The sequence below is a fragment of the Oryctolagus cuniculus genome, chromosome 7 (assembly GCF_051225735.1).
Source record: "Oryctolagus cuniculus isolate XC-2025 breed Fujian yellow rabbit chromosome 7, ASM5122573v1, whole genome shotgun sequence".
Lineage (NCBI taxonomy): Eukaryota > Metazoa > Chordata > Mammalia > Lagomorpha > Leporidae > Oryctolagus > Oryctolagus cuniculus.
In genome coordinates this window covers 164,703,262-164,825,157 of record NC_142873.1, presented here as the reverse complement: position 1 = coordinate 164,825,157, position 121,896 = coordinate 164,703,262, and the positions used below count along the sequence as shown (strand labels likewise).

The following is a 121,896-nucleotide window of genomic DNA, read 5'->3' as shown; positions in this document are numbered from 1 at the left end:
GCGCGCGCCCCCCTCGCGGACACCGCCCAGGCCCACGCGCGGACACGCGGGGGTGTCGACACGGCTGTCTGCGGACTCGCGGGGCCCGAGCCCGCGCAGCACTCCGGCCCCGCACCGGGAACGCACGGGCCGAGCCGCCCCGCGCGCCGAGACCCCGATGCCGGCCCGGGCGCCCCCCGCGCGGCCCCCACGACTCGCGACGGCACTGACCTGCGAGCCGGCCCGCGTCTCCGTGAGGGGCCCCGCGCGCCGCGGGCCAGAGCCCGGGACGCCGTCCGACGCGCTAGGCTGAGGGCGAGCCCCCGCGGCCGAGCCCCCGGCCGCCTGCGCGCGGCGAGCGCCCGGGTCCGGGCGGGTCCCTCGGCCTCCCCGAAGCCCGGCCTGGCCCCGCCGGGGCGCCCATGGTCGGGCCGCGGGCCGCCGACGTGGCGACGGCGCTGGGCGCCAGGGCAGCGGGGATCTGCGCGCGGCGGGAGCGGCGTGCGCCCTCTGTGGCCGGGGGCGGAAGTGACGCACCGGAAGCCGCGGCGGCTGCGGTGCGTCCGGGCCAGCGCTGCTGAGCCACAGCGCCCCCCCACGGCCGCCCCGTGGACGCTCCGGACTGTTCCATCGTGGCAGGGGCGGGGGGGACATTGCTCCCTACACCCACTCCGTGGACGCTCCGGACGTTCCATCAGGGCGAAAGCCCCCCCATGGCCGACCAGTGGCACGCTCCAGACTGTTCCATCAGGGCCGGGAAGGGGGGCACAGCGGCAGCGCACCCTCCACGGCCGCCCCGCGGCACGCTCCGGACAGTCCCATCAGGGCCGGGACCGGGGTCGGAGCATAACAGCGCCCCCCGCAAGCCCGTCCCGTGGCACGCTCCGGGCCGTCCCATCGCGACACAGCGGGGGTCAGGCCGTCCTGCAGGGGCACCAACGTCAGCAGCGGCGCAGCTTTGGGCTGAGACAACGGAAAACCCGCCAGAGAGCCCTCAGCGGGTGGAAGACGAGGGCGCGCACTGCCCGGCCTCCCCGAGCACAGGGCCACGCCCCTTGGCACGCTGATTGGGCGATCGGGGGCGCTCCGCCCAAAGGCGGAGCCTCGGTGCGCCTGGGCCAGAGTTGGCGCTGCGCCCTGCTGTTTCCGCGGGGCTCACCACTTCCTCCTGGGAGGAGGGGTGCAGGACCGGAGGGAGGGGTCCTCTAGAGCCGGCCCCTAGGACGAGGGTGGCGTGGGAAGGAGCCGAGGTGGACCCCGCAGGGCTGGCTGCTGACAAACGGATTCAGCTCGGAAACCTGCGCCCAGTCCAGCGCCTGCCGGGGCAGGGCCTTTGAGGCTGTTGCGATGAGTGGGGCTCTGCGGCCGGGGGCTGCTCCCAGCTCTGTGCCCCTCACCCCTGGGTGCCGGCCAGGAGGGAATCCCGGAGTCACAGGCAGGGGAGTTGCTGCCAGCTCTGGGCAGACAGGTGCAGTGCAGACCTGCTGGGCTCCCCCGCCCTGGGCAGCAGGTGTGGGCACTGGCAGGGGTCGCACCTCCGAGCGACCTGATGGGGTCGCTGTGCTCACCGGCAGTGGGAGCTGCTCTGTTCCTGCCGGGGTGGGGTGGACGCCGAGAGCCTGGGGCACTGCTGCACCTGCTCACCTGCACGCGTGTCCGTGTTCTCCTACACGCGTGTCTGTGCTCCCCTACATGTGTGTCTGCGCTCCCCTGCACGTCTGTGCTCCCCTACACGTGTCCGCGTTCTCCTACACGCGTCTGTGCTCCCCTACACGTGTGTCCGTGTTCTCCTACACGTGTGTCCGCGTTCTCCGACACGCGTGTCTGTGCTCCCCTGCACGTGTCTGTAGGAGGCTCAGTGGGGAAGCAGCTGGAGCCTGGGGCAGACCCCGCGACCCAGCCGAGCCTGCAGACCAGCCTGGGCAGGATACTGTGTGCACCCGTGTGTGTGCACGTGGGTACATGAAAGCCCTGGCTCTACACAGACCAGCGGGGGCGGGATCCTGTGTGTGTGCACGTGTGTGCCCGTGTAAGCCCCCAGCCCCGCTCAGCTCTGCCCAGACCAGCCAGGGCAGGATCCTAGTTCTCGGAACTTTCCGGAGTGAGGGCCAGCGACGTGGGCTCTGCTTCCCTGCTGCCCCCCGACGCCTCCCTTTCCCTGCCCTGCTGGACAGACTCGGCCCACCTGGTCCCTGCACTGCCCGCCCAATCCTGTTTCCAGACCGTAGATGCCCAGGCTCAGCCTGGGTCTCCATGGGGCCAAGTCCTCCGGGCAGCAACCGCCCGGCCGCTGCCACCCCTGCACCTTCCCTGGCTCATCCGACTGCCCCCCCCCCCCAGCCTCCAGCCGTGGCATCCCAGTCGCTCCCAGGCAGGATGACCAGCTGGGAAGACCCAGGACAGCTGAGTGCCCAGGCCCCATCCCCTGCGCTCCCAGGTGCAGGTCTGGACACCAACAGCCTCTGCTGGGTGTGGCCCCCAGGTGGCGCTCCCGGCTACCCTGTGCTCCTCTGGCCAAGGCTAGGTGCAGGCCGTGTCCCCCACGGCCTCAGGGAGTCAAGGCCTGGCCTGTGCACTTCCTGGGGTCCCGAGGCAAGGTGGAGCCCAGCCGCGCTGTGGGGCCAGAGGGAGCAGTGATTGGTGTCACCCAGAGCAACCAGCAGAGGTGACCGCTCCCAGAGCACAGGACCCCCCGACACGCACCACTCAGGGACGGACAGCGAAGGCCCAGCGGTGGTCATCTTGACGCTGGCTGGGACACACACGCGGCACCGAGTGGCTCTGGGCCGAGGCGGCAGCAGCCAGAGCGAGGCCAAGGTGCCGGTGGCTGGCTCCCAGGGCCTCTTCCCTAGGGCCGGTGGGCATCTGCTTGGCCTACAGCTGTCCACTGACGTGGACGGGCCCAGATGCAGGAGTGGTGGCGAGGAGAGCAGGCCACCCCAGGGTGCCACCCGTCTGCCTCCCTCCCCCGCTTCTCCCAGGCATGGTCAGGCAGGCTGAGGGCCCCTCCCCCGCTGCAGAGCCGGAAGCCAGCACACGAGCCAATGGTTTTTTACAAGTGTGTTTATTGAAAGATCTGAAAATAGTAAGAATGCTTCTAGCAATATTAACAAATTTGGGGATGTTAACAACGGGACATTAGGAATTATTTCAAAGCCAAAAGCTTTCTGGACCCGTGCGGCACCCTGCTCTCTGGGACGAGCGGCTCGACCACTCCCTCCTGGACCTGGAGCCACACAGGTGGCGTGGGGTGGACCCAGGACAGAGGGCTGCCAGGACGGCGTGGGGTCAGAGCCTCGGCGCCCATGGGGCAGCAGGGGGACCCTGGCGAGGGTCTCTGCCAGCCGGAGCCTGCAGTGCCCGTCCTGACCTGTTCCGACCAGTCCGATGAGAAAATGCAACCGTGGGGCAGACTCGGCCGCATTTGGGACGTCCACTGGGCAACCGCCACCAGGGCCCGCCCCGTGGATGCCAGCAGAGCCACGCACCCCACGCAGGTTCCGTGTGGCCCCGTGCACTGGCATGCAGCATGTGTGTGTCCTCAGAAGGGCTGTGGGAGCGGCCACCCTGCACCGGGCAACAGGACGGCTCCTCCCCTGCAGCACGGACGTGAGCTCTCGGGAAGCCCAGCGGAACCACCACCGGGCGGACCTGGGGCCCAGCTGTGTGGAATGTGGGGTGTCCCGCGCCCCTGCCCCCTCCCCGCCACCAGGCTCGGTGGGGGCCCCTCACCCTGACGAGCTGTGGGGAAAGCAGCGAGCCGCGGGGCCCTCGGCTGAGACGTTCGTTTCCAATGCCACAGGACAGACCAAGCACCCGACCCTGAGCCTCCGGAGACGGAAAGGGCCCCCGGCAGGAGCCAGAGCCTTGTGCGGGGCGGCCGGGACCCTGCTCGGTGCGTGGACAGGAGGGCGCCAGCCCCTTCCTCACTCTGCTCATTTAGAAATGCAAAAAAAAAAAGCAGACAGACTTCCGACGCCAGCAGAGCGGCGCGGCCTAGCCCTGCGCCTCGCCCGGCTCCTCCTCCTCCTCCGGGAAGTGGGCCTGCTTCTTGCGCACGTTCCAGTGCAGACACTGGGCCAGGCTCTCGAACCAGTCGCTCACGGCGTCTCGGACGCAGATGGAGGGGAGTGGGTAGCAAGAGGTAGTGATGCTGATGCTGCAGGGACCGAGGGGACACGGCTCAGGGGAGGGGCTGCAGCTCAGGGCCGACCCCCCAGGGCCTCAGCGCGCTGCGGGACAGACACTCAGGTCTGTGTGCAGGGGACACTGCCCAGGGGTGCGGTGCCCGGAGGACGGAGGCCGGCCCCCAACTCTAGGCAGCCGGGGGGCTCTGTGAGTAGCCACAGGTAGATGCCTCATGCCCGGCGGTCACGCCTGTGCTGCAGGTGACGCACCTGGGCCAGCGGCACAGCCCCCACCCCGACAGAGGAGACGCACACCTGTCTCCGTGGCGGATCTCCTGTCTCTTCCGTCCATCAAAGGACACCCAGGCAGTATTCCTTGCTTCTGGCGACAGCGTGATCTGTCAGGGCCAAGTGGAGAGGGGTGGGCCTTGGGTGGTGGGGGAAGACCCTGCAGGACCCGCTCCCACGCATCTGCTGGGCGGCTCCACCCTGGCCCGGAGCAACTGTAGCAGGGACCTGGGGCAGGGGAGAAGGGAGGCGGCGGCCAGGGCCCAGGCGGTCTCCTCCACTGGGACCGGGCACCCGTGTGACACGGACTGCCCTCCCCGTGTGGCTGAGAGCTCGCCAAGCCCCTCCAGATCCTGCCCGGGCGCTTGGACACAGCACTCAGGCACCCCACAGGGCTCATGATCCAGGGAGCCAGGAGTCGGCCCGAGGACAAGGCCAGGGCCAGGGCTGTGGGTGTGCCCCGGGCAGCACGGCGGGGGCTCCGTGCCCATGGACATGACTCACACACGAGAGGCGGAAGGGCGCTGGCTCTGACCTGCAGCTCGACCCCCGCGGGGACCACGATGGGCCGGAAGGACAGCGAGTGAGGGCAGATGGGCGTGACCATGATGGCCGGCACGTTGGGGTGGACCATGGAGGCCCCCGCGGCGGCTGCGTACGCCGTGCTGCCCGTCGGGGTGGACACGATCACTCCTGCGGCACAGGGGCAGGCGTCAGGCTCCCACCCGCAGCACTCTGAGGCCCCGGGGACGGCGACGCGGCCTTACCGTCGCCCTGCACCGTGGTGATCAGGTGTCCGTCCAGGTAGACGTCCACGTTAGACAAGTATGACGAGGGGCCTCTGTCAATCACCACCTCATTCAAGACCTGGAGGGGACGGCGCACGCTGGCAATGGGGCGGGGGCCTGCCCCCACCTCCCCCAGGCCTCGAATGAGGCCGCGGTGCAGGAGGGGCGAGGCCACAGACCTGGTACTGCACGGCCTGCTTCCCGGTGTCCGTGTCCAGGCCCGGGGCCGGCAGCCCGTTCTCACGGAGCCCGTTGTGGACGGCCGCCGCCTCGCCCCTGAGCGCCTTCACCACTCTGACCTTCAGCCGGCTCCGCAGAACCACCGCTGCATTCCCTGGGGGCCAGCGGGGTCAGCAGGGCCCACCCCGGGAGGCCAGCGGGGTCAGGGGCCCACCCCGGGAGGCCAGCGCTGCCCAGGGGCCCACCCCGGGAGGCCAGCGCTGCCCAGGGGCCCACCCCGGGGAGCCAAGACCCCCCCCAGGCGAGAGCGACACCCCTGTGCACTTCTGCCCAACACGCTGGCCGTCAAAACCGCTCGAAGCACCCAAACACGTGCAGCGTCTGCACCTCACGCCTGTCGCACGCTGCTCTGTGGCCACGGCACTGGAAGAGCGGCCGCGCCAGGGCAGCCCCGCCAGAGCTGCGTGGTTCCGGACCCCGACTTACCCTCTATCACCTGGGCAACTTGGGACTCAAAGCTCTCAAAGTTGAATGGGGTCAGGAAGCCCAGGGAGCCCAGGTGGAACGCCATGACCGGAGGCACGCTGCCCTGCGACCGGGGAGACGGGCCACTCAGCACGGCCTGCCCTGGGCCCTGGGCCTGGTGCTCCCTAGAGAAGGCAGGCCAGGCCAGGCCACGGAGCTCCAGAGGCCCCGGGTTCCCACTGCCCTGGCCTGGCCCCCAGCACCGCTCCTGCCTGAGGAAGTCGCCTGGGTCTGCGCCAGCACTCAGCAAGCCCCCTCTCCCGCCCACCGCTCGCTCTCCCTGCCTGGCCCTGGGGAAGGCAGAGCCCACCGGCACGGCACGGCACGCGCGGTGTGCGAGCTCTCTGAACTGACCCGGACAAAGGCTGCGGCCTGCGCGAGCGGCTGCCCGCCCTCGCCCACTCACCTGGAACAGCGAGGAGGCGTACAGCAGGGTCCCGTCTCCCCCCAGGCAAATGATGAAGTCGATCTGGTTGGAAATGTCGTCGTAATCTGGGAAACAGGAAGCCAGGCGGGCTCAGACCCGCAGGGCGGCCTCCCCCGCGCCGCAGCCCGCCGGGCCTCACCCTCGCGGAAGGTGCAGCACTTCTTCTTCACTGGCCCGAAGCTCTCGTCGCTCGCGATGGCGGGGTCCTCCAGGGCCTTCTTCTCCACGTACACGACCATGTTGTTCCCCTGGAAGGCGGGCGGCCGTGAGCCTACTGCCTCGTGACGGCTTTCCCTCGGCCCAGGTCGCCCGCAACGGCTCCCTGCTGCGGGAGGCCCCCGACCCAGGCGCTCCCGGCCAGGACTGACCTGAGCTGGACGCCTGGTGCAGGGGTGCGAGTGCTCGCTCCCGCCACGCAGGCCTGAGGACGAGTGTCCCCACGGACTCATGCGGCGGCGGACAACCCCTGTGGGTGCGAGCACCCTGCCAGCCCAGCGTGAGGTGTGGACACCCTGCCAGCCCAGCGTGAGGTGTGGACACCCCGCCCAGCTGTGCCATGACTGGTGCTAAGAGGCTGTGGAGGCGGGGCCTCTGGGAGGAGGCGGGGCCTCAGGAGGTGACTGGGATGAGATGTGGTCTCATGGCTTCCCATAAAGAGGGGACCAGAGGCCACACGACCACGCTTGCCACATGAGGCCCCGTACGGCCTCAGGACTCCGCCAGCCAGGTCATCATCAGGTACGGCCGAGGGACTGCAGGCTAGAACCGGAGGGGGGCGGCAAACCTGTTTCCATTAAAACCCAGCCCAAGTGCAGAACAGCGCTCCTGTGACAGACGGTCACGGTCAGGAGCAGCATGCGGGCTGCGGCAGAGCTGGGAGGGTCTGGGGTCGGTGGAGACCCGGGGGTGGGGAGCGGAAACAGAGGCCAGCCTGAAGGAGCCAAGTCCCTGCCCTGGACGAGGGCTCTGCACTCGGCGCTCGGCGCAGCCAGAGGCGCCTGACGGACTCGGGAAGGCTGTGTGGGTGGCGCTGCCCCCCCCAGTGCAGCCTGAGGTCAAAGGGAAGCAGAGCACGAGGACCCGGGCACCTGGCAGCCGCCCACGCAGCAGAGCGAAGGAAGCAGGTGGGTGAGGCCGAGCTGCCTCCCGCAGAGGGGTCAGCGGGTGCCAGGACGGGGAAGCCCCAGCCAGGGACCTGGGGGGCAGAACTGTTCCAGGAAGGGTCCTGGGAGACCTGCGACCCCCTCCCTGGCTCACCACCCAGAGCCACCGTGCGATGGAAACCCTGGCACTTTGCGGCCACAGCCATTCAAGCAGGCCCAGGTGGCAGCTGCACACTGGGGTCCACGTGGTGTCTGGAAGGCCAGTGCCACAGGGCCGTGGCGTGGCGGCTTCCACCACGACAGCAGGCGGCCATCCTGAGGGTGACATTTGGTGCAGCTGCAGGCGGGGCTGCGCCTGGCAGAGCTGCAGGGGCCTCCCCTCGCCTCTGGGCACACAAGATGCCCAGGGCGGTGCTGGGTACAGGGTGGAGACACTGCTGGGGACACCCAGACGCTGTAGTGCAGTGCCCTCGACTCTGGCCCCCGCTTCCTGCTATCGTGCACCCCGGGAGGCGGCCGAGGGCGGTTCCGACGCTTCGGTCCACGTCCACCCAGCTGGGAGGCCCAGGGTGCGCTCCAGCTCCTGGATTGAGGCTGGTGCAGCCCTGGCTGCAGGTCGCTGAGGACCGGCAGATGCAAGACGCCTGCACAGACTGCCACCGCAAAAAAAAAACAAACATTCAAGAGCCGGCGAGGCCCGCCCCGCGGGGTGCTGGACCAGGACTGCGCCCTGCGCCTGTCACCTGTGTGGCCCTTGCAGGCGCACAGCTGGGAGGGAGCCGTCAGGGCATCAGAGGTGCGAGGGTGGGACCTCAGCCTGCCCGGGGCACGGGGGTGTGGCCCCCGAAGCAATCAGGCCCAGATAAAGCCGTCAGGGTGCGGCTAAGGCGAGACCAGCTGACACGGGCAGACACGGGACCCACACGAGACCCTGCACCGCCTCGGGACCCTGGCAGCAAGGCCGTCACCGGACACGGCCCTCAGAACCACAGCCAGGACACCCCTCTGCCGCAGGCTGGGCCCTCAGCGGGACGCGGCCCCCCCCCGCCCCGCCCCCGCGCACTCGCCTGCACCAGGTACGCGCAGAGCTCCTTGAAGGGCTGCAGCAGGCGGGCGTCGCGGATCTTCTTGATGACAAGGACGCTCTTCGGGGGCTTGTTCCACGTCAACCGCTGGCTCGCAGGGTCCTGAATGTGCCTTGGGGGAGAGGAGAGGGTTCACGCCGGCCGCACACGGCCCCTCGGGCAGGACAGGACGCACGGTCCACCCCTGGACAAAGGCACTCACCGGCAGCCCCGGCGGCGCAGCCCTGGCCCGTGGGGACGGGCACGGGGTCCGGCCCAGCAGGAAGACCCTGCCTGCTCACCCCGTTCCCGTGTTCGGCCGCACCGGCCTGCAGTGACCGACGGTGCCCATCACTCACCTCGGCAGCCCCAACCCCACCAGCGCTCGCTCGTCCCTCAGCGACGCCCCGACGCCTCCGCAGGACAACTGCTCACAGAGCCCACTGAGGGGAAGCCTGGGGCTGGCCACCCCATGGCCGTCGGGGACGCCGGCTCCCTGCAAACACCCGGACCAGCAGGCACGGGCCCCTCAGGACAGGCACTCCCTGCCACGCCAGAGCGCGACCCTAGCTCCCTGCACTCCCACAGTGCGGACCTCTGGTTTAAAGTCGTGGCGGCGCTGCTGTGAGCGCCACGGCCCTGCCCAGCCGCCCCCGTGCCGTGAGCCCTGCCTCCCACCCCGCCGGGATCCCGCTAGCGTGCAGGTCCCGGGCACCAGGAACATGGGTGGGAGCAGCACCCGTGTCCCTGCTGTCCAGGAGCTGAGGGAGGAGGGGACTGGGGCTCCCTGTCGGGTTCAGAACAGCGGTGCAGACCGGCGAAGTTCCCTTCCCAGTGCCGTCGCGGTGGGGAGCGACAAGGACACGCCTACGGCGGCAGCACTGGCCGCATCCAGTCAATCAATGACCATGGGACGCTGGTCCCAGCACTCACCCTGTCCAGGCGTTTCTGGGGGGTGTGCAGCCACCCATGACACCTCCGTGGGCCTCACCGTCCGCCCCGTCAGTCGCGGGGCTCGCGAGGCACTGCCCCCTTCCAGGAGACGGCCGATGTGTCCATGGCATCGTGGTCACACTTTGCTAATGACAGGTGCACGCACAGCCCTGCCGCACCAGCACCTCCCGGCTGCGCATCCTACACTACCAGCCCAGCGTCTGCACCACCAGCACCGAGCGCAGCACGCTACAGAGCGAGGTCTTCTAAACACAGCCCGGCCAAGAGTCCCTGAAGTCACAAAATCCAACGAGACAGGATTCCCGCTGCTCACCGCGCCCTCCTGCCTCACCGAGGAGAGAGTGTCTGTCGGCGCTCGGCCCGCAGCTCAGAGGCCCACGTCCCGCATCAGCGAGCCGCGCTCAGTGCCAGCTCCAGCTCTGGACCCCAGCCCCCTGCTGGCCTGGACCCTGGGAGGCGCAGCGACGGCTCCCGCGACTGGGTTCCGCCATGCGCGTGGGACCTGGACGGAGCTCCCAGCTCCCAGCTCCGGCCGGCCTGAGCCGCTGCAGGCGGAAGACCTCTCTGCTTCTCTGCCTCTCAAGTAAGTGAAAACAGACCAAGCAAGAGGCCGCAGCTGTCCTGTTCTCTGCCGCGCTCCGGGCCCAGCCGCGGCACCGAGTGTGCAGCCTCCCGGCTCTGCCAGCCTCCCTCTGGCCTGTGGAACTGGCCCGGCCCGTGGGAGGAGTTCCCAGGCCACCGGCAGGTGAAAGGGCGTTCACTCCCAGCCCTCGATCGATCTGCACTGGGCAGTGGCCTCGGGGCCTGTGGGCGGTCACAGCCCTCCGCCCAGGTCACAAGTGAAGCTCTGACCCCAGTGGACTTCCTGGGGAGGACCACCAGCCAGATCCTCTGCTTCCTGCTGGGTCATCTGAAAAGTGGGTGCTGACCCTGCCGGGCCACGGCTGTGGGAATGGGACGGGCAGAGCAGGGCCACAACGGCGTGGGCAGCTCTGTCCTGACCACTGAGATGACCTGGCAACTTCTCACAGCACAGCCAACAAAAACGCAGGTTCATGGTGAAACCTAGGTTGGTTCCCAGACCGGAAGTCCACGTTCCTCACAGCTGTCCTGCCACAGCACCGGCCTCTGCCATCAGGGAAACCACGAGGCCAGGTCCCCAGGGAGTCACTGCCACAGCCACAGAAGGCCTGGCAGGGAGCGAGGGCAGAGCAAGCCACCGGCCTGGCCGCCACGGACCCTCGGGGCAGCTCCCAGCGCCCTGTGCCTCAGCCCGAGGGATCTTGGGGGCAGGCTCCCAGGGCAGAGCCTGGCCCCAGGAGCTGAGCTGGTAAAGGCCACTTAACCCATGAAATGGTGACCAGGGAGTGCCTCTGCCCAGACCAGGAAGTGCAGGGAGGGGCAGCTCTTGGCCAGGAGCAAACATGGGAGGGTGGGGCAGCCGTGTGGCGAGCAGCTGCGGCTCTGGCCTCGGGGAGCGCTGGCCCCCAGGGACCCGCGCGGCTGCCACATGGAGCCACAGCAGATAGCTGGGAGCCGAGGTGGTGGGGCTGGCCTGCCCTCGGCACAGCCCTCCCTGGTTGGGGTCAAAATGACAGGAGCTGTGTGTGGACGGGGGCGGGGCAGCGCACAGCCTGCAGGGGGCAGCCTAACGAGCCCCCGCAAACAGCTCCCAGCCAGCCCACTGGTGAGGTCCTAACCCCGAGGAGGCACTGGGTGATGCACGGTGCTGCCCAGGGGGTCCCCAGTGCACAGCCCCAGCCCCCACTACACGTCACAGCCTCTCGCATCTCACGTGCACCTCTCTTCTCAGAGCCAGACCCGGGCACGCACAACCTCCCCATCCGTCCCCAGCTCCCTGAAGCAGGCCCTGCGGGCACGGCAGGGCTCCCACACACAGGCCTGGAGGCCGCGGCCCCGCAGTGCCAGAGGCTCAGAGACCAGGGATCTCTCTGGAGAAAGTGCGAAGTAAAACGCTCCGAGCCGAGGTGGAACTCCAGTGTTTAAACCGTTTGGCTAGTTTTCCCCTAAAAACACAAACCGCAGCGGGGCCGGGGCACAGGACGCGGGCGGAGCCGTCAGGCCCACGACAGCAGACTGGGAGAGCCACGCCAGCGGTGCCGCGACGCGGTCGAGGCCACTGACGCGAGGCCTTGGTCCGCCGAAACCCCGGGCGGCCCAGAGCGCGTGAAAGCCGCGCCCACGAGGCAGAGCGTCTCCTAAACAAGCGCGGCCAGACGGGCTCGTTCATCGGCGTCTCTCGAGCTTCAAATGACCTCAGGACAAACAGCGCCCGAGAACAGAGCGGTCAGGAACCAGGCCACGCTGGCGCTCGGCGGGTGCCGGCGCGCGCCACTCTGCAGGCACCAGGGAAGCCAGCAGGACCCGGGGACGTCGCGTGGCTTTAAGTGACTGGAAACACACTGCTCCGTCCACACCACAGCCACCCCACGACACACACCCTCCCGGGGACCCCAACTCACATGATGGTCTGGGGGTTCTGCAGCACGCAGGCCTTTGGTCCAAAAGTGGTCACCGGGCACGGGCCATGCAGAGAGCGCGTCCTTCTGCAGAGAGCACACACAGCGCAGCGCCGTCAGAACACGCGTGTGCAGCCACAGACACAGACGGGGCCACCCCAGACTCCAGGGAGCACCAGCGCCAGCCCTGGAGCCCCAGGCTCCTCAGCGCGGCGGGAGACACTCCCAGCCCGGACGGGGGAGACGCCGGCTCTGAGACGGGCCTGGGGGTCTGCATTCCTGGGGGTGTCCCAGAACCTGTCTCCTGGTCACTATTTGGGAATCGAGAGGTCAGAACCTACTCCCAGGTGGCCTGGGGAGGGGGAGGTGTCGGAATGGGGGTCACAGCGCCTGGGTTTCAGTCCTGGCTCCCCTTCTGCTCACTTCCTGGGAGGCAGCAGTGGACGACTCGAGCCCCTGCGCCCCTGACACCCACATGGGAGACCCGGACAGCAGCTGCTGCAGGCATCCGAGGAGAGAATCAGAGGACGGCACATCGCTCTGCCCACCGTTGTGTGTTTCTGTTTGCCTTTCAAATACATACATTTAAAAACAAATTTAATGTTAACAAAAACATTTACCCTGAACTATACGAAGAGCCCAACTTTTCCAACAAATGAAAAGTGACTGACTCATGGCATCCTGGGAAAAGGCCCTGGGCTGGTGCTCCTGCCTTTACCGGGGTCAATGGGCTGAGGCGACACCTGTGACCTCCTGACCACGGGAGCAGGACGCTCCGGGGCCACTGGACGTGATGGCCAGCAGGGAGCCGCCCGCTGCTCTCTGTCTTCAACCACTGCCAGCGTCCCAGTGTCTACGCTGGAGAGCGGGCGTCTGGTGGCTGTGGCACACCTGGGGCCTTTCTGGACCGAGCGTGCTCTGGGCTTGCTTACGTACGTCTTCTAAAGATGATTAAGTGTATTGCAAAACCCAGACTGGACTCAGGAACTCAAAAGGCAACCAGAAACCAGGTGTGCGGCTCCTCCACTTGCCATGGGCGCCTTGGGGGCGTGGCTCCCCTCCCCCGCCTCACTCAGGGCCCTCCAGAGCCTGCCTCTGACCGCTGACCGCTGTCTGTATCCCCAGGTCCAGGGTCCTGACAGGAAGGCTGCACGGAGCCAACAAACTTACAGAAACCGAAAGCAAAAAGCTCTGTCGGGCACCGCCACGGCCTGGAGGCACCAGGGACCGAGTGACAACTCCACAGCGGCTGCTCTGGGCAAGCCGTGCCCACGCCGCCAGGGCCCTCACCAGTGACGGGGTGCTGCTGCCCACCAAGTTCATCTGGTCCCCAAACGTGGCCTGCTTTCAAAACCACTTTCCAGGGCTGGGGTCGTGGCACAGCAGGTCAGCTGTTACCTGCGATGCCGGCTCCCATATCAAAAGCACCGGTTCAAATCCCGGCTGCTCTGCTTCTGATCCAGCTCCCTAGTAACGCGCCCGGGAAGGCAGTGGATGATGGCCAAGTGTCTGGGCCCCTGCCGCCCACCCATGTGGGAGCCCAGGCTGGAGTTCCAGGCGCTGGCTGTGGCCTCCCCCGGCCCTGGCTGTTTTGGCTACTTGGGCAGTGACCTCGAAAACAGATGTCTTCCTCAGCCTTCCAAAAAAATCTTTAAAAACAAACAATAAAACAAAAACAACAACCATTCTCCACCGAAGAACTCTCCCTTGGCTGGCACGGGCGTGAGCCCTCCTTGAGGGCACCGCCTGGCGAGCTCAGTGCCGCCACCGCCACCGTCACCGCCGCGTGCCTGTCAGGCCTCCCGGACACGAGGTCTGGCTGCTGTTGCCCAAGCGCCATTGAGCAAGAGCAGTGCCGCGGCCCACGGAGGGGCAGGCGGGCAGAGGGCACACACGTGACGGGCCCTGCCCAGGCATGCCCTCCGGCCCTCGCCTCTCTGAAGGGCCAGGAACACAGAGGTCTCCTCACCAAGTCTAATACTGAAAGGCAGTGTGGGGGCGGTGCTGTGAGGCAGTCGGCTGGGCCTCCACCTGCAGTGCCAGCCCCCACATGGGCACTGGTTCCAGTCCTGGCTGGTCCACTTCCCATCCAGCTCCCCGCTATGGCCTGGGAGAACCGTGGAAGATGGCCCAAGTGCTCAGGCCCCTGCTCCCAGGTGGGAGACCCGGAGGAAGCACTGGACCGGCTCAGTTCCGGCTCTTGTGGCCACTGGGGACTGAACCAGCAGATGGAAGACCTCTCTCTCTCTCTCTACCTGACACTAAAAAAGAACGAACGAGCGAGAGAATCGGTGTGGGCTGAGCTGGGTGGTCTGGGCCAACTCGGGAGGTGGCCACCCAGGTCCACCTTCTGGACAGAAACCACACTAGTAACACCGGTCGGCCTCAATATTTAATTCTCAAGGATTCTTCGTGACCATATTAATAAATCACATCACGAACGGGAGGGGAAGAGGCCTCGCGCCCATACCTGAACTCCTTGGTGCTGCCCGAGGCGGGCGAGGCCGACAGGCTGCGTGACTTGGCCCGGCCCCGGATGGGGGGGCCGTCGCCCCAGGTCTCATCGCCGTGGCACGCCGAGCAGCGGTAGGCGGCGGAGTCTGGACTTAGCTCCTTGTTTGTGTTCATGTTTTCTTGTTCCGTTTCTGTAGCCGCTAAGCAATAACTTTGGACAGAAAAACACTGATGTCTTATTTAATAAACTAACAAACACAGATACACAAAACAGCGATAAAGCACACACATTAGGGGAAAGCTGCTGATGTCCGATTTACCCAAGTTTTTTGAAAACAGGCTGTCTCCACCCCAAAGAGGACAAAGACCTCAGCCATGAACCTGGGGCTTCTGGAAGGGTCTGGAGCCCTAGAAGCCGAGGAGTGAGAGGAGCGCCGGGGGCGGAGCTGTGGCGCTGCTGGCACACAGCAGCCCCGGGGTCAGTGCCGGGGCAGGACATGGCGCCCTGCACGGCGCCCGTCAGTCCAGGAGAGCCTGCACAGGCTACGTTTAAGTTCAGCACTCAGGAAACGTCCACCAAGGCCGACCTACACTGAAGCCAGGGCGGGCCTCAAATTCCAAAAGAGGAGAAGGGAGAGAAGCTCCTCTCTGCCACAACACAGCAGAACCCAGAACCCAGAAACGGGGCCGGCGCTGGGCGCAGTGGGCAAAGCCGCTGCCTGCAGTGCCGGCATCCCATGGGCACCAGTTCCAGTCCCGGCTGCTCCACTTCCCATCCAGCTCTGTGCTGTGGCCTGGGACAGCAGTGGAGGACGGCCCAGGTCCTCGGGCCCCTGCACCCGCGTGGGAGCCCTGGAGGAAGCTCCTGGCTCCAGCCTGGCCCAGCCCTGGCTGTTGTGCTCATGTGGGGAGTGAACCAGCAGATGGGACATCCCCCCCCATAACTCTTTCAAAATAAGTAAATAAATCTTTTAAAAAAATACACACACACACAAGAATAAAAGTGTGACAAAGCCGTGCGGCCCCCACACTCCCACCACAGGGGTTCTGAACTCGCTCCCGACCCTGGCGAGGGCTGACGGCGAACCTCAGAGCCAGTCCACAGAGCACCCGGAAGGTGAGGGCGATGCCGACCCGGAGCCAAAGTCTACTCGCGGTTAACGCCAGGCTCAAAGTCCCGAGAACAAAAGTGGTGAGCTACACGCCCGCCGGCTGTGCCGCAGCGTGGCCTGGGCTCCGTGCCTGAGCTGCGGCAGAGCCCCTGAGGGTCCAGATCCCGGCTCTGGCCCACCCCGCCCGGCCCCAGCTGTTCGGGAGTGAACCAGCAGATGGAAGATCTGTCACTACATCTCTCGAATAAATAAATAAAATCTTGGAGGACAGCACTGTGGCGTAGCAGGTAAAGCCTCCACCTGCAGTGCCGGCATCCCATATGGGCGCCCATAAGAGTCCCGGCTGCTCCACTTCCCATCCAGCTCTCTGCTGTGGCCTGGGAAAGCAGTAGAAGATGGCCCGAGTGCTTGGGCCCCTGCACCCGCGTGGGAGACCTGGAAGAAGCTCCTGGCTCCTGGCTTCAGATCGGCCCAGCTCTGGCTGTTGGAGCGATCTGGGGAGTGAACCAGCAGATGAAAGACCTCTCTCTCTCTCTCTCTCTCTCTCTGCCTCTCCTTCTCTGTGTAACTGTGACTTTCAAATAAATAAATAAATCTAAAAAAAAAAAAATAAAACCTTAAAAGAATCAAAGAGGAACCGTAATGAAGAAACCGTTATGGTGACGGGATGGCTGCCACACACAGGGAACCAGCAAACCGGCCAAGGCACCTGCGGCGGCAGACGCCGGCACACGCCGGCACCGAGGCGGGTAAGAGGGCCTGGGGTCGTGACCCAGGTCCTGGGGTGCGGCCCGAGGCACACAGGGACAGAGTGTCGTGCCGGGGACACAGCGGGAAGAGGCCTGGAAAAGCTGGCCCCGACGCAGGGCCCGGGGCACAGCACGCAGGCAGCCCACGCAGCAGCCCACCACACGACCCACGACGTCACCCCAAAGTCAAGACGGGAGAGGCAAACTCGATACACAAAACCAACCGCATTTCTACATACTGAGACTCGAAATGTCCTTCACCACCGCACTGAAAACAGCCAAGACCCGCACACTGACCTACACCCACAGCAGCGCTGAGCGCCCCGGAAGCGGCACTGATGAGCCTGTGTGGACACACGGACCACAGAGGTTAGAGGAAGTGGGGCTGACAGCGCCGCCCCAGGCCGGAGCAGAGAGGGGTCCTGGCACGGAGACCCCCCATCATAGGCGCCCGTCATCCTGGACAGAGGTGCTGAGCCACACTGGGACACCAGGCTGCAGCTCAGCCACTCCCTCACCCCCACGGCAACTCCAGAGAGAGAGAGAGGGAGAGAGGGGGAGAGAGGGACAGAGGGAGAGAGAGGGAGGGAGAGGGAGAGGGAGGGGGAGAGAGGGGGAGAGAGGGAGAGGGGGAGGGAGAGGGGGAGAGAGGGAGAGGGGGAGGGAGGGGGAGAGAGGGGGAGAGAGGGGGAGAGAGAGGGAGAGGGGGAGAGAGGGAGAGGGGGAGAGAGGGAGAGGGGGAGAGAGGGGGAGGGAGAGGGGGAGAGAGGGAGAGGGGGAGGGAGGGGGAGAGGGGGAGGGGGAGGGAGGGGGAGAGGTGACCCAGAGCGAGAGCAAGAGGTGGCCCCCACAGAGGCCCCACGACTTCCTGACACAGGAACAACCGGGCACGCCAGGTACCCAGCGGACCCCAACCCAAGCTCACACCCTCAACGCCAGTCCAGGGGCCCCGCCCACCAGCATCCCCCGCGGAGCCCCAGCTGCGCCCTCACCCAGCCGGGAGACCAGAGTGCAGCTCCGGGCCCGGCCTGGCCCAGCCCGGCTGCCCCGGGCACCTGGGGAGTGACCCAGCCGACGGAACCCCCTCTCTTCCTCCCTCTCTCACGCAGCTCTGCCTCCAAACAAGTACAAGTAAGAGTTACATTTCAGCCGAGAGACCTTTGGGACAGTACCACGTGACCAGAGCCACGCCGGCGCCCCACGGCCCGCGCTGGCCTCTCTCCCAGGTTCCGGGAAGGCACGGGCAGCTGTGCGGACGGTCACCGCCACCCCACGGCCAGCCCGAGCCGACAAGTTTTTCAGGAACTTCAAGCTCTGAGGCCCAGACAGGCCACTCGCAGGAGGACCAGGGGCGGGTGGCACTGGGCAGCACCCACCTCCGAGGGGTTCTGGGCCCTGCACCCGCGCCTCCGGCCAGCGTGCGCGTGTCGGGCAGCAAGGCCTCCTGAGGCGGCTTCCGGGCCATGGCTCACCCACAGGTGCTCGCGGGCTCACCTACCCCACGCACGAGCCCCGGCGCACAGCGCGCGTGCACGGGAAACTCAGTGACACGGGGCGCGCACACGGCGAAAGTGGAACCCCGGCGTCCCAGGGCTGCAGGGGCCCTGCCGCCACCGCTGCGGGCGACAGGCCAGTGCCACCCCCGAGGACACGGGCCGGGAGCCCTGCGAACCCCGCAGGGCGCGGTGAGGGCCTGCACGGGGAGCCGCGAGAACCCCGCACCCGCTGCCATCGCGAGCGGCAGCCCCAGGCGCCCGGCGTCCGTGGCAGCACCTGCTGCGCCCGCCGGATCGCGGGGAGCCAGGCCAGGGCTGCGCGGGGCGGGGCGGGAGGGTCCGGGGGCGCGGCCCGGGCGCCCCGGAGAGGAGCCCTCCGGGGTCCGGGGACGCCCCTTCGGGAGCCCGCCGCGCTCCTCCTCGCGCCCGGCTGGGTCAGGGAAACTCCTCGCTCGGGGGCTGCGCCGCGCGCCCCGCGCCGGGACCCCGCGGCCGCCTCAGCGCCCGGCTCCGGCCCTGCCCGGCGCCAGCCCCGGCTCGCGCGCCCCCGGGCGCCGAGTGGCCGCGCGCTCACCGTTCGCCGCCGGCGCCGTCCCCAGGCCGGGCCTCGCCCGTCGCCCGCCGCCGCTACCTGGCCCTCCGCGCCCCGGCCGCCGGCCGCCCCATGGCCGCCCGGACCCGGCGCCGGCGCCGCCGAGCAGCTCTGCGCCGCGGCCGCCCAGTGCGCAGGCGCGGCCGCCACGCATGCGCCCTGCCGCGCCGCCGCGCACGTGGGGCCGCCGCCGGGGTCGACGGGCGCGGGAGCGGCAGCGGCGCGGGGGGCGACGGCCGGCGGGCGGGGGCGGGGTCTCGGGTCACGTGGGCCGGTGCCGGCGAGCAGGTGCGGGGGCGGTGCGCGCCCGCCGGTCCCCGGCTCGCCGAGGCCGGCCGGACTGTGTGGCTGCGAGCGGCCGCGCCCACCCGGGGCTCTGGGGCTTCTCTGGGGTGGCCGTGGACAGTGCTGTGCGCAGTCCACAGAGTGGAGGACCCTGGAGGTGGGACGAAGCGGACAAGGCCGCAGGAGCTTCTTGTGGGACTGCCGGCCCCGCCTGGCCAGGGGCCGAACCCGCTGGGCCCGGATGCCCCAGGGCCGCTTCTCCTCCAAATGCTCCTTTGCGTGGGCGCACACACACACTCCCTGATTGAGCCCCTGGCCGCCCCCCTGTACGCGCTGTGGTCAGGCTCTCGCTGCCCAGAGGCCGTTGGGCCTGGTGCTGTCTCCCTGAGGGCACCGGGGCCCAGGACCACCGGGCAGCAGGGGCACCGAGGGTGGCCGAGGGATTTCTTAGCGTCTGTAACTTCCCCTGGCTGGTTGTGTAAACTCGGCCACTTCTCCAGGATGACCACCAGCGTCTCCACGGGGGGAGCCCTGAGCCGCCTGTGCGGATGGCTGTTCCCAGGACGGCCACTGGCCCGGCCGCCGGCGCGGGGCTCAACCCAGGGACCTACCTGTCCAGCGTGCTCCCGGACGCAGGAGCGCTGCCCGGCCGCTGACCAGGGTAGCCGTCCACCCCGGGCCTCAGGCTGCCAGGGCAGCCCCTCCCACTTCAGAGAAAACAAGGGCTGTGGCTTCCTCCGGAGACCTCGATTGCGCAATCCGGGGCCCTGGACTCAGAGGCCAGGGGCTCACGTCCACCCTGGCACTCGACCCGCGCTCGCTCACGCCACCACCGCCGCTGGAGCACCCGGAAGTCCTCAGAGGCCAAGGACTGGGGGAGGAGACGCGGCCTCCCCCCAGGGGCTGCGAGGGAGGGGCAGCAGGTCCCAGCCCGAGAGCTGCTCTCAGGGATGGGCCCTCGGGCGTGTACACTCCAAACCAACCTCGGCCTGTCCTGGGAGGCCTGGGGCTGGGGAGGCGCAGGGCCGGGCAGCTCCCGGAGCTGGCTCCTGTCCTTCAGGCTGGGCGGGGGCGCCTCTGGCTGTCTAGGCCACGGCTTTCCTTGGGGTTGTACTCCAGCTAGGGGTGGGGAAGTTGGCTTCCGCTGGCTGGGCTCGGCACCCAAAAGAGGAAGTGGCCAGGAGGGGCTGAGACTCCCCGTGGAGGTGTGCCACGAGCTTCCCCCAGGTCAGCGCACCCCTCGGTCACCAGGCTGGGACCGGCTTCCCAGGCCCCAGGCCCTCCTCTGGGACTTCACCCACAGCCGCACACGCGACAGGCATGTTTGGGCTGCTTTGGCCGTGGCCCCCTTTCTTTGCCTTGTGCCTGGCTCAGCAGATGAGACAGGTCAAGGGTGGAGCAGACCGCGGGGAGTGAGGAGGGGGAGGGGAGGGGCGCGGTCTTGACCAGGGCAGCCCAGGTCAAGGGTGGAGCAGACCATGGGGAGTGAGGAGGGGGAGGGGAGGGGCGCGGTCTTGACCAGAGCTTTCCAGGGACCAGCATCCCTCAAACGGCAGGTGCCTGGGGTGGGCGGGGCTCGCGATGTCCACAAGCCCCCCTCCCCCACCCCGTGAAGAAGTCTTTGGACCCTGAGGTCCAGAGGCCCAGTAACTTGCCCAAGGTCAGCCTGGATTCTGAGGAGGAGCCATGCTGGGGGACGGGGCAATGTGGCCAGGCCTGCTGCTCCCGGGAACACAGCTGCCCTGGGTCAGCCCACTTGGCAGCCCGACCACTGGTGAGGCGGCAGCAACACTGGGTGGCGTGTTTGTGTCGTGAGTGTGGGCAGCGCGGGGTGCCCCTGCTGTGGGCTCCTTGCTGAGGGTCAGGCTCTGCCAGGGGCAGGGCAGCAGAGGTCAGCACAGAATCCTTGGCATGGAGCTGGCAGGACACAGGGCACAGGGCAGGCTGGAGTGGCCAGGAGGCTGAGGAGGCTGGGGGACTGCTAGGGACGGGGAGGTGCACTCACATGTACCTGCCAGCACCTGCCAGGTACGTACTCCTCCAGGTGGGGCAGGGCCAGGTTCCGGAGCACCGTGGGGGCTGCAAGGCACACTGGAATGTGGCAGGGAAGTGGGTGCCTGGCATTCGGGGTGCAGGCAGACACGTGGGATGTGTTGAGGGGCTCCCAGCCCCCTTCAACCTGTGCAAGTCTGTTGTGGCTCGGCCACGACCCTCCCCTTGCCACCCCGCCCTCGCCAGGTGCCACTACCTGAATGCCCTGTTTGGGGCCAGTTTCACTGGCTGCGTTGCTAGGGGAGCTAAGGCACCTGCTGTCCTAGGTCAGCTAAGGGGAAGGAAGGGACAAGGGCTGGGCTGTGGGAAGGAGAAATTGCAAGAGGAAGTGGTCAGTAGCGCCCCCAGCTCTGCTCAGACCCTGCCCTGAAGCATGACCCTGCCTCTGCCTGGACAGGGTCACCCCCGACACTCTCTCCTACACTGGGCTCTTCTGAGACAGCCCCAGGGCTGAAGCCTGCGCATCTATGAAAAACAGTTATTTCAGGAAGAAGTGGGGGAGCTCGGAGCCAGGCAAACCCACCCCTGCCGGCGGTCGAGTACCCCCGCCCTGAGCGCCTCAAACAGCGCAGGCCCCAGGCAGGCACAGGTGACGCTCACCTGCCCGAACAGCTGCCTGGGAAGGTGGCAGGTGGACAGCACGGTCCCATCTCAAATGAAGCCACAGCCTGCAGTGACAACCAGGTGGCTGAGGGAGCCCTCACACCCAGCTGGAGCAGCAGAGCCTGCCAGGACCCCCTCCTCCCTCGGGACACCCCAGGGGGACGCTTTGCACTGAGACCAGCACTTCGAGCCACGAAAACCCCAGGGACCTCGCGTGGGTCCTGCAGATTCCGCAGGATCCAGGGAAATCCTGTCATTCCACCTGTGAGCGAGGCAGCGGCTGACACACGCAGTCTCCGGTTTTATTCACGCTCCCGGGGCCAACGGCCCACCCCACCCTGAGAGTTTAGGGGAGGGGAAGAGGGCGGCGGCGGGTGGCAGGCAGGCTCTCCGCGCTGCAGGGTGGCCGGGCCCAGGCACGGCCGCGAACACGGACGGCGCGCAAGCACGACAGGAGCCCTCGTGTCAAACTGCTTTATTACGTTAAATAACAGCACAGTCTAACAGATCTACCTGGCATCCGGCTTCCTTGCAGTACACGGACTTACATACAAAAGGGCAGAGGGCAGAGGGTGGGGGAGGGAGGGCTCGTTGTATCTCGTTGCCAGGTCCAGGCCTACGGCAGCACGGCAGAGCCTTGTACAGCAGGTCGCGCAACACAGGAGGGAGAAGCCACTGCTGCTGTGGGGGCGGGGGGCCCAGAGCACTGTGGACGCGCGTGGGAGCGGGAGGCTCTGCGTGACGGCCCGGCGGCACGCCTGGGAGGCAGGCGTGGGGACCCACCGGGACGGGGACCGCAGGCCCACCCTCCTCCCTCCCTCGGAATCCAACAGCAACCGCCTGCGACAGAACCCCTTTGTTTTCTGTTAAGAAAGGGACGACAGGGCCTTCCCGCGAGCCAAGCGTGCAGAGCTGCGACTGTGCTGCTCCCGTGTGCACAGGGCGACGGTGAGGGCAGGGCGGCCGTGGGCACAACTTTAGAGGGTATTTCTTAAAGAAAAAGAACATCTAAGGACTTAGTCCTATATGCACTTCTGAGCATTTCTACAGCATGCGATTCTAAGGAGAAACCCACCCAATATGGCAAACAATCAATTTTTTAAAATTTAACTTAGAAAGTCTGAGATCATTATTTTCAAAACATTGATTTGTACATTGTTTCATACACGAGTAAGCGACTGACTATCCAAGCACCTGACAGGCGTCTCGCGGACACACGCGCCCGACGCGGCGGCGGGCGGGGAGGCCGGGCGTGTGCCTGCGCGCTTCACTGCTCAGCGTTTCGTGTGCGACAACGGGCGGTGACACCAGACAAGCAACAGAAAACCGGGGGCTCGGGGACGCGTCCCGAGGGAGCCACGCGGGCGCCCGCGACCCCGCTCACAGCTGCAGACCGGGGCCCAGCTCGGCGGGGTCCTGGGCGCGTTTTCAGGGACGTCACGGACAGGGTCACTGGTCTAAAACTCAGGAAAACTAACGAAAGCTGTGTCTGTCTCACAAGTACACTCATTTACCTTCAGGGTAACGTTTTATTATAGTATTTCCTTTTAAAATTCATTCAAGACAAAAAAGAAAACAGAGACGATGGCCCCGGGAGGAATGCACGGCTCGCGGCTGACGGCACACGTCCTTCTCGGAGTGGGATTGTGCTCTTGGTTTCAGCGTAGGTGAAGGAGAAGGTCTTTGCCCTTTGAAGTGCTGAGGGTGCGGGTGTCCACGTGAGTGGCTGGACGGGACGCGCTATCACTGGGACGCTTCAAGGTCGGAATGCTCTTCCAGTCACCACGGGGCTGCCTGCTGCTTAAACAGAGCACAGCTCGGCGTCAAGAGGACGGAGACTCAAGTCCAGCGTGTCCGCTTGCGGCTGGGGCACGCGGCTCTCTGGGCCGCCCGCGCTCACGACCGGCACGCACAGCCCGCGGGGCGGCGCCGGGCTCGGCATTACCTACCGGCCTTAGTTCCAGATCTTGAGGAAGCTGTCCCAGGACCCCGTGGCCACGGCCATGCCATCATCCGTCACTCCCAGGCAGCTGACGCGGTTGTCATGACCAGCCAGGACACCTGGGAGGGGCAAACAGCCTCAGTCACCCGTGTGTGCCCACGACAGCTCAGGCAGCCGGAGGGACGGTGCCCGTCGTGTCCCAGGGGTGCCAACAGCACCCTGCTCCTCTGCAAAGACGACACTCCAGGGCCCGGCCTTGAGTCGGTCACCAAGAGGGGGAAGGGCTGGGAGAGGCACCGACACAGTGACGCCCTGCGACACGTGCTGGCCCTGAGCACGCCGTGCTGCCCTTGAGTAAGCGGCCAGCGCCGTGGTGCACCGCTGAAGCCCCCACTTCCAACACTGGCGCCCCGGGAGAGCCGGTTCAGGCCCGGCTGCTCCGCTTCCATTGCAGCTCCCTGCTAATGTGCCTTGGAAGAGCAGACGGCGGCCCCGGTGCCTGGACTGCTCCACGCACACGGGAGACCTGGACGGTGCTCTTGACTCCTGGCTTCGGCCGGCCCAGCCCTGATCACCGAGGCCATTTGGGAGGAATTCACGCTCTCTCTAATAAATAGAACTTAAAAAACAAACCAAACACGTGCACGGGGGTGGTGCTGGGCTGTGGGCCAGGCGGGCGGCCCTGCCGCAGTGTTACGTCCCAGCCGCTCCGCTTCTGACCCCAGATCCCTGTCGCGCCCGGCAAGGCAGCAGACGGCCCGAGTGCTTCAGCCCCTGCCACCCACAGGGAGACTAGGATGGAGCGCCTGGCTCCGCCTGGCCCAGCCTTGGCTGTTGCAGCCATTTGGGGAATAATCTGGTGGGTGGAAGATCTCTCTCTCTCTCCCCTTCTGATTTCCTTCCCTTTCTCTGTCACTTTGCCTTTCAAATAAATTAATTCATTTAAAAAATAAAAACATGCATCTAACAAAGACTTCACACAGAAGCACGCCTGCCCCCGACCACGCTCCAGCCCCGCAGCTCAGGGGAGCGCCCAGGGTCGGGCCCCGCTCTGCCGTGCCACCCTCTCCTCACAGGTGCACTTGGGAGGAGCTTCTCATGCCCCCGGAGCCAGCACTGGCAGGGGCCAGGGCCTGGACGTGGTGGACGTCCCCCTCCCACCACTCCGTCACGCACAGCCTGAGCAACACAAACCTAACCGCTTCAGCCACGTGTGCCGGTCACAGCCCCGGCCGCCTACCTGCCCGGTCAGCCTTGAGCGCGTCCCAGACGTTGCAGTTGAAGTCGTCGTACCCGGCGAGGAGGAGCCGCCCGCTCTTGGAGAAGGAGACCGAGGTGATCCCACAGATGATGTTGTCGTGGGAGTAGGTCATGAGCTCCTGGTCTGCGCGGAGGTCAAACAGCCTGCAGGTGGCGTCGTCTGAGCCGGTGGCAAACGCGTTGCCGTTTGGAAAGAACTAGAAGAGGAAGAGAGCCATGGCAGCACGTGACTGCTCAGGGACACGGCGACGCGGACACGGCTAAGCAGGGCTGGGCTCTGGCAGGACTGGGGCAGGGTGGGGACGCCACGGCCGCTGCCCCCAAACAGCAGCTTTCACTGCAGCCCAACAGTGAGATGTGGTCAGCTGGCTGCTCTGTGCCACCAGCCTTCGGCCTGAACTCAGGCAGGAGGGAGGGACTGAGCAGGACAACGGTGGGCCTGCAGTACAGCAGACGCGTGCAGACACATCTGAACCTCCAGGGGCTGCAAGGCGGGAGCACTGCCTTCAGCCAAGGGGCTCAGGACGCCAGAGCGGCTCCAGGACACCCCGCCGGGGCCTGCAAGGGGTGGGAACAGCGCCTGTCACAGGACCGCCGCGCCACCAATGCCCGAGAGCAATGGCTGACACACGGGCAGCTGGCTGGGGTCACGTCGGGAGTCTCCTGCACCCACTCTGTGAGTCAGGTAGCATTTACATGGCAGAGAGGAAAAGCAGCTGACAGCCTGCAGGCTAGACCACGGAGCGAGCCGCGGCCCCCAGACTCACACAGATGGCGTTGATGTCGGACTCGTGGCCCGTGAAGGTCTGCCGGCACATGCCTTCTCGGACGTCCCAGAGCTTGGCTGAGGCGTCACAAGCACCAGAGACAAAGAGCCTGGTGTCAGGGGCCAGAGACAGGCTCATGACGTCCCCGGTGTGCCCGGTGAATGTGGTCGTCTGCTGGCCGGTCTCGATGTCCCACAGGGCACTGGAACAGGAGCAACGGACAAGGGGGCATGGCGCTGAGATCACAGACAAGAGTCACCTGCTCAACCAGCCAGGACTCCGGGTACCTCAGGGCTTGCTCGAGACCTGCCTGCACCCTGCAATCTCGCACACAAAGGACGCTCGGGCTCCTAGACAGGTGTGTGGAGGGAAGTGGGCAGCAGGAAGCTGCTGACCAAGGCCCTGGACCAGGGAGAGAAGCCGATTCTGCCCACAGCTGCTCCTCAAGGCCCCTGGGCCTCCCAGTGCCGGCCACTTCCGTGCTTTCCTGCAGCCGAGGGACAATGCTAGGGAAGCAGACAGCTCAGAGCAACTCTAGGGCCCCACGCTGCCCCTCTTGGACTTCCAGAAAACCTGTTGAAGGACGTGGCACGGCCACTCAGGGTGGCCACAGGTGAGACAGCAACAGCACCTGCACAGGGCAGGCGTCTGCTTCGAAAGCCAGTCATGGGCTGTCTGTGCCTCAACCACAGAAACCGCGCCTTCATCTCAGCTTCCCAGAAAACCTGGCTCAGCCCGAACACAAACCCAGTCCAAGGATTTCAACATCTACTGCCCAGGAGCTACCTCTCTAGGGCCTGGGGACTGCAGAAAGGAAGTCCCACACTGGAGTCGGAAGAAATGACTCAGGCCTAAGGGTGCATTAAGAATCCTACAGTCCCGCGAGACTGACTGGATTCCAAGTCCTATAAATCTATGAGGTCAACATGGCCAACACTTCGTGATACCAACTCCTCTGTTGCCGAGGGAGGCAGGAGCCTGCAGGTGACGTGGGCCCCGTACTGACCCTGTGACTGGGCAAATGAGTCACAGCTCCTGGCCACCAAGCCATGACAAAACCCACCGGGGGCTGGCGCTGTGGTATAGCGGGTAAAACCACTGCCTGCAGTGCCGGCATCCCATATGGGCGCCAGTTGGAGTCCTGGCTGCTCCCCTTCCGATCCAGCTCTCTGCTGTGGCCTGGGAAAGCAGTGGAGGATGGCCCAAGCCCTTGGGCTCCTGCACCCATGTGGGAGACCTAGAGGAAGCTCCTGGCTCCTGATAGGTGCAACTCCAGCCATTGTGGCCAATTAGGGAGTGAATCAGTGGATGGAAGACTTCTCTCTCTCTGCCTCTCCTTCTCTGTGTAACTGTTTCAAATAAATAAATAAGTCTTAAAAAAAAGAAAAGAAAAGAAAAGAAAAGAAAAGAAAAGAAAAGAAAAGAAAAGAAAAGAAAAGAAAAGAAAAGAAAAGAAAAGAAAGAAAGAAAATCCACCAGGGCAGTTTGTCTAAAATAACTCTGACTTAAATGCTGGTCATTTACATACAAATGGAAAAGTTCGAGAGATTATGACATGGCGTTTCCAGAAAACTGAAGGCTGAGAACAAGACCCCCTGACATCTGCAGCAGAAGCCAGCCTCACAGAGCGGCGGCCCCCGCCCAGGGCTACAAACAGCACCCATGGAGGGAGAACTGAGAGCTGGGGTGGGTGAGTGGTGGAGGTGAGACGCTGCCCGGATGCTGGCATCCACCCTGCAGCGCCTGGATTTGAGTCCCAGCTCCGCTCATTCCTGGGAGGCAGCCGCTGACGGCCCCAGTGCTCGCGTCCCTGCCACTCAGACTGAGCCTGTCCCCCTGGCTTGTTGTGGGCAGCTGGGGGGCGACCTGCAAAGGAGGGTCTCTTCTGTCTCTGTCTCTCTATGCTTTTTTTTTTTTTAAGACTTATTTATTTTTTGAAAGAGAGAGAGAGAGAGAGAGAGAGAGAGAGATCTGTCACTCCTAGACAGCTGCAGCAGCCAGCCCTGGGCCAGGCCAAAGCTGGGAGCTTCCTCAGGGTCTCCCATGCTGGGGCAGGGCCCAAGCACTGGGCCGTCTTCTGCTGCTCTCCCAGGTGCATTAGCAGGGAGCTGGATTGGAAGTGGAGCAGACGGGACTCGAACCGGCACCCATTTGGGATGTCAGCTCTATAGGTGATGATGTTACCTACTATGCCACAACACTGGCCCCTATGCCTTTCAAATAAATAAATTTAAAAAAAAAAAAAAGGAAATATGCAGAGATAAAAACAAAAGAAGCAGGCCGGCGCCGCGGCTCACTAGGCTAATCCTCCGCCTTGCGGCGCCGGCACCCCGGGTTCTAGTCCCGGTTGGGGCGCTGGATTCTGTCCCAGTTGCCCCTCTTCCAGGCCAGCTCTCTGCTGTGGCCCAGGAGGGCAGTGGAGGATGGCCCAAGTGCTTGGGCCCTGCACCCCATGGGAGACCAGGAGAAGCACCTGGCTCCTGCCTTCGGATCAGTGCGGTGCGCCGGCCGCGGCGGCCATTGGAGGGTGAACCAACGGCAAAGAAGACCTTTCTCTCTATCTCTCTCTCTCACTGTCCACTCTGCCTGTCAAAAAAAAAAAAAAAAAAAAAAAAAGGCAGCAGATACTTGATGCACAGCTGCAGTTCAAACAGCTGCACTTCCCACAAGCAGGGTGTCTGGTCCACCCATTGTCACTCCGTGTTTTGAACCCCAAGGCCATTTCAGACGATATGAACGGTCCAGCTAAGGTCCAGATCTTCGGCTCTGAGCATGACCCCAAGGCACCGCAGGCCTGGCTTGAGTACTCACCATGTGGTGTCTCCAGAGCTGGTGACGATTTGATTGTCATCCAGGAATCGGCAGCAGGACAAGTAACCTGGCAAAGAGCAGATGCAAATGCTGTCCTGCATCAAGCAAAGCCCAACCCTGCGGCGCAGCAGACACAGAAACCAGGGCTCAGCAGACGCCCCGTGTCTGTCCTGCGCAGTCAGGAACAAACCTGGGCCAGGTCAGCACGCACTGCCGGGCAGGGCTGAGGCTGTGGCCAGGCCGGAGAGCAGGTCCGTGACAGCGCCTCACACGGACCACACCTACACAACCCCTGTGGTCTTTCCTCCGCTCTTCTGGGAAAACAGACGGCCCTGAGGGAGCCCCTCCCCTCCCTCATTGGCTCACTTGTTCACCCACTCAACGAGAACTGACCCAGGCCTACTGGGCAGCTCCCGGCCCCTGGACAGATTCTCGAACAAAGGAGACACTTCCTGCTTCCCGGACACTCCAGGGGCAGAGAGAAGGAAGAGGCTGTCACAGCACGTGTCCACCTGTGGGCGGGGAGGGGTGGGGCGGGGCAACCAGACGAGAGGGGAAGGAGGTCCAAGCATGGAAGGCCAGAGGAGCCTCGGGCCAGGGCAGCCAGGGCTCCCAGGCCACCAGGGGATCCTCCAGGCAACAGCAGCGGGCATTTGAGGCAGTGGTTAAGACACCACTCAGAGGCCAGTGCCGCGGCTCACTAGGCTAATCCTCTGCCTGCGGCGCCGGCACGCCGGGTTCTAGTCTCGGTCAGGGCACTGGATTCTGTCCCGGTTGCTCCTCTTCCAGTCCAGCTCTCTGCTGTGGCCTGGGCAGGGGGTGCCAGGTCCAGGGGGCTCGGCACACATGGGACACACCCAGAAGCCCTGTCCTGAGCCGCTTTGGAATGAGCAACCGCAAAGGCAGAAATGCAACGTGGACGCGGCCACACGTCGTGACTCTGCAGGGTTTACCACTGCTTCACGCTCTTGCTCTCGTCCAAGTGGCCACAGGACCGTCCACTTACCACCACCCAGAACTCTCCAAGGGCTCAAAGGGCAGGGACAGCACAGCTATCACAGCCACAGGGGGCCAGCACGGCCTCCCAGGTGCTCTGGGGACACTGGCCACTGTCAGGGACACACCCGCTTAGGGCTGGGCCACACCAGCCAAGGCAGGCGACAGCGTGTGGATCAGCAACGTGCAGAAACAAAGCAGAAAGGAGAAGCCCGCGTGGGGTGTGAGCACAGAGAACCGACACGTGGAGGGGTGATCTCTAGACAGCAGCTACGTGCCTCGAAAGCACGCGTGCAACACCAGGCCGGCGGCGAGCCAGCACCCTCTGCAGCCCGCGCAGCCCTGCGCCCGGCTCACTCCTCCCCATTCGTCAGCACAGCTGTCAGTTCTTTCCGGGACCAATCCCCGCATCCCCATGCCAGGGTAGGAGGCTCCCATTCGGACGTCACTCACAGTGTCATCCTTAACGGGGGAGCGCAGAAGGGCAGGAAAGAGCTGTGACCTCAGGATGCTGGCCTCAGGGCCACCAACTTCTCACCCAGGAGCCACAGCTCAGGTGAAGGAGGCCTGGGCTCTCCGGACCACACCCTCCCCCGCAGCAGCCAACCACGAGACTCCTGAGGGTCTCGGGACCACACCCTCCCCCGCAGCAGCCAACCACGAGACTCCTGAGGGTCTCCGGACCACACCCTCCCCCGCAGCAGCCAACCACGAGACTCCTGAGGGTCTCGGGACCACACCCTCCCCCGCAGCAGCCAACCACGAGACTCCTGAGGGTCTCGGGACCACACCCTCCCCCGCAGCAGCCAACCACGAGACTCCTGAGGGTCTCTGGAGTGGTCCTCAAACAGCACGGGCACTGCCGGCCTGCGAGCCACGTCACATCAAGACCAGAAGCGGCACCGCAGCACACGTGTGGCCCGGGGCCGTCAGGCACGTGAAGCAGGTGTGCGGCGCGGAGTGGCTGGGAAGGCTGCTCTGGTGTCCCTGTGTAACTCTGTGGTGAGAGCTTTCAAACAGACAAACGCTGCTTCTAATGACACCAGGGAGGGGACTCGACATGCGGGTACTCGAGGGGTGGGGGACCATCGTGCTGCACAGTTCCAGAAAAGCTGTCCTCCCAGGGAGCAAAGGCCCCAGCGTGGCCTGGGGTGGCAGGCAGCAGCCAGGGTGCAGAGCCCAGCTTCTCCCCGGGCTTCCCACAGGGGCCTCTTGGCCAGTGGCAGGTGGTGGCGAGGCACAGGGGCTCCAGGCTCCACTCGCAGCAGGAGGCTTCTGAGGGTTTGTTCCCAAGCCCCACCTCCCTGTGTCCACTGTGGAGAGGTGCAGAGCTGTCTGTCCACCCTGACGCCTGGTGCCCCGGGGCACTGAACATGCACCTCAGGTGGGAAGTGGCCCTTCCCCGCCCCGGTGAAAGGCCGTGCTGCTGCCTTCCGGGACTGCAGAGGCGCAGGGCAGGCGCACACCACACAGAAAAGCAGGTGTGCAGCAGGAGCACCGGTGCCTGCACACACATGGAGGCCCGAGCCTCGTGGGGCCACCAGCTGCAGGGACGAGGCTTGAAGGGAGGCAGCGTGGGGAGCAGAGGGGGCAGGAAGGTGCCTTCCTAGGAGGTAGCAGGGCCACCTAGGAAGCTGAGTCACCAGGTCTGGGACAAAGAAAACCACCCAAGAGTGCATGCACGCGCACACACACACTCACACCCGTGTGCGGGGGGCTGCATGTGCACACACACACTCACACCCGTGTGCAGGGGGCTGCATGTGCGCACACACTCACACCCGTGTGCGGGGGGCTGCATGTGCGCACACACTCACACCCGTGTGCAGGGGGCTGCATGTGCACACACACTCACATCCGTGTGCAGGGGGGCTGCATGTGCGCACACTCACACACTCACACCCATGTGCAGGGGGCTGCATGTGCGCACACTCACACCCGTGTGCGGGGGGCTGTGCGTACACGCGCGCACACACACACACACCCCTCTGTGCAGGGGGCTGCTGTCCTGGAAGCATGGCCCCAGGCAGCCCCTCAGGCCACTCGTCCCAAGAACACAAGTGTGGGCTTCAGAACCGTCCACCTACAGGGGCCTTCGCTGCAGGGAGACAGAAAGTGGCGCGATCTGCACATGCCTGCACACCCCAGGCTGGCAAACCTCACGACGGAACTTTCCAAACTTCTTAAAGGTGACACCGTAGTTCTGGGTGGAATCGCAGGTGAAAAACAACAGAAAAGAGACTCAGAGTCCTCTTGCAAAACATCCACACTGAATGCACACTGAGATCACGCTCTGGCCTGCACCTGGGAGCGCAGCCCCATCTGCTGAGGAGCGAGGAGGAGACCCCAGCTGGGGAAGCCACCGGGCATCCGCAAGCAGGCCAAGGAGCGCCGGCACTGCCCCTGGGAGGGAGTCAGACTTGACAGATGTCAGAGCACCTGGGCTGCACACAAGACGAGAGCTGTCAGCAGGACCTGCGGGGGGGGGGGGGGGGGGCGCAGAGGAGCTGGGACACGGGTGGGCAGGAAAGGAAGAGACGACCGAACAGCCTGCAGTCTCCAGCTGGAAACGCCAGAGAGCGCGCAAGGCCGACAGCGCAACTGTGGAAAACGTCACGCCAGCGAAGGAGTGCCAACGATTCCCAGCTGGCCTGAGAGCCCTCTGGGCCCAGGGAAGGGAAACTCCTTCTTTGCTGTATCTGGGAGGGAGGCCGAGGGAAGGGGGAGGCACGGCAAAGGCCCGAGGCTGTCTGTGACTGCAGCAGCGTGGGGTAGGGGTGCCGAGGCAGCAGCCACAGAAATGAGTCGCTCAGTGGTGACTGCTGGGGTGCTCCACAGGGCAGCGGCTTCCTCTGCATCCCGTCCTTCCCCAACACACACGGCGTCCTGCTTCTCGCCGCAGGAGGAAACCACGTGAGCACCGGCATCCCGCGTCCCGAATGGTGCTGACCTGACTCCTGGCTGCCCACTTCTGACCTGGCTTCCGTGAGCTGGGAAGGGAGGAAGGTGGCACAGGCACCTGGGCCCCTGCCAGCCACGCAGGAGACCAGGATGCAGCTCCTGGCACCTCCACCCTGGAGTGGCCATTCAGGGGATAAACCAGTGGGTGAAAGATCTTTCTCTCTCTGCCTCTCCCACTGCCTTTCAAATACATAAAAATAAGTTTTTAAATGTTTAAGATGCCAGCTAGGATGCCTGCATCCCACGTCGGAACGTCTGGGTTTGATTCCTACTCCAGTTCCCGACTCCAGCTTCCTGCTAATGCAGGCCTGGAGGGCAGAGGGATGGCTCAGCTAATGCAATCCCTGTCCTCCCGGGAGGATGGGAAAAAGTGGCAAAATGTCACCCCAAAGACCAACTCAAGACGAGATGCTGGAATGAGCTGACAACTTCTTGCTTCCTCTGCATCCCTCCGCTCACCGGGAGGCAGAGGGCGCGAGGAGGCCCTTCCCAGGCGTACTGCTCCAGGTCGGCAGAAGCCGAGCCGACAGCAGCTACTGTAGCTGTGCTCACGGAAGCAAAGGAACACCTCAGTATCAACAAAAACATAAGAAATCGCAACAGAAAAATTAAAAAGGCTTTTATTTCTCACTTTATTCAAAGATAAGAGACAGAGACACAGAAATCCTCCCTCTGTTGGCTCACTCCTCAAATGCCCACAACAGCTGGGGTGGGTGGCGTCAAAGCCAGGAGGCTGGCATTCGACATGGGCGTCCCCAGTGGAGGGCAGGGACCAAGGACTTTAGTCACCACTTGGTGCTTTCCAGGGTGCACGTTGTCAGGATCTGGAATAGGAAGTGGATCTGGGACTCAAACCCCAGCACTCAGGGCCAGCACTGTGGCTCAGTAGCTTAATCCTCCGCCTGTGGTGCTGGGATCCCATATGGGCGCCGGATCTAGTCCGAACTGCTCCTCTTCCAATCAACCTCTCTGCTGTGGCCTGGGAAAGCAGTAGAAGATGGCCCAAGTGCTTGGACCCCTGCACCCATGTGGGAGACTGGGAAGAAGCTCGTGGCTCCTGGCTTCAGACTGGTGCAGCTCCAGCCATTGCGGCCATTTGGGGAGTGAACCAAAAGAAGGAAGACCCTTCTGTCTCTCCCTGTGTAACTCTACCTCTCAAATAAATAAAATGTTAAACACACACACACACACACACACACAGCACTCTGATACAGGATGTGGCAGTTTCAAGAAACAGCTAACCCACTATGCCAAACGCCTGCCCCAAACTAGTCTTAAATAAAATCAAAAAGAGATTCTAGTACTGAAAAAAAAAAAAGAGCATCCAACATAAAAAATTTGCTGGACAGCTGGGAGTTGACAGAGATGAGACATCAAGCAGACCTGAATAGAAATACAAATGAGCAAATCTGAGGAAGGGGTGGCGGGAGAGAACCCGCAAAGCCACAGGAGGCCAGAAAAACACATGGAACACGTGGCTTAACGTCTCTCCACCTTGGAAAAAGACAAGATTCCAGAAAGACTCAATGAGCAAGCTTTAAGTAACTTTTATTACAGTATATGAGGGAACTTCAAAAAGTTCACAGAAAATGGAATTAAAAGGAAATTTCAGGCACACATGGTTAGTCTGGTGGGCGAGACACCTGTATCCCCCCCAACGGGGCACGGGGCTCCCTGCACCCAGCTCCTGACTCCTGTAAACATTGGAAGGCAGCAGTGATGGCTCAAATGGGTTCCTGCCACCACGTGGGAACCTTGGATGGAGGTCCTGGCTGCCTGCTTTGGCCCCCAGCCAATCCTGGCCACTGTGGGCATTTTGGGGTGAAAACCAGCAGATGGGAACTCTCTCTGCCTCACAAATAGCAAGAAAAAAATTATTAGAATGCACTTATTTTGGTTAAAAAAACATTTGAAATCTACGCATAAGAGGTTTTCAAAAAGCTCACAAAAATGGGCGTATTAAGAAAAAGCTACGGGGCCTATGCTGTGGCGCAGTGGGTTAAAGCGCTGGCCTGTACTACTGGCATCCCATGTGGGCACCAGTTCGAGTTCTGGCTGCTGTCTTCAACCCAGCTCTCTGCTCTGGCCTGGGAAAGCAGTAGAAGGAGTGCTTGGGCCCCTGCACCCATGAGGGAGACCAGGAAGAAGCACCTGGCTCCTGGCTTTGGATCAGCATAGCTCTGGCTGTTGCAGCCATGTGGGGAGTAAACCAGCAGATGGAAGACCTCTCTCTCTGTCTCTCTATCTGTAACTCTACCTCTCAAATATATAAATAAAATCTTTTGAAAAAAAAAAAATAAAGGCTGAAGGAAGCTCTTCAGGATGACGGGAAGCGAGGAGAAAACTCACGTCCCTAGGGAGGAACAGAGAACACTAAAATAGTAAACACTTGAGAAAATGTGAAAGACTAAATTTTTCCTAACTTCTCAGATTAACTCTGAGTGTGTGACTGACACACACTTGTGGACAGACCCCATGGCCAACATCCAGGGTCCACCTGTCCACACGCCCACACAGCATCTTCACTAGGAACACGTCCCAGATGTAAAACAACCGACAGACAGGACACAGACCTCTAGTCAGGAAGCAGTAAGAAGTGCACCGGGAGAATTCAGATACTTGAAAACGAAACCACTGACGGCTTGAACAATGCTTCACATGCAGCCACGATCCGCACACGATGTATCGGAATGTGGGCAGTTACCCTCAGTGCCTGTTTGAGAAGGAACAAGTTCTAGAACCAGTGACTTCGGCTTCTCCCGTAAGAAGCCAGAATATTGAGAAGGGAACTGCAAAGCAGACAGACGGCGAGAAGGGAACAGCAGCAACGACCCGCACCTGGCCCAAACCAGCGGGGGTCGGCAGCGATAGGATTTAGTCACTGATTTTGACGTCTTTGGTTGCATTTGTGGAACAGGTAAGCCTGGCATGGTGTTGCCAAGAGAATACTAAAGGGACAGAATCTGTGAGCATGGAAAATACGGCAAGGCCCGGAAGTGAGGTGCTAGGCCAGGCACTTGCTTTGCTCGTTAGTTCCACTGAAAACTGAATCGTGGCAAAATAACACATGCAAGAAACTTTTCAAACTGGTGCAGTTTTCTGACAACACGCACTTTCCATGAACTGGGCGAAGACCCTCATCCACACGACCCGAAAATACGCACTTTCCGTGAACTGGGCGAAGACCCTCATCCACACAACGTGAAAATATGCTGGCACCAAAATAAGCCCATCTTTCAGCTCCATTTTCCATATGCCGCATACCCAACATTACACAGCCAGGACCAACACAGCGCGAGCCGCCTCCCCGCACAGGGACGCTTGCCGGGGTGGACCCAGCACACACGTGTGCTTGAAACGGGACATCTGGGGAAGGGGCTCCCGGCGGAGAGGTGTGGAGTCAGAGTCGGGACTGGACCGCATCTGCCGACCCGGAACAACTGGAGGGAGTGAGCAGAGGAGCCGGACACCCCGTGACGGGGGCAACAGTCACTGAAATTTCTTCAGAAAACCTCTGGCTGCTACCCCAACTTTTCTTTGAAATAACCTCGCTAAGCAGTAGCTGACAGAGGCGGGAGTTCAGAGTGTGCTACATGCTGGAGAGCCGCTGCCCGGGAAGGGGTCGGGAGGAAGCGCACCTGTGTGTCCGGCCAGCTCCCGACTCACGCGGACGTTCCCTTCGCGCGTCTTCAGGTTGTAAATGGAGCAGATGTTGTCCAGACCACCGCAGGCCACGTAGTTCCCAGAGGGGGCGTATGCACAGGTCATGACCCAGGAGGAGCGCAGAGGGATGGCGTGCACCTGCAGGCAGGACACCGGTGGGACTCTCATCTTCCAGCTCAAAAGCATAACCAGGGACACCGACTTCCCCTCGGTCTTCAACTCTCAGTGCACAGGAGACAGCAAAGCAGGGCCACGGTGACTCAGAGCGGTTTGCAGGTGTGGCTGTGGCACCGCCAGCCACGGCGCTGCGGTGCTAACGTGTGGCAGCCACAGACTACATGGAGGGCACTTCACCACCTGTCCACACGGCGTGAACTCACCAAAAACAACAGCGCATTGTCACTGGAAATTATCATAACCCACACTGTCACACACCTCCTTAGGTGCAGACAGATCTGGAGGAATTACTGCAACCGGTTATATACATGACATTCTTTAGTAAAATATAACTGGGCTAGATTTTTACATACATATTTAGGCAAATTACAATACTTTTTAATACAAACAACCTTGGATTAAATTTTAAAAGAATTTGATTTATACTTCAAAGTATAATGCCTTTTAGAGAACCTCTTGTAAAAATGGGTAACTAAATGAAAGGCTGTATTTCTGCATTTTCTAAATAAAACACACAGACTCAGAGACGGAGCTACACCGGAGTGCTCACCTCCTACCTGCTTGGGGAAGGCCCAGCACCCCGCAGCATGACTGAGCCCTGTCCAGATGAAGCTAGCATGCCACACGGCTTCTGTCTCCCTAAATGACCTCACCACAAACACAGCTTGCAAGCAGGTGTCTGCCCAGTGGTTGTGAGGCCTGCAACCCACATCAGAATACCTGGGCTCAAAGCCAGCTCCACTCCTGGCTCAGCTTCCTGCTCAGGCAGACCCCAGGATGTGTGGTGATGGCTCAAGTAACTGGGTTACTGCCACCCACACTGCAGACTGGATTAACTCCCTGACTCGTGGCTCTGGCCACTGCCCAGCCCCAGCCACTGCAGACCCCTGGGGAGCGCCCCAGCAGACAGGAGACCTCTATCGGTCTCCCTCTCCGTGTCGCCACACCTCTCAATGAAATAGAACCAAACCAAACGCCTTGCTGTGCCTTCCTCACTACCCTGCGCTCCCTGCGAACGCCAGCCTGCTTACCCACCTTGTTTGTGGTGTAGCTGTCCCAGATGATGAGCTTGCCGTCCTGTGAGGCACTGACGAGCAGCCTGCAGGGAAGACAGACAGGCAAATCAGCCCTGCACAGCCGGAGATCCCAGGCAGGAGGAACACGGAGACAGGACACAGGACAACTTCGCAAGCACAGCTGCGATGACCTCGCCGACCGCAGTACAGACAGCACTCGGCCCTCAGCGCCAGCACAGACCAGGACACGCAGCCTCTGCCCCGCCAAGCACGGCAGGCTGCCGCGGCTCCTAACCGCTCTGCGTCGTCTCCCTCCGCTATAGACCACGCTGCACACACAGAGCTCTTTAAAGAGCCAGAGATTGTACAAAATAGGAAGCTTTCTGTTCCATCACAAAGAGAAAGCCAGTCTATGTGGGAATAAAAAGCTTCAGACCTTCCAGGTTTGCAAAAACACTTCTCACCCAAGAGCAACAAGACGTTTCTCCAACCGAGCTTCAGCTGGAACCCAGGTCTCCTAGCAGCTGCGGCGCTCAGCACCCAGCTGGCACACCGACAGCGACGCGTGCGTGCTGCCTGGCAGGAGACACAGCGGCCATGGACACGGGCTGCGTCTGGGATCTGCGTGCCGGGAAAGGTGCTGTGTCCCGCTGAAGGGGAGACGACCAGCAGCCAATCTGAGAGGCTGAGACACAGTGAACCAGCGCTGTGGTCAAACCAGGCACTCAGATGTGAGACGCAGCACTAAACCACCAGGCCACACAGGCATGAAACCCTCCAACAGCTGAGAGCTAGCACGGCCTGGGAACCACTCTCGAAGCCCGGCTGCCTACGGAACGTGCTGTTCCAAGGAGGAACCGGGCCGGAACGTTCCCTGCTGTCTCCAGCAGACACGTGTCAGTGACACGTGACAGACTGGAACCGGCTCACGACAGCGCACGTGGCTTCCTGACGCAGGTCAGAAGCTGAGGGTAAGCCTCACTCAAGTCATCCTGATTATGTCGGCAACTGTAACCGAACTCTGCTTTGAAGCCCAACAGTGCGTGCGGCCGGAACAGAAGCCTCTTCAGTGCTTCGCTGCGTAATTCCTTCCCAGAACACGCGACATGCGCGCTCCCGTCGCTCCTCATCTTCCAGATGGATTCTTTTTTCTAAAAATCTATTACTTATTTGAAAGTCGGGGGGGGGGGGTGAGAAACAGAGACAGAGAGACCTTCCATCCACTGGTCCACTCCCCAGATGGCTGCAACAGCCAAGGACAGGCCAGCCTGAAGCCAGGAGCATCTTCCAGGTCTCCCATGCTGGGTTGGAAGTGGAATAGCTGGGACACGAACTGGCGCCCCGAGGGATGCCAGTGTCGCGCGTGGCAGCCTCAGGTGCAATTCTTAGCCGTCATCAACAGCCCTGTGGGTGAGACACCCCCCTGCTGCTCTCCTCGTCCAGCCGTCGGAAGCCTGAGGCAGAACCCAAGCCCACGCAGAGCAGCTCCTCCTCCAGGCAGGGTCACCTTCAGAGAGCTCGCGGTCACGCGGCTCAGCAAGCGCTGAGTCGTCAGAGTGGGGGAGTAAGCTGCTAATTCCCCGGAAGGTGAAGGAGCACCTCCTCCCGTCAGGACCTGGCTTCACTCTGCCTCCTTAGCCCTGCCTGTCCCACGGCAGTTCCCTGAGGCCACCACACAGAACACAGAGAAGGAAGCCAGCGGGCTCCAGGGCACTGAGGAGCGGCCACGGCCCAGACGCCTGGGGCCCTGCACCCCACACACGCTGCGTTCCAGCCCAGGCATGGACCCATGTGACGGAGAGGGCACCTGAAGTGCCACTGAAAATCAGAGCCAAGGGTGGGCACGGGGACACCTGCCTCCCACCCTGTGAGGCCGAGCTCACCTCCCGGCTTCAGTTCCCACCCGTCTTCCTGCTGTGCACCGGGGGAGTCAGCAGCGCTTGGGGCCCTGTCACCCACAGGAGGGACCCAGACAAGGGCCCAGGGGGTTGCAGGCATCTGAGGGTGAGCCAGTGGAAGGAAGGCTCTGTCGCTCTGCGTGTGGAGTAAATAACTTTTTTTTTTTAAAGAATCAGATTATAGTATAAATTTTTCTTTCTTTTTTAAAGAATCAGATTATAGTATAAATTTTTCTTTCTTTCTTTTTTTTAAAGACTTGTGTATTTATTTGAGAGCTATATTTGAGAGTGGGAAACAGAGAGAGATCTTCCATCTGCTGGTTCACTCCCCAAAGGGCTGCAATAGCCAAAGCTGGGCCGATCTGAAGCCAGGAGCTTCTTCCGGGTGTCCCACGTGGGTGCAGGGCCCACGCACCTGGGCCATCTTCCACTGCTTTCCCAGGCCACAGCAGGGAGCTGGATCGCAAGAGGAAGAGCTGGGACGTGAGTCGGCGCTCCATATATGCTGGCACTGCAGACAGAGGCTTAGCCTACTTCAGCACAGCACCAGTCCCGAACGTATTGTTGATCCACTCCTACCACACACTCGTACATGTGTGTGCACACAAGCACGTGTCACAGGCCCCCAGTGTGGTTTTGAAAGAAACACTGTTGGCCTGCCACAGTCAGAAGCCAAAGCGTTCACAATTCATAAATGACAGCCCAAGCCATGAAAAAGTGTGAGAGTCTGTGTGACAACCTTAGTTTATGGTGGCAGGAATAAGGTGACTTCAGGAAAATACACATCCCCAAAACTCCAAAACAACTATTTTAGGCTTTAAATACACAGCCACTGACCTACCCAGAAAACAGCTCTTTAAAACAAATAATCTGGGGCCAGCGCTACGGCCCGCAGCGCCAGCATCCCATGTGGCGACAGTCTCAGTCCCAGCGGCTCCAGTTCCCACCCAGCTCCCTGCTAATGCACCTGGGAAGGCAGTGGAAGACGGCCCAGGTGCTTGGGCCCCAGCACCCACTTGGGAGGCCCGGACGAAGCTCCTGGCTCCTAACTTCCGACTGGCTCTGCTCTGGCCGTTGCAGCCATTTGGGGAGTGAACCAGTGGATGGAAGACCTCTCCCTCTCTGACTGTACCTCTATGTCTTTTTTTCTTTTTTCTTTTAATTTCTGACAGGCAGAGTAGACAGTGAGAGAGAGAGACAGAGAAAGGTCTTCCTTTTCCGTTGGTTCACCCTCCAATGGCTGCTGCGGCCGGCGCACCACGCTGATCCGAAGCCAGGAGCCAGGTGCTTCTCCTGGTCTTCCATGGGGTGCAGGGCCCAAGCACTTGGGCCATCCTCCACTGCCCTCCCGGGCCACAGCAGAGAGCTGGCCTAGAAGAAGGGCAACCAGGACAGAATCCGGCGTCCCGACCGGGACTAGAACCTGGTGTACCCGGTGTGCCAGCGCCGCAGGCAGAGGATTAGCCTATTGAGCCACGGCGCCGGCCCCTCTATGTCTATCAAATAATCTTTAAAAAAAATAAATAAATAAAACAAATGATCCTAAGATACTCTGGACAGCACAGGTCCTCCTGGTTTTCTTTTGTGGTCATGCAGCATGGAATCCGACTGCCCAGCTCAAAGAGCAAGTGTAAGCCCACTTCTCAGGGGCTGGCGCTGTGGAGCAGCGGGTAAAGCCGCTGCAGTGCCGCATCCCACATGGGCGCCGGTTCGAGTCCCGGCTGCTCCACTCTGATCCAGCTCCCTGCTGTAGCCTGGGAAAGCAGTGGAGGACGGCCCAAGTCCTTGGACCCCTGCACCCACGTGGGAGACCTGGAAGAAGCACCTGGCTTCAGGTTGGCACAGCTCCAGCCACTGCGACCATCTGGGGAATGAACCAGCGGATGGAAGACCTCCCTCTCTCTCTGCCTCTGCCTCTAACTTTGCCTTTCAAATAAACAAGTAACTAAAAAAATAAAGTCATCATCAAAAAATATTGAAAGAGCTAAGTTTGCACAACACAGTTTTGCTGATTTACGCATTTATTTTGAATATATTGTATTTTTAATTGATGAATAATTGCATGTATGTATGGGATACAATGTGATGTTCTGATGTATGTTTATATTATGGGATGGTTGAATCAAGCTGGTTAACACACCCGCCACCCCATACCCTTTTGTTTTTTGTGGTGAGAACATTTAGCATTTACTCTGTGAGCTGAGCTGCGAGGCCCTGGCTCCTGACCCCAGTTTCCCACCAGCGCAGCCCCTGGGCAGTGCTGACGGCTCATCTAACGGGTTTCAGGCCGCTCACACGGGGGCCTGGGCTGAGTTCCCGGCCGATGGCTGTGGCCCAGCCCAGATCCTTGCAGGCATTTGGGGAGTAAACCAACAGATGAGAGCTCTGTCTCTCTTGCTGCGTTTCAAGTAAATACAAGTTTCCGAGCAGTCCTGGAGATTCAACAGTCCTGAACTGCTGCCCGGAGGGAGCCCTGCACACGCAGCCGTCTCCCAGCTGGCGGTCTGTGCCCTCTGAACATCGCCCTCCCCTCCTCCCCTTTCCTTTTTTATGCTTTCTGACTACAGCCGTCATTAAAACGCTCACACTGTCATTTGCATATGAAATTGTATGGGATACTGTATAGAACAAACTAAAGATAGAATCTTTTGTTCTCCAGCCTTTACACTCCAAAGCACTTCCACGAAAAAGAGAAAGCCAAGCAGAAAATTCCACTCTGACAACTCAAGGAGGAAAAAGCTGCTTCTCAAAGGCAGGCATGTCAAGAATCGCATGTCAGACTTCGAAGAGCAGGCTACAGTCCACAAATCAAAAGCACCTTCTTTATTTGGGAAGAAAACGTACGAGATGGACTTGGGAACCTCTAAAACAACAGGAAAAGAGAGCTTAACAGATGTGGCCCACAGGGAAGGCACACAGCCCAAGGCAGGTGTGGGCAGAGGCAGGGTGGAGGCAGAGCAGAGGGTGAGCAGGGGACAGGGGAGTGGACGGGAGGTTAAGAATCCCAGGAAGAGGAAGAACAGGAGCCTCGAGGGGCTGTGCCTGGGACAATGAACACACCACAGAGAGGCACAAAGACCGGGTGAGGGGTGATGGCCGCAGCAAACACACACACCCATGCACCTGCTGGGGGCCCCAACCACAGAAACCCAGGCACAGCACCACCCCACAGGCTGCTGCTCTCAGGCTCTCTCTCTGGGCCTCCCGCAGCCCGGAGCAGGCGCTGAAATCACAGGAGGGCCAGCAGCCACCAGAACAGGCCGCGCAGTGCAGAACACAGGGACAGAGGAAGGCCACTTCCCAAGGCCACGGCAGAGCACAGCGGGGCGGAGGGAAGGTGGGGTTTTCCAGGGAGGAGAACCTGAGCCACACAAGCCAGCCTGGAGCGGAGAGGAAACAGCAGAGTGGAGTGGGCCAGGTGAGCGCAGACCCGCGCACAGGCCACGCCTGGCCTGCTCATCTGACTCCTCCTCCTCGTGTTGCTCGCTACAAAGTACAGCAAATGAGTCCGGGCGACCTTCCCAGACAAGAGAGCCTCGGTGACGTAGCCGGCACGGGCTGCCGCCGTGGCCTGTGCCTACCTGGAGTCCGTGCCCCAGTGCATGGCGTAAATCTTCGCCAGGTGCCCCCTCAGCGTTCTCCTGGTGCGCATCTGGATCCTCCCCACCGGGTCGATGTTGTTTGTGATCTTAAACACGAAGGTTCCTGAGGTTAACATCTGTGACCACACGATCTTCCCAGAGCCCTCCTCCTCACCCACCCAGCAGGGCCCAGCCATCCTCCAGCTCTTCAGGGGCACCAGGGCCCTCGGGACTCTGAACAGGGCTGCCGTTTCCACGGGGCGTGAGGACACACCTGTCCCCCTGGCGTGCACACACACGGCAGCCCGGCTCCGCCTCTGTCTCAGGGCCCGGGGCCACCACGGGCACAGCCTCCAGCTCCGCCCATCTGTCTCAGGGCCCGGGGCCACCACGGGCACAGCCTCCAGCAGCTAGTGCTCTGCTCCTACCTCAGGCCACGTGTGGGCCTGGACAACACTCAGCATCGGTGTCTGCACGCCAGCACCCACCCCACAGGGCAGACACCGACAGCAATGCCTCCAGGTTGGCAAATGGGCAAAGCACACCCAACAATGAGTCTTAAAAAATGGACAGTCCACAGTGCGCCCGAGAACTGACAGCTGTGATTCTACGCTGCAAGAATTCCTTCTTACAGCGCATCCCCTTCAGTGTCTGGATCGCCTCATGAACCAAGTCACCTGCAGAGGGTGAATCTAACTTTTCTTTCACTATTCTGTCCGATTCTTTAACTTTTTAAAACTCTGTTACAGTGCCCACTCAGGGCATGCTGTGCAGCCCTCACCACTGCTCGCCTCCCCACCCACCCAGCGGCCACCTCCTCCTCTCGCCCCCACGATCCCTGCAGCCACCAATCTCCTGTCTTTAACTTAACCATTCTGGGTATTTCATACACACAGAGCTACACGTGGCTGCATTCCCTTTCACGGCTGAGTAATATCCCACCGTGCAAACACACCACCACACGTTTGTACGCTCATCCACTTATGGAGAGCTGGATGGTCTCCTCCCTTGGCTGTGTGAGCGGCGATATGAACACTGTACAGCCATCCTCCTTTAACTGGTTTCGCTATGCATGGCTCAGTTTCCTGTGGTCAATCGCAGTCTGAAACTATTACATAGGACATTTCAGATACGGACAATTCCTAAGTTTAAGTTGTGAGCCGTCTGAGCAGGAGGATGACATCCACTCCGGCCTGCTGGTCCTGTCTGGGGTGTGGTCAGCCCTCGGCCCGTGGGACCGCGCTGTGCCCACTGTGGTCACCCAAGCTGCGTCCCAGCCCCGTGTCGTCTGCCTCACTGCATCTCCTCGCGCAGGCGTTGTTGTCACAAGTGTGAGTACAGGAAGATTAATTTTTTGAGACAGATCATATGCACAGATTTCCTGCAGTGTTGTTTTTATGATATTCCATTATTAGTCCTCAGCGATGCCCTCTGTAGGGTCTGTGTACACGAGGCTTCAGACACCCACGGGTTTCGGTGTGCGTATCCTACTGAACACCCGCTTGAACGCCGGCTTTTGATCCTTTTGGGCACACAAGGAGCCATGGAGCTGCCGTTCAAGTGTCTGGGGAGCTGTCAGGCCGGCCTGCGGAGTCCAGTTCTTGGACCGACTGGCCACGAAGGCAGCGACACGCCGCCTGACTGAGACAGCAGTCTTCTGCCCTGGCAGGGAGCACTACGCGGGCTGAAGAGACGACGCGAACACAGAACCCCTGTCTCCTCCCACGTCTGGACGGCTCCGCAAGACAGTGCCCCGCAGTGGTCTGGCAGCTGCACAGGCAGAGCTCACTGCGGAGGGCCCAGGCCGCACACCGGCTCTTACCTGAGAGAGCGTTGCATCTGCACATGCTTTCCTAGCATCCTAGGAAGCAACACAAGAGAGGTGAGCGGTGTCCAGGCAGGGGCCACCTGGGGCCTCACAGCGTCACTGTGGAAGGAAAGCACCCCACCCCCCAACACCCACCATCCACCGCACTCGGCCACTCACACACAGCGACCGTGGAACCCGGCACGGGGACGGCACCAGGGCAGGGCCCCTGGGCGCGGGGCTGCCCTGGCCTTCGGCGCTTCTGAGCAACCACGCTGGCTCAGCGCCTGCACAGCTGACCCAGGGAGGACGGGAGGCTGGCGCCCAGGGAGAGCGGTCCAGCAAGGACCTAATGACCAGCCCAAAAATCTCTTCGGGGCAATAATTACTTTGTTGGATTTAAATTTCACAGAAAAGAGCAAGGCGTCTGATCAGACTGCAGATTCAGATGAAACCTTCTGACTTCTTCCTGGCTCTATCTGCTTTCTTATCTACGAAACGACGAAATGCAGGTACACTCTGCGGAAGGACACGCCATCACTAACATCAAGTGAACAAGGAACTAGACAAGTGTGGAATCTTAAATGAACATATATTTTTATAAATAGGGAGATATAGGGAGCTGGCGCTATGGTGTAGCAGGTAAAGCCACCACCTGCAGTGTCAGATCCCACGTAGACGTGGGTTTGAGTTCTGGCTGTTCGGCTGTTCCACTCCCGATCCAGCTCTCTGCTGGGCCCCTGCACCCATGTGGGAGACCTGGAAGAAGCTCCTGGCTCCTGGCTTTGCATCAGCCCAGCTTCGGCCGTTGGAGCCATTTGGGGAGTGAATCAGCGGATAGAAGACCTCTCTCTCTCTCTCTCTGCCTCTTGTAACCCTGCCTTTCACATAAATAAATAAATCTTAAAAAATAAAAATAAAAAAGCAATATGTAAAAGAGAACTTCAAAAATCAACAGAAAAATGGAACTGAAAGATAAGCTAATTTGGGCACAATATTTTGAAACCCAGGCGTGATTTTATAGTACATATATTCTATGAATTTCCTGAAGACCTCTGTACACTAGATGCAGTAAAATGAGAACACAGCTTTAAAGGCTCACAACAGGAGTGTGGGCAGCCCCTCAGAGGCACTCAGGGCGATGTCCAGTAAGACACAGGTCTCCATGCTGCTGTGAGCTGACACTGCAGCTGGGTGTTCCCAGGAGATCCGATTTTAGGGGCAAACTTCCCTACTGTAAATTTTTATTTTATGAAGCCAGTGGGGATATCTGTGAATTAATAATATAAAGAAACTATTGGCCGGCGCTGTGGCTCACTTGGCTAATCCTCCACCTGCGGCGCCGGCACCCCGGGTTCTAGTCCCGGTCGGGGCGCCAGATTCTGTCCCAGTTGCTCCTCTTCCAGTCCAGCTCTCTGCTGTGGCCCGGGAAGGCAGTGGAGGTTGCCCAAGTGTTTGGGCCCTGCACCCGCATGGGAAACCAGGAGGAAGCACCTGGGTCCCGGCTTCGGATCGGCGCAGCGCCGGCCACAGCAGCCATTTAGGGGGTGAACCAACGGAAGGAAGACCTTTCTCTCTGTCTCTCTCTCTCTCTCTCTCACTGTCTAACTCTGCCTGTCAAAAAAAAAAAAAAAAAAAAAGTCCAAACCACACTAGAGTTTAAGACAGCACCTTCAGAGTCAACACAAATGGCTGCCTCAGTGGGTGCCCGTCGTGGTGCGGGGGTCAGACGCTGTGTGGGCCCACGTCCCACAGCCAGCTGCCAGGTCAAGTCTCATATCCTGCTCCTGACCAGCTCCCTGCTAGCACGCCTGGGAGGCAGACAATCGCCAAGAACGTAGGGCCCTGCCCCCCACGCGGGAAACCCAGATGGAGCTCCCAGCCGCAGTCTGGCCAAGCCCTGTGGGGAAGCTCTGCTGCTCGGCTTTTTTTTTTTTTTTTCCTAAGATTTATCGATTTTATTCCAAAGGCAAAGTTACAGAGAGAGAGGAAGAGACACAGAAACTGAGAGATTTCCAACTGCTGGTTCACTCTCCAAATGGTCGCAACGGCCAGAGCTGGGCCAACCCAAAGCCAGGAGCCAGGAGCTTCTTCTGGGTCTCCCACGTGGGTGCAGGGGCCCAAGCGCTTGGGGGCCATCTTCCACTGCTGTCCCAAGCCATAAGCAGAGAGCTGGATTGGAAGAGGAGCAACCGGGACACAAACCAGCACCCATATGGGAAACTGGTACCTCAGGTGGAGGCTTGGCCTGCTACATCACAGTGCCGGCCCCTTCTTGGTATCTTTAAAAAAGTTTTAGGGGGGCCAGCGCTGTGGTGTAGCAGGTAAGGCTGCCGCCTACAGTGCCAGCATCCCATATGGGTGCCGGTTCGAGTCCTGGCTGCTCCACTTCTGATTCAGCTCTCTGCTGTGGCCTGGGAAAGCAGCAGAAGATGGCCCAAGTCCCTGGGCCCCGGAACCCGCATGTGAGACCTGGAAGATGCTCCTGGCTTCAGATTGGCACAGATCCAGCCGTTGCAGCCACTTGGGGAGTGAATCAGTGGATGGAAGACCTCTCTCTCTCTCTCTCTCTCTCTCTCTCTCTCTGCCTCTCCTCTCTCTCTGTAACTCTGACTTTCAAATAAATAAATAAATCTTTAAAAAAAAAGAAAGACTTTTTTTAAATTTATCTGAAAGACAGAGTGACAGGGAGAGATCTTCCGTCTGTTGGTTCCCTCCCCAAATGGCTACAACAGCTGAGGCTGGGCTGGGCTGAAGCCAGGAGTCAGGAGCTCCACCTGGCTCTCCCTCGGGTGGCAGGGGCCCAAGCACTTGGACCACCCTCCGCAGCTTTACCCAAGCCATCGGCAGGGAGCAGCCAGAAGCAGACCCGGAGCTCTGATATGGTGCTAGCAGGGTTAGCCCACTGCCTCGCAACACCAGCCCAGGACGCGTATCTTTAAACAGCTTTGCTGTCCTCAACTTAAAAGTTGCAATCAGCGTTCAAGGGGAGCAAGGCAGCCAGCACACACTGATGTAGTGGCCATGAGATAACAGTACAAAAAGAAATTTCCGAGTTCTGAGGAAACATTTCACATAGATTCAAGTAACAAATTACACAGAAAAATAGAATCCCCGAGACAGTCCTAGGCCAAGTGTCTGGATCTATAACTGGTGTTCACTGGGCCAAGTGAGACCCAAATTCACCCTCAGCCCCCTCACTCTGTAACCACCTGTCCTGAACAGGGAACACCGGCCCCGACCGCCACACCCAGGCCACGGGACACCGGCAGCAGGCACTACGCACTCTGATTTGGTTCTTCAGCTGCTCGGCCTCCTGCCGCAACTGGTCGAGTTCGCTCATCTTCTGGCGCACGTGCTCTTGTTGTCACCTCAGAGAATCTGAGATCTGAAGAAGAAAAACACAGCACAAAACAACACTTACTCTTCAGCTGCATACACTGTGACAAGGCCTGCTAACACACGATTGAAAAATGGTGGTGGACTGAAGAGACACTGGTCAGGAAAGGTTTTCTTTAATTTATTTGACAAGTAGAGTTATGGACAGTGAGAGGGACAGAGAGAAAGGTCTTCCTTCCGTTAGTTCACTCCCCAAATGGCCGCTACAGCCGGTGCTACACCGATCCGAAGCCAGGAGCCAGGTGCTTCTTCCTGGTCTCCCATGCAGGTGCAGGGCCCAAGCACTCGGGCCATCCTCTACCGCCTTCCCAGGCCACAGCAGAGAGCTGGACTGGAAGAGGAGCAACCGGGACAAGAACCCGGCGCCCATATGGGATGCCGGTGCTGCAGGCAGAGGATTAACCAAGTGAGCCACGGCGCGGGCCTCAAGAAAGGTTTTCAGTGAAAGGTCTGGGCCTCCCACAGAACCTGAGACAGCGTTCGAAGCCCAGCGTCGCTGCTCCAGGAGACAGGCCGCAGTGGCAACGTGGCCACCCAGCACCCCGAAAGCAGTAACCAGGGACCCAGGACCAGTGGATAGATGCCCAAGTGCTCACATTGTACCCCTGAAAGGACACAAGAAAGTGTCCAGCGGTCCTCCGACTCAGGGGCAATCCATCAGTCCTCCCACCAGCACAGGCCTGGCGTCCCAGAGGCTTGGAGTCCTCTGAGGCACCGGCTGAGGCTCAGGCCCAGCACACGCCCTGCACACCCTAGTCTGGTCAGTGCTCCTGCAAACTGTCCAGTGGGACCTTGCTGTCCCCGAGAGAACGTCACAAGCCACGTGGTATTTCTTTCTTGTTTAAGATTTATTTATTTATTTGAAAGGAGAGTTAGAAAGGGAGAATGAGAGGCAGAGAGAGATTTTCCATCTGCCCATTCACTCCCCAGATGGCTGCAATGGGAAGGCTGTGCCAGGCTGGAGCCAGGAGCTTCTTCCAGATCTCCGACATGGGTGCAGGGGCCCAAGCCATCTTCTGCTGCACTCCCAGGCACGTTAGCAGGCAGCTGGATCACAACTGGAGCAGCCAAGACCTGAACCAGCACTTTAACCACTGTGCCACCACGCCAGGCCCGACAGCGGCATTTCTGACCCTGGTCTTGGCTAAGTCCATCCCAAATATGACGAAAGTATCACAAAGCTGAAGACAGAACTGCCAACATCTTTAACCACTAATAATAGAATTAGCTCCATAAGCAAATGCGCTTATGCAAAGACCTTGATTTTCTAGGTCAGTCATACAACGTAAGAAATCCACCACCACCTATTTTGTGTGAAAGTCAGAGGGGGGTCAGGACCGCGGTGCGGTAGGGTAAGCCGCCACAGCCCACACAGCTGTGCCACGTCCCTCTTCAGAGGCCGGTTCAAGACCTCACTTCCAGGGCTGACGTTGTGGCGCAGTGGGTTAAAGCCATGGCCTGCAACACGACATCCCCTGTGGGCATGGGCTCGTGTCCCAGCTGCTCCACCTCCCATCCAGCTCTGTGCTAACGGCTGAGAAAGCAGCGGAGGACGGCCCAAGTATTTAGGTCCCCACCACCCACGTGAGAGACCTGGATGGAGGTCGTTGGCAGCCCAGACCTGGCTGTGTGGCCACTTGAGGAGTGAGTCAGCAGGTGCGAGATCTCTCACTTGCTTGCTCTCCCTCTCTCTGGCCCCCCTAATCCTTTTCCTTCCTCTCTTTGTCTCTCTTTTTATGTCTTCCAAATAAATCTTTAAAAAATCCAGGGTTAACACAATATTGTTCCAGTATTTAACTAACAACAGCTGTTTGCTTTCCTGGATGTTAGCTGGATGGCACACGAACTCCGCTGCTCAAGCCTCTAGTCTCAGCCTTCCTGTCTGCACAAGGCGTTCAGAAATCAGGACATTACCCAAGTTCCAGCGCAGTGCAACCCCAACATCTCTCCTCATAAAACCACCTAGAAGTGTGTGAGGTCTTGGTGTGGGGTGGGGGAGACACCTGTGCCCCCCAGCCACATCTTCCCCAGCAGAGAAGCCTCCAGTGGCGGCTGGCGGGAGGAAGCGCAAGTGCGTGGAGCCTGTGACACGCCCACCTGAGCGCTCTCAGTCCACAGAACCCCCAGGAGAGGCCACACGGCAGGGCTGGGAGGGGGCACAGGACGGCCAAGACGCCCGTCTCTCAAGCTCGGCAGGAAGGCTTGCTTTCAGGCGCCACGGTGGAGCCGGCCTCAGGCCTCCTTGGAGGAAGGGAGCACGCAGGTAGCAAGCAGTTTGTCCTAATAAGACTCCTTAAAGGTTTCTGGTTTTCACACATAAATTCGAAGGACTGCAACGCATGAATGTTAATGTGTGAAATAATAGAAGTGCCAACAGAATACAAAGCTGCGTCGGACTGGACACAGCCCGGCCCGCGAGTCCGCCTTGCCCTCCAGCTGCCCTCACCTGTATTTTATCAGCACAAGCGTGCAGAGCCGGGGAGGAGTCACTGCAGCGGAACTTCAGTCTATGAAAAGCTGCTGGAGGGGCCAGTGCTGCGGCATAGCGGGAAACACTGCGCCTGCAGCGCCAGCGTCCCACGTGGGCCCCGGTTCAAGTCCCGGCTGCTCCGTTTCCGACCCAGCTCTCGGCTATGGCCTGAGAAAGCAGCAGAAGATGGCCAAGGCCTTGGGCCCCTGCACCCGCATGGGAGACCCGGAGGAAGCTCCTGGCTCCTGGCTTCAGATCGGCACAACCATCTGGGGAGTAAACCAGCGGATGGAAGACCTCTCTCTCTCTCTCTCTCAGCCTCTGCCTCTCTGTTAACTCTGCTTTTCAAGTAAACAGATAAATCTCTTTTTTGAAAAAAGCTGCTATGTTCCATCTTCCCAAAGTCAGTGTGAAGAAAGAACAGTGAGTCCTGTCACGGGCACTGGGCAGCTCAGCTCCTCTTTACACGCAGGGCTCACAGAACAGCGCCTCAGACTCGGGTGACGCGAAGAAGCCAGAGGCCCTGTGGCTGGGCTGGTGCTCCACACAGAGGCTCGCGTCTCAGGGTCAGGTGGGAACTCCTGACCTCGTCGGAGCTACATCTCTTCACACGTCAGAGTACAGACGACCATCGACCGCCGCAACTGCCGGGGCCAGAGACTGAGCTTCCCAGAAACCAAAGCGTTCTGAGCGCAAAGCTCCGCGGCTCCAGTGACCGGGACCAGCAACACCCGCGGCAGCCTGCTCCCTGCAGCGAGCGGCGGAGCTGGCGCCGCCCCGGTCACAGCGCCCACGGCAGCGCCCACACGTGAGCCTCAGGTCAGACTCAGTATCGACGTCTTGTTGATTTCTAAGAGCAAGGGCATTCCTGATCCTGCTAGCAAGAGAGCCAGGCTCCTGCGGACTCTCAGTCCACACACAGACCACTGGCAGACAGGAGTCTGTCGCCAGGCCCTTGAGACGTTCAACACGGAGACTAGAAAAACCACAATGCCTCACAGATCCCTCTTGCTCACTGTCTACGCATGGATTAGAACTTTAAAAACTGGTTCTAAAGTCAAACATAAAGGAGTCTTCTGCGGTGGCCTCTGCTCCCACACTGCGTGCAAGGTCCGGCCGCCCAGAGGAGGGAGGCCCGGTGGTCCTCCAGCACAGCAATGAGCCGACACGGAGCAGAGCTCCCCGGCTCCCCCCAAGCCTCTCAGCCGCCTTCTCGTGGACAGGCTCAGGCTGGGCGGTCACGCACACGGCGTCGCTGCGTCCACTCACAGGGCGCCCGTGTGAGCCAGCGAGAGCACAGGTGGCCGTGGGACACACGGGAATGGCCAGCTGGTTCTTTGCCTCCATTCGTCCTCCACACACACTCTGCTCAGCCCCACCCTCACCAACAGCCAACAGCTTCTGTGGGCCCAGGAAGCGAGGACTGACCTTTTCTGTCCACTTCTCAGTTTCAAAGCCTTTCACAGCCCTGAGTGCTGCCCATCACTAAGGACAGCCAGGAGAGCTGCGGGAACCTGGGACAATGCTTCACACAGTCAGTAAAGAGCACGCGCGTGCATGCAGTCGTCTCTATGTTTAAAAGTAACAAAAACATGCAGCTAAAAAGCCATCCTGAAAGAGCATTTCTAGTGGGATTAGCAGTCAAGCTTTCTACCCCGTCTGCAAGCGTCAGTGACAGCTCACAGGGCTGAGCGCGAGAAGCCGTACTTACATCGAATCCTGTCTGCTTTTCTCCTCACTCGCCTTGGTCCCTCGGCCTTCTGGAAACCCCATCGAGTTTCCCTCTCCTCAGGGCCAATGTCACAGCTAAGCAGGGGCCATGCTGACGCCGCGGACCTGGCGCTCATCCTCTAAGCCGGGGCCTCTGAGGCCCCACGTCTGTTCTTCCTGACCCACTTTTCCCAGAACTTCTGCTCAGCCTTCCCTCTGGAAATACTTCCCCAGAAACTCGACAGCTCAGAGCCGGGGCGTGAGCTGCACACGTGCGTGGGAGTCGCCTGGTGACACCTGCCGTGACAGGACGGAGGCGGCACATCCCTGCACTGTGGCCCTCCACGTTGACAGAGGGCACCCAGAGCCCCACAGTCATCATCACCAGCAACAGCTCTAGAGACGCAAATGCCCAAACTGGTGTGTGGGGTAAACATTATCCCAAGTTCCGCTTCTAAAACTTGTAAGAAACAGGACTTTTGGCAAATCAGCAAATCACTTTTCACTCTGTTCTGCTTACTGCAAACCAGGGATGGTGTCATCTCCATCACTTGGCTCACAGGGAAATTAAACAAGACATCGGATCAGAAAGTGCTCCGTAAGCCTCTCAGTGAGTAAGCCAAGCTCAAGGGCAAGGGCCCAGGGCACTGGAACACTCACGGGGCCCCACCAGCCAGCCGGCCACTCCTGCAACCCCTGGTCAGCAGCCATGGCACACGCTGGGCCCCTCACCCACACTGCCCTGGACAGTGGCTGCCCAGTCACAACCCTTGCTGAGCCCTGCACAAGCTACGAACAGGACGGGGACTATCAGTCCCCTCCCAGGACCAGGGTCGCAGCAGGAGGAATTCCAGTTTAATCTGCTCGTCTACCTGTCTTCCGTTCCCAAGTCCAGGTCAGTCTCCAAAACTAGGTGCAAATGCAAAGCACGGCACAAAGCCCTGAGGTCCTTCCTCCTCCACCTGCTCCCCACAGCACTGCAGCGGCACAGGTAGCAGGACAGACACACTGACACGGCCTGCTGCGCCTGGCACCTGGGAGCCTCGAGCAGCAGCGGGCAGGATACAGGCAGCGCAGGTTGAAGTCTAGTCTGAAGGAGAGCTGCCCAACAGGTAACCCAGGAGGAGCCTGGCACAGCGGTTACGACGCTGCCGAGGACGCCTGCGCCCTACTGGGGCGTTGGCTCAGCTCTGACTCCAGCTTCCTGCTCACGCACACCTGGAAGGCAGCAGTGAGGACTCAGATAGCTGGGCCCTGCCACCCAGGGGAGACCGGGATGGAGTTCTGGGCTCCTGGCTTCAGCCTGGCCAACCCCAGCTGTGGACATCAGGGGAGTGGACCAGCTGACAGAAGATGTCTGTCACTCTGCCTCATAAATGAAATCAGTCTTTGCGCAGGTGAACCAAGTGGTGGTTTCAGAGGGTGAGACCAGCACAGGCTGGAAGGGGCACAGTGCGCTGGGGCGGAGGAAGGCTGGTTCTGGTGGTGGTCAGGACACGGCACCGAGCATCCTGTACGACCTTTCAGGGGTCTCTACCGTCTAAAGTGCACAGAGATATTTAAGAGTAAAACGGTACGTCTGACACTGCTTCAAAACAACCGAGAAAGGGAGGGCATTCCGATACAGGCCCACGCAGCTCCCACCTCCCGGCAGGGATTCGAGCCCCAGCACTCCGCATCCTGCCGATGTATCCTGGGAGGCAGCAGAGGATGGCTCCGCGCCTGGGTTCCTGCCACCCACGGGCAGGACCTCCTGGCTTCTGGCTTTTTGTTTTGGCCCAACCCAGCCCTAGTATTCTGGGCATTTGGGGGGTGAACCAATGGAGGCAAGAGTTCCTTCCAATAAGCAAATACATCAACCTAAACAAAAGACAAGGATGGAAAAGGTGGGGGCACACAGAGCAGTCAGTGATGGGATGCTAATCAGTTTGGTGAATTTTCTGTTTTAACTCTCCTATGCATTTTTTTAATTGGTGGGTACTTTAGATGTGGATTCAAACTCCAAACGTGGAAGGGGTATTTGGCCTGGTGATTAAGAGGTCTACACCCCACACTGGAGAGCCTGGGCGTGGTTCCCAGCTCCTCACTCCAGTCTTCAGAGCGAGACCCTGGAAGGCAACAGTGACACCTCAATCCCTGGGTCCCTGCCACCTCCATCAGAGACCGATTCCTTGCTCTGACGTGGGCCAGCTTTGGACATTGCAGGCGTTTGGGGAGCGAACCAGTGGACGGAGCTCTGTGTGTCTGTCTCTGTCTTTCCAACTCTCAGATAAGTAAACTAAAAAAACTTTTAAGTCCAAATGTACCGAGTTTTTTTTTAAAGAACTTATTTATTTATTTATTTGAAAGGCAGAATTCCAAAGAGGCAGAGGCAGAGAGAGATATCTCCCACTGCCAGTTCACTCCCCAGATGGCTGCAACGGCCAGACCTGCGCTGATCGAAAGCCACGAGCCTGGAGCTTCTTCCGGGTCTCTCACGCAGATGCAAGGGCCCAAGGACCTGGGCCATCTTCCACTGCTTTCCCAGTGATAGCAGAGAGCTGGATCGGAAGTGGAGCAGCCGGGACTCGAACTGGCTCCTGTGTGGGATGCCAGCACAGGGCAGCAGCTTCACCCACCACACCACAGCGCTGGCCCTGTATATTATGTTTGACAATTTTTCTACAATGAACCATATTGCCATTTTAGCTTGCTGCTGCTTTTTTTTCTTAATTTGACTTGTTTTATTGATTTGAGAGACAGAGCACTCCCACCCACTGGGTCACCCTACAAATACTGCAACAAGTTGGGCTGGACTGAAATGGCAAGCCAGGAACTCAGTCCAGGTCTCCCACGGGAGCAGAAGGAACCCAACCACTCCCAGCAAGAAGCTGGAACTGGGAATGGAGTTAAGACTCAAACCAGGCACTGCGACATGGGAGCAGGTGTTCCAACCACTGCAGCAAATGCCCCCACCCCATCCCATGCTGACTGCTTTGTAGATCCAAGTCTAGTACTTTTCAAACTTGTTTGAACAACTAAAGGGTTGGTCTTGGAGCTTAAGTATCTTTTTTTTTTTTTTTTTTTTTTTTTTTGACAGGCAGAGTGGACAGTGAGAGAGAGAGAGAGAGAGAGACAGAGAGAAAGGTCTTCCTTTGCCGTTGGTTCACCCTCCAATGGGCACCATGGCCGACGCACCGCGCTGATCCGGAGGCAGGAGCCAGGTGCTTCTCCTGGTCTCCCATGGGGTGCAGGGCCCAAGCACTTGGGCCATCCTCCACTGCACTCCCAGGCCACAGTAGAGAGCTGGCCTGGAAGAGGGGCAACTGGGACAGAATCTGGCGCCCCGACCGGGACTAGAACCCGGTGTGCCGGCGCCGCAAGGTGGATTAGCCTGTTGAGCCGCGGCGCCGGCCTTAAGTATCCATTTTAAAAGTGAAAATGCTAATATTCAGGAATATTCTTTTTAAATAAAAATATTTACTTATTTGACAGAGTTACAGAGAGGGAGAGACAGAGAGAAAGGGAGAGAGGGAGAGCAAGGGGGAGAGAAGACAAAGGTATTTTTCCATCCTCTGGTTCACTCCCCAAGTAGCCCCAAGAGCCAGGGCTGACCCAGGCTGAAACAAGCTTTTCCGGTCTCCCACGAGGGTGCAGCGGCCCAAGCATCTGGGCCATCCTTGGTGCTTTTCCCAGGCCATTAGCAGGGAGCTGGATCGGGAGTGCAGGAGTCCAGCACACACACCGGTGCCCGTATGGGATGCGAGTGTTGCAGGTGGGGGCTTAACGTGGCGGGCCACCGCACCGGCCCCAGAAGTGTTTTCTCAGTTCTCTATCAGATTTCCCACATCTCGCACCAGATCTCAGTTCCCGGGATGCAGCTCACTTTCAAGTGCATCTCAGCTCTGCACTACAGCCCAGGCCACCTCCTGCCGCATGCCAGTGCCCCTCCTGGTTTCTTCCCTCCCAGAGATCCTGGCCACAAGCTGCGCAGGACTCAAAAAAAGCATTCGGTGAGAGCAGAAATCCACACATACAGGATGCAAGGATTCATGTCTTTTAAAAGTGGTGAGGACCACGAGGGTCTAACCAGGGCGCCAACTCTGGTTCCTGGTGAGTAGAGTGTGGCCTGACTCTGTTCCTTTCAACCCTAACTGTAAACTCAGCCCACAGCAGGCACCACCACCCCAAGGTGGAGAAGCTAGAAGTGTGACTCACGCCCAGCAGCACAGGAATTTCTCCTAGGTCTTGCTTTTTATTTATTTATTTAAGATTTATTTTTTATTTATTTGAAAGACAGAGTTACAAAGAGAAGTAGAGACAGAGAGAGAGGTCTTCCATCTGCTCGTTCACTCCCCAGATGGCTGCAACAGCCGGAGCTGAGCCAATCCGGAGCCAGGAGCTTCTTCCAGATCTCCCACATGGGTGCAGGCGCCCAAGGACTTGGCCCTCCTCTATTGCTATCCCAGGCCACAGCAGAGAGCTGGATTGGAAGAGGAGCAGCCGGGACTAGAACTGGCACCCATATGGGATGCCGGCCGGTGCTTCAGGCCAGGGTGTTAACCCACTGCGCTACAGTGCCGGCACCAGGTCTTGCTTTTTTTTTTTTTTTTTTTTTTTTTTGACAGGCAGAGTGGACAGGGAGAGAGAGAGACAGAGAGAAAGGTCTTCCTTTGCCGTTGGTTCACCCTCCAATGGCCGCCGCGGCCGGCGCGCTGCGGCCGGCGCACCGCACTGATCCGATGGCAGGAGCCAGGAGCCAGGTGCTTCTCCTGGTCTCCCATGGGGTGCAGGGCCCAAGCACCTGGGCCATCCTCCACTGCACTCCCTGGCCACAGCAGAGAGCTGGCCTGGAAGAGGGGCAACCGGGACAGAATCTGGCGCCCCAACCGGGACTAGAACCCGGTGTGCCGGCGCCGCTAGGCGGAGGATTAGCCTAGTGAGCCACGGCGCCGGCCCCAGGTCTTGCTTTTTAACATACAGACTGTGATCCTTGAAACTCAATCAAGTCTATTGAATATTTTAAAGATTTATTGACTTATTTGAAAAGCAGAGTTAGAGAGAGACAGAGAGACAGAGAGAGACAGAGGCAGAGAGAGACAGAGATATCTTCCATCTGCCTGTTCACTCCCCAGATGGCCATAACAGCCAGGGCTGGTCCAGGCCAAAGCTAGGAGCTTCATCTGGATCTCCCACGTGGGTGCAAGGGCCCAACACTGGACACCTTCGGCTGCTTCCCCAGGTGCTTCATCAGGGACTGCATTGGCAGGGGAGCAGACTAACCTGCAAACGGTGCCAATGTGGGATGCCAGCGCCACGGGCAGCTGCTTACCCCACTGCGCCACAGCACCAGCCGTACTGTGTCACTGAGTGGAAGCAAGGGCAGCCCATCTGCTTCCTGATCAGGTTTAGCTTCATTACGTTGGGTGCTTTCCAGCTAACTTAGCTTACACCTCTCTTCCGCCAGGGCTGTCTGACAGAAACACAGCATGAGCCACACAGGTCGCTCTGAATTTTCCTGCAGTCCTATGAAGAAGAAAAAGGTGGAGGACAATTGGCCCTCCAAATAAGACACCCGCATCCCACCTCAGAGTAGCTGAGTTCAATCCCAGCTCTGGCGCCTGACTCCAGTCTCCTGCTAACGTGCACCCTGGGAGATGGCAGCTAATGGCTCAAGCACTTGAGTCTGTTACGCATGTGCGAGACATATATTTAGTTCCTGGCTCCTGGCTTTGGCCTGGCCCAGCCCCAGCTTCTGCGGGTATTTGGGGGAATGAACCAGTACATGGAAGGTCTCTCTAAAATGAGTCAATGGTTTTTTAAAATCAATCTTATATTCTTAAAAAGTGTGAAGAAACGGGTAACATTATTCTGAATAGTTTATTTAAGCCAATATATCAAAAGTTATCTCGACATGTACGCAATACGAAGCGATGGTTACAGAGGCATTCCTCATGCACTTGCCAAGCTAAGCTGTGACATCAGTGCACACTTTACATGTGCCACGTGCTTCACAGCCACACGTGGCCAAGGCCACAGCCTCCTTAGTGGACAGCACCGCTGCAGCCTGTGCAGACCTGAGAACCCACAGAAGCTCCTCCCAACCCCACCGTCTAAAGGGGAGGACCAGGCTCTGCAGTTCAAGTGACCGCGAGAGACGAGGGGTCCTCCCGTGTCCCCGGTGTCAGCCCATCCACAGGAGCTGCAGACAGCAAGTCCCAGTGCAGCCGTTTGGGAGCGAGGCTTTACACGTGACCGGCGAGCTCACCAAACGAGTGGATCCACCCAGAGGAGACCTCACGGGGAGGTGATGGGAAACCTGAACACCACGGAACACACAAAGGCATGGGCCAAATTCCAAGCACCTTTCACAGGAAGACTTAGCCCTATCTTGCCACCTACACTCCACTATGTAAAAATCTTCTGTGTGGGGCCGGCACTGTGGTGGGTTAAGCTGCCACCTGCAGTGCCGGCATCCCATATGGGCACTGGCTCCAGTCCCAGCTGCTCCACTTCCAATCCAGCTCTCTGCTATGGCCTGGGAAGGCAGCAGAGGACAGCCCAAGTCCCTGGGCCCCTGCACCCACGTGGGAGACCTGGATGAGCTCCTGGCTCCTGGCTCCTGCCCTAGCCCAGCCCTGGCTGTTGTGGCCATTGGGGAGTGAGCCCGCGGATGGGAGCTCTCTCTGTGACTCTACCTTTTAGATAAAGAAATAAATCTTAAAAAAATTATTCTGTGTGGAACACTTACTACTACAAGCAGCAATGGCCAGCACTGGTCCAGGCTGAAGCCAGGACCAGGACCTGCATCCAGGTCTCCCACATGCATGATGGGGACAGGGGCCCAAGCACTTTCCCAGGTGCTTTCGCAGGGAGCTGGATTATAGTGGAGGAGCCGGGACTTGAACCGGCGCCCACACAGGATGCCATTACTACAGGCAGCAGCTTCACCTGCTGCCATACCACAGCACCGGCCCCTCAGATGAGTTGTTCTGAGAGTCCTCCAGGTACAAGTCTTTATATATGTGTGTGTACACGTGTACACACATTTATTGGTAAGTAATTATTTAGATAAATTATTTATGTATTTGAAAGGTAGAGTTAGAGAGAGAACAGAAAACCATCTGCTGGCTCACTTCCCAAAATGGCTCCAATATCCAGGGCTGGCAACTCCAGCCAGGACCCTGGAACTCACCTGGGTCTCCCACACATCTGCTGCTGCTTTCCCAGGGACATTAGCAGAGAGCTGGATTGGAAGTGGACAGCCAGGAGCAGCTCAAACCAGTGCCCACATGGGAAGCTGGCCTTGCAGGTCGTGGCTTTATCTGCTCTGCCAGGGCCCATGTGGGGTGCTAGTGTTGAAGGGGGGGCCCGTGTGGAAGGTGGCTTTATCTGCTCTGCCCCGGTGCCAGCCATGTTCTTTCTAAAAGCCTCTGCTGAACCTCAAGCCAATTTTCTGTGCTTTGTTACAGGAGCTCCTAGTTCCGGTTTTGTACTTAGATCTGTGATCCATGGGGACCTTCTGCCTAACGATACTGCTGACACCTGCCATGCAGTTTCCTTTTCCTTTCCCATTTGCAAGCATCTACACTTCAAGAGCTGCAGGAATGACCCAAGGACACAGCGCGCCCTCCCCCAGAGCCACCGGCAGCCAGCACTGGAGATGCCAGCTTCCCCTCCCCCTACACACACCGGAGACTCCTCAAGTCCTGCAGGCCTTACTCGAGGGTCTGCATCGGAACTGGTGCAACGAAGGTTTAACTGGAAAAAGGGTCCTCCTCCTTTGTAGTGAAAGAAGTAGCCAGAACGAAAGCCCTGGTCTGGGGCAGCGAACCTCCCTGCTGAAGCAGGAATCACCCCTCTGAGGATCTAACTGTTCTTAAACCATCTTGGGGAGTAAAAAACAGAGTGCAAAGCTGTAACAGAAACCAGGCTGCTACAGAAACAATCCCACGGGAAGACCCCTCACAGGACGCCCATGTTCCACGCCTGCGCGCTGGGGTTCAAGTCCAAGCTCTGCTTCTGGGTCCAGCTTCCTGCTGGTGCGCATCCTGGGAGGCAATGGTGATGGCTCAAGGACTTGGGCCCCTGCCACCCGTGGGGGAGGCGCCCACCTGGCCCAGCCCTGGCTGTCCCGGGCGTCTGGGGATGGAGCCACCACGGGGTAGAAGATGTGTCTGTGCCTGTTTCCGTGTCCCTCTCCCTTTCAAGTAAATGAAAATGTTTTTAAAAATATAAACACCAATGGAACTTAAGTATTGCATTTTAAAAACTGACCAGTATCAACTGTATCAAAATTACCTTAATTCAGAAGTGCTTCTGGTCTGGTCTTCAACACATGTAAATCTGTCTGCAACAAACAGAAAAGGCTATATTTGCATTGCATTCAGGTACCGATGAAACACTCCCTTTGAGAGCACTCAGAGCTACCCCTCCCACACTGCTACCATTCTCCCAACTGCTTTACTTGGTACTATTACAGTATTTTGTTTTTCAGTGTGGAAAAAAAATTGGTATCAACCTTTTCAGTTTTTATTTAATGAATGCATTTGTTCATAGATACAACTTCATAGTAGAGTGGTTCTTTCCCCCATATCCACCCTTCCACCCCAATTCTTATCCCACCTCCCTCTCCCATCTCATTGTTAGTTTGATTTTGTATACAGAGGACCTACTCCATGTCAAGCACACACCAACCATTTGCCCCCATGCACACACACAATGTACAGAGTACAGTTTGAGAACACGATCTGCAGACGATTCGCATAGTACAATTCATTAAGGACAGAGGTCCTACGTGGGGAGTAAGTGCGCAGTGACTTCTGTTGTTCCTTTAGCAATTAACACGCCTGTTTATGACATCAGTGATCACCGAGGCTCTTGCCATGGGCTGCCAAGGCTATGGCAGCCTTTTGTGACCACAGACACCATCGGTATTTGGACACGGCCGTGAGCAAAGTGGAAGTTCTCTCCTCCCTTCAGAGAGAGTACAGCCTTCTTTGATGGCCCTTTCTTTCCTGAGATCCTCCGTGTAGGATATTTTTTGCGACAGTCTTGGCTTTCCATACCTGAAATGCTCTCACAGGCCTTTCAGCCAGACCAGGAAGCCTTAAGGTGGTATCAACCTCTTAAAAATCCCTTAGACGTGCCTCACGGTAAATATATCTTGAATTAACGGAAAAGCAGGAGAGTAGGGGTTAGAATCCTGTTACTAGAGGGGCCAGCGCTACGGGCGCCAGTTCAAGTTCCAGCTGCTCCATTTCTGATCTAGCTGTGGCCTGGGAAAGCAGTGGAGGACGGCCCAAGTCCCTGGGCCCCTGCACCCGCGTGGGAGATCTGGAAGAAGCTCCTGGCTCCTGGCTTCAGATCGGCTCAGCCCTGGCCATTGCAGCCAATTGGGGAGTGAACCAGTGGATGGAAGACCTCTCTCTCTCTCTCTCCTCCTGCCTCTCCTTCTCTCTCTTTGTTAACTCTTTCAAATAATTAAATAAATCTTAACAAAAGCCCACACTCACATAGTCACACCAAGCCAAGACTGCCTCAGTGAGAAAAGGAATTCTCAGCACTCACCCAGCAAAGTGTTCGCCCTGAGACTCGCTGACGTGCACACAGCACCGACTGTCAGGTAGAAAGTCAGTTATGAGCTTACGCGCGTGTGACATAAAGGCCTAAAGAGAAGACATCTATGTCCAGCACATGCATCTGCATCTCAAAGTCATCCTGACAGTGTTTCAGGGGCAGCCTGGTATTCACATCCTGCCCTGCCCCCTTCCACCTGACAACCTGCCAGGTGGAGGTCCCCGCCCCTTCTGCCTGACAAACCTTCCACAATCTCCCAGGTGCAGCCCAGTCTCTGCATCTCAAACACCCTGCTCTGATCCCCATTCTCTAGGGGGTCCTGCTCACCCTTCCTCTGAACCCAGGATGGCGCCAGCGAGGCTTCCTCCTGTCTGATACCTTCAGGGAAAAACTCAGATAGGAGCTTCTTACTATTTACAGCCATAAAGTCCTTTGTTTCAGGGGGAGATGTGTGAAGACAGAGACCCATCTCCTTAACCCCCCCCCCCCCCCCCGGCCTCAACCGGACTGTGCGCTCAGCCCTCTGCCTCTCTGCTGAGCCGCCCGCCTGGTCTGGCCAGGTGTACTCTCTCCACTCAACCATGTAACCTCACTCCTTCCTCGCCCCCCCCCCCAGTCCGAGCGACTGCACCCTTTCCCAGGTCCTGTCTGGAGAGGTGCCCATCCGTCTTTACGGATGTCCCTTCCCTAATAAACCTTGCTATTTTACCTCCCACTACTCTCTGTCTCACGCCTGAATTCTTTCTTGCGCGAAGACAAGAGCCCTGCAGTTTCTCCGGTAACAGCTGGAGCTGGGCCAATCCGAAGCCAGGAGCTTCCTGCAGCTCTCCGGGTGCACGCAGGGACCCAGGCTCTTGAGCCGCCCTCCGCTGCTTTCCCAGGCACACCAGCAGGGAGCCGGATAGGAAGTGGAGCAGCCAGGACTCAAACCGGCGCCGACATGGCTGGCCTGTGCTGTAGGAAGCACCTTTGCCCACTGTGCCACAATGCCGGCCCCTGGCGGCGTCCTACCCCGACCCGGACTGTGCCACTGCGAGCGGAAGGTAGGGAGACGCACCCGGTGACCGTGAGCGTCCTCTGTGGAAGCAGGCGGCTCGAACCTTGTTGGTGACTTGGGCCGCGCACGAGGCGCTGGACACGGGAAAGAGCGATCTAGGATGCAGCTTTCTGATTCATGTTTTAAAATCTCTTTCTCTTTTCAAAGGGAAAGTTTATTAATGGGGGAAATCTAACAGGCTGGAGGAAAGGGGCGAAGACGGGGGGAGCGAGTGAGCGAGAGCAGGTGTGCAGGAAGCAAACTCTGTTATACCCTGGCCTGGGTGACCTGTGTCTCACCTTGAAGCATTGCTGTGTGGAGGACTTATCAGGATACTTATGACCACCATAAACCAGGCATTCCTAACGTGGCCATTGTTGCCCCCTAGGGGACATCTGGTGGCTTTTACAGCCGGGGAAGGGGCTGTGTTTGCTGCTGACAGAACCCTGCAGAAGCCCGCAACAGACAACACCCCAGCACCCCCACCTCAGAGAGCGACAGGACAGGCAGCCCCCCAGCAGACAGCCCAGTGGGATGCTGCTGCCTCACGTGTGTGGGGCCTTCCCTGGGGGAGGGGTAGTGTACATTTGCTGATTTCTGATTGTTTTCCAGCTTTGCTTCCATAGCCTCTATTTTTTTTTTTTTGACAGGCAGAGTGGACAGTGAGAGAGAGACAGAGAGAAAGGTCTTCCTTTGCCATTGGTTCACCCTCCAATGGCCGCCGCGGCCGGCGCACCGCGCTGATCCGAGGCCAGGAGCCAGGTGCTTCTTCTGGTCTTCCATGGGGTGCAGGGCCCAAGCACTTGGGCCATCCTCCACTGTATTCCCTGGCCACAGCAGAGAGCTGGCCTGGAAGAGGGGCAACCGGGACAGAATCTGGTGCCCCGACCGGGACTAGAACCCGGTGTGCCAGCGCCGCAAGGCGGAGGATTAGCCTAGTGAGCCGCGGCGCCGGCCCCATGGCCTCTATTTTAAAGCTTCTATTATTTGAGGAGGGGGCACTCTCAGCACTGGGCACCCTCCATGCTTCTGACTGCTGGGCTGCTGAAGTTGGGAGCAGGGAGGTCTGTCCGCGTCTCCAGTGTGCGTAGCAGGCACCCGGCCGCTTCAGCCATCGCTGCTGCCTCTGCACGCGGGAAGCTGGGCCGGAGCGGGGCGAGCATCCAGCCCTGGCCCTGGCCCTGGCGCTGGCCCTGGCCCTGGCCCTGGCCCTGGCGCTGGCCCTGGCCCTGGTGCAGGCTCCCGGCGGAGCCTTAGCCAGCAGGGCCCACACTCAGCCAAGCCTTTTTTTCCTCAGGTGAAATTGCTGCAACATTAAGTTAAGCGTCTTTAGGTGACCGACTCCGTGGTCCTCACATAGTCAGTATCCTGTGGCTGCCACCTCTGCCTGACTCCTCTCCCCAGAAGGAAGCCCTGCGCCCATTAACCTGTCACTCATCACGGGCGCCACCCCCGCGTGCTGTCTCCTAGCACGTCCGTGCTTGACCCCTTGTATTTCTGAGTAGCGTGCCTGTGTGTGGCGTTTCATTGGTCCCCTTCTGGCCAGTGGATGCTGAGGCCCTGTGTCTTTATTAGGGAAGGGACATCCGTAAGGATGGATGGACACCTCTCCAGACAGAGCCTGAGAGACTGGGGGGTGGGGTGGGGTGGAGGTTACATGGTTGAGTGGAGAGAGTACACCTGGGCAGGCGGGCGGGCGGCTCAGCAGAGAGGCAGAGGGCTGAGCGCGCAGGGGGTTTTTAAGGAGATGGGTCTTGCTTCCCCACCTCTGCTCCTCTTGGAACTAAGGGCTTTTTGGATGTAAATAGCTGAAGGTATCAGACAGGAGGAAGCCTAGCTGGCGCCATCCTGGGTTCAGAGGAAGGGTGAGCAGGACCCCCTAGAGAATGGGGATCCGGAGCAGGGTGTTTGAGATGCAGAGACTGGGCTGCACCTGGGAGATTGTGGAAGGTTTGTCAGGCAGAAGGGGCGGGGACCTCCACCTGGCAGGTTATCAGGTGGAAGGGGGCAGGGCAGGATGCGAATACCGGGCTGCCCCTGAAACACTGTCAGGATGACTTTGAGATGCAGATGCATGTGCTGGACATAGATGTCTTCTCTTTAGGCCTTTATGTCACACACACGTAAGCTCATAACTGACTTTCTACCTAACGTAGCCACGGTGACCGTTTGGGTCCCCAGCCCCGTAACTCTACCTGTCAAATAAATAAATAAATAAATCTAAATCTTTAAAAAAACAAAAACAGCAACAACAAAAACAGGATGCTTGTGGGGAGCAACTCGGACTAGACTAAGTTACTGGAATTAAGACTTATTCTATGCATCTGCTCTCCCACAATATGGCGCTGGGAGAGGAGAAAACAGCTTCTACGCAGCTGCCTCTTGCCAACTTGAGTGATGACTTCCAGGAGCTGATCCTGCTCCTGATTGGAGGAGAGCAGCGTACTCGGCGTGTGGGTAGCAGAGTTGGGATTGGCGGAGGAGGACTATAAAGGAGGAGAGAGACAACATGCACCAGGAACATCTAAGGGGAACATCTAAGGGGAACACCTGTGCAGCCCCCGAGAGAGCCGGCCGGCGGTGTGCCGCTCCCCTGCGGAAGTGGGGAAAGTGGCCAGGGGGAACCGCTCTTCCACGGAGGTGGAAGGGACAGTAGCCAACCCGGGAAGAACCAGCAGCAAACCCGGGGAGGGCCGAGCAGACAAAAGAACAGCGCAGGGTCCTGTGTCGTTCCTCCACGAAGAGGGGGAGCGACAGATGCTGACAGCGTGTGGACACGTGAAGAGCAGTCTAGGCTCATTCCTGGGCAAAACCAAGATCCAAATACCAGACCATTCCCTGACCACGTGCCCAGAGAACTCGGTACCAAGGACAAGACCCCAGCCCAGCGGTGAAGTGCTCTCAGAGCAGCAGCCGGCTCACGTGGCTACACCGCCTGCAGGCAGAAGGCCGAGGCACAGCAGCCTGTCCACTGGCTCTGGAGCCAGCAGGGGGCAGGCAGCTGAGGAAGAGGCCCCAGGGCGACTCTGAACCCGACAAGAAGCCAGGTGGACACAACTTCCCGAAACTGTCTACTGAATCTTTGCAGAAAGCAGCTCTTCAGGGAAGCTGGAGGAAGTAAAAAGGCTAAGTTTGTCGAAATTTAAATATTGTAAACTCAAATCAAAGATCTGAAAACACAAGTTCATCATCAAATCCATGAGCACACCGAGTTATACACAAACCAGTGACTCCTTACCCCCCTGATGACAAAGCTCGGAGAACCTCGGTGCACGGCCAGGCGGTGGCGTGCTGCAAGCCTGCGCCCCGCTGCCCACTGGGCTCTGGACCAGCCAGCACACACACCGTGCAAAGCTTCCAGACCACAGCTTCCTGGCCAGCACGGTGTCGGGTTGCTCCTGCCTGGCCTCTAGTCTGACTCCCTGGCTTTCCCTGGGCCAAACCCTCTGAACACTCATTCATGCAACAATACTTCCTAGTGCCTAGATGTGAACACTCATTCATGCAACAAGCACTTCTTAATGCCTAGATGTGAGACACGGACGTTAGCACTCACGATCAGCCTCACAGTCCAGTGGAGAAAGCATGGGAAATTAGCCTACGATGTAAACAAAGCAGAACTGGACCAATGCAAATTAAGCCAATAAAATGCAGGATGGGCTGGTTTCACAGAGCCCTCGTGATTCCAGGAAAGCCTTGGAGAGAACAGCACTCAGAGGCTCAGGCTGTGTCCTCTGATGGACAAGAGGACAGGGCACAGCACAGGTTTCATGACAAGTCCAGGGCAGAAGGGCCACTTAGCAGAAGGTGCTGCAAGTGGTGCCAAGACAAAAGTGACTGTGGGCACCACACCTCCCTCAGCAAGCCGGTCCACACTCAGGACAGTACTAGGTCAGAGTCTTCAGGGACTACTACTCAAAGATGGGACTGCTATGTAAAAAGATCAGGTGCCGGGACGGCGCCGAGGCACACTTGGTTAATCCTCCGCCTGCGGCATCGGCATCCCATATGGGTGCCGGGTTCTAGTCCTGGTTGCTCCTCTTCCAGTCCAGCTCTCTCCTGTGGCCCGGGAGGACAGTGGAGGATGGCCCGAGTGTTTGGGCCCTGCACCCACATGGGAGACCAGGAGGAAGCACCCGGCTCCTGGCTTCGGATTGGCACAGTGCCAGCCATGGCGGCCATTTGGGGAGTGAACCAATGGAAGGAAGACCTTTCTCTCCGTCTCTCTCTCTCACTGTCTGTAACTCTAGCTGTCGAATAAATAAATAAAATCTTTTTTTTTTTTTTTTTTTTAAAGATCAGGTGCCAAGGCCAGTGCTGTGGTGTAGCAGGTAAGGCCACTGCCTGAGTGCTGGCATCCCATATGTGTGTCAGTTCAAGTCCCGGCTACTCCACTTCCAGTCCAGCTCGCTGCTACGGCCTCAGAAAGCAGAAGATGGCCCAAGACCTTGGGCCTCTGCACCCACGTGGAAGACCCAGAAGAAGCTCCTGGCTCCTGATTGGCCCAGCTCTGGCCATTGCAGCCATCTGGGGAGTGAAGCAGCGGATGGAAGACCTCTCTCTCTTTCTGCCTCTGTGTAACTCTACCTTCAAATAAATATATAAATCTTAGAAAAAAAAAAAAAAAAAAGGGCAAGTGTGAAGGGACAGCATATGGAGAAGAAGTTAGGGTGCCTACATCCCATGTGGGAATGCCTGGTTCAAGTCCCAGCTCTGCACCCAACTCCTATATGGGGTCAGCACCATGGCTCACTTGGTTAATCCTCCGCCTGCGGCGCCAGCATCCCATATGGGCGCCGGGTTCTAGTCCCGATTGCTCCTCTTCCAGTCCAGCTCTCTTCTGTGGCCGGGGCGGGGGCGGGGGACAGGCAGTGGAGGATGGCCCAAGTGCTTGGGTCCTGCACCCGCATGGGAGACCAGGAGGAAGCACCTGGCTTCCTGGCTTCGGATCGGCGCAGTGCGCTGGCCGTGGCAGCCATTTGGGGGGTGAACCAATGGAAGGAAGACCTTTCTCTCTGTCTCTCTCCCTCTCATTGTCTAACTCTGCCTGTCAAAATAAAAAAAATTTTTTTTAAACCATGTATTTAAAAAGATATTTAACTTTAATTCATGTATTTATTTCTCAGTCTTACTGAAGGCTTTTCCATTTGCTCTTTCAGAGATCAACTTTTAGTTTATTTTTTTATTTCCGCCCCTCGCAGTGCTCACGCCAGACCTGAGCCACAGCGCACTCAGCTGTGTGTGGAGCTGCTCTAAGACTGTGTGTTGTTTAAGCCTCACAACAATTCAGCAGGTGAGCTTCCTGAGCACGCCCCGGTGCACCAAACTAGACTGCAAAGCGAAACGGAAACACACACACACACACACACACAGGTGAGACTGTTCTAACGCACAGAGACTCAGCCATCCTCACGTTCCAGACGCCTCTCTGGACTGGGTCCCTGAGGAAGCCGGGGGCAGGCGCTGCTGGCCCCCAGCCCGCGAGCCCACAGGAGGGAATCTGACACAGCGGCTGAGTCTCCTGGACACCTGCACCCTACAGAGCGCCTGGGGTTGAGCCCCTCCCCCACGATGAACCCAGTTTCCTGCTGATGTGCACCCTAGGAGGCGGCAGGTGGTGGCTCAAGCACTTGGGTCCCTGTCACCCGTGAAGGAGACCCAGAGTCCAGTCTGAGCCCCCAGCTCTGGCCTAGCCCCAGCTGTCACAGGCACTGGAAAGAGAACCAGTGTCACCACACTTTTCAAATAAACGAAGACTTTGGAAAAAAGTCTTCCTCCCATCTCCCCCGTCAACTGCTCTCCTTCCCGCGTCCTTTCCACCCATTCCCACTTTTCTTTCAGCCTGGGCTGTGAACAAGGGCTGGCCCTGGGGAGGCTCCGGTCAACTTACAGACAACCGTTCCAAGTGCTGTGCTTCCATCAACCGCGCAGGCTGGGACGGTGTGCTGGCTTCTGTGGGCACTGACACTGCACACAGCCTGGCCCCTGCACTACAACTACAGCTGGCCAAGCAAACACCGCCCCCCAGCACGGAAACTGAGCGGAGCAGAGCAGCCACAGCACAACACAGGCAGGGCCGCCAGCCGCACCCACCCGGCCTCGTCCCTCCAGGCCTCACTGTTCTCTTCTTACCCTAGAACCTCACTTGATTTGTTTCTTGCAAGCAAGGGACCTAATGAAATTATTTACAGGGCCAGCACTGCGGCGTAGCGGGCAAAGTCGTCACCTGCAGTGTCGGCATCCCATACGGCGCCCATAAGAGTCCCGGCTGCTCCACTTCCAATCCAGCTCCCTGCTGTGGCCTGGGAGAGCAGTGGAGGACGGCCCAAGTGCTTGGGCCCCTGCACCCACGTGGGAGACCCGGAAGAAGCTGCTGGCTCCTGGTCAGCTCATCTCCAGCTGTTGTAGCCATTTGGGGAATGAATCAGGGAATGGAAGACACGCCCACCCCCCACCCCCCTCCCCGCAACTCTGCCTTTCAAATAAATAAATAAATCTTTAAACAAAATTAACAAGAAAAGAGGGAAGAAGTGATTCACCCACCCACACCCGTGCCAGCAGCAGGTGCCCTGCAGCCACTGCCCAGATGCCAGGCACAGACACGTGCAGCAGGGCTCTCACGTCCATGTCTCTCCTCCTCTCAGCTGAGTCTCTGTGCCCAGGGTCCACCCCAAGAGCTCCCACCTCACGACGGCAATACCAGACCTGTCCTCCCCGTCAGTCTACCACACCGACACGCCCCGTGCTCAGCCATGGCCTCTGTGATCCCTCCAACTGGTCTCAAGGAGGCTACTCCTCTGCAGTTCGCCCACCTCAGCCATCTGCTCCTGGGGATTCCCGCTCTCTAGCACACGGGGGTTCCTTACGCACAGCAGTGGTCTGAGTTCAGGCCCCTCTTGTCTGCCTGGGAAGTTAGCATCCCTTCCCTGTTCACCGGGCTGACAGCCTCACCAGACCCCCAACACACTCAGGACTTCCCTTCTACCCTGGTGCCACTCCGTGCAACCAATGCCCCCACGCCCTGTACCCCACCCCTGCTGCCAGCCTGCTCCCAGCTCCCCACCCTCACCCCACCTCGTCTCTTCAAGCCCCGGATGTCACTGCCTCATTAGCGCTGCTCAGGGATGGCTCTGACGTGGGGCTCCGGCACGAGAAAATCAAGCTTCGGAGCGCTCTGCCTTACCCACGGCATCCGGGATTCTGCTTCCAGTGTGTGGCTCAGTAAATCCAGGGAGAACCAACCCCCCCCCCCCGCCCCCAGCAACCCAGCACACTGGTCTCTTGAAAGAAATCTTACTTTTGCCTTGAAGAGTGAAGAGACAAGTCATATTTTTCATCTACTTAAGAAGCAGAGAGAGACAGACCCCCCAAATGCCCCCAGTGGTCGGAACTGGGCTGAGCTGAAGCCAGGAGCTGGGCACTCAATCCAGGTAGCAGAAACCCAATCCCAGGACAGTCATCGCGGCGCCACTGCGTCCCAGGGTCTGCAAACCCAGGCACTGAGACCCGGGCCACCGGCATCTCAACTGCTGGGCTTCAACTGCCCGAGAGCACTTGAAAAGCAAAATATTCCGCACAGAGAGAGAAGGGACAAGCTTGCCAAGCGCAGCAGCTGAGGACGTCAGCATCTCACTGCCTGTGACAGCTGCGAGGCACGGAAGGTGCAATGGGCACTGGACGGGACACATCCCAAGGCACCGTGAACCCTGCGTTTACCACCTGGACTCTGAGCTGCACTGCCAGGAACTAGCATGGGCCAGAGTGAAGCAAGTGTGACTGTCTTCCAGGAGTCTGAGTACACAGACGGCCACACCACAGGACAGCCCTGAAGCAGGATCGAAGCTGTGAGCTGTGGATGAAGCACTCACGGTCGACGGCCTCGACACGCGGGCCCACAGTTGTGAGGCTCCCTCCCTCCGACTGCTGACCAGGCTCTCACGTGCTGGGCACTGGAGCTCTGATCTAGGAGCACACACGGCTCTCACCGTGAGAGTTTACTTTCTGGATGAGGGAGGCAGACAGCAAGTGATGTGCCTCATTTTAGCTGGTCAGGTGCCATCCATTGTTAAACGTGAGACTGGGTGGCCGCACAGATGGGACACAAAGGCTCTCTGATGGGGTGCATCTGAGAAGGGTCCCACAGGGAGACTCCGCAGAGGTTAAGTAGGCAATTTGCCCGCTGTTTAGACCCAGCCCTAGCAAACCTGCCACTTCCATCTCTGGATGTGACAGCAAATTAACTGTTATCTCCACTCCTGCAATGTTCAGTCCAACTGCTATCCCTCTCTCTCTCTCTCTTTTTTTTTTTTTTTTTTTTTTTTTTTTGACAGGCAGAGTGGACAGTGAGAGAGAGAGAGAAAGGTCTTCCTCTGCCGTTGGTTCACCCTCCAATGGCCGCCACGGCCGGCGCACCGCGCTGATCTGATGGCAGGAGCCAGGTACTTCTCCTGGTCCTCCATGGGGTGCAGGGCCCAAGCACTTGGGCCATCCTCCACTGTATTCCCTGGCCCACAGCAGAGAGCTGGCCTGGAAGAGGAGTAACCGGGACAGAATCCAGCGCCCCGACCGGGACTAGAACCTGGTGTGCTGGCGCCGCAAGGCGGAGGATTAGCCTAGTGAGCCGCGGCGCCGGCCCCCGCCCAGTATCTTAACATCTGCTCCAAATGCCCACCCTTAGATTGGTTTTTCTTTTTTTTTTTTTTAAGATTTATTTATTTTATTTGAAAGAGAGTTAGAGAGAGGCAAATGGCTGATGCAGCGGCTCACTAGGCTAATTCTCCACCTGCGGCACCGGCACCGCGGGTTCTAGTCCCAGTTGGGGCACTGGATTCTGTCCCGGTTGCCCCTCTTCCAGTCCAGCTCTCTGCTGTGGCCAGGGAGTGCAGTGGAGGATGGCCCAAGTGCTTGGGCCCTGCACCCCATGGGAGACCAGGAGAAGCACCTGGCTCCTGGCTTTGGATGAGCGCAATGCCAGCTATGGCGGCCACTTGGGGGGTGAACCAACGGAAAAAGGAAGACCTTTCTCTCTGTCTCTCTCACTAACTGCCTGTAAAAGAGAGAGAGAGAGAGAGAGAGAGAGAGAGAGAGACAGACAGAGGCGCAGAAGCAGAGAGAGAAAGCTCTTCCACCCGCTGGTTCACTCCCCAGATGGCCACAATGGCCGGAGCTGGGCTGATGCAAAGCCGGGAGCCGGGAGCTTCTTCTGGGTCTCCCACGCAGTTGCGGGGCCCAAGGACTCCATCTGCCATTACTCCTTCCCCAGGCCACAGCAGGGAGCTGGATGGGAATTAGAGCAGCCATATGGGATGCTGCGGGCCAGGGCTTTAACCTGGTGCCCGTATGGGATGCCGACACTGCAGGCGGTGGCTTCACCTGCTACGTCACAGCGCCAGCTCCTGGTTTTCTTTTTCTTCCTTTTTTTCAAAGATTTATTTATTTATTAGTTTGAAAGACAGAGTGGCCAGGGCAGGGAGAGACAGGGAGAGATCTCTCACCTGCTGGTCTTGCCCCAAATGGCTATAGCAGCTAGGGCTGGGCCTCTGAGCTCCTTGAATTTTTAATGACAGATGGTTCTTTGATGAAGGAAGTTTAGTTCACTTGAATACTTGGTAAATGCTTAGTTAGGAAAGAAAGTCTGTGGCCGGCATGGTGCAGCAGGTTAAGCCACTACCTAGTTTGCCAGCATCTCGTATGAGCGCCGGCTCAAGTCCTGGCTGCCCCACTTCCAATTCAGCTCCCTGCAGATGCACCTGGGAAAGCTGTGGGGAGCAACTGAGACTAGACTAAGTTACTGGAATTAAGACTTATTCTATGCATCTGCTCTCCCACAATATGGCGCTGAGAGAAAGAGACCAAACAACCTCTACGCAGCTGCCTCATCAGTTTGACAAGCTGCAGGAGCTGATCCTGCTCCTGATTGGAGGAGAGCAGCGTGCTCGGCGTGTGGGTAGCAGAGTTGGGATTGGTGGAAGAGGACTATAAAGGAGGAGAGAGACAACATGCACCAGGAACATCTAGCTGAAGGAACACCTGAGCAGCCCCCCAGAGAGCTGGCCAGCGGTGTGCCGCTCCTCCGCGGAAGCGGGGAAAGTGGCAGAGGGAGCCGCCCCTCCACGGAGGTGGAGGGGTCGGCAGCCAACCTGGGAAGGACCAGCAGCAAACCCGGGAAGGGCCGAGCAGACGAAAGAACAGCACAGGGTCCTGTGTCCTTCCTCCGCGAATGGGGGAGCGACAGAAAGCAGTGTAAGATGGTCCAAGTGCTGGGCCCTGCACCCACACGGGAGCTCCAGATGCAGTTCCAGGCTCCTGACTTGGCCCAGGCCCAGTCCCGGCATCGACTATTGGGCCATGCGGGGAGTAAACCAGCAGATGGAAGATGGTGCTCTCGAACTGTGCATAGCACTGAAAGTGTCAGTCCAGGCTGGGACACGTGTGTCCTTTGAACCCGTGTCTGTGGCGGTGCTGCTTCCCCGTGGCTCAGCTCTTGCTGTGGTGCCCGCCTTCCTTCCATGTATGGTATCTTGTTTGCTTGCTTGTTTTTTGGTACCAACGAAGTTTAATGAAGAGAGGGATAGCCAGCGCCGCGGCTCATTAGGCTAATCCTCCACCTGCGGCGCCGGCACACCGGGTTCTAGTCCCGGTTGGGGCGCCGGATTCTGTCCCAGTTGCCCCTCTTCCAGGCCAGCTCTCTGCTGTGGCCCGGGAGTGCAGTGGAGGATGGCCCAAGTGCTTGGGCCCTGCACCCCATGGGAGACCAGGAGAAGCACCTGGCTCCTGCCATCAGATCAGCGCGGTGCGCCGGCCGCAGCGCGCCATGGGAAGGTGAACCAACGGCAAAGGAAGACCTTTCTCTCTCTCTCTCACTGTTCACTCTGACTGTCCAAAAAAAAAAAAAAAAAGATACTGTGCGGGACACCCAGATCTCATACCAGAGTCCCTCAGTACAAGTCCTGGCTCCGCTCCCAATCCCAGCTCCCTGCTGATGCACCCCGGGAGGCAGCCGTGATGGCTCAAGTACATGGGCTTCTGCCACCCACATGGGAGACCTGGCTGAGCTCCTGGTTCTGGCTCCTGGCTGCTTCAGGCATCTGGGGGTGAACCAGGGGACAGGAAATCTCTGTCTCAATCACTCTGCTTTTCAAGGAAAAATAAGTTTAAAGACGAATCTCATATTAAGAAAGAAAAGCTATAATGACCAAAATTCCACCCAAGTCATCTTTAATGAGGAACAAAACAAGCACCACCACACAGAACTGTGAACACTGGGTCACTCCCACTGTACTTCTAGGAGCAAAGCTCACCCCAAAGAGACCTCGGTAAAGCAGTGCCCTGATGCTCACCTCTGGGAGTTCTGGGGCAGTGTGGCCCTGCCCAGGGACAGGAAGTGCCGTGTGGACCATGGAGGGAGGTGAGGGGCCCAGCACCACGCCTGGCACTCCCAAGGCAGCTCTGTGAATATCAGCCAGCCAAGGGTGGCGACCAATCATGGAAAAGTCAGTCAGTCTCTCTCTCTCTCTCTCTCTCTCCCCCTGCCTCTCCTTTTCTCTGTGTAACTCTGACTTTCAAATAAATCTTAAAAAGAAAAAAAAAAAGTCTGTTTTAATTATTTTTTTAAAGATTTATTTGTTTACCGAAAGTCAAATTAGAGAGAAGGACAGACAGGGAGAGGTCTTCCATCTGCTGGTTCATTCCCCAGGTGGCCACAATAGTCAGGGCTGAGCCAGACTGGAGCCAGGAGCCAGGAGCTTCATCCTGGTCTCCCACACGGGTAGCAGCGGCCCAAACCCTGAGGTCATCTTCTGCTGCTTTTCCTGGGCTGTTAGCAGGGAGTTGTGCTAGAAGTGGAGCAGCTGGGACTTCGACCAGCGCCCACAGGGGATGCTGGCAGTGCAGGCGGCAGCTTTGCCTGCTACACCACAATGCACCTTCCCCAGTGTGTTAGGGGATGAACTCCAATGTTTCCATAGAAACCCTGCTTTGAACGCTGAGGAAGCCCCTCTGTGGGGCCTGCCAAGGTCTCGCGTGAGTGCCGTCCCATCTCTCTTCCGGTAGCAGACTGCACTGCCATGGCTTCCTTCTGGTTCCCGCAGAGACAGAGAACTTCCTCCCACCAGTCAGGAGCTCCAGTGGGCAGCTCCCTTCTGCAGCACACACGGCAGCCCAGTGCCCACTTCAGACAAAACGTGAGCTGCTGAAGTCCTGGCTCAAAGCCGCACCGCGAGCTCTGCGCTCGGCTCACAGGACACCAGCTGGACAACTGCGAGTGACCAGCTCGAGACGGCTCAGGACTTCAGCAGCAGATGGCGCTATGCCCTTCCCGATGACGTCACATCCTAACAAAGCTGAGCACGCAGTGGTCGCTTTGATAAAAAATAAAGCTCTGCACGAAAGTCAACACTGAACAGGAAAGGAGGGGTGGCGGCCGGAGTGTAACCACGGTTACTTAAGAAAACATAGGACAGTTTCCTTCTATTTGAGGTCCCAGGATATACAACTTGAACTGTTTAGACCTAAGGATTCATCTGGTCTAAGGTCAATGTGAAATGGGAACCTCTGCATTAAGAATCACATCTGGCCTCATGCAGGTGCCGCAGAAGCCAAGAGGGACCGACCCGCAGCAGTGGGGTGGGAGGAGGAAGAGGAGGGAGCTGTGAGAAGAGGTAGAGAGACAGGGTCCAAACCAACCTACCAAGACCACCCCCTGCTCAACACCAACTCCACCTGAAGAGTCTTACCTATCGCTCTCCTGAACTGGAGAGATACACCCGACACTCATCAAGAGTCGGAACTGGGGCCAGCGCTGTGGCATAGTGGGTACAGCTGCCACCCACAGTGCCAGCATCCCATACGGGCGCCGGTTTGAGTCCCGGCTGCTCCACTATGATCCAGCTCTCTGCTGTGGCCTAGGAAAGCGGTAGAAGATGGCCCAAGTCCTCGGGCTCCTGCACCCGTGTGGGAGACCCTGAAGAAGCTCCTGGCTCCCGGCTCCGGATCAGGCCAGCTCTGGCTGGTGCGGCCATTTGAGGAGTGAACCAGTGGATGGACGAGCTCTCACTCTCTCTGCCTCTCTGTAACTCTGCCTTTCGAGCAAATAAATAAATCTTTAAAAAAAAAAAAGTAGGAACTGACTTCCTAACCTTTGTGGCCCAGAACAAAACCCAGCAGGGACTCGGCACCTGGTTTCTGACAGGCGCCCTAGGACAGGCACAGCTCAGACTGAGGGCTGAGCAGGAACGGGAGCAGACCGGGCAGAGCCCAGCAGCCCCGTGTGGTGCCAAGGCCCCAGGAGAGGCTGGAACTGGACCCTGCATGCAGCACAGACAACGCTGGGACACTGGGACACATTTCCGTGGTTATTCTGCCAAAAACGCACAAACCCAAATCCAACAGGGAGGAAGCCCAGAGGCCCACGGTGAGGGTGGTCATCCAGGATCAAGTGGCTGGTCCTTCAAACGCCAAGGGCAAGAAAGACAAGACAGACCGGGAGGAGGCCCAGCCCCGAGGGCAGCATGTGCTCCTGGCTGGGGAGCTGCTTCCTGAGGCGTGAGGGACGGTTAGCACACAGGGGAGAAAGCACTCGGCACCCACGCAAAACCCGCTCATCTCGACACCCCGCCAGGGCCACCATAACACAGGGCTGTGCTCAAGTACAGACTGAAGGGACACACGGAAACCTCAGTGGCAAGGAGGAGAAATGAACGTCACCTTCTCCTCACGCTGCGTAATGCACCCGACGAAAATGCTGCGTGCACCGAGAGCACCTGCCAGGGCCACCTCTCCTCCCCTCCCACCCACAGCTGCCACCCCCAGGCAGGGCGGGCGAGAGCCACCACATGCGCCCCCACCTCTGCAAGAGCCAACCAGGGGGCCAGCGCCGTGCACCGAGAGCACCTGCCAGGGCCACCTCTCCTCCCCTCCTACCCACAGCTGCCACCCCCAGGCAGGGCGGGCGAGAGCCACCACATGTGCCCCCACCTCTGCAAGAGCCAACCAGGGGGCCAGCGCTGGGCATGGCGGGTAAAGCCGCTGCCTGCAGTGCCGGCAGCCCATATGGGCGCTGGTTCAAGTCATGGCTGCTCTACTTCCAATCCAGCTCTCTGCTGTGGCCTGGGAAAGCAGTGGAAGATGGCCCAAGTCCTCAGGCCCCTGCATCCACGTAGGAGACCTGGAAGAAGCTCCTGGCTCCTGATCTACGCAGCTCCGGCCACTGCAGCCACCTGGGGAGGGAATCAGCGGATGGAAGGGCTTGCTCTCTTCTCTCTCTGCCTTTCCTTCTCTCTCTGTGTAACTCTGGCTTTCAAATAAATAAATAAATATTAAGGGGAGGAAAAAAGCCAACCAGGACACTCTTGGCACAGCCCACTGAGACAGGGCTCGCCCTCCAGCTTCTCTTCACGTTGTGTGATCCAAACCAGCTTCTTAAGTCACGGCAGCGGTCTACAGGACTTTGTTGTGACGGAGCTGGAGGGAGTCGGCTCAGCAAACAGAGGAAGGGACTAAGCCGAGCTCGGTGGATTCCTCAGAGAAACGCCAGTGGGGGGTGTGCAGAGCCCACTCACGCACCTGCCCAAGCGCCACAGCTCGGCCAGCAGCACAGGGCATGTGGCACCCAGCGCCGTGAGCTTCAGGGCGCTGAGCAGTGTGCCTGGCATCTGCCCATCAGCTGCCAGGAGCACCGCCACGCTGTGCAACCACGGATGTCTCCAGACACCAAGTGCAGCCCCGACCCCAGTCACCTCCTCCCCCTGGTCGCCAGCACTGAGTGGCGGAGGGTTTCTGACCAATCCAATCAGCGACAGAGCTTTCCCGAGGCGGGGGGCCGGGGGGGACTGGCTACAAACACACAGGAGGGCCACAGGGAATGACAAGGGGGCCAGCATTCAGTCGTGTGCGTTGTGCAATGATTTACTCCCCACTCAGGGTGCCCTGAAGAACCTCACTGGCCAACTCAGGAAAGCGTGGCTGCTGCACTGGGAAGGGACAGACAGGCTGCCCGGGGCACGCACCGCAGTCTGCAGACTTGACAAGCACCTGTGCTGAGACGCCTTTCTGGGGGCTGCGTGCGCAGCGACGAAGCCATCACGCTTCTCTGCACCAGGCAGCCCCTACCTCTACTTCTTCTTCTTCTTTTTATTTATTTATTTATTTTTTTGACAGGCAGAGTTAGACAGTGAGAGAGAGAGAGAGAGACAAAGAGTTATAGACAGTGAGAGAGACAGAGAGAAAGGTCTTCCTTCCGTTGGTTCACCCCCAAATGGCCGCTACGGCCGGAGCTGCGCCGATCTGAAGCCAGGAGCCGGGTACTTCCTCCTGGTCTCCCATGCAGGTGCAGGGCCCAAGCACCTGGGCCATCCTCCACTGCCATCCCGGGCCACAGCAGAGAGCTGGACTGGAAGAAGAGTAACCGAGACAGAATCCGGTGCCCCAGATGGGACTAGAACCTGGGGTGCCAACGCCGCAGGTGGAGGATTAGCCAAGTGAGCCGCGGCACCGGCCCCTACCTCCACTTATACACAGAATATCCCATCATTAGTTTGTATGTCAGCTCCTAATTGATCACAGACACCTTTTTTTTAAGCTTCCTTGTCCTGCAATGCTGGCATCCCATATGGGTGCTGGTTCAGGTGCCAGCTGCTCCACTTCTGATCCAGCTCCCTGCTAATGTGCCTGGGAAAGCAGTGGAAGATGGCCCAAGTCTTCTGGCCCCTGAACCCACCTGAGAGACCCACAGGAAGCTCCTGGTTCCAGCCTGGCCCAGCCCCCGCCGTTGCAGTCATTTGGGGAGTGAATCAGCAGATGGAAGATCTTTCTCTCTCTTTCTGTAACCCCGCCTTTCAAATAAATAAAGTAAATCTTTTTTAAAAAGTTTGCTTGTCCTAACAGCCATAATTCACATTTAAATCATTTATTTGCAAAGCAGAGCGACAGAGAGAAATGGAGACAGACATCAGCCTTCCATCCGACGGTTCACTCCCCAAACGGCCACAACAGCAGGAGCTGGGCAGGTGGAAGTCAGGATTTCCAGCCGGATCTCCCCCACTGCCTCCCAGCGCACACCGGAGCAGGAAACCGGATCAGAAGCAGAGGTGGGACTCAATCCCAGTAGCTCCAACACGGGATGTGGGAATCCTTAACCCACAATTCCCACCCTAACAACAGGAAGCTTTTAAAAACAACAAGACAAAGCGGTCAGAAGGGTGGGTGTGGCCCCTGTCTGCCTGCTTCCTCTGTGGGGAGAGCTCAGCAAGCTGAACGCCCATGGGCAGCTGTTTCTCCCAGACGCTCAGCGGCAAACCTTCGCAGAGAGCCTGGCTGCACTCGAACACCTCATGGACGGACACAGGCGACCAGGACTGGAGAATCGTCCCGCCGCACACGCTCTTGTTTGTTTCTCAACCACTTGAAAATGTAGACAGTCTCAGTGGCCACACACCGAGGAGCAGAGGTGCCCCGAAGCACCCCGAAGCGTCAGGCCGCAGCCAGAGCTCTGACCCCGGGATTTTCCCGGGCACCTCACCCCTCCTGCCTCTCAGTCACCTGAGTCAGTAACTGGTCTCCCGACAGCATCACCAGTCATCCTCTCGTCACCGCCCTGTGTGCAAACGAGTGTCCCTACAGCCTCCAGTGGCCTGAAGATGCGTCTCCCTCAGCTAACCCTGCACCCCGAGAAAATGAATCCAACCACATACTCGGGTGATCCCGCCCACTGATCCTGCAGATTCCAGGACACAGGAAAGTCCTGCACGCCTCAGAGGGCGCACGTTCATCGCGTCAGCGCCCGGGGAAGCTCTCCCACGCCGCTTTGCGCTCTATCTCCAGGCCCACCGCACTGCTGACGCGTTTTCCCCCTGAGGACCACGAGTCTCCACCAGCCCCAACCACCTTCGCCAGCTAAACTTCACCTGCTCACAGCTTAGTGGGATCGCCCTGTAGTGACTGCAGAGTGTCACTATCTAATGCTACCGAGAACAGATTCAGTTAGGTTCCGTGTCAACGTAACAGTTCCCACCGCATGCATTCTTACACAAACACCAGTGGAAGAGGCAGACAGGACTACCAGGTGCCATAAAGAGAGACCACAGCACCTATGAAAATATTTTTTTTTTTTAAGATTTTACTTATTTGAAATGCAGAGTTACAGAAAGGGAGAGTCAGAGAGAGATCTTCCATCCGCTGGTTCACTCCTCAAATAGCCACATCGGCCAGAAGTAGGCCACACCAAAATCAGATGCCAGGAACTTCTTCTGGGTCTCCCATGTGAGTAGCAGGGAGATGGGACGCCAGCATCACAGCTTGTGGCTTTACCTGCTATGCCACAGTGCCAGCCGCCTATGAAAAGACTACACTAAAGGGGTTTGGCATTGTGACATAGCAGGTAAAGCTGCCACCTGCAACACTGGTATCCCACAGAGGCACCAGTTCGAGTCCTGGCCACTCTACTTCTGGTCCAACTCCCTTCTAATGACCTGGGAAAGCAACAGATGACCCAAGTGTTTGGGCCCCTGCACCCACATGGGAGACCCAGAAGCAGCTCCTGGCTTCTGGCTTCAGCTGGCCCAGCAAGTGAGGCCATATGGGGAGTGAACCAGCAGATGGAAGACCTCTCTCTGCCTCTTCTTCTAACTCTGACTTTCCAATAAATAAATAATTTTTGAAAAAGTAGGAGGATGGAAAGATAATCAAAGGTTACAATGTTTCAGATACAAAGGAAGAGTAACTGTAAATATTTTTACCTATTTTCACTTTTTCTTTGAAAGACAGAGACAAGACAGAGATTTCCCACCATTCCAATGCCTGCAACACCGTCAGGGCTGGGCAGGGCAGCAGTCAGAATCCTGGAATTCAAGCTGGGTACCCACGCGGGTGAAGAACACAAGCACTGGAGACCACTGCTGCCTCCCGGGGAGCACGTTCGCAAGGTGCTGGAAGCAGCAGCAGGGCCAGAGCTCGAATCCAGACGCAGGCACAGCAAGCCCCTAAGCAGGCACCGAAAGCCCACACCACGTCTGCTTTCTGAGTGTCAGCCGCGTGAGCGACAAGCTGAGTCCTGAACTCAGCATCACCGGGGGGCAGATCCTGAATGCTCTCATCACAAACCTGAGACATTCAAGGTGATGGTCGGGTTCTTGGCTTGATTTGGTAATTCCACACTGTACTCAAAATCTGAACATCATTTTGTACCCCATAAATCTGAGCAGCTATAATTTGTCAACTCTTTTTAAGATTTACTTATTTGAAAGGCAGTTACGGAGAGAGAGAGAGAGATGCGCTGATTCACTCCTCAGACGACCACAACAGCCAACAGTCAGAGCTGGGCCAAGCCGAAGCCAGGAGCCAGGAGCTCCATCTGGGCCTCCCACGCGGGTGCAGGGGCCCAGGTATTTGGGCCCCGAGGCACACTGGCAGGAGCTGAGTCGGAAATGTAGCAGCAAGGACTCAAACCAGTGGTCACAGGGGTTGTTGCAGGCGGAGGATTAACCAAGTGAGCCACAACACCTGCCCTGAACCAACCTGATTTTATAATTGGTCAGGACTCACAATATTCAACTGATCAAGGAATAAATACATTAATGCACATGGAGTGCTGCTTTGTTTTGTTATTCTTTTTTCTGAAGATTTATCTATTCAAAAGGCAGAGTTACAGAGACAGAAGGAGAGACCGAGAGAGGTCTTCCATCTGCTGGTTCACCCCCCAAATGACAGCAACGGCCAGAGTTGGACTGGTCTGAAGCCAGGAACCAGGAGCTTCCTCCAGGTCTCCCCATGTGGCTGGCAGGGGCCCAAGGGCATCGGCCATCTTCCGCTGCTTTCCCAGGTGCACTAGCAGGGAGCTAGATCAGAAGAGGAGCAGTCAGGACTCGAACCGGCAGCCATGTGGGATGCTGCGTCCCAGGCAGTGCTTTTACCCACTACGCCGCAACACGGGCCTCTGTTATACACATATTCAAAAACAAATCTTTTGGTTTTTAACAATCAAATCCCCCTCTCTCTCAAACTCTGCTTTCTTAATCTAACCTCGTCTCCTCCACAACCTAATATTCTAAGCACAGCAAACATCATAAGCAGATTTATGCATGCGAGAACTTCTGAAGTTAGAACACATCATTGTCTGTTCAACTCATCTCTGATATAAAACATTTTACACAAATTCAAACTTCTGCTTAACTTCACAGCATTGAAAGGCAATAGCATCATGTCTCCCACAGCAACTGGGACAAATTTTAAAGCTGTGAAGCCAGCTGACACAGAATGTCACAGGACCACTGATTCCTACCTAACAGCTAGCCCCAGCATAAGCCAGGCGCAAGGGTACAAAGAGAACTGAGAACTCCTCTAGCCTCCCGCCACCCTCTCTCTACTGCACCGATTTCCCCATCAACTTCCCACCGACATCAGCCACGCTGCCTTTCGCCCTGTGGTTCATGGACCAGGAACACGGATGGCACCTGCGGGCTCATTAGAAAAGCTGGCTCCTCCAGGCCGAGACCTGTGGCGCCAGCTTCCCATGAGCACCACTTCAGATCCAGCTCCTGCTAGTGGCCTGGGAGAAGCAGCAGTAGATGGCCCATGGGTTTGGGCCCTGCCACACACGTGGGAGCTCCAGATGAAACTCCTGGCTCATGGTTTCGGCTTGGACCCAGGCCAGGCCATCTGGAAACCAGTGCCATCTCTTTCTATTATAAATCTTAAAAAAAGGAAGGAAGGGAGGGAGGGAGGGAGGGAGGGAGAAAGAGGGAGGGAGGGAGGGAGGAAGAGAGAGAGAGAGAAAGAGAGAAAGAGAGAAAGAGAGAGAGAGAGAGAGAGAGAGAGAGAGAGGGAGAAGAGAAGAGAGAAGAGAGAAGAGAGAAGAGAGAAGAGAGAAGAGAGAAGAGAGAAGAGAGAGAAGAGAGAAGAGAGAAGAGAGAAGAGAGAAGAGAAGAGGCAAAGCAAAGCTGACCACTCATGAACCCCTCACCAGCTGGATCAGCATCTGCAGCCAGTAAGGCCCTGGGGAACACACTGGCACAGCCAGGTTCTCAGACTCACCCACGTAATCAATCTCCCTGTCAAAGAGCAGGGCCCTGCACTGCTCCCCACTCACCCCAACTTCTGAGCCCTCTCCCTGCTCCTCTGCAGAGCACGACTTCTCCAGGCCACAGCCACACGCGGTCTCCCCTCTCCCTTCTCCCACGTTGTCTCATTCCGATCTGGCTGTCACAGCCACCGCCCGGTACTGTCCACTTCCTCACAGCTGGTCTCCACCCCCACTCCTCCCTGAAGAGCTGCCCCTCTCCACAGCCTCAACCCCGCCTCCAGGGTGGGCGTCCCACACAAGGTTGCCGGCCGCTATTCATGAGAACTTAAATACTAAGACTTCCAGACTGGACTGCAGGCCCACAGACTTGATCACAGCTGACTCTGGACTGCCCTCACACCACCCTGCCCCTCACCGCTAGCCGTCCCCTCTGTTCTCCCACAGCAACCAGGCTGACTCTGCCTCCAAACCAGACAGAAACCTAGCCACTTCTTTTCACTCCCACAGTCACCACCCTTAGCAATGCCACCTCATTTCTCAAAATGTCCTTTAAATGACTTGTCTTTTTCTGTGCCAATAATCTACTCTTCCTTCAGCAATCCAAACAATCTTTGAAAATTCCCACGGGGGGGAAGGCCGGCATTGTGGCACAGTAAGGCTGTCACTTTGTAAGTGGTACCAGCACCCAACACTGGAGTGCTGGTTCGAGTCCCGGCTGCTCCACTTCCAATCCAGCTCCCTGCTAATGCACCTGGGAAAGTAGCAGAAGATGATCCAAGCACTTGGGCACCTGTCATCCATGTGGGAGACCCAGATAGAATTCCAGGCTCCAGACTTTGGATTGGCCCAGCCCCAGCTGTTGTGGCCATTCAGGGAGTAAGCCAGTGTTTGGAAAATCTTTTCTCTCTTTCTCCTTCTCTGTCTCTCTGCCTTTCAAACAAATAAATCTAAAAAAAATCGTGTTTTGGGGCTTATATTTGGAGTAATGGCTAACGCTAGCACTTGGGACATTCACATCCCATATCTGGTGCCGGGTTCCAGTCCCGGGAACTCTGCTTCTGACCCAGCTTCCTGCTAACGTGAACCCTGGGGAGCAGCAGGTGACGGCTCAAGTTCAGGTCCTTGCCACCCATGGGGACCTGGACTGGGTTCCTGCCTACCCCTATTTGTTGCAGACATTTGGGGAATGAACCAGCTTTCAAATGAGTAAATGAAAACTTTTTCAAAAATAAAATAATTTTAAAATATTTTAAAAACTTAACATACTTAAATAATTTAATATTTAACATTAATTTAATATTTATATTATTTAAGTATTTTAAATAAAAACTCCAACATAAATTTTTTTTTGACAGGCAGAGTGGACAGGGAGAGAGAGAGACAGAGAGAAAGGTCTTCCTTTTCCGTTGGTTCACCCTCCAATGGCCGCCGCGGCTGGTGCACCGTTCTGATCCGATGGCAGGAGCCAGGTGCTTCTCCTGGTCTCCCATGGGGTGCAGGGCCCAAGCACTTGGGCCATCCTCCACTGCACTCCCGGGCCACAGCAGAGAGCTGGCCTGGAAGAGGGGCAACCGGGACAGAATCCGGCGCCCCGACCGGGACTAGAACCCGGGGTGCCGGCACCGCAGGCGGAGGATTAGCCTAGTGAGCCGCGGCGCCGGCATAAAATGCTTGTAAGAACATTTGCATCACTGGAAGCTCCGCTGGACAGGACATAAGTGTGGAAACGAGAGAAAAATCAACAGCTCTTGAGGACAGGTGCTTCGGTGCGGTGGTCGACGCTGCCGAGGATGCCGTGTCCCCAGCGCACGCCCACTCCCAGCTCCGCTTCCCATTGCAGCTTCCCGCTGCTGCGCATCCTGGCAGGCAGCAGGTGACTGCTCAGTTGGATCTCTGCTACCCACAGGGAGACCGACACTGGGCATCAGGGAGGAACCAGCAGATGGGATCTGTGTCTTCAGATGAAAGCAGGAACGGTCAGCGCTGTCTAAATCTGTAAGCAAATACTGCTGTGCTAAAGCTCTTGTCTGACAGCTGAAGACAACGTTCTGAAAGTATAGCATGCTAACTGTAATCAGCGTCTTCTTGGGGACTCATCATTCTAACTTAATGGAAATGTATCGGACCGTTCCCCTACTGAAACATGGAGACCGGCATTCTATGGCGCAGCAGTTTAAGCCACCACCTGGGAGGCTGACATCTCATCAGCGTGGGTTGTGATCCAGCTCTCTGTTAGTGCACCTGGGAAAGCAACAGAAGACGGCCCAAGTGCTTGGGCTCCTGCACCCACGTGCGAGCCCCAGGTGGAGTCCAGGCTCCTGGCTTTGCCCTGGCCCAGCCCCAGGTGTTGAGACCATTTGGAAAGTCAACCAGTGGACAGAAGCCCTCTCTCCCAATCGTGCTTCTCTCTCTCTAACTTTGCCTTTCAGATATATAAAATAAACTTAAAAAAAAAAAAAGGGGGGGTGGGGCTGGCATGTGGCGTAGCAGGTTAAGCCACTGCCTGCGATGCCAGCATCCCATACGGGTGCCGGTTCCCATGCAGCTCCCTGCCGATGGCCTGGGAAAGCAGCAGATGGCCCACGTGCCTGGGTCCCTGCACCCAGGTGGGAGACCCGAATGGAGCTCCTGGATCCTGGCTTCAGTCTGAAAAAACAAGTGCAAAGAGGGTATGCTCGTCACTCGCCCATGCAAAAGGCCTCTTTCCCATGCCTTCCCATTGCCAGGCACCACGTCCCCTGTTCTGACTAAGTCCCAAAGAACCTCTCTTCCCTTGCAGACTTGCCTCCGTGGAGCAGTAGGAGCCACCCCCAAACCCCCCAGCAATGAAGCCACCTTTGAGCCTTTCCAACAGTGCACCTGCTGCCAGGTGAACCCCTGGGGTTATGGCCTCGCCATGTGGCTTCACGGGCCTCTGCCCCAGCTCCGACGCTGCAGATGCCCTGGGCGTCTGGATGGATTGACACATTCAGGAAACACTGTCAGGCAGGTTCCAGACTGACCAAGCCCACTTCCAATGGCCTGGTGGACCCCAGCCTCCAACCTACCCTGGTCGGACAGAGGGACCCACGACTCTAATCACAACTTTCAGCACCTGACCAGCTGTGGTCAAGCAAGGCAAAGCAGCAGGGATGACCAGAGAGGACGCGAAAGCCGAGACGCAAAGGATCAAGGACCTAGCAGTGCCATCAGGAGGAAGACTGGAGCTTGGGGTAAGTGTGGAAGTCAGAGGGTTAGGATACATTTATTTACTTATTTACTTACTTGAAAGGCAGAGTTACAGACAGACAGAGATCTTCCATCCAATGGCTCACTGCCCAGATGGCCACAACAAAGCCAGGAGCTTCATCCGGGTCTTCCATGTGGGCGTTAGGGGCCCAAGCACTTGAGCCACCTTTCGTTGCTTTTCCCAGCGCAACAGCAGGGAGCTCCGTCTGGAGGGGCGCCCACACGGGACGCCAGCGTCGGGCGACGGTTTTTAATTAAGACTGCAGTGGGTGTGACCAGCTGAGGTGAGCTCCGCGGGAAGGGACTGGGCACAGCGCTGAAGCACTGCAGATGGGGAGACACCGGGAGAAGTGGGAGCAAACCAGCAGGAGCCGCGGAGCCGCCACCTCCCGGCAGCCACGGGAGGGCAGTTAAGGGGCAGCAGTCTACCAGACTCACAGCCACGACAGAGTACGCTGAAAACTGGGAAAACGGCCTTTCAGAGCCTCCGTACCTGACACAGCGAAGTTCTCACAAGCAGGAACAGAAGTGAGAGGCCCGTGGGTCTCCCACTCAGTGTAAAGCCCAATTCTATAACTAAACGGTGGTTCTGAAAAAACACCCAGAATCTTCATAAAACACTCACCTTTTATACCTAAGCTCTTTTATCAGTTTCTTCAACTGCAACTAAAACTTTTTCACAAGAATTTGCCATGAAGGAAAGTGGAAACTCGGGCAACAGGGAAGAGTCAGGAACACAGAATGGCTGGAGGACTCAACAGTGTCCCCCAGGTTCATGTTCATCACGGGAGCTCAGCACCACAGGAAGAAGCCACCTGGGCCGGTGCTGTGGCAAAGCCGTTTGCAGCACCTGCAATGCTGGCGTCCCGTATGGATCTGAGTCCCGACTGCTCCACTTCCGATTCAGCTCCCTGCCAATGTATCCGGGAAAGTAGCAGAAGACGGCCCAAACGCTTGGGCCCCTGCCACCCATTTGGGAGACCTGAATGAAGCTCCTGGTTTCTGACTGTGGACCAGCCCAGCTCAGGCCACTGCAACCATTTGGGGAGTGAAGCAGTGGATGGAAGATGTGTGTGTCTGAGTGTATGTGTGGTCTATCTCCCTCTATATAAATTCTGCCTTTCAAATAAATACATAAATCTTAAAAAAAAAAAAAAAAGTCACTTGGGACACCTGCCCCATACTGGAGTGCCTGGGTTCGAGGCCCAGCTCCACTTTCAATTCCAGCTTCCTACTGACGTGCGCCTGGAAGGCAGCAGCTGACTCAACTGTTAGATCCTAGCCCCCTCCACGGAGACTGGGCCGAGTCCCATGTCGCCTGCCTCTAGCCAGTGTGGACATCTGGGCGTGAACCCCCATGGGTCAGAAGTCCTGTACTCTTCACACCCACCTGACTCATGAGTGTCTGTCTCAGGAGGCCTTCGCAGGTGCTCAGCTGGCAGGCCACACTGGATGAGGGCAGACCCCAACCCGGGGACCGTCAGGAGAGGGCGCAGGTCACCTGCAGAGTGATAGTCACAGCCACTGACCCACAGGAACTGCGGGCACCACTGAGAGCTCAGGGGCTGAGGAAAGACCCCGGGGCCTTCGGGGTACGGCCCTGCCAACGCCCGGATTGCAGACTTCTCTCCTCCAAAACGGAGAGGAAGTTTGTGTTGGGCCTTCAGTTCGGGACAGCTTGCAGCTACAAGAAACCAACGTTGTAACATTTCAGAAGCAGGCTTTGGCCTGACCCAGACTTAGCTATTTGGGACATTTGGGGAGTGAACAAGTGGACAAAAGATCTCTGCCTCTCCCTGTCATTCTGCCTTTCAAATAAATAAATAAATCTTTCTTAAAAATCTATTTATGGCCAGCGCCGCAGCTCACTCGGCTAATCCTCCACCTGCGGCGCTGGCACACCGGGTTCTAGTCCCGGTTGGGGTGCCAGATTCTGTCCCGGTTGCTCCTCTTCCAGTGCAGCTCTCTGCTGTGGCCCGGGAGGGCAGTGGAGGATGGCCCAAGTGCTTGGGTCCTACACCCGCATGGAAGACTGGGAGGAAGTACCTGGCTCCTGGCTTTGAATTGGCGCAGCGCCGGCTGTAGCGGCCATTAGGGAAGTGAGCCAACAGAAGGAAGACCTTTCTCTCTGTCTCTCTCACTGTCTATAGCTCTCTCTTTGTCTCTCTCTCTCTCACTGTCTAACTCTGCTTGGCAAAAAATTTTTAAAAAATCTATTTATACAGTGTGATTCCCGATCTGGGGGAACTACCGCTACACACACATGCATGAACACAAAAAGGCTAAAAGAATATATAGCAACCATATGTGGTTATTTCCTATTAGATACAGATTTTCCTCGTTTTTATATTCCCAACTTGCTACAATAAACATATTAAACTTTTTGCTTGTAGACTTTTTACTCACTTACAAGGCAGCTACAGAGAGACGTCTTCTCTCCGTGGTCACAGAAAGGGCTGCAAAGGCAGAGGCTGGGCCAAGCTGCGGGCAGGAACCAGGAGCCCCGTGGGGGCCAGACTTCTGTTTGTTTGAAAGGCAGAGAGACAGAGATCTTCCACGTGTCGGTTTGCTTCATTCCCCAAATGCCTGCAACAGCCAGGACTTGGCCAGGCCAAAGATGGGACCCCAGAATCCAACCCAGGCCTCCCACACATGTGGCAAGGACCCAAGTACTCGAGGCATCACCGGTGCCGGCCAGGGTGTGCGTTAGCAGGGAGCCGGAGCTGAGAGCAGAGAGGGATTCAGACTCGGGTGCCAGTGTCCCAAGCAGCACTGTGACAGCTGTGAGACGCCCGCCTTCACATTGTTATTAAAATGCAAAAAGTAAAGACAAAAAATGAGACACCAGGCATAAGATCCCCAAAGAACGAGGACAGGATAGATGGTGGAGGAAATGAGGAGTGGAAACAGACTGCCTGCTTGACAAGTTTAAGTTTAAAGAAAGAAATTAAGAATAGTGGCTAGAAGAGACACCAAGCCTAACGGGTGAAGTTGTGCAATACCTTAGTAACGTGTGAAAAGCAACGGCTCCTGAAGAAGAAACTCAAGGCCAAATCATTGGAAAATGTTTTCAAATGGAAGAACTCGCTTTTAATAACATATAGAGGCTAGAGGCGGCGCGTGCAGACACGAGGGCTGGAGTTCAAAGGGCAGGAGAGCTCCTACCACTCGGTCCACGATGTAATGATCACGCGGCTCGGGAGGAAGTGACCAGACCAGGGCTCAGACATCGCGGCCCCTCGCCCACCTCACCTGCTAAGGCACAAGTCTGAGGACCACACAGACCTGCTGGCCTCTGCCAGCATGGGGGCTGCCCCGGAGGAGGCTCCCCCACTGCCACGAGCGTCAGACAGGCCTGGGAGGCCCGACACAGCACCCACACCAAGCAGGAGGAAGGCCCGCGTCCCAGGATCCCCGGACCTCTGCCTGGAGCCCTCTCCTCCCACACGTCTGCCTGCTCTGTTCAAATGTCTCAACCACTCTTGTCTTTTTTTAGAATGTTTACTTATTTTTTCTTTTTATTTGAAAGGCAGAGAAATCAGAGGGATGCTCCACCTGCTGGTTCACACCCCAAATGCCTGCAACAGTCAAGGTCGGGCCAGACTGAGGTCACGAGTACTGCACTCCACCTGGAACCTCACGGGTGGCAGGAACACCACCTGCTGCCTCCCAGGGTGGCATCAGAGGAAGCTGAATGGGACGCGGAGACAGGGCTCAAACCCAGCAACTGTAACAGGAGATGAGCGTGTCCCAAGTAACATCTTTTAAGAAAATATTTTTTATTTGAAAGGCAGAGTCATGAGGCCAGCACCATGGCACAGCAGGTTAAGCTGCTGTCTGCAGTGCCAAGTCTCGGCTGCTCCACTTCCTTTCTAGCTCCCTGCTAATATGCATGGGAAAGCAGAAAACGGCCCAAGTCCTTGGGACCCCACACTGACGTGGGAGACCCACAGGAAGCTCCTGGCTCCTGCCTTTGGCCTGGCCCAGCCCTAGCGGTTGCAGCCATTTGGGGAGTGAACCAGTGAATGGAAGATCTTTCGCTCTGTAACTCTACCTTTCAGATAAATATATTTTTTAAATAGAAAGACAGAATTGGCTGGTGCCGTGGCTCACTAGGCTGATCCTCCACCTGTGGCGCCGGCACACCGGGTTCTAGTCCCAGTCGGGGCGCCGGATTCTTTCCCGGTTGCCCCCCTTCCAGGCCAGCTCTCTGCTGTGGCCAGGGAGTGCAGTGGAGGATGCCCAAGTGCTTGGGCCCTGCACCCCATGGGAGACCAGGAGAAGCACCTGGCTCCTGCCTTCGGATCAGTGCGGTGCGCCGGCCGCAGCGCGCCGGCCGCGGCGGCCATTGGAGGGTGAACCAACGGCAAAGGAAGACCTTTCTCTCTGTCTCTCTATCCACTCTGTCAAAAAAAAAAAAAAAAATTACAGAGAAGGGGGGGGGAGAAGGGGAGAGAAAGGGAAACAGACAGATTTATTGATTGATTGATTGATTGATTTTGACAGGAAGAGTTAGTGAGAGAGAGACAGAGAAAAAGGTCTTCCTTCCGTTGGTTCACCCCCCAAATGGCCGCTATGGCTGGCGCACTGCACCGATCCGAAGCCAGGAGCCAGGTGCTTCCTCCTGGTCTCCCACGTGGGTGCAGGGCCCAAGCACTTGGGCATCCTCCATTGCACTCGGGCCACAGGAGAGAGCTGGACTGAAGAGGAGCAACTGGGACAGAACCAGCGCCCTAACTGGGACTAGAACCTGGGGTGCCGGCGCCGTAGGCGGAGGATTAGCCAAGTGAGCCATGGCGCCGGCCCAGATTTAAAATATATATATATTTATTTATTTATCTGAAAGGCAGAATTACAGAGAGGCAGAGGGAGGGAAGGAGGGAGGGAGGGAAGGAGGGAGGGAGGGAGGGAGGAAAAGTCTTCCATTTACGGGTTCACTCTCCAGATGACTGCAACGGCAGGAGCTGAGCTGACCCAAAGCCAGGAGCTTCTTCCAGGTCTCTCACGTAGGTGTAGGGGCCCAAGGACTTGGGGCATCCTCTGCTGTTTTCCCAGGCCATAGCAGGTGGAAGTGGAGCAGCCAGGACTCAAACCGGCGCCCATGTGGGATGCTGGTGCAGGCTTAGCCCACTATGCCAAAGCGCTGGCCCCGAAGGAGAGAAAGAGAGAGAAAAAGTGAAAGAGAGACAGAGAGAAAGAAAGATCTTCCATTTGCTGGTTCACTCCCCAGATGGCCAGGGCTGGGCCAGACCAAAGCCAGGGAACTAGAGCTTCACCTGGTCTCCCACTGCTCTCCCAGGAAGCTGCATCGAAGCAGCCAGGACCTGAACTGTGCTCGTGGGGGATGCCAGCGTCACAGGCAGTGGCTTAACCTGCTGCACCGCGACACCAGCTCCCCAAGTAGCAGCTTGACCACTGCACCAGACGCCCACCCTTTGCTACCCTTTTTCTTAAGATGTATTCAGTTTATTTGAAAGGCAGAGTTACGGAGAGGCAGAGGCGGGGGGGTGGGGGTGGGGTGATCTTCCGTCTACTGGTTCACACCCCAGATGGCTGCAACGGCCAGAGCTGCACCGATATGAAGCCAGGAGCCGGGAGCTTTTTCCAGGTCTCCTATGTAGGTGCAGGGCCCAGACTTGGGCCATCTTCTACTGCTTTCCCAGGCCACAGCAGAGAGCTGGATCAGAAGTAGAGCAGCCGGGACTCAAACCGGCACCCAAATGGGATGCCCCCACGCCACAGCGTCGGCCCTGCCTGCCCCCTCCCCTCCCCCTGACCCCATGTCCCCATCACCAGCCTCCCCTGCGGAGCAGCAGCCCTGCACGTGCACCCACTGAGGTCTCCCAGCTGTCCCGGCTCCGGCTCCTTCTCTCTCGGCATTCCCAGCTACGAGCAGCACGGAGCAGGCCTCGCGGCCCGTCTCCCCAGCCCCTTCCGAGACGCTCGCTGGCCCTCAGGAACCCCCACTGCAGGCTGAATCTCTCTCACACGGCCCCGGCTGCTCCTCACTCACCCAGGAGCCCCGCCCTAGTGCCAACCCTCAAGTTCCGCCCAGGCCTCCCCCAACCCACCTCTGACCAGCCTCCCCAGGAAACGACACACCCTGCAGCGCTGCACAGGTGGGCAGGGCAGGGCACGAGCTCCCGGCACACTGCACCCTCCCTCTCGCTGGCCCTGACACCTGCTCTCAGGCCCTGCTTTGTGCTGGGTCGGTGAAAGCCCACCGGGCTTCATTTATGAGGTCAGAATCTCATCTAAGCTAAGCCTGGCTTTTCCCCCACGGAGCTTTTCCCCACACGGACACGTGTGGAGTGCCTGGCTGTGGGTGTCAGGTCCATGGAGCCCCAGGCTGACGGGAAGGTAAGGCGTGCTCCATCCCAGAGAGGGAGCTCCATCCCAGAGAGGGGACACGGCCAGGGTCCAGTCTGCACGTGGAGCCATGGCTGCCGTCTCCGGCATGAGGACCTGCCCGTGAGCACTCCAGCTGCCTGACGGTCCCTTGGTAGCCACCGCACCAGACGCCCACCTTTTGCCACCCTTAATACATCTTTTTTTTTTTTGACAGGCAGAGTGGACAGTGAGAGAGAGAGACAGAGAGAAAGGTCTTCCTCTGCCGTTGGTTCACCCTCCAATGGCCGCCGCGGCCGGCGCACCGCACTGATCCGATGGCAGGAGCCAGGAGCCAGGTGCTTTTCCTGGTCTCCCATAGGCCATGGGGTGCAGGGCCCAAGCACTTGGGCCATCCTCCACTGCACTCCCTGGCCACAGCAGAGGGCTGGCCTGGCAGAGGGGCAACCGGGACAGAATCCGGTGCCCCGACCGGGACTAGAACCCGGTGTGCCGGCGCCGCTAGGCGGAGGATTAGCCTAGTGAGCCGCGGCGCCGGCCATGCCACCCTTAATACATCTTAAGATGTATTCAGTTTATTTGAAAGGCAGTTACGGAGAGGGAGAGGCAGAGGCGGGGGGGGAAGTGATCTTCCATCCGCTGGGTCACACCCCACACCCCAAATGGCTGCAATGGCCAGAGCTGCACTGGCTCCCAGCTCCTGACACCACAAGGAAACTGGATTAGGTGGTCAGGATTACTGGTTTGTAAATACTAAAGCTGCCAACTGCCACAGGCAGCAGTTAATAAACACAAGAGCCCTCCTAATTGCACTGGCCAAGTTTCATGTCCCAGGCCTGCAGGATACTAAGAGGAAAATGTTTTAAGTCTGACAACCATGGGAAAGCCATGCGCAGGCTCCCATTCGTTGCTTCGCTCTCCAGACCAAACCCAGGGATGGAACCCCAGCGTGAGTAGGGAGCGCCTCTAGTTAAGTTCTATGTGAGGAAAATAGCTGAGTGATGTGGCAACATTACAAAAAGACAGGGTGGAACTGATGCTCGCGCTGATACACTCAGGAATGGGACAGATAAGGCAATCCAAACAGTACTTGAGACACTGGGAAATTGTGATAAAGAGGCAGCGTTCTAAATAAATGTGCAAAGGGGGCAGATGCTATGGCACAGAGGATCAAGCCGCTGCCTGCAGTGCTGGCATCCCATATGGGCACCAGTTCAAGTCCCAGCTGCTCCACTTCCCATCCAGCTCTCTGCTAATGGCCTGGGAAGGCAGCAGAGTTTGGCCCAAGTGCTTGGGCCCTTGCACCCATGTGGGAGACATGGAAGAAGCTCCTGGCTCCTACCTTCAGATTGGCTCAGCTCCAGCCATTGTGGCCATTTGGGAAGTGAACCAGAGAATGGAAGACCAACCTCTCTCTCTCTGCCTCTGCCTCTCTGTAACTTTGCCTTTCAAATAAATAATCTTAAAAAAAAAAAAAAAAAAAGCTAAGCCTGAATTAAATTTTTTATTTCCTTGAAAAGCAGAGTTACAGAGAAAGCGAGAGAGACTCTTCCATTCACTGGTTCATTCCCCAAACGATCACAACGGCGGGGGTGGGCCAGGCCAAAGCCAGGGGTCAGGAGCCTCATCTGGGTCTCCTATGTGGGTGCAGGGGCCCAAGCACTTGGGCCAAATTCCACACCTTCCCAGGCACATTAGCAGGGAGCTGGATGGGAAGTGGAACAGCCGGAACTCAAACCAATACCCACATGGGATGCTGCAGACAGCAGCTTAACCTACAGTGCCACACCAGCGGCCCCACCTGAAGAGTTTTGTCAATGTTTATTAAGGGGCCAGCACTGTAGCACAGGTTAAACTGCCGCTTGTGAGGTCAGCATCCCATATCAGGTGCCTGGTTTGTGTCCCAGTCAGCTTCACGGCAGATCCAGCTTCCTGCAAATGTGCCTAGGAGGCCAGGGCCAGATGGCCCAAACACACCACAGGGAGACCAGAACAGAGTTCCTGGCTCCTGACTTCCGCCTGGCCTAGCCTGGTAGTTGAGGACGTTTGGGCAGTGAACCAGCAGATCTGTCTTCCCCTTCCTCTTTGTCGTTCTTTCAAATAAATAAGTAAATCTTTAAAAAAAAAAAAATAGTTTACTGGGGCCAGCATTGTGGCTCAGCAGGTTAGGCCGGCGCCCGCAGTGCTGGCGTCCCATACGAGCACCAGTTCAAGTCCAGCTGCTCCACCGCCACTGAATTCCCTGCTGATGCCCTGGAAGGCAGAAGACAGCTCAGGTTCCTGGGCCCCTGCCCCCACGAGGGAGACCCGGCTGGAGTTCCTGCCTCCTGGATTCGGCCGGCCCAGCACCCACCCCTGCGGCCGTTTGGGGAGTGAACCAGTAGATCAAAGAGCTCTCTTCCCCTCTTTAACTCTGATTTGCAAATAAATAAATATATTTAAATGTTTATTGAATTATTGGAAAATAATGAACCCATCAAATGTTCCAGGAACATTTTTATGAATAACTATTTTCTAAGAAAAACATCACGGCAAGAAGAGAAGCTGTGTTGCACAGAACAGTTCCATGGGGCTGGCGCTGTGCACAGCCGCTCCACGTCCACCCCAGCTCTCCGGGGGGCCTGGCGAAGCAGTGAAGACGGCCCCAGTCCTGGGCCCTGCGCCCGCCTGGCAGATGCGGAAGAAGCTCCTGGCTCCTGGCTCCAGATCAGCTCTGGCTGTTGAGGCACTTGGGGAGTGAACCCGCGGATGGAAGACCTCTCTGACACTGCCTCTCAAGGAAATAAATAAGTCTTTAAAAAATCGCTTCACTGCCTGCCCCAGCAGAACATCAGATGCGCACACCTGCTCCTGTATGCAGTCTGCTGCTACACAGGGCTGAGGCGCAACCAGATCCAGCCTCGCCGAGACGGGCACTTAGGAAAGAGACAGTGTGTGCATCAGCACACACAGCGTGGGCAGTCTGACACCACACCCAAACCGGCAAGTGGTCCTCCCGCCAGTGCAGCTGCCACGTGCGAGCTGGAACTGTCGATTAAGCGGCAGCAGTCACGCACTGACCCGAGCGGGCCTCGTACCCACCTGTGGACCTCCAGCGCGGCAGGCCGCTCACTGAGCTACAGTCAGCACATCCTCCAGAAGGCCCTGATTCTTCCCTGCGTGACAGCTGCGTCCGCACCTGCATCCCAGGAAAGCCTTCAGCCGCAGGAAAGCCATCGTGCTCAGGCAGCATCATCAAGCTTCCCAAGTCCCACTTTCCCTCTAAAGCCAGGCTCTGGATCCAGCATCAGGGTCCGCTCTCTCCCCTGAAGTGCGTTTGGCTTCACTGACCTCTGAGAAAGTAACTATCAAATCCCCGCTTCTACGTAGCCACTGTTGTCCAGCAGTTGTTCCTTAGAAAAAAAGTTCATTTACTTATTTCCATCTACTTGAAAGGCAGAGTGACAGAGAGGGAGACTGGGAGCTGAGCGACATCTTCCACCCACTGGTTCCCTCCCCAGGTGCCTGCGACAGCCAGGGCGAGGCCCGGACAAAGCCAGGAGCCAGGAGCGCCGTCCGGGTTTCCCACACGCGTGACAAAGGTCATCGTCTGCCCTCACAGGACGCAGCAGCAAGAAGCCGGGCAGGAAGTGGAGCAGCTGGACTCAAAGCAGCACCATGACCTTGCTGTGGACATCGACGGCTACAGCAAAGCCCCGTCCCTCGGCTGGTCGCAGCACGGCCGGGCAGTGCGCACTGTGACAGTGACAGACGGGGGACGCTGAGTTCACGCAGTTCCCAGCTCTGGCTCAGACCCTGGGAGGCAGCAGGACTGGTGCCACCCCCGGGAGAAGGGCAGGGAGTTCAGCCCTGGCCACTGCAGGCATCTGGGGGGTAAACCAGCAGGTGGGAGGGGCTGTCTCTCTGCCTCTCCAGAAAACACACCGACCGGATTAGCTTGGTGACACGGCCTCGACTGGCGCTGTGGAGGTCAGAGCGCCCTGCACGATCATGACGGTAGTTCTGAGCTAACAGACCCCTGAACGATGTCTTAGGACATCTCAGGGCCCACGGTCACACCAGAGAGCCACTGCTCTAAGCACCTCTGCTTTCCACCACCCTCTAGATCCAACTCCTGAAGGTCCACCTCCATCCACACCTCTCCTCCACAGCCGGACCAGGTAAGTTCCAACAATTTACAGCTAAGTAAACTTTTTTTTTAAGATTCATTTATTTGAAAGGCAGACTCGGCGGCAGGGAGCCACAGAGAGAGACAGGTATCCCCATCCTCTGGCTCACTCCCCAGGAGCCAGGAGCCTCATTGGCACCCCCCACAGGGCGCAGGGGCCCAGGCACTCAGGCCAGCCTCCACTGCTTTCCCAAGCTCATTAGCAGATGGAACTCGGGCAATGCGGGTGATGGCTTAACCCATGAGGCAACAGCACTGGCCCCCACAGTAAACATTTGTTAAAACAAATATCCAGGGGCCAGCGCCATGGTCTCAGCTGCTCCACTTCCAATGAAGCTCCCTGCTGACGCACCTGGGAAAGCAGCAGAGGATGGACCAAGTGCTTAGGCCCCTGCACCCATGTGGGAGACCCAGAAGAAGCTCCTGACTCCTGGCTTCGGCCTGGACCAGCCCCTGCTGTTGAGGCCATCTGGAGAGAGAACCAGCGGATGGAGGAGCTCACTCTCTCTCTCTCTTCCTCTCTCTGTGCAACTCTTTCTTTCAAATAAATAAATCTTTAAATTTTTTTCATTAGTATTGTCACTAGTTAGCAAATCAAAGGACAGAAACAAATCTGCTGAAATCCAAAAATTTCCAGTGTCATAAGAAAGGGATTTCTCCAAAAAATAAAAACCTTCACCAGGCTCAAAACGATCCGAGAGGCACAGAAAGGCAGTGGCGAGCAGAGGTACACAGCACAGGCACACGGAGAGCTGGCCTCAAGTCCCCCTGGAACCACGAGGAAGACAGGAGAACCAAGCTCCAACAGCTGTCGTCTTCTAGGACCACCCACACTATCACAGTGACATTCTCTACAAAGCACAGCCTTGAGCAAGAATGGCCAACCTCCCAGTGCCCTGTTACCTAAGGGTTCCTCACACGTGACCCACTGACCCTCACAACCCACGGAGGAAGCTCCCGTGTGCCCAGCTTACACTAAGGAACCTGACCCAGAAATGCCGATGCCACCACCCCAGCCTGTGAGGCGACAGAGCTGGCCTCTAACTCGGTGCCAATCCTTCTGGAAACAGTCTCTCATTTAGGAACTCTTTGAAATTTCTAGGATGGGGCAGGCCCTGTGGCACGGTGGGCTAAGCTGCCAATTGGGAGTCGGTACTCCGCTTCTGCTCCAGCTCCCTGCTAACGCACCCTGGGAGGACGCAGATGCTTTTGGGGAAAGAACCAGAGAACAAGAGCTTTCTCTGCTCTTCCTATGTCTCTCTGCCTCTCAAATAAATAACCTTTTTTTTTTTTTTGACAGAGTGGACAGTGAGAGAGAGAGAGAGAAAGGTTTTCCTTTTGCCGTTGGTTCACCCTCCAATGGCCGCCACACTGCGGCCGGTGCACCACGCCTATCCAATGGCAGGAGCCAGGTGCTTCTCCTGGTCTCCCATGGGGTGCAGGGCCCAAGCACTTGGGCCATCCTCCACTGCACTCCCGGGCCACAGCAGAGAGCTGGCCTGGAAGAGGGGCAACTGGGACAGAATCCAGTGCCCCGACTGGGACTAGAACCCGGTGTGCCAGCGCCGCAAGGCGGAGGATTAGCCTACTGAGCCACGGCGCCGGCAATAAATAACTTCTTATTAAAAGTATTCAGAATTGGGGCCGGCGCTGTGACACAGCAGACTGATCCTCCGCCTGCGGCACCGGCATCCCATACGGGTGCGGTTCTACTCCCGGCGGCTCTACTTCTGATCCAGTTCTCTGCCGTGGCCTGGGAAAGCAGCGGAAGATGGCCCAAGTGCTTGGGCCCTGCACCTGTGCGGGAGACCCTGAGGAAGCTCCTGGCTTCAGATTGGCGCGGGTATGGCCGTTGCAGCCATTTGGGGAGTGAACCAGCGGATGGAAGGCCTCTCTCTCTGTCTCTGCCTCTGTAACTCTACCTCTCAAAATAAATAATAAATACTTTTTTAAAAATATCCAGGATTAGTTGTTTTTAGCTTTATTAACTACCCGTGGCCAGGCAGTCAGGAGTCTGTAACCTTCATGGGAAATGCATTTTCTCATCGCCACGGGACTCGGGTCAGTGCTGCTGCTGGCATCCCGTCAGCCCCCGCCACTCCGCTTCCAATCCAGCTCCCTGCTGGTGCACTGAGGAAGGCACCGGAGGGTGGCCCGAGTGTTCGGGCCCCCGCCGCTTGTGCAGGAGAGCGAGATGGACTCCTGGCTCCAGCCTGGCCCAGCCCTGGCCATTGTGGTCATTTGGGGAGTGAATCAGCAGATGGAAGATCCCTCTCTCCCCCTCTGTCACTCTGCCTTTCAAATAGATAGAGCTTCAAAAAAAATTAACAATGCCTTCAGCATTCCAATTCTAGTAGGTTACAGGATACAGAATTAACCTGCCCCTTGATAAAACGCATTACGTTCGCAGTGATTATTAAATCATAATCATCTCTCATCAGTGGCACAACAGGCTGAATTCTCGGGTAATTCTAAGAATCATTTTAGTTAAGTCTCGTCTTTTAAATTAAGCTCTTCGGAAAGGCTCCTTCTCAGAATTCCGATTTAAGCTAATAAGGGAATACGTTCACTCAGTCTCACTAGCAGCGAGCAAGCAGCCCGGTCCATGGAAGGCAGCGCCTGCACAAGGACACAGGACGGAGCTGAGGCGGCTCCTCGCCTCCCCTGGCCGCGCACGGCTCGCGGCCCGGAGCCGCCGCACTTCCCAGGTGCGGGGTCTGAAACAGAGCTCACAGCTGTCCCCCGCAGCCCAGCCACAGGGCCCTGCGCTCCCGTACGTATACACACTCCTTCAGTGTGAAGTCTCTCAGCCATGTAAATCATTTCCCTGTCTCAACACACATTCGCTTTTATTACAGATTTATTTATTTACCCGAAAGGCAGAGTTACACAAAGAGAGGGAGATACAGAAAGATCTCCCACCCACTCACCCGCCGGTTCACTCCCCAGATGGCCGAACCGGCCAGGGCTGGGCCAGGCTGAAGCCAGAGCCTGGAGCTCGGTCAGGGCCTCTCCCGTGGGTGCCGGGGCCCAGGCACCCGGGCCTCCCTCAGCTGCCCTCCCAGGCGCACCTGCGGGGAACTGGCTCAGAAGTGGAACAGCCGCTGGGGCTCAAGCCCCTGGATCTGTTCTCATCCCCCCATTTCATGTGAAACCGCTTCGTAATCCCACCACTCATTTCCATCAGCAAACACAAACCTGAAACCAGAATTCAAAACAGTGTTTAAAAATAATCTAAAGAACCCTGTCCACGTCTTACGAGACTTGCACTAAACAGGGGTTTCAAAATCATATTGCTTGCCATATGGTCAAGCCCAGATAATAAAATTGAGCCTATCTATTACCAATCCACTAACGCTGAAGCCAAAGCCGCAGGCAGCAAGAATTTAATCCAATTTGGAGACTGACATGAGCCAAATCTCTCGGGCGGAGAAAAACAATCCAATGAAGAAGCTACAGCAGATGCCAACACTGCACTTCCGAAATGAGACCAGTGTTCCTCCTCAGAGCAGGATGAGCCAGAGCCCACTGCTGCCCGCGGGGCCGAGACCCCCACCCTCCCCGCCGGCCGTCTGGGGGCCACACTTTCCCGGCGCAGCCAAGAGAAAAGTTCAGGGCGCGGCCCCTGCCCGCAAACCCGCCTCCGGCACCGGGCAGGCGGAGCGCTCTCCGCTCGCTGCTCCGGAGTGAACACGAAACCGACCCCTCGCGTGCCAGGCGGCAGGGTGGGCGCGGGGCCACCTCCTCAGGCGCCCCCGGCGCGGATTTCCACGCAAGAAAACCCCGCAGCATCCTCGGGGCCCTCGCCGGCTCCGGCCGGGCACCTGCACTGCAGCTGCGGCCCTCGGGCTCCCGCCCAGCCCCGCCGCGCACCGCGTGTCGCCGGCCGGCGGAAAGGGAACTGCTCCCTCGCCGTCTGGCTGCCGCGCACCCCCGGAAGCGCCCGCATCCTCACGTCCAGACGGCGCTCCTTCCCTCCAAAAAGCCTGCAGCTCCACCGGAGCGGCACGCCACGCACACGCCACGCGTGCCCCGGAGACCCAACCCGCTGCCCGCAGCCGCCTGCCATCCCCGCACCGGCGAGCTGGCCGTGACAAAAGCCCAGCTGTCTCCCCCGGGCAGCGACGGTGACAGCACGGTCGCACCGACGGACACACGCAGCAGCCCACCCCGCGCCCACCCGGCGCGCCCCGGAGGGCTCCTCCCGCGGCCGGCGCCCCGCGCCGCAGCGCCCCACGGCGCCCCCAGGACGAGCGCGGCCCCCAGGACGAGCGCGGCCCCCGGAGCACGCGCCCCCACGCGGGACGCCCAGGGCCGCGGGGGGCCCGCAGCCCGCGGGGCCGGCGACAATGGCCGCGCCGCGGGGTCGCCATCTTGGCCGTGGGGCCCGGACGCGGCGCCCACGCCGCGCGAGGGCCGGGGTCGCCGCGGGGTCTCGCCCGCCCGCGCGGCGCTGGCCCCCGAGCTCCGGGCCGGGGCGGCGCGACCGCCGAGCCCGGGGCCGCCCGCCGCGGCCGCCCCTCCGCGCGGCGGGGCTCCCGCGGCCCGGGGCGCGCCAGCCTTTGTTCTCGCGGCCGCGGTCCGAGCCGCCGGGCGGGGGCCGCCCCCCGACCCGCGCTGGCCCGGGCGCGCCCTGGCCTCGGGGCGGGCTCGGACCCCCGCCCGCACCCCCGCCGCCTCCCGGGGCCCCGCAGCCCCACCCGGGCGGGGCAGGAAGACGCGGCCCGGCCGGCGGTGGGGGCGGGGCGGGCGGGCGGGCGACCCCCGGGGCGGGCGCCGGCGGGCAGGGGAAGGGGCCCGCGGGGACGCCGGGGCACCGGGGACCGGGCCGGGGGGCTCGGGGCTGGGCCGCGGCGGCCGCGCTCACCTCGGCGCCCTCGCCCGGCCTGACGCCCACGCCGCCGCCGGGGCCGCTCGAGGCTGGCGCTCGGGCCGCGCTGCGGGCGCTGGGCAGGTGCGCGGCGAGGCTGTGGGTCCGCGGCGGCTGCTCGCTCCGGCCGCTCCCGCTCCGCTCCCGCCCGCGCCCGCCGCCGTCCGCCCCTCAGACGCCTCCAGCCATCGGGATGGGCGCGGCGCCCCTGCCCGCAGCTCGGGAAACCCCACGCGCCGCGTCACCGCGCACGGCCGCCGGGCGCGCGCACGCACGCGCGCTCCCCGAGCCGGCGCGCGCGTGCGCGAGGCTCTTAAAGGAGCCCCGCGGCCCCGGCTGCGGCCGGACCTAGGCCCTGGCTGCCCTGCTCGCGCCGGCCGGCGCCCGGAGAGCCGGTTCTGCGCCGCGCACGGGCCGAGGGCCGGCGCATTGCGGGAGACGGCGCCGGAGGGCTCTGGAGCCCGGTGCCCCCGAGTGGCCTCCCGCGAGGAGCGACCACGTGCGTGCCGAGGCCCGACAGCCGAGGCGCGGGCGCCGGGTGGGGAGGGCGGGGGTCGCGATGCGTCCGCTGGAGCCTCGGGGGCCGTGGACTCGCTCCCCCCCCCCGTCCAGCTGGTCTGGCCGCGGTCCCAAGTCCAACCCTTTCCCCGGGCGTGCGCCCGTGCAGCTGGGCTCGCTGGAGCCGCGGCCTGGACCCTCCACACCGCGTGGACCCCGCGTGAGGCGGCTGCCAGGCAGAGGGGGGGTGCGCGGACCTGGGTGTGCCACGGAGCACGGGGAACCTGCAGGATCTCGCCAAGGCCCACCCCACGCCGCGGGGCCCATGTGCGGAGGACCCTCCCCCCGCCCTGCTGACCCCCACAGGAAGGTTCCTGACTGTGTGCACCAGTGTGGGCGTGTTCTCCTGCCCCCCCCCCCCGCCCTGTGACTCCAGCTGCTGGCTCCGGTGGGGTCACCGCCCCAGACATGTTGTCCTCTGGCCCTGGCCGCCTGAGACCCTGACCGACCCTTGCCCCTGCCACAGTGCGAGGCCGGCCTCGCCCACCGCTCCCCGGCCCCACCAGGCATCCCCGGGAAAGCCACAGCAGGTGTGGAAGACGTGGGGTGATGCTCGGCTGTGCCCAGCACGGGGACACCATACAGTGGGCCCTTGGTGGGGCAGCCTCACTGGCCAGTGGAGTGTGAGTGGTGGGCGCAGATGTGGGCCTCAGGGAAGGGCTGGCGTGCTGGGCAGCCCCAGGGCCACGGGGCAGTGGAGCCGCAGAGGGGTGGATCTGGGCATTGGAGGTGGGTCCCGGCCTCAGTGCCCACCCGAGGTCCAGGACACAGGAACGTCGGCAGGGAGGCGGAGGGTGCAGCGCGCAGGCCAGAGCGGGCAGGGGCTGTGGACGTGGACGCCGGGAGGCTGAGGGAACCCGGGACCTCCAGCCCGGCCATCCAGGGCACTGGGCACTCCACACCGTGGGCCAGCCTGGTGCCAGGGCTCCTCTGGCCCATGGCTGGGCCATCCCATTACAGCCAGGGCCACGAGGCTGGACCAGCCGCGAGGGGTGCAGCCCTGGCACCTCCGGCTACCAGCAGGGCTCCAGGTGGGGCAGGGTCTTCCCTGGAAGTGGCTCCAGGGCCCCTGCAGACGCCCTGGGGGGTGTGTGTGTGTGTAACGTGTGTGCATCTGTGCAGTCTGTGTGTATAATGCGTGTGCATCCGTGTAGTGTGTGCATCCGTGTAGTGTGTGCATCCGTGTAGTGTGTGCATCCGTGTAGTGTGTGTGTGTACAGTGCGTGTGCGTCTGTAGCGGTGCCAGGGCAAAGCCGAGAGGAAGAAGGAGCAGTGGCCCTGGGTTCTCGCTCCCACACCCGGGCCTCAGCCGCTGGCCTGCATCAGCCCAGGACGACAGGGGCCTGCAACCTGGGGACGTGGACCCTGGACTCTGGGCAAACTGCAGGGGCCTCCCGCCCACCTGGGCCTCCCCCGGGGTGATAAGCAGCCAGCCTTCTCCTCCACCCCCCCCCAAGGGTCTGAGGACACCAAGGACTCTGCCCTCCCTGCCCCACCCTCCACCCTGTGGCCAAGGCCACCACCTGCTGCTCAGACCCTCCCCTGGGGCCCAGGCTTCTCCACGGCACTCCCTTCCCTGGAAGTGTCTCAGAGGTCAGAGCCACACCCAGGCACCGCAGCCAGCCCAGGGCCGGCCAGCGGGAGGCTGCAGAGCCCGGCAGAGCCCCGGGGAGGAGGCTCTGGCTGCGCGCCCGGCACTGCCTGGAGAAACCCAGGGAGCGGGGATGAATCTCCAGGTGCCCCGCCCCCTCTGCGCTGGAGCAGGAAATGGTCTAACAGGAAAGTAGGTCTTTTTAAATCTGAATTATTCAAACAATCCGTGCACGTGACCGGGACCCAGAGTGCCCGCCGGTGCCCCGGGAGCCAGGCCCCCACCGGGCCCTGAAGGGTGTCAGAGCCTCGGGGGCGGTTCCCGACGTCTGGGCCCTGGGAGGGCAGGAGAAGCAGGGCAGGCCGGTGGTCATCGCTGGCAGGCTCTTTTGTCTCACGCTGGGCGCCTTCTCCCGCCCAGTCCCCTGCCCCCAAGCCCCAGAAGACAGAGGGTGTGGGGGAGGGGACAGGAGCGCGCGTGAGGCGTCTGGGGAGCAGAATGTAGGTGATCAGCGCTAATTAGCTTCCCCAGGCAGGGCTGGTCGGAGGAACGGGGTCAGGGCTGCAGGGGAGACCCCCGCCCCTGCTTCCGCGTGCCTGTGCAGAGGGGCTGAGGAAGGCCGGGGAGCCCTAAGGGCACCTGGTCCAGGGCTGGCCGGGTCACCGGTCTCCGGCCCAGGCCTCCATGTGGGGCGTGCAAGCCCCACTGAGCTCCTGGGCCTTGGGAAGGAAGCTGGCAGCTGCCACCCCCAGACCCTGAAGGACTCCTGGGCCCCTCCCAGTGGTGCAGGGGCAGACTCCTGCCTCTTGTCCCTGGTCCTGGTCATCCAGCTTTTTTTTTTTTTTTTTTTTTTAAGAATGATTTATTTGGAGTGGGCGCCGTGGCTCACTTGGTTAATCCTCCTCCTGTGGCACCGGCATCCCATATGGGTGCCAGGTTCTTGTCCTGGTTGCCCCTCTTCCAAGCCAGCTCCCTGCTGTGGCCCGGGAGGGCAGTGGAGGATGGCCCAAGTGCTTGGGCCCTGCACCCCATGGGAGACCAGGAGAAGCACCTGGCTCCTGCCTTTGGATCGGCGCAGCACCGGCCGTAGTGGCCATTTGGAGAGTGAACCAATGGAAGGAAGACCTTTCTCTCTGTTTCTCTCTCTCACTGTCTACTCTTTCTGTCAAATTGTGGTGGAGTGAGAAATCAACTGCAACATCAAATGAAAAAAAAAAAAAAAGAATGATTTACTTGAAAGGCAGAGCTACAGGGAGAGAGAGGTCTTCCAGGTGCTGGCTCACTCCCCAGATGGCCGCAGCGGCCAGGGCTGGGTTGGACCAAAGGGAGCCAGGAGCTTCCTCCAGGTCTCCCGCGTGGGTGCAGGGATCCAAGCACCTGGGCCCTCTTCCGCTGCTTTCCCAGGCCACAGCAGGGAGCTGGGTGGGAAGTAGAGCCACCTTATGAGATGCCTGTGCTGCAGGTGCCGGCTCCACCTGCGATGTCACAACACCGGTCCGGTCTCCCGGCTTTGACCACAGATGGGGCATCGCTGGAGGGGGGCATACCAAGACGTGGGGGTACGAAGAATGAGGAAGAGCCAGGTGGGGGTGGAGGTGGTGAGGGTGGACAACACATGGGGACACGTTTTCCCCCAGAGTGGGACCAGAAGCCCTGGGGGAAGCGGGGGGCAAGTGCATTGCTCAGATGCCAACTCCAGGAAGTGCTCCTGGGACCAGCATCAGGACTCACCCCTGCTCCGGGGCCCCCCAAAGTCTCTGCAGATCCCCGGGTCCCTCCCACGCTCCTGGGACCAGCAACAGGGCTCACCCCTGCTCCGGGGCCCCCCAAAGTCTCTGCAGATCCCCGGGTCCCTCCCACGCTCCTGGGACCAGCAACAGGGCTCACCCCTGCTCCGGGGCCCCCCAAAGTCTCTGCAGATCCCCGGGTCCCTCCCATGCTCCTGGGACCAGCAACAGGGCTCACCCCTGCTCCGGGGCCCCCCAAAGTCTCTGCAGATCCCCGGGCCCCTCCCCCACCCGATGGCCCTGGGCACCACGATTCACGTCACCCACGGAGTGAGACACAGCCCGTGTCAGGGGAGGAAGACACAGGCACGGGGGGGGGGGCGTGCTGCTGCCACCTGCATGTTGCTGCCATGATGTCACCAGAAGCCGTGCACACGCGTGTGCAGGGCACACACAGGAGTGGGGTCGGTCAGGAGGCAGGGCAGCCAGTGGCAGAGGCTGAAGAGGCGTGGAGTGGCCCAGCGGGCAGGAGTCTGTGACCGGAAACCTGGGCTCCGGGCGCTCGGTGAGGCTGGGGGCTGTCCCCTTGCCCCGTGGCGCGGCCTGGTGGTGCCTGGGAGGGAAACGGCTCTGCTTCCTGGCAACCCCACTGCCCAGGGGACTCTGGGATGCCTGCTGGGGCACTGACAGGCCCCGGTGGTGGGGAGCGGAGGGGCAGCCGTGAGTGGCAGGTGGGGGCAGGGGAGAACCACACGGCGCCCCCACCCCGGCCTCCCGTGAAAACGGCCTGGGCAGCACCTAGGCAGCGCTGTGGTGGAGACGCTGCCGGAGACACGCCCACCTCTCAGTGCCGGTGCCGTGCCAGCTCCCGCTCCCAGCTGCTGTGCACTGGCAGGCAGCCGGTGATGGCCCAGCGCTTGGGGCCCTGCCACCCACGTGGGAGACCCGGGTTGGGTTCTGAGCTCCTGGCTTTGGCCTGGCCCAGTCTTGAGGCTGTCGTGGGCATCTGGGGAGTAAACCAGTGGATGGAAAATCTCTCTCTCTCTGTGCTTTACAAGCCAATAACAACAGATTAGAAATAACAGCTGCAGCATCTTGGCTGCGAGGCTGGTTTGACCGGCGGGCGCTGCCCTGGCTGCAAGTCCTCGCACCCCGGGCTCAGGCTCTGACCCGCAGGCAGCGCTGAGACGCCGGCCCCCAGAGCGTCCACGGCCCCGGGTCCAGGATCCTGGCTGCCCCTCGCTGAGCCCAGGGGGCCCCAGCCTTTGGCCTGACACTGAATGCAGGGGCAGGGCTGGGGGTGGGGACAGGCTCAGCTACCCCCTCCGCCAGCCAGGGGCTTCTCTGCCCGGCCCCCAAGGCGGATTCTGGGGCAGGGCACTGCAGCAGGTGCCGCACACCCCCTAACAAGTCCCCCCCAGCCCCCAGCCCCATTTCCTGCCGGCGGGCGGCGGGCATGGCAGTGGTCACCTTGGTAGGGACGCTTCACCCCTATGCAGGTCACCAGCCCAGACTGGGAGAGAGAGGCAGAGACCCAGGCCCACCTCCAGACCCCTGCACATGCTGGGGGAGGTGGCCTGGGCTGGTGGCTGGGGAGGTTCCCCCACCAACCCCTGGGGCTCTGAGCCCTGGAAACCTGCAGGCCTGGGTGAGCTTGGGGAGCAGTGCCCCCTGGGCTGAGGCTTCCGCCCCCCAAGTTCCTGGAGGCCGGCAGCCTGCACATGGCCTCTCTCCGCAGGTTCTGCTGGGGCCGGGCCAGGGACAAGGGAAGGTGGACCGGGCAAAGTGAGCCACGGGACCGCCCGGGAGCCACGCCTGGCTGCTCTGGGGACACGGACCCGTGGGTGGGCCGGGCTGCACTGGGGATGGGCTCCAGATAAACAGCACCTGCAGCACCAACACTTCCCAGGGGTAGGCCCTGGGGCACCTGGCACCAGCAGAGGTGGCCCCGCCCCCAGCACTTCCCAGGGGTAGGCCCTGGGGCACCTGGCACCAGCAGGGGGGCCCCCCCCCGCCCCCAGCACTTCCCAGGGGTAGGCCCTGGGGCACCTGGCACCAGCAGAGGTGGCCCCGCCCCCAGCACTTCCCAGGGGTAGGCCCTGGGACACCTGGCACTAGCAGGGGGGCCCCCAACACTTCCCAGGGGTAGGCCCTGGGGCACCTGGCACCAGCAGGGGGGCCCCGCCCCCAGCACTTCCCGACAAAGAGGCCAAGGGACTGAACCTGGACCCTGCCTGCCTCACGGCCCTGCTGACCTTGCCCCAGGCAGAGGGCAGGATCCTGGCCCTGGGATGGCCTCTGCTCTGCCCTGGTCACTCTCTCCTGGTCACTCCTGTGGGGCCTGGGCCTCTTATACCAGACCCAGGGGGCTGCCCTCCGCAGCAGGAGTCCCCCACCACAGCCAGCGTCTGAGGGGCCGGGACAGGTGCTGCCTCTGGGAGAACGCGTGGCTGGAGAAGCCGCCCCCCCCCCCCAGGAGCCCCTCACACCTGCACAGGTGAGCTCACGCTGGACCACAGTCCTCAGTTCAAGCTAACCCCCCAACTTCCGGACGGGAGGAGACCCTCGCGCGCCCCGGAGCCTGTCGGGGACACGCAACCTCACACTCACCTGTGCACAGCTTTAAAGCGCCGGGTGCTGTGCCTCCTCCACGGCCACCATCTGGTTCCAGAACATTCTCGTCTCCCGCTCAGCGGCGGCTCCCACGCGCCCCCCCCCCGCCCGCAGCCTCGGAACTCCATGCTCCCTCCGGCCTTTCCACGTCTCAGTGGACGCCCGCAGTACTGGCCCCGCGGGTCCCCTGTCCAGGCCCCGCGTCGCAGCTGCCCCGGGCCCCACCCCTGTGGCGCTCACGGCCCTGGTGCGTGCTGGCTGCACTGGGCCTCCCGCACGCACAGGCTGTGGCCCACACAAGCTCAGGCTTCAGCCGTCTCCAGCTCTGCTCGCAGGGTCCCGTGTGTGACGTCCTGGGAGACAGCGGACCGCTGGGCACAGCGCCCCCCCCCCCGTTTGCGCTCCAGCCGGCGGGGGGAGGGGGCAGTTTCTCATTTTCTCCCTTTTCTCCTGGTGGCGGCCGTCCCAGTGCGAGGGCTCCTCCCACGGCTTAGACTGCACTTCCCAGGGTGTCTCCCCTGCTAACGGGACATGTGTGTAACCTCTTTGGGAACTGTTTATGTCACTTGTCCTTTTTTTTTTTTTTTAAAGATTTATCTTATTTATTTGAAAGGCACAGTTATGGGGGGGGGTTGGTCTTCCATCTGCTGGTTCACTCTCCAGATGGTTGCAATGGCCGGAGCTGAGTCGATTGGAAGCCAGGAGATTCTTCTGGGTCTCCCACGCGGGTGCAGGGGCCCAAGCACTTGGGGCATCTTCCACTGCTTTCCCAGGCCACAGCAGGGAGCTGGATTGGAATTGGAGCCGTCAGAACTTGAATCGGTGCCCACATGGGATGCGGGCACTGCAGGCCGTGGCTTTAACCCACAGTGGCACAGCGCCAGCCCCTCATTTGTCCATTTAAAAAGAAAAATGAGGGGCCGGCATCATGGCACAGTAGATTAATCCTCTGCCTGCGGCACCAGCATCCCATATGGGCGCCGGTTCGAGTCCCAGCTGCTCCTCTTCCAGGCCGGCTCTCTGCTGTGGGAAGTGGAGCCGCCAGGATGCCGTACGGGAGGCCAGCATTGCAGGTCAGCGCTGCCCCAGCGTCGCTCCTCTGTGTGCGGGTGTCCAGCTGTCCCAGAACAGTCTGCTGAGGAGACTTCTCTGGGGAAGCTGCCAGCACCCTTGTCATCGCCGAGGGCCGGGGGAGCGGGGGTCCGCGTGCCTGTCTCCGAGCGGCAGGTCCCGGGCCCTCCGGCTGCTCAGGGCGCTGCATCCACGGGCTCTGAGGGTGAGCGCTTCCTCTCCTGCAAAAATGCCTTTGGAGCTCCAGCCGGGCTGGCAGGGCGCGGTGCTTTGTGCTTCCAGTCTGGGGCACGGAGGAGTGCGGTCGGCCCACAGAGGCCCGTGTGGTGTGGAGCAGGCGCGTGGAGGGCGTGCTGACTGTCACTGGCTGTCGAGAGAATGCCCAGTGAGCGGGGTAACACGAGGACCGAGGGCAGGGTGACCCGAGCACATGGGACGGGGGCCTCAGGGGCAGGAGCTGCTGGTGGCTCAGAGAGAGTGGAGGCGGCACTAACCCTAACCCTAACCCTAACCCTAACCCTAACCCTAACCCTAACCCTAACCGCTAACCCTAACCCCAACCCCAAACCCAACCCCAACCCCTAACCCTAACCCTAACCCTAACCCTAACCCCAAACCCAACCCCAACCACGACCCTAACCCTAACCCTAACCCTAACCCCAACCCTAACCCTAACCATAACCCTAACCATAACCCCAACCCCAACCACAACCCTAACCCCAACCCTAACCCCTAACCCTAACCCTAATCTTAACCCTAACCCTAACCCCAACCCCAACCCTAACCCTAACCCCTAACCCTAACCCTAACCCTAACCCTAACCCTAAACCTAACCCCAACCCCAACCACAACCCTAACCCTAACCCTAACCCCTAACCCTAACCCTAATCTTAACCCTAACCCTAACCCCAACCCCAACCCTAACCCTAACCCCTAACCCTAACCCTAACCCTAACCCTAACCCCAACCCTAACCCTAACCCCTAACCCTACCCCTACCCCTACCCCTAACCCGAACCCCAACCCCTAACCCCTAACTCTAACCCCAGCCCCAGCCCCACCCTTCCAAGCACCTGGGTGGCAGACTTGGAGGCCCAGGAGGGGCCTGGCCTGAGGCGCTGGAAGTCTGGGTGGAGAACCAGGCATGGGGTGGGCAGGTCAGGGGCCCAGGACCACCCTGACCCTGGTGAGAACTGGACGTTTGGAGCGCTGGCCGGCACAGATGGGCAGTCATGCTGGACCCCCGCCCCCGCCCCCGCCCCCACCCCTGCCGACACCTGCAGCCAGACCTGGAGCAGGAAGCTGGCCCGCCCTCCGGCCAGCACCCCTTCTCTGCCGCGAGCCCAGGAAGCTGCCCGGGGACACTGCTGGGCCCCAAGTGCAGCCCCAGCCCAGACAGCAAGGGCGGGGGATGGGACTGGCCACCGGGTCCCCGGCCCCCCACACCCCCCAGCCCCCCAGCCCCCGCCAGCCCCAGCCAGCCTTCCCAGCCCCCCTAATCCCCCCAGCCAGCCCCCGCCAGGCCCCCCAGCCCCAGCCAGTCCTGCAGCCCCCGCCAACCCCCACAGTCCCAGCCAGCCCCCCAGCTGCAGCCAGCCCCCCAGCCCCTCGAGCCCCCACCAGCCCCTGCCAGCCCCCCAGGCCCCCCCAGCCCTCAGCAGGCCCCCCAGCCCCCTCCAGCCCCCCCAGCCACAGCCAGCCTCCTGAGCTCCCACCAGCCCCCGCCAGGCCCCCCAGCCCCCCAGGCCCCCCAGCCCAGCTGCCCGCTGAGCCTGAGTGTGGCCTGCAAGACCCCCAGGATCCGGCCTCACAGTCCCCAGCCAGATCTGGACCCAGAGGGTGCAGCTCCTTCCCAGAGTGCCCTGGGGGCCACAGGTGTTTTTCCAGAACCAGGCACCTGGGAGATGATGCAAGGTGTCCCTGACGGTGGCAATGGTGGTGGGCGGGGCTGCAGCAGGGCACAGAGCCAGCCTGGGGTCTGGGAGGCCCAAAGGGGCCGATGGGGAGGCAGCGGGGGGGGCCTCCAGGGAAGGCAGCCTGCAGGCGCCGCGTGTTTTGGACAAGCAGCTGGGCCAGACTCCTGGGGCGGCACCAGCGCCCCGAGCCTCTGTAGTGACGTCCAGCTGGCCCAGCTGGGCAGGCCGTGTGCCTCCTCCAAGGCTGCCTCCCGGGCCGCCCCAGCCCTGCCCTAGGTCCTGGGGGGGTGAGCCCAGCCAGCTCCATCAGGCTCCGGCCTGCGGCCCCTTAAACAGCCCCTGGGCACTATGGGAGCCACGCCCGGGGTGCAGGCAAGTGCCCCTGGCCTCTGAGACAGAGCATGGGGTGGGGGCCCCACCGCAGCAGACGGTGGCAGGAGTCGGGGGCTCCGGAGCTGGCCCTGGCTGGGAGCTGCTGAGCTGGGCCAGGGCAGAGGTGAGGAGGGGCTTCGGCCCCCAGCCTCAGTTTCCGCTCTGTGCAGGGCCCCAGGTGGCCTGGGGGTGGGGTGCAGAGGCCCTGGCTCCGTGTCTGGCCCCGACGGCTGCAGAGGCAGAGACGGAATGGCCCTGTGGTCATCTGGAACAGGACTGCAGTGGGCGGGTGCCCCGCGTCCGGCAGGCGCCGCCCGCCCTGAGTGGGCAGTCCACGGACATTCGTTTTCGTCCTTGACAATTGTAGGAACCCCAAGACGAGCCGCGAGAGGCCGGGTTCCGCCAACCCCAGTCCGCGAAGCGACCCCCGGCGCCCGGGCCTTCGCTGCTGCGCGCGGTCTCGAGCGCCGCCTGGTGGAACCGCGGGGAGCGACGCAGGGCGGCGCCGCTTCCGGGCAGGGAGAGGGCGGAGACTGGGCGGGGCCTGGGCCGAGTGTCGGGGCCTGATTTGAATAACGAGGGGGCGTCGGGCTGAGCCTGCGGCGGGGCCGGGACCGAGAGAGGGGTCGGGCCCTGGACAGGGGCCAGGGCGGAACCCGGAGCGAGTGGCGGCGCGGGGCGCTGATCGGGTCCGGGCGGGTTCTGGGTTCAGTGGCAGAGTGGAATCTGGGTGGAGTGATGGCGACGTCCCGGGGCTGAGGCCGGGGCGGGGCCTGGGCTGAGTGGCAGGGCGAGACTCGAACTGAGTGGAGGGGCGGGACTGGTGCCGGGGCGGGGCCTGACTGAGGGGCGGGGCATTGAGTCCGGGCTGGGCCTGGGCTGAAGGGGGAGGGGCGGGACTAGTGCCGGGGCGGGGCCTGGGCTGAGAGGCGGGGCGCGGAGTCCGGGGAGGGGCGGGACTGGTGCCGGGGCGGGGCATTGCGGAGGGGCGGGGCCTGGGCTGAGGGGGGCGGGGCGGGACTGGTGCCGGGGCGGGGCCTGACTGAGGGGCGGGGCGCTTAGGCCGCCGTTCCCTGCGCTCGCCCCGCGGGCCCCCGCCCCGCCGCCTGCCCGGAGGTCCACGCCGCTGTCCCGCAGGTCCACGCCGCAGCGGAGACCCCAGACGTGGTGTTCATCACCGCCCCCCGGGGGGCGAGGTCGGGAAACACGCACACGGGGCGTGCAGGACGGACGGCGGAGGGCGTGGCCTCTGGACCAGCCCCTTCGTGACGTCAGCTCGGCTGGCCGAGGAGGGGCTCCAAGACCTCCACCACCCCTGCCGGGCTGTGCGGGCGGCCGTGGTTGCGGGCTGCGCTCGGGCCCCGGGCCCCGCCCCGGCCTTCCCGCCCCCCGCCCGGTTCATGACGTCATCCGTCTCGTATTAACGTGGACCTAACATTATTTGTTCATGCCACCTTGGCCAGTGCTTAAACATCTGCGTGTATTTGACAGGCCGGGGAGGGCTTCCCGTTGCCCAGATGCCCTACGCCCGGCCAAACCCAGGGCCCGGGGGCAGCATCCGGGTCCCCACCCGCTGTGCCCGACCTGCTGCCCCCACCCCACGGAGCCATCGCCGGAGGCCAGGGTTCGAGTTGAACTGGGCACTGCGCGGCCTCTGGGCAGACGGGGGAGGGGCAGGGGTTGAGGACCCCCGACCCCTGCAGACGGGAGAGGAACGGGGAGGTGGGGACCCCGACCCAGGAGAGATGGAGGAGGGGCGGGGGGCTGCGGGTACCCCGACCCAGGAGAGATGGGGGAGGGGCGGGGGCTGCGGCGACCCCGACCCAGGAGAGATGGGGGAGGGACGGGGGCTGCAGGGACCCCGACCCAGGAGAGATGGGGGAGGGGCGGGGGCTGCGGCGACCCCGACCCAGGAGAGATGGGGGAGGGGCGGGGGTTGTGGGCCCCCGACCCCGGGCAGACGGGGGAGAGTGGGGTTTGGGGGGACCCTGAACCCTGCAGACGGGAGAGGGGCGGGGGCTGCGGGGACCCCGACCCGGGAGAGATGGGGGAGGGGCGGGGGCTGCGGCGACCCCGACCCGGGAGAGATGGGGGAGGGGCGGGGGCTGCGGGGACCCCGACCCGGGAGAGATGGGGGAGGGGCGGGGGCTGCGGGGACCCCGACCCAGGAGAGATGGGGGAGGGGCGGGGGCTGCGGGGACCCCGACCCGGGAGAGATGGGGGAGGGGCGGGGGCTGCGGCGACCCCGACCCGGGAGAGATGGGGGAGGGGCGGGGGCTGCGGGGACCCCGACCCGGGAGAGATGGGGGAGGGGCGGGGGCTGCGGCGACCCCGCCCCGGGAGAGACGGGGGAGGGGCGGGGGCTGCGGCGACCCCGCCCCGGGAGAGATGGGGGAGGGGCGGGGGGCTGCGGGTTCCCCGCCCCGGGAGAGATGGGGGAGGGGCGGGGGCTGCGGGTTCCCCGCCCCGGGAGAGATGGGGGAGGGGCGGGGGCTGCGGGGACCCCGACCCGGGAGAGATGGGGGAGGGGCGGGGGCTGCGGGGACCCCGACCCGGGAGAGATGGGGGAGGGGCGGGGGCTACGGCGACCCCGCCCCGGGAGAGACGGGGGAGGGGCGGGGGCTGCGGCGACCCCGCCCCGGGAGAGATGGGGGAGGGGCGGGGGGCTGCGGGTTCCCCGCCCCGGGAGAGATGGGGGAGGGGCGGGGGCTGCGGCGACCCCGCCCCGGGAGAGACGGAGAGAGCTTGCTTGGCCGCACAGCACAGCGCCCACCGCAGGCTGGACCACCCGCTTGCCCCGTGATTCAGGAAATTTGGTTCTCTGGAAGATGGAGCAGGAAAGCGAGGCAGGGGAGCAGACGCGCCGCGCCCTGGTCCTCTCCCCAGAGGCCCCCACAGCCCGAGGAGGTGGACACGCCGCTGCTCCCCTGGCTGCGTGGGCAGAAAGCCAGGGGCCGGAGCAGAGCCAGGACTTGAGCCCAAGCGGGTGCCTCTGCCCTCTGTGCCCGGCTGACCTCACCGAGCACTGCGGCTGCTCACGGTGCCACGGCAGCCAGAGGGCGCCGACGTCTGGTGTCCGTCTGAGGTGATGTCATCTCTCTGATGCCATCCCTCTGATGTCATCCCTGTGATGTGATGTCATCCCTCTGATGTCATCTCTCTGATGTCGACCTCGTCAAGGCCGACTGTGACTGCAGCCCGCAGCCTGCTCACCGGCCGGTGCATCCGTGCACACACAGCCCCTGTGGACGTCGTGGGCAGACGCCGGCTGGAGACCCTGGTGTCCGTTCCTCCGAGCGGGTGCCCCCGGCCCCGCTGTTCTCCCAGGGGCCGCACCGCCCACTTCCCCGCACACGCACAGGTTCCACTTCTCCACCTGCCCCAACACTGATTTTCTGGGTTTGATTTTGTTCTGTGTATTTATTTCCCACTTTGGCTTGGAAGGCTGAGAGACACTGCTCACTCCCCAGGTGCCGCAAGGGCTGAGGCTGGGCCAGGCTGCAGCTGGCGGCCAGCAGCTCCGCCTGGATCTCCACCCGGTGGCTGGGGCCCGCGAGCTTCAGCGTCACTTGCTGCCTCTCGGGTGCGAGTTAGCAGGGAGCTGGGTCTGCGGGAAGGAGCCAGGGCTCAGGGCAAGCGCCCGACGCCCGACGCGGGCTGTGTGCCCCGAGCAGCGGCCAGCTTCCCAGCCATGTGTGTTTTGATGCTTGTACGTTCATTTTCATCTGCTCGAAAGGCAGAGGGGAAGAGAGACCGAGATGGAGAGAGAGGTCCTCCATCCACTGGTTCCCTCCCCGGGTGCCTGCAACAGCCAGGCTGAAGCTGGGAGCCAGGGGCTCCACCCAGTCCCCCATGTGGGTGCAGGGGCCCAAGCACTTGGGCCGTCCTCTGCTGCTTTCCCAGGCTGTTAGCAGGGAGCTGGATCGGAAGTGGAGCAGCCGGGACTCGAACCAGCGCCGGGATGTAGGATGCTGGCGGCCCGAGGAGCGGCTTAACCGCCCCTTTCTGCTTACAGAAAGTATGCTTTCCTGATTGGAAAATGAAGAACTTCACGGCTCCCAGGCCCTGGGCACACACAGAGAGCTGAAAGCCGCCCGGAGCCGGCTGGCGAGAGGGGAGCGAGCAGAGGGCTCCGGGCGCGGGCTGGGGCACGGCGACCATGGTCGGGGTGTGAACGCAGCCACCACACGCCACAGCCAGGAGGGCCAGTGGGCAGAGGTCATGCATGCGGGGCAGTGAGCCTCTTGTCCACTGCTGGGCCGCATCAGGGGCTGTGCAGAGGAGGCCGGCGCAGTCCCTGGTGTTGGTGTGACCCGCTGGGCTCTGTCCAGGGACAGACAACGTGGGTGGGGGGCCGGATGCTGTGACCCCTCCAACCCTGTGCCTTTGAGGGAAGGAGTTCAGTGCGTGGACACGCCCCAGCCGGGGAGCCGGGGCCAGAGAGCCAGGACGAAGGCTTCTCTCCTGTAGCCACTGTCCCGGGCTTGGCCGGGTGACACCCAGGCTGCAGGCGCCCCCTGGAGCCATCTTGCCCCCGTCAGCACACATCTGCTGGCCTGGGCCTGCACAGAAGTTTCTGGGGGCCCGGGGCTGGGCTGGCTGGGGACACAAAGCGCCCCACCTGCTCAGACTTGTGGGGGCCCGGTGCGGGACTGAGTGTGTGTGTGACCCCGAGGACCACGTCCAGGAGTGAGGGCAGCCGGGTAGCGTGGGGAGGTGAGGGGAGCCCCACGCCCACAGACCTGCCGTCTCCTGGCGCTCTGTGCAGGCTGGCGGCTCTCATGCCTGTGGGCCAGTGCCACTGCCCGCTGGTCAGTGAGACCGGGCAGGAGGGGCTGCTGGTGTCGGGGAGGGCGCCACCTCACTGGCCGCCTGGGCACGCTGCCCCTGGGGCCGGCTAGGAGCTCAGGTTTCAGCAGGAACCCCAGAATAGGCCCCGAGAGCCTGCAGGAACCTGGTCTGGTCTCCCAGATGGCGCCTGTGCCTGCCCTCTGGCCCCCAGCCCGCGCCCTGCCCCCTCCTCCCTGAGCTGTGCGCCCACAGCCACTCTGCGCGGGTGTGCTCCGTCGAGAGGCTCTGCAGTGCTGCCCAGGCTGGACACTGGGCTCGCTGATGGGAGGGGCGGGTGCCAGCTGGCCAGGGTGGGCCTTCCGCGGGATAGTCCAGAGCAGCCCGGAGGCCCTGGCCGAGGGAGGCAGGCTGGGAGGTCAGCTCGGGTGAGGAACAGTGAGGGGGACAGCGTGAGTGCGGGCCCCAGCCCGCGGCCAGCCCCTCTCCGGGCCTCTGCCCCGGCCTGCAGTGCCCGTGTTCATGGTGAGGGGATGTCCAGGCCAGTAAGGGGCTCAGTGGGGAGGGGCCCAGAACAAGGCCAGCAGGGTTTCCCAGGGACCTGGGCAGCCCGGTCCAGCCCGAACTCAGCTGCCACCACTGAGCCACGTGCTCTGCCCAGGGCAGCCTGCTGCCTCCAGCCCAATGCGGCTGCACCCAGGGGCCTCTGTGGGCCCCCAGGGAGAGACAGGCTGGGCAAGGCCGCCAGGCAGAGGGAGGACTTGAGCAGTGCCTGGAGGTCTGAGGGCCTGGGCGGGGTGGGGGCGGCCCTCCGGATGCTTTCTTCACCATGCACCCCACTGCCGCGCTGGCGGTGGGCAGGGGCAGATGCTGGACTGTGCCCTGGGTGCCACTGCAGGCCACCTCCAAGCCCCTCCCTGGGCCATGGGAGCCTCTCCCTGGGAGCCGGCGTGCTGGCCTGGCCACGGCTGCTCCCCACTGGGCCCCGGCACCCACCACCTGCTCTCTCTGGGCTTGTGCCCTGGCCTCTGCTTCCGGGCCTGGCCCTGGCCCACCTGCGCCTGCAGTGCCCACCGTCCCATCACACAGCTGGCTGTGCCCTGGCCTCCCTCTCAGGCCCCCACACTGCGCCCTTGGCCCTCGAAGCTGCTGGGCAGAGCCCTCCACCCCGAGAACCCATCACATATCACCTTGTTCCGGAAGCCTGGGGCTGGGCTGGGCCAGTTGTTGTTGTTTTTAAACACTTATTATTTGAGAGGTAGAGTTACAGACAGAGAGAGGGAGAGAGAGGCGTTCCATCCATCCGCTGGTTCACTCCCCAGATGCTGCAACGGCCAGAGCTGCGCCGATCCAAAGCCAGGAGCCAGGAACTTCCCCCGGGTCTCCCACGCAGGAGCAGGGGCCCAAGGAAGTGGAGCAGCCGGGACTTGAACCGGCGCCCATATGGGATGCTGGCACTGCAGGTGGAGGCTTAGCCCGCTATGCTGCAGCGCCAGCCCCCGGGACCTCCCTTTTCAACTGTGTGCCTTGCAAAGCGGCCAGCTGGATGGACAGGGCAGGTTCCCCAGGACACAGGGGCAAGGGGACCCCTGGTGAGGCCGGGTGTGGCGCCCCTGCCGGTCAGCCGAGCAGATCCAGGAGCGCGCCGGCCTCCGTGGCCAGGGCTGTGGACCGCAGTGGTGCAGGCCTGGGTCAGGGCCTCCCTCGGGCGTGAGGGGAAGAGCCTGAGCCCGCGGGAGGGGCTGCAGCCTTGGGGGGCGCTGTGCCCCACACACAAACTGGGATGGCTTCTGCCGGATCACCCAGAACCAAGGGCGGCTTTGAGCGCAGAGGCTGTTGGCCAGAACTCGCCGAGGCGGGGCCGGGGCCTCAGGGTGAGCGTGGCAGGCGTGCAGGTGTGTGCACCGTCGACCACCAGGTGAGGGGGTGCTGGGAGCCGTGTCCGGGCCCTGCAGGCCGCTGGCCTGGCCCCTGCCCCCAGCCTTCGTGGGCGTGGCAACCTGCAAGCCCAGCAGGAACAGCTGCTGCTGGCCCTCTGCCCACCCTGCCCCGCCCTGGCTCTGCGTCAGGTCAGAGCTCAGCCTTACACACGTGTGCCTCACTGTCCCCGGGCTGACACGTGTGCCTGTTCCCGGGCTGGCATGTGTGTGCATCACTGTCCCCGGCCTGACATGCGTGTGCCTCACTGTCCCCGGGCTGGCATGCGTGTGCCTCTGTCCCCATCTGGCATGCATGTGCCTTACTGTCCCCGGGCTGGCATGCGTGTGCATCACTGTCCCTGGGCTGACATGTGTGCCTGTCCCTGGGCTGACACGCATGTGCCTCTGTCCCCGGGCTAGCGTGTGTGTGCCTCACTGTCCCCGGGCTAGCATGTGTGTGTCTTACTGTCCCCGGGCTGACACACGTGTGCCTCTGTCCCCGGGCTGGCATGTGTGTGTCTCACTGTCCCCGGGCTGACACGCGTGTGCCTCACTGTCCCCGGGCTGACACGCGTGTGCCTCTGTCCCCGGGCTGGCAGGCAGGGGTGGTGCTGACAGGGTCTGGAGGGTTCTCCTGGGGACGTCACAGGCACACGGCCCCGGTCATTTCTGCGACACCTGACACCACCACTGCCCAGCTCTGGGCTCTGGATACCGAAGACGGGACGTGCCGGGGCGGCAGCTCACCCTGTGGCATGGGAGTGGCTGCCGGAGACCCCTCGTCAGCCCTGGAGCCCCAGCGCCCTCCGTGCAGGCCCAGACGAGTTAGGTGTAAACTTTATTCTCTCCCAAAAGCCGTGGCTGGCGCAGCCTTGAGCTCCCTGGGCTCAGGCCCCTGGGCCATCTCCGGGCGGGGACCTCTGGGCTGGGCCCAGGGCTGAGAAGGCAGCAGCCTCCCGGGAGCTGTGGACAGAGGGCCGCCCGGCAGGCGTCACAGAGCAGCGGGGCCACATGTGACACGTGCAGCATGTCCCCGGGGGGCCCTGGCTCGAGGCCCCAGCACCACAAGCTCTGGTCCGATGGCTCATCCCCTCCTGGGGGCACCAAGCCTAGGGCCCTGGGCGCTGGGCCCCTGGAGTGGTCTAGGGGCTCGAGACCCCGGGGAGAGCACTGGGCTTCTGGGAGGGAGCCAGGTCTTCCTCTCCGGGTCTGGCCATCTTCACAGCCTCATCGTAGGAGGGTGGCAGCTCGGGGGCGTGGAGGCTGTAGGCAGGAGGAGCCAGGGGGTCCAGGTCCAGCTCCCCAAAGGGCAGAGGTGGCCGCATGCCCAGTGGGCACTGCACGGAGCTGTAGGCTGCAGGGAGCCACGGTGAGTTTGGGGAGCTGGCTTGGCTTCCACCCTCTGGCCCCCCCGAGGGCCGCCAGGCGCTCACAGGTCACCGTGCTGTGCACAGGGCTGTCGCTGTCCACACGGATGACTGTCAGGTGGCAGCGCTGCCACGCGGACGGCGAGTGAGACTGGACACGAGCCTGCTTCCGGAGGCAGCAGAACCGGACACAGCTGGCCGTGAGCCCGCAGAGCAGCAGCAGGAAGACAGCGAGCAGGGTGAGCCTGGCGGGGAGCAGGGCCACCGGCACTGACCCTCGGCCACCAGGCCCAGCCCAGCAGATGCACGGCTGGCCAGAGCTGCCAGAGCCGCCCGCGTAGTCCGGCTGTCTCTCCAGGGCTGGCGGGGGGTGGCCTTGGGCTCACTCCCAGGACATGCTGTCCCAGCCGACTGCACCGTCCCTGTGCCCAGGCTGCCGGCTGTGCCGAGGCCTAGCTCGGGGGCCCAGGGCCCCAGAGCCTTCCTGCTGGCAGCCTGGGAGGAGGCACAATCCAGGCGGCCAGGTGGGGAGGGGGCCTGGCAGACACAAACCCCCCTCCTCTGCGTACCCCCAGGGCGGCCTCCACTTACCCCACGTGCCACAGGCTGCTCCAACGGGCCTGGGCCGGGCACCTGCGGGGACGGCGGCACCTGGAGCAGGCGGGGCACCGGCCGGGCTCCTCACTGCCCGAGCCCCCCCACGGGCCGGGTCCCGACACCCCCCAACCCGACTTACTGGTCCGAGGGGTCGCAGCGGCGGTCAACGAAGCCGAGCGCCACCTGTGGGGACAGGAGTGAGCCCGGGCGCGCCGTGGCCGGAGCGCAGACCCGCCCCGCACTGCCAGAACCCAGCACGCGGCCCGACCCACCTGCGGCAGGAGCAGGAGAGGCAGCAGCAGCAGCAGCAGCGAGAGCCCGCGGCCGCCCGGGGCCATGCTCCGCGCCGACACCGGACCCGGCCGCCTCCGAGTGGCTCCAGGGCGCCCCGCCCGCCGCAGGCCCCGCCCAGCACCCTGACCGCGTGTTCGGGCCTTGTCCGCGGGAAGCCCCGCCCCAAGGCCCCGGGCCACGCCCAGGGTCCGAACCCGCTTTTGACCCTGCCCTCTAGATACCGCGCTCAGCCTAGGCCCCGCCTTCGGATGCCCCGCCCCGCGGCCCCGCCCTCCGGACGGCCGCTCAGCTCGCAGTGGGTGGGCACAGGCGGGGTGTCGCCGGGGGCTGAATGCGGAGCCCTCACCGGGCAGAGCTGGGCTGGGTGTGGCCGGGACGCCCAGCCCCCGCCTCGGATGCCTGCAGCCCACGGACTTGGACTCGACCCTGGCGTCTCCGGCCTGGCTGGAGCCCCTGCTGGGCCCGCGCTGCCCTCTCCTTGTGGTCAGGCCGAGGCAGCACAGCAGCCGGGGCACAGAGCTGAGGGCGGCTGGTCTGGGAGGACCAGCGGAGTGAGCGGGAGGGGACCTGGGCCCGGGGCCTGGGGGCCCAAGGCTCTCTCCTCACCCGGGACTGGGGCAGGGGCTTGGGCCAGCTCCGGATTCAGAACAGAGTGGCCCGAGCTGACGCTGGGCTCCGACTCCGGCTTCCTGCTGCTCTGACCCTGGGGAGGCTGGGTCCCTGCCCCCGTGGGTGAGATGGGGATTGGGTTCCGGGCCCAGGCTCTGGCCCCAGCGGGCATTTCGGCAGTGACCCAGTGCATGGAAGATCTCTGCCTCTCAGAAAACAGAAACCAGTCAGCGTGGCAGCCCAGAGGGTCATACCCAGGAGACGCGCCTCCTCCCGAGGCCTGACCTGGCGGGCCCTGCCTGCTCCCCCAGCTGCCGGGCGAGCCAGCCCCGGAAAGCCAGCCAGCGTCCCGAGTCTGCCCCTCCTAGGCCGACCTGAGAATTCTGGCCAAAGCCTGCTCCAGGGTCAGGATCCCCGGGCACTGAGGGGCTGGGGCCGAGGACGGGCACTCAGGCCTGGCGGCCATCAGCACTGCCCAGGGAGGGGGCCAGGAGCACCGCCCCCTGGTGGCTGTCCAGGGCTGGTGCGTGTGCTGTGCGGGGCAGGAGGGTGGGGGGGCAGCACCCCGCAGAGCATGGTGTGGTCCAGGGACCCCAGCCATCTTGCCCTCTGGGTGACCCAGGAGGTCACTCCCAATGCTGCCACAGGCCTGGAACGCCTCTCACAAATGCCAATGTCCGGGGTGCGTTCTGGTCAGGCACAGGCTGCCTTTGATGGGACCCCCTTCTCAGGGCGGGCGTTTGTCTTGGTGTTGGTCAGGACGCCTGCGGCCCAGCTCCGGCCGCTGCGGCCATCTGGGGAGTGAACCAGTGGATGGAAGACCCCTTCCTGTGGGGAGCAACCCGGACTAGACTGTTACTGGAATTAAGACTTATTCTATGCATCTGCTCTCCCACAATATGGCGCTGGGAGAGGAGAAAACAGTTTCTACACAGCTGCCTCCAGTTCAGCCAATAAACTGTAGGACTTGCTCCTGATTGGAGGAGAGCAGCGTACTCGGCGTGTGGGCAGCCGAGTTGGGATTGGCGGAGGAGGACTATAAAGGAGAGAGACGGCATGCACCAGGAACATCTAAGGGGAACACCTAAGGGGAACACCTGTGCAGCCCCCGAGAGAGCCGGCCGGCAGTGTGCCGCTCCCCTGCGGAAGTGGGGAATGTGGCCAGGGGGAACCGCCCTTCCACGGAGGTGGAAGGGATACTAGCCAACCCGGGAAGAACCAGCAGCAAACCCGGGGAGGGCCAAGCAGACGAAAGAACAGCGCAGGGTCCTGTGTCGTTCCTCCACGAAGAGGGGGAGCGACACCTTCCCACCCCCCATCTCTCTCTCCCTCCCTCCCTCTCTCCCTATATCTCTTGTCTCTATTTCTCTCTCTCTCTCCCCGTCTCTTTCCCTGTCTCTCTCTCCCTGTCTCTGTCTCTCCCTTTCTATCCCAGTCTCTCTCTTGTCTCTGCCTCTTTATTTTTGTCTCTTTCTCTCTCTCCCTCTGTCTCTCTCCCCCTCTCTCTCTCCCTGTCTCTCTTTCTCTCTCCCCATCT

General features: G+C 60.3%; 3 protein-coding genes and 1 long non-coding RNA gene across 18 annotated transcripts; all 4 read right to left on the bottom strand.

Moving 5' to 3' along the window:
• Positions 1-3,027: 3,027 nt before the first annotated feature.
• Positions 3,028-19,462, bottom strand: NADK (NAD kinase). 9 transcript variants are annotated; one of them, XM_089301576.1, is made up of 13 exons: positions 17,223-17,377; positions 16,470-16,574; positions 14,386-14,580; positions 11,919-12,002; positions 8,485-8,614; positions 6,454-6,562; positions 6,294-6,379; positions 5,849-5,951; positions 5,362-5,516; positions 5,162-5,261; positions 4,930-5,087; positions 4,422-4,504; positions 3,028-4,138 (listed from the first exon to the last, which is right to left on the bottom strand). In XM_089301576.1, exons 3-13 carry the CDS (start codon positions 14,541-14,543, stop codon positions 3,976-3,978), a joined length of 1,329 nt encoding a protein of 442 aa, XP_089157702.1. In that variant the 5' UTR covers positions 14,544-14,580; positions 16,470-16,574; positions 17,223-17,377; the 3' UTR covers positions 3,028-3,975. The 9 variants fall into 9 exon arrangements, with proteins under 9 accessions (XP_089157702.1, XP_069935516.1, XP_051696500.1 ...); XM_070079415.2 differs by having other exon boundaries at positions 16,528-16,574; positions 17,223-17,341; XM_051840540.3 differs by lacking the exons at positions 16,470-16,574; positions 17,223-17,377 and adding an exon at positions 19,215-19,462.
• Positions 19,463-21,718: 2,256 nt separating this feature from the next.
• On the bottom strand, positions 21,719-101,207 carry GNB1 (G protein subunit beta 1). Of its 5 annotated transcripts, none has more exons than XM_070079416.2 (12): positions 100,936-101,207; positions 59,997-60,045; positions 47,424-47,525; positions 44,153-44,191; positions 42,331-42,437; positions 36,871-36,934; positions 35,634-35,796; positions 28,039-28,105; positions 25,228-25,429; positions 24,441-24,657; positions 23,208-23,319; positions 21,719-23,055 (listed from the first exon to the last, which is right to left on the bottom strand). In XM_070079416.2, exons 3-11 carry the CDS (start codon positions 47,478-47,480, stop codon positions 23,213-23,215), a joined length of 1,023 nt encoding a protein of 340 aa, XP_069935517.1. In that variant the 5' UTR covers positions 47,481-47,525; positions 59,997-60,045; positions 100,936-101,207; the 3' UTR covers positions 21,719-23,055; positions 23,208-23,212. The 5 variants fall into 5 exon arrangements, with proteins under 5 accessions (XP_069935517.1, XP_069935518.1, XP_089157704.1 ...); XM_070079417.2 differs by having other exon boundaries at positions 59,997-60,041; positions 100,936-101,154; XM_089301578.1 differs by lacking the exon at positions 100,936-101,207 and adding an exon at positions 86,943-87,048.
• LOC138850746 (uncharacterized) lies at positions 33,527-34,708 on the bottom strand. The gene is made up of 2 exons (XR_011390926.2): positions 34,569-34,708; positions 33,527-34,348 (listed from the first exon to the last, which is right to left on the bottom strand). It is a non-coding gene; the product is annotated as an uncharacterized LOC138850746 (long non-coding RNA).
• Positions 101,208-118,317: 17,110 nt separating the features above from the next.
• On the bottom strand, positions 118,318-119,917 carry TMEM52 (transmembrane protein 52). 3 transcript variants are annotated; one of them, XM_017340629.4, is made up of 5 exons: positions 119,729-119,917; positions 119,596-119,639; positions 119,451-119,510; positions 118,926-119,104; positions 118,318-118,846 (listed from the first exon to the last, which is right to left on the bottom strand). In XM_017340629.4, exons 1-5 carry the CDS (start codon positions 119,792-119,794, stop codon positions 118,635-118,637), a joined length of 561 nt encoding a protein of 186 aa, XP_017196118.1. In that variant the 5' UTR covers positions 119,795-119,917; the 3' UTR covers positions 118,318-118,634. The 3 variants fall into 3 exon arrangements, with proteins under 3 accessions (XP_017196118.1, XP_002724499.1, XP_017196120.1); XM_002724453.6 differs by having other exon boundaries at positions 119,451-119,492; positions 119,729-119,909; XM_017340631.4 differs by lacking the exon at positions 119,451-119,510 and having other exon boundaries at positions 119,729-119,910.
• Positions 119,918-121,896: the final 1,979 nt, after the last annotated feature.

Coding starts and splice junctions, on each gene's coding strand:
- TMEM52 (XM_017340629.4), bottom strand. CDS start 119,794: ATGGCCCCGGGCGGCCGCGGGCTCTCGCTGCTGCTGCTGCTGCTGCCT. Junction 119,640..119,728: donor CTCTCCTGCTCCTGCCGCAG/GTGGGTCGGGCC, acceptor CTGTCCCCACAG/GTGGCGCTCGGCTTCGTTGA. Junction 119,511..119,595: donor CGCTGCGACCCCTCGGACCA/GTAAGTCGGGTT, acceptor CGCCTGCTCCAG/GTGCCGCCGTCCCCGCAGGT.
- GNB1 (XM_070079416.2), bottom strand. CDS start 47,480: ATGAGCGAACTCGACCAGTTGCGGCAGGAGGCCGAGCAGCTGAAGAAC. Junction 28,106..35,633: donor GGAGCTGGCCGGACACACAG/GTGCGCTTCCTC, acceptor GCTCTTTGCCAG/GTTACTTGTCCTGCTGCCGA. Junction 25,430..28,038: donor AGCTCTGGAGACACCACATG/GTGAGTACTCAA, acceptor CTCCTGTTCCAG/TGCCCTGTGGGACATCGAGA.
- NADK (XM_051840537.3), bottom strand. CDS start 14,868: ATGTCCTGCCCCGGCACTGACCCCGGGGCTGCTGTGTGCCAGCAGCGC. Junction 5,517..5,848: donor AGTTGCCCAGGTGATAGAGG/GTAAGTCGGGGT, acceptor GCTGGCCCCCAG/GGAATGCAGCGGTGGTTCTG. Junction 4,505..4,929: donor CCGCGGGGGTCGAGCTGCAG/GTCAGAGCCAGC, acceptor TGGCCCTGACAG/ATCACGCTGTCGCCAGAAGC.